Raw genomic sequence first — 144179 nt, 5'->3', positions numbered from 1 at the left:
CTAGAGTTGGCACTGGGTGGCAAGGCTTGGAACCAGACAAAGGCTGCCATTTGTGTGAGTGTGTTGGGCCTCACCCTAAGGTTGCTTCTGGATTTAAAATTGTGGCTTTGAATTTGTGAAAGCCCAGCGAGAGAGTGTAACCCTGTGGCTTCTTGATGACCTGGGGTGAATCAGTCAGTATGTGGATTAAGGTGCTGAGGTACCTCTAATTAAAGCGTGTTCTGCTGCTCTCTAGTGAACATGTATCCTCAACTGCAGTCAGTCTGTCCTAGATAATAGGCAGTGGCGATATTTTTGGTCTGAACCATAAAGCAGAATATCTATGCCAGTATCCCATCTGCTCCCAAACCCCAGAGCAGGGGAGAAGAGAATCTGAAGCAATTTCCTCTGCAGTTGGGGAGATCAGAGAAGATCTTACCAAGGTCTAACTTTTGAGCTAAAACTTGAAGAAGATTCTGAGAGGTAGAATATATAGAGAGAAGTATCCCAGGTATAGGAGAAGTTATACTCTAAAACATGAATATAAATAAATAAATAAATAAATAAATAAATAAATAAATAAACCATGAATATGTCAACGGTGTATGTTAAATTGGAAGTACTTGAGACATCATGTACATGCGTGTGCCTGTTGTGTGTGTGATGTCATTTTTTTAGAAAATAAAAATGGCGGAATGAAGGACAAGGCAATGAGAAGGCCCTGGAGGATTCAATTACCATCCAAAGATTGCAGCTCTTTTCTCCCCTTCTCTGATGTTTCTCTCTTGGCAGCCAAGTAGCATAGTCAAAATTTTGCTGGTGCTGCCTGAGATAAAACATCACCTGACTGCTTGTTCAAGGTGATTTAACTGATAATCTAATGCTGAAAAGTAAAAACTTGTTTGTGTCTATGATTGTAATGGCCAAGACTCAGACACACAAGGTAAAAAATATGTTAAGACAGTGTCATTATTTATGGCCACATTCTAAATTCCTCTGTTTCTCTCTCCCACGTTAATTGAAATTAAGTGACTCACCGACCATCAAAGGGATTCACAGGCTTTAAAAAGTTGAGCCATTTATTAAGGCTTCTCTGTATTAACTTTAAATTGATTTTTTAAGTCTTGGTGGACTCTTAGGCTTTCAAGTACGAAGCATAGCGGATCAACATTTCCCTTAAAAGAGAAGCCTCAAAATCAGAACTGGTTTCATTCCAACATAATTTGACAAATAAGCAGAGCTAGCAACAAAGAATGAATATCAGTTTTAGTGGATGTGGGAAAGAAAAAATTAACAGCTTGGTTTGATTTGAGGCTATTCCAAATTGGCTTATTTAATTTAATTAATTAATTTAAATTTTATTTTTTTTAAGTAATCTACATGCAACATGGAGCTTGAACTCACAACCTTGAGACTAAGAGTCTCATACTATACTGACTGAGCTAGCCAGGTGCCCCCAAATGGCTTACTTTAATCTTGTATCCCAACCAAGGCAACAAGTCCATAGGAAACCAGTTCTTAGTACTAAACTCTTCCATTTGAGGTTGTTCTAGTTTTCTGGGGTTGTCCTGTGATGTCTGGATGAGATGTGTTCTGTATACTGCATGATACAAAATGGCAACTCAATAAAGGCCCATATCATCAAAATTTGAAAAACATACATAATGCTCATCATAAAGATTTAAGGCTCACCATCTGAGCATTACCATAGACCTATAAATAGAATCATTCCTTTTTTACTGGTGAAGAAACTGAATCTTGGGCTTAAGTTAATTCCCGATTATCATAAGAAGGTTTAGGTGCCAAATTGTATTAACTGCTGCTTTGTTTGCTTGTTTTGACATATATGTCCCCATAGGGTGTTTCCTAAAAAAAAAGTCTGTTTACTATCTCTCCCAGTAACCTGAGTGCCCCAGAGGGAAGGGGCGGTGTCTGCCTTGTTCATGGCTCCATGCCCAAAGCCTAGGACAGCAGAGGGTTCTCGGTATCTGTCACATAAGTGAGTCACAAAATATCCTTTTAAGTCAGTGTGTTCTTTCTCCAGATACCCCAGATTTTCCTACTATTTGGAGGTTTAATATTAATCAAATGGGCCTTTCACCCAGGTACCCATTAACAGGGTTTATCTCTAAAGGGAAGCAACAAGACTGAAGGTTTGGATAGCTTTGTTTGTTTCCCACACACCAGAAATGAGCAAATTTTAAAGTCACCATGAGACCTGAGCTTGCATGGAGATGTATTTGTGATTGTAATACTGGGCTTATATTTACAGCTACAGCCAGGCTTGTGGGAGGAGTCAATCCAAAAGGGTCAGTTCCATTCCACTTGTCTGAGGATTGCTGGATGGCCTTTGCCATGCTCTTTAACCCTCTTTGGGGCTGACCCTTGAAGGATGAAAACTAAGCAAGGAGTAAGAGTTTCCTGTAGTTGAATATGAGAAAGATTGCAAGGCAACTGTAGATTTAGAAATTGTAGAAAGAGACTCTATCTCATGCATACATTTGAGAAAACAGAAGCCTGGAATAATTTCCCAAAAAAAAAAAAAAAAAATATCTGGAGTCCTTTTATTTTCAGTGAAATCTCTGATCACAGTTGGGGATGAATTTAGCAAAAAATAACATAAAGATTTTCTTTTTTGATCTCAGCTGTACTTTCTGAAACGGTCTTTCAAAAGGCCAGAAAACAGCTTTTATTTTTCAAAGACACACACCAAAAAGAAACACAGAAGGACTTGTGTTTTGATATCCAGGGGCAAGTCTAGTGTCCTACGGCTGAACCTTATGAAACACAGAGAAGCAACTAATGATGGGCTTAAAAATCACACTGACCTTGTGCCTTTATTCAAGTTGGGTTGATATATTTAACTTATTTTTTAGCCTTACGGCAAGGGAATTTAATCTCTTGATGTTCTCACAGACAGATGTGCCATGACCTATATGTAAGAGGAGTAATTCACCAATTAATCTATGTCTGAATGCATTGCTCACTCTTCCTTCCAGAGGTCACCTGCCTTCACTAGTACAAGATAACCCACATTATACCCTTACCACATGCCATGGACTCCGTACCAGCTCACAACGACCTTCTAAGTTTTCTCTTTTTATTATATCAATTTCACATATGAGAAACTGAAGCTAAGAGAGATTAAGTAATTTCCCCTGAAGTCCACCCACCTAAAAAGTGGCAGAACAGGAATTCTAGTATTTAGTTCTGGAACTAAGGTGTATAATCATGATTCTCCATTGTCCTATCTCTCTAAGCACATGCTCCTCAGAAATGGGGCCTTATTTCTAGTGGTTGCCCCAAAAGGACTTTGGAGAGCAAAGTCCATAGCTAATGATGTCATTTTTTTAAAAATGCCTTTTTGATGACAGCAGTGAAAATGACCTCCTTAAAGCGTTACTTCTGTTGGCCAGCCATCATTTTTACTTTATGAAACATGATCACCTCACATGTGTTTTGTCTGTCCTGGCTCACCAAAGGGACAAGACATAAGGACAAAATACATTAAGTGAAAACTTACAAGATAACAGCAAGTTTGCCTTGTAAGAAAAGTAGGCTGTCTGCAGAACCAGCTTAGATCAACCTGACAGTGGAATTTTGCTGTGTTCACTTGAGAGGCAAGAAAATCCTACCCTTGGGCTCAGGAAACCTATGTTCTGATTCCAGTCCTATAACTTTGGGCAAGGCACTTAAACCTTGTGAGTTTCAGTTTCCACATATGTACAATGAAGAACAATACTTGTTCTGCTTACTTTCCATAGTTATCATGGGGGGAAAGAAATTGGGGCAAGGGCACACATCAAAACTCTAGATCAATGTATTCTTTCATTCAGTAATTCATTCAACAGACATATGTCGGGCATGTACCTTGTGCTTGTGCCCATGGTAGGTCTTGGGGCTACAAAGTCTTTACTCCAGGGGAAGAAGATTCTGGACTAAAATTCAATTTGGCCTGTTGGTGCTTTATAGCATGAACTTCGTCAGATTACTATTTAGGACAGAGCAAGTACAAACAGAACTGAATATTTGAAGAGGTTCTGGATCTGTCATCTTACATTTAGCCACAGAATGTGTGGAAACAAAACAAAAACCAAAACAACCAAAAAGGGATCAATGGAGCCCAGCCTGGATATAACACATCAAGGGAAATCCTGGTTGTCTGGAGGGTGGCAGTTCCCATGACAGTGGTATCACTTCCTTGTGTGCAGCAGAAGGAAAACACTCCCTGTGTGAGCTATGTCCCACATGACCCAGCCAACTCTGTCTCCATGCACGACTTATTCAGATCTGCGATGAGCCAACTGGCAGCATGCCTGGTGTTAGCCAAATAGTGGAGGCTTGGAAGGCTCCATGTAGGAGGAGGCTTCTGATACCCTCAGTGCTTCTTGAACTCTTTTATTTCCTCCCATTTGGCTACAGGCCTTTTCATGTGTGAAATGTTTTAAGATTTCAGTGCAGTCCTTAGGAGAGCCCTTCACTTAAGAAAATAACCATTGCCATTGCACACCTATTGGTCACCTTAACTGAGAACGGAGTGGGCCTCAGGGCCCTGTGGCCACCCAGTTGCACAGAGCCCTGCCTTCAAGAGGGGCAGTCTTAGAATTCAGTATTCTGTGCTTGCCATCTTGTCATTCTTAATAATCTGATCTTGACTGTGTGTGGTGTAAATGAAACCCAATGGACAACAAATAGAGCACGTTCTGGGTCTTGGAACATTGGTTCATACATGGTTTAGCCTCCCACTGCTCCTCTGTGACATGTTCTTGGCTTTCCCCTCTCCATCCTCTGGAGATCTAGGTCCTGCCCAACTCCCTCCTCCTGATCTCAGCCAGCAAGTACCCCCAGGGCCTGGACACAAGCATGGGGTTGGCTGGGTGTTGCAGGATGGCCTGGACAGAGGGCTCAAAAGAAGACTAGCAGAGTCCTGCAGTCTAGGGGCTTAGTGGGCTCAGGTAGCCCAAGTTGCATGGTATTAACTAGGAAATAGGAAACATCATGGCAGTTGGGGAAAGACCATGGAAGGAAGGGAAAGCTGTTTCACTATCTTCCCTGGCATTGTTCTCTGCTTTGTGAACAGGACCTCACAATTTCGTTTTGTATTAGGCCTACACACTATGAAGCGGCCCTGACTGGAAAGCTCAAGATTACCAGATTGTAGAGACTTAACTCACTTTTTAACACTCAGATTAAAAGAGAAAACAAAATAAAACAAACTGCTAAGAAAAAGGACCCATCTCCTCAGTGAAGGGGGAGGGAAAACAGAGGGGAAGTTACATTTACTGAGTGCCCTTTCCCAGCCAGGCAGAGGCTGGGCCATTACCAACACCATCCATCAAATCTCCATCGAGAATCTGTTTTGTTGGGGCAGGGGCTGGGATGGAGGAGTTACCAGCTTCATTTTAAAGGTAAGAGAACAAAGGGTCAGAAAAGTAGAAACTTTTTTGCAGGATTTGCAGGATACAAATTTGGGTTGGTGGTCACTAAAGTTCACGGCCTCCATGTTTCTCCAACTTTTATCCTGAGTCTTTAGAAAAGGAGAAAAATGCTATGGATCAACTAAAACAACTTTACTGTAATGTCACTTAAATATGTAAGAACCTAAACTAAGCATTACCGCTTTAGTTTTGTAGCTCTTATGCAATTGTAAAATCGAAGTAAATTCTCAGGTTAAATACAAATGAAACTACAAAGCCAATTAAATTCAAGTGAACAATAATGCAATAGACGGTGTTTTGCTCAAATTAAATCAAATTAATTCAACTAATTCAAATTTAAGTAATATTGAATTTAATTGTACAAAAACATAGGTCATAGCTTGTTCCATATTTATGGTCTCTGAATTTTGATTTTAATATGTGTAGGTGGGGAGTTCTTGAACACATGAGCACATACTATAAAATGATGCTAATAATTTTGAGATACTTTTATTATTTTTATTTTATATTATTTTATTATTATAATTACTATATTTCCAGTTGAGGGTTATCTGACCTCATGCTTAACACCATTTTTGGTGGTGAGTTGCTGGGTCACTTTATGAAATTGTGATATTTACTTGAAGATTAATTTTAGGGGGGAGGAGCAAGATGGCGGAAGAGTAGGGTCCCCAAGTCACCTGTCCCCACCAAATTACCTAGAAAACCTTCCAATCATCCTGAAAATCTATGAATTAGGCCTGAGAATTAAAGAGAGAACACCTGGAATGCAACAGTGAGGAGAGTTCGCGCTTCTATCAAGGTAGGAAGACGGGGAAAAAGAAATAAAGAAACAAAAGGCCTCCAAGGGGGAGGGGCCCCGCGAGGAGCCGGGCTAAGGCCGGGGCGAGTGTCCCCAGGACAGGAGAGCCCCGTCCCGGAGACGCAGGAGCTGCACCGACCTTCCCGGGGGAAAGGGGCTCGCGGGGAGTTGGAGCAGGACCCAGGAGGGCGGGGATGCCCTCGGGCTCCCTGAGACAGTAACAGCAACTGCGCGCCCAGGAGAGTGCGCCGAGCTCCCTGAGGGCTGCAGCGCGCACGGCGGGACCCGGAGCAGCTCGGGGGGGCTCGGGCGGCGGCTCCGCAAAGGGGGCTGCACGGCCCCGGGAGCAGCTCGGAGGGGTTCGGGCGGCAGCTCCGCGGAGGGGGTTGTTCGGCCCGGGAGCGCGAATCCAACAGCGCAGGCTCCGGAGCACAGGGCGCCGGGACACAGCCCAGGATCCGGCCTCCCCTGGGACAGGCAGAGGCCGGGAGGGCCCAGGACAGCGAGGACGCTCCTGCCCCAGCTGAGCAGATCAGCGGCCCCGCCCCGGAGCCTCCAGGCCCTGCAGACGGAGTTCCTGCCGGAGCTGAATCCAGGTTTCCAGAGCTGCCCCGCCACTGGGGCTGTTCCTCCTGCGGCCTCACGGGGTAAACAACCCCCACTGAGCCCTGCACCAGGCAGGGGCACAGCAGCTCCCCCAACTGCTAACACCTGAAAACCAGCACAACAGGCCCCTCCCCCAGAACACCAGCTAGACTGACAACTTCCAGGAGAAGCCAAGGGACTTAAAGTACACAGAATCAGAAGATACTCCCCGGTGGTTCTTTTTTTTTGTTGTTGTTTTTTGTTTTGTTTTGATTTTTTATTTGTTTCCTTCCCCCACCCCCCTTTTTTTTCTCCTTTCTTTTTCTTTCTCTTTTTCTTCTCTTTTATTTTTCGTTTTTTTTTCTTCCCTTTTTTTTCTCTTTCTCTTTTCTTTCCTTCTTTCTTTCCTCTCTTTTTCTCTTATTCTCAATACAACTTGCTTTTGGCCACTCTGCACTGAGCAAAATGACTAGAAGGAAAACCTCACCTCAAAAGAAAGAATCAGAAACAGTCCTCTCTCCCACAGAGTTACAAAATCTGGATTACAATTCAATGTCAGAAAGCCAATTCAGAAGCACTATTATACAGCTACTGGTGGCTCTAGAAAAAAAGTATAAAGGACTCAAGAGACTTCATGACTGCAGAATTTAGAGCTAATCAGGCAGAAATTAAAAATCAATTGAATGAGATGCAATCCAAACTAGAAGTCCTAACGACGAGGGTTAACGAGGTGGAAGAACGAGTGAGTGACATAGAAGACAAGTTGATAGCAAAGAGGGAAACTGAGGAAGAAAGAGACAAACAATTAAAAGACCATGAGGATAGATTAAGGGAAATAAACGACAGCCTGAGAAAGAAAAACCTACGTTTAATTGGGGTTCCCGAGGGCGCCGAAAGGGACAGAGGTCCAGAATATGTATTTGAACAAATTCTAGCTGAAAACTTTCCTAACCTGGGAAGGGAAACAGGCATTCAGATCCAGGAAATAGAGAGATCCCCCCCTAAAATCAATAAAAACCGTTCAACACCTCGACATTTAATAGTGAAGCTTGCAAATTCCAAAGATAAAGAGAAGATCCTTAAAGCAGCAAGAGACAAGAAATCCCTGACTTTTATGGGGAGGAGTATTAGGGTAACAGCAGACCTCTCCACAGAGACCTGGCAGGCCAGAAAGGGCTGGCAGGATATATTCAGGGTCCTAAATGAAAAGAACATGCAACCAAGAATACTTTATCCAGCAAGGCTCTCATTCAAAATGGAAGGAGAGATAAAGAGCTTCCAAGACAGGCAGGAGCTGAAAGAATATGTGACCTCCAAACCAGCTCTGCAAGAAATTTTAAGGGGGACTCTTAAAATTCCCCTTTAAGAAGAAGTTCAGTGGAACAGTCCACAAAAACAAGGACTGAATAGATATCATGATGACACTAAACTCATATCTCTCAATAGTAACTCTGAATGTGAACGGGCTTAATGACCCCATCAAACGGCGCAGGGTTTCAGACTGGATAAAAAAGCAGGACCCATCATTTGCTGTCTACAAGAGACTCATTTTAGACAGAAGGACACCTACAGCCTGAAAATAAAAGGTTGGAGAACCATTTACCATTCGAATGGTCCTCAAAAGAAAGCAGGGGTAGCCATCCTTATATCAGATAAACTAAAATTTACCCCAAAGACTGTAGTGAGAGATGAAGAGGGACACTATATCATACTTCAAGGATCTATTCAACAAGAGGACTTAACAATCCTCAATATATATGCCCCGAATGTGGGAGCTGCCAAATATATCAATCAATTATTAACCAAAGTGAAGAAATACTTAGATAATAATACACTTATACTTGGTGACTTCAATCTAGCTTTCTATACTCGATAGGTCTTCTAAGCACAACATCTCCAAAGAAACAAGAGCTTTAAATGATACACTGGACCAGATGGATTTCACAGATATCTACAGAACTTTACATCCAAACTCAACTGAATACACATTCTTCTCAAGCGCACATGGAACTTTCTCCAGAATAGACCACATATTGGGTCACAAATCGGGTCTGAACCGATACCAAAAGATTGGGATTGTCCCCTGCATATTCTCAGACCATAATGCCTTGAAATTAGAACTAAATCACAACAAGAAGTTTGGAAGGACCTCAAACACGGGGAGGTTAAGGACCATCCTGCTAAAAGATAAAAGGGTCAACCAGGAAATTAAGGAAGAATTAAAAAGATTCATGGAAACTAATGAGAATGAAGATACAACCATTCAAAATCTTTGGGATGCAGCAAAAGCAGTCCTGAGGGGGAAATACATCACAATACAAGCATCCATTCAAAAACTGGAAAGAACTCAAATACAAAAGCTAACCTTACACATAAAGGAGCTAGAGAAAAAACAGCAAATAGATCCTACACCCAAGAGAAGAAGGGAGTTAATAAAGATTCGAGCAGAACTCAACGAAATCGAGACCAGAAGAACTTTGGAACAGATCAACAAATCCAGGAGTTGGTTCTTTGAAAGAATTAACAAGATAGATAAACCATTAGCCAGCCTTATTAAAAAGAAGAGAGAGAAGACTCAAATTAATAAAATCATGATGAGAAAGGAGAGATCACTACCAACACCAAGGAAATACAAACGATTTTAAAAACATATTATGAACAGCTGTACGCCAATAAATTAGGCAATCTAGAAGAAATGGACGCATTCCTGGAAAGCCACAAACTACCAAAACTGGAACAGGAAGAAATAGAAAACCTGAACAGGCCAATAACCAGGGAGGAAATTGAAGCAGTCATCAAAAACCTCCCAAGACACAAAAGTCCAGGGCCAGATGGCTTCCCTGGGGAATTCTATCAAACGTTTAAAGAAGAAACCATACCTATTCTACTAAAGCTGTTTGGAAAGATAGAAAGAGATGGAGTACTTCCAAATTCGTTCTATGAGGCCAGCATCACCTTAATTCCAAAACCAGACAAAGACCCCCCCAAAAAGGAGAATTACAGACCAATATCCCTGATGAACATGGATGCAAAAATTCTCAACAAGATACTGGCCAATAGGATCCAACAGTACATTAAAAAAATTATTCACCATGACCAAGTAGGATTTATCCCTGGGACACAAGGCTGGTTCAACACCCGTAAAACAATCAATGTGATTCATCATATCAGCAAGAGAAAAACCAAGAACCATATGATCCTCTCATTGGATGCAGAGAAAGCATTTGACAAAATACAGCATCCATTCCTGATCAAAACTCTTCAGAGTGTAGGGATAGAGGGAACATTCCTCGACATCTTAAAAGCCATCTATGAAAAGCCCACAGCAAATATCATTCTCAATGGGGAAGCACTGGGAGCCTTTCCCCTAACATCAGGAACAAGACAGGGATGTCCACTCTCACCACTGCTGTTCAACATAGTACTGGAAGTCCTAGCCTCAGCAATCAGACAACAAAAAGACATTAAAGGCATTCAAATTGGCAAGGAAGAAGTCAAACTCTCCCTCTTCGCTGATGACATGATACTCTACATAGAAAACCCAAAAGTCTCCACCCCAAGATTGCTAGAACTCATACAGCAATTCGGTAGCGTGGCAGGATATAAAATCAATGCCCAGAAGTCAGTGGCATTTCTATACACTAACAATGAGACTGAAGAAAGAGAAATTAAGGAGTCAATCCCATTTACAATTGCACCCAAAAGCATAAGATACCTAGGAATAAACCGAACCAAAGATGTAAAGGATCTATACCCTAAAAACTATAGAACACTTCTGAAAGAAATTGAGGAAGACACAAAGAGATGGAAAAATATTCCATGCTCATGGATTGGCAGAATTAATATTGTGAAAATGTCAATGTTACCCAGGGCAATATACACGTTTAATGCAATCCCTATCAAAATACCATGGACTTTCTTCAGAGAGTTAGAACAAATTATTTTAAGATTTGTGTGGAATCAGAAAAGACCCCGAATAGCCAGGGGAATTTTAAAAAAGAAAACCATATCTGGGGGCATCACAATGCCAGATTTCAGGTTGTACTACAAAGCTGTGGTCATCAAGACAGTGTGGTACTGGCACAAAAACAGGCACATAGATCAGTGGAACAGAATAGAGAATCCAGAAGTGGACCCTGAACTTTATGGTCAACTAATATTCGATAAAGGAGGAAAGACTATCCATTGGAAGAAAGACAGTCTCTTCAATAAATGGTGCTGGGAAAATTGGACATCCACATGCAGAAGAATGAAACTAGACCACTCTCTTTCACCATACACAAAGATAAACTCAAAATGGATGAAAGATCTAAATGTAAGACAAGATTCCATCAAAATCCTAGAGAAGAACACAGGCAACACCCTTTTTGAACTCGGCCATAGTAACTTCTTGCAAGATACATCCACGAAGGCAAAAGAAACAAAAGCAAAAATGAACTATTGGGACTTCATCAAGATAAGAAGCTTTTGCACAGCAAAGGATACAGTCAACAAAACTCAAAGACAACCTACAGAATGGGAGAAGATATTTGCAAATGACATATCAGATAAAGGGCTAGTTTCCAAGATCTATAAAGAACTTCTTAAACTCAACACCAAAGAAACAAACAATCCAATCATGAAATGGGCAAAAGACATGAACAGAAATCTCACAGAGGAAGACATAGACATGGCCAACATGCACATGAGAAAATGCTCTGCATCACTTGCCATCAGGGAAATACAAATCAAAACCACAATGAGATACCACCTCACACCAGTCAGAATGGGGAAAATTAACAAGGCAGGAAACAACAAATGTTGGAGAGGATGCAGAGAAAAGGGAACCCTCTTACACTGTTGGTGGGAATGTGAACTGGTGCAGCCACTCTGGAAAACTGTGTGGAGGCTCCTCAATCGGTTAAAAATATACCTGCCCTACGACCCAGCAATTGCACTGTTGGGGATTTACCCCAAAGATACAAATGCAATGAAACGCCGGGACACCTGCACCCCGATGTTTATAGCAGCAATGGCCACAATAGCCAAACTGTGGAAGGAGCCTCGGTGTCCATCGAAAGATGAATGGATAAAGAAGATGTGGTTTATGTATACAATGGAATATTACTCAGCTATTAGAAATGACAAATACCCACCATTTGCTTCAACGTGGATGGATCTGGAGGGTATTATGCTGAGTGAAGTAAGCCAGTCGGAGAAGGACAAACATTATATGTTCTCATTCATTTGGGGAATATAAATAATAGTGAAAGGGAATATAAGGGAAGGGGGAAGAAATGTGTGGGAAATATCAGAAAGGGAGACAGAACGTAAAGACTGCGACCTCTGGGAAACGAACTAGGGGTGGTGGAAGGGGAGGAGGGCGGGGGGTGGGAGTGAATGGGTGACGGGCACTGGGGGTTATTCTGTATGTTAGTAAATTGAACACCAATAAAAAATAAATTAAAAAAAAAAGAAGATTAATTTTAGCATGGCAACGTTAGCAAATCCACTCTTAATGGGTATGTAAGCCGGTTATTTCTGGACTCAGGATTAGAACATGTATTTATTGTACATTTACTACTACTTTCTGTTAATGAAATGTTGTAAATAGTGGGATACGAAGGGCAGTGGCTACTGAGTCACTAGTATGGAGGTATTTCAGTATTTTAACTCCATACCGTGCCAACTCAATATCAACCTGCCTGTTGCAGACACTTATCTTGCCATTGACCATGACCTTTCTTATCATTGCTTACCAATGAAGGCACGTAAATATGTATGTGCTTATATGCCCGTAGTATGTGTGTGTTGAGAGCATATACAGATAGATCTATACCTGCATATATGTGTGTTGGTGTATATGCCCAAGACATTTCTGGGTCTGGAGGAAAAATATTAAGACTCATCTTCTATCTTTGCTAGTTAAAATGTTGTGCACATAATAGGTACTCAAAAATGGTACTAAGTCATCTATCGCTAGATGCTTTCAAGTATTATTATTATTATTAATTGTTATTATCATTTGGTCTTGAATTCCCTACTCTAAGCCAGTAAAGCATACCATCCCCCTACTTGGATTATCTCAGGCTGGTAAGATAACTTACATATTTATCATTTTTCTTTTCTTTTTTAAAGATTTTATTTATTTATTTGAGAGAAAGATAGAGTATGAGAGCATGAGTAGCAGGGTGGGAGTGGGGTGGGCAGAGGGAGAAGCAAACTCCCCCACTGAGCAGGGAGCCTGACTGGGGCTTGATCCCAGGACCCTGGGATCATGACCTGAGCCAAAGGCAGATACTTAACCAACTGAGCCACCCAGGTGCCCCATATTATTTTCCTCCTTTAACCAATACTTATCTAGTTCTTCCCATGACTGAAAAATAGTTCTAAGCATCTTACAATACGAACACTTAATAGCTGTTTTAGGTTGTGGTTTCCCTGTGATTAGGATTTGGAGGAAGTAATTTGTTCCCCAAATAACAAAGTGATAGTAGAAGCACAGTGGTTTAATGAATGAATTGAGCCCAACTACTGTGGGCAGTTGGGCTCAATTCTGCTGGGGTCCTCTGAGATAGGATGCAGGACAGGTACCTCAGGCTATCCCTCTCTCCCCATAGGGGCAAGGAAGAAGGATCATTTATTACCCACTCTTCCTTCATTGGTTAGGGGGACTGCACCCAGGGGTCCTTAACTCCATGGCACTTCTGGCCTGCCTCACACTATATGTATATCGCTTGGTGCCAGAAAACCCCTGCACAGGAGATTGCAATAAGAAGACATTGGCATTCACAAAAAAAGGAGTGCCAAGGGGGCTTATGGGGACAGCCAGTATCTGCTACAATACTTCCAGCAGCAGTGTCACAGCAACACATCTGGCAGGTGAGGAAACAGAGGCCCAGTGAGATGACCTTGCCCAAGGTCAGAGGGATAGAGTACAGGAGCTGGATTCCAGCTTTCTGGTCACAGAGTCTGTACATGTAATCACTGTGATGATCATCAAAATGAGTTTTATTCCTCTGTGTATTTTTTTCCCTAAACTATTCTCTTCAAAATATAAGCAGGTCTTACCTATGCATACTTTCTAATTCAATGAAGGAAAAATTCTTTGGTAATAATAATATGTCCTTTCCTTCTCTAGCACCTCTGAACAAATATTTCTGAATGTGTTCTTTTTCTTGCATGACCCTCTGGGATAAAGTCTGAAACTTTTTATATTAAGATTGAATTGGTACAGCCACTGTGAAAAACATTATGGACTTTCCTCATAAAATTAAAAATAGAATTACTAATTCCACTACTGGGCATCTATGCAAAGACAACAAAAACAATAATTTGAAAAAATATATGCACCCTTATGTTTATTGCAGCATTATTTACAATAGCCAAGATACAGAAGCAACCCAAGTGTCCATTTGACAGATGAATGGATAAAAAAGGTGTGGAATATTACTTAACCATAAAAAATAATGAAATCTTGCCATTTGCAACAACTTGGATGGATCTAGAGGGTATTATACTAAGTGAAATAAGTCTGTCAGAGAAAGACAAAAATCATATGATTTCACTCATATATGGAATTTAAGAAACAAAGCAAATGAGCAAAGGAAAATGAGAGAGAGAGAGGGAGAAAGAGAGACAAACCAAGAAACAGACTCTTAACTATAGAGAACAAACTGGTGGGTACCAGAGGGGAGTTGGGTGGGAGGATGGGGGAATAATGAAAGAGATCAAGACTATAGTTATCATGCTGAGCACTGAGTAACATAGAATTGCTGAATTCTATACACCTGAAACTAACATAACACTGTATGTTAATTATACTTGAATTTAAAAATACAAAAGAAGTAAAAAAAAAAAAAGATTGAACAAAAATTACTCAAAAAGAAAAATAAGAATAGAAATTGTTATATTTGAAAGAGTTAGGAACTTTGTTATAGTCAGGAGTGGAATTTTGTGTCCCAGATGGTATCTCTCAAAATATGAGTCATGCTACTTATTGACAACATTTGCATGAAAGTAAATGGTAGAAAGTCTCAGAGTCCAATCAATGGGACCTTGTTATTGGATGAAGTAGTCCTCTTGGCCTTCCTAATAACTCTTCCTACATGAGCAAGACCCAAGGAAGACATTCCTTTCATGGAATGCCATCTGGAGTGATAAGACAGGAGACTCCCTGTTTATGACTATGAGTTTATGACTCATAGATGATGTCGTGGAGGTAAGCCACGTCCATTTCAACCATTTTGGCCTACTCAAGTGCACACAGAATAGGTTTGCGCATCCAAATGGGTTCTCTGTATTCAGTGCTGTTTGTCAGGTGAATTGTATATCGAAAGGCATAGGACATGGACTCAACTGCAAAGAATAACCTGAAGTTGCAGGAAATGTACTGAGATATTTGTTTGAATTTGTTGGCACTATAGTTACCCTTCCAAGGCCCTCTGTTTCCAGAGGGGCTCCTTCCTACCTTCAGCGCCTTTGCCTCAAGGGAGGCAGGGCAGGAGCTGAAGTTTCTAGAAGTAAGTAGTCCTGCTCTTCTTGCTTCCGTAAAAGCCTGGATTGATGAACACATTTTTCCAGGTGTCTTTGATATAAAGGACTGAAAGCGGTCTATTTTCAGGGCGACAAAAGAGAAGCAGAGCTTTCCCCCACACCAGGAAGTGGGTGGAGGTTCAGAGTTTTTGGAGAAATAGGAACGTAGAGGGCTTGTCTCCTGGATGCACCCTGTTGAGTTCACAGGGCCTCTGAGGGAATGGTGGTGATGGCATTGAACCCCTAGGGAGGCTCATGTGTGGCCCCAAACCAGGGAGCCACCACAATGATGGCTATAAAAGGGACACGAGGGAAACTTCCTTCCCCATCACTTCCAAACTTTCAGATTCTTAAGAAATCTAGAGAGAGAGAGATCAGTAGTGACCAAAAATGACTTTCTAGCCTGCACAGTGGGATGGGGTTTTAGGCAGTTTTAAAGATATTTCTGACCACTCAAATTTGTAGAGTGTTTCATACTCCACATCGAATAAAAAGCTAACACTTACTGTGTGTTTTCCGCATGCCACACCCAGGGCTATTTTGCATGAGTATCTTGCATGAGTATTTTGCATGAGTATCTCATCTAATCCTCAGAGCAACTCTGTGGATTTGGTAGCTCTGTTTTCCCCATTCCACCGATGAGGAAAATGGGGCTGAGAAGTGTAAGTCGTTGCTCAAACTGAGGCCCTGTCAGCTGGGATTTGACTCAGGCCTGACCCCAGACCCTGTGCATTTAACTCAATGCCATGAAGTCCAGCTTGTGAAAAACAGGTCACTGCACATGGAGTACAGGTGCAAGAATTAAAGTCAGTGTCTCAGCCTCTAAATGTTGAAGCACGTGAAATGAAAGAGAGGCTGGTTATGGGCCGCAGGGAGGAAGGTAAGCATCCTAGGGGCTGACAACTTTTGTTGACTTTGTTCACCAGTGCATCTCAAGTGCCTAGGACATTGCCTGGCCCTTAGTCTGAGCTTGATGAATATTTGATGAAGGAATGACTGATGGAATGAATGAATGAATGACAGGAGCCTGGAACTCTGCCGTATATGATGAGAGGGCTATTGAGAACCCAAAGGGGAAGGAAAGCCTTTCTAAGTGGGGTAAACACCACTTTTCCAAATCGCCTTGCAAAATGGTTATAAATTTGTATGAATAAACACTACTTGAAACATTTCCAAAATGGGCTCATTTTCCCTGCTTTTCTCCGCTTCCAAGCTCTGATCACTTCAGTGAAGGAGAAAGAATTCTTTCTCTCTGATTCTAGAATGCAGGTAGACTCCATTAACGCAAGTAGTATTTTGGGTAAAATAAAAAAGAGATCAGCCTGGTAAATACTTAGATTAACGACAACACATCCATATGTTTAGTGTAGACTTGATTTTGGTTGTCCCTACGCATACAACTGCTCATTATGTCTTCCTTAAAGAGTTTCAAGGAATCCCCAGATGAATTATCATGATTAAAAATAATACAAAGCAAAAAGCTTTTGGATGTACCTCTCCTAACAAAAACATTCTTCTTCGGAATGTTGGCTCTCCTCTAAAATTCCCATAAAATGGTCTAAGACAAGGGGAAATTGATTACAGGGAATTTTTATAGGAGAAATATATGTCTTGTGAATTCGTAAGGATTTATCTTTAAATAAAACTGTAAGACAAGGTAGCAATGTGTTTCACAGATCCTGACAAAGAAAGGGCTTTACGTGGGTTTTACTACCAGGCCAGTCAGATACAGATCACTTAAGGAATTTTGTCCTAGGATAGCAGGTTCAAGCCTCCTAATGCCATCCTCAGATTTACATAAAAGTACTCCAGCGACCAAAGGGAAAAAGTTGAAGGAGAAAGTGCCCATTAACGTTTCAGGACAGTTCAAGGTGGAAGGAAAAAATACATAAACTGCTCATCTCCTACATGAACTCGAGTGACCTGCTAGCTTCTCAAAATGAGAAGTCTGACATTTCCCCTGGCGGTATTGCTGGGCAGATAAGATAAATTGGAATTCTTGAGGTGATCTGGGAGACTTATCAGTAGGAGCAGCTTCAAGGGAAATGTCTGCTTTCTGTCTCTTCAAAATTAAGGGATTGCTGACAGGAAGCAATGTTGGTATTTGATCAGAAGAAGGCAGCAGGTATCCTAGTACTCTAGGGATGTTCAGCATAAACACAGACCTATCTGTGTGGTGAGAGTGGTAGATGCCCCGGCCGCCCGCCCTGCTCAGGGCCCCCTGCATGGCCTTCTTGTCTTCCCCACAGTCTCCTGTTAGGTTAAAAGCCTGCTCGTCCTGTTTGTGTGCACTGAGGCTGTCCATACTTTCATTTAAACACTGACACTTTCCTGATCAAAGCTCAAACACCAAGTATTCTTTCCAGCTAGCAAGGAGAAAGAATGCTGAATATCAGTGTCTAGGGAAATAGGTTACAGTGACAGTGGGGTTTTTCCCACTTTCTGGACTTTAGGGGTAACGTCCACCACTGTCCCATGGGCCCACCTATGCCAGTAGCACTAGCAATGCCCCAAGGAGACTATGTAAACTTTGGGGTTCTCTCCCAGCATCAGTTTCATCCCCAAAGGTAAACATTCATTTCACTCAATCTCTTCCCTAAGACCCAGTGCTAAAATCCTAGCACATTTTTCTGCTGCAAGACCTTAAACATTTATTGGTCCTGGAGGGGCCAGAAAAGCTACAGAACAGCCCTGGTTTTCAGTGCCGGCCTCAAAATCTCTGAGCTGAAAGCAAGAAGCTCAGGAACCTCAATGGTAGTCTCATAAAAGCTATTGTGTTTTACACAGATCTTTCACATTTGCATTCAAATGTGAGTTCTGATGGCAAAAGAACACTAATTATGTAGAGAAAAATCTACACAGAGGTGAGATGACTCTGTCTACTTTCAGGGACAATACATGGGATATGCTGCAGAGAGCTTGGGTCTGCACTCTGGCCTCTCTCAAACACAAATCTGTGCCACTCTCCTGCTTTAAGCCTTTCACTAGCTCCCTGTGACAGTAATGCCTATTTAGCAGGATTTTGTTGGTAGCAAAGATATATATATATATATATATATACACACACATATATATGTATTATATATATTATGAGACTAAAAATTCCAAGGCAGGATCTGGTTCCGAATGGATCCAGGAGTTCAAACAATACTGCCAAGAATTTGTCTTTCTCTGAGGCAGACTAGATGCCTTTGGTGTAGGCTTTGAGGCCACAGAGTTGTGGTACTGCTGACTCTGCCCTCCTTGCTAGAACCTATTTGCAGGGCTTTGCCTTCTTGCGTTGAGCCTTAGGCACCTTTCCAGGCCGAGCGTACCCCCATCTCTCTGCTGTCATTTTGTGTTGACTTCTTTCTCAGCTAAGTTCTTCCATTTGAGGACCAGAAGCTCCAGATAGAGTTCTACCACTTTAGTAGCGTTTCTCTTCTCCCACAAAGCCTGTTTCCTAGTAATTTTAGGAAAAACAATTTCAGGGCTTGTGCTCATTGGCTCTGATCAGCTCAGCCTGGGTGTGGCAGGATCACTTACTACTACGCACTGGCACTCGCAGAACTATTCTCTTTCCCTCCCAGGCATGCACTTAACTCCATTTCACAGGTCCCTTGCTGCTGGGTCACACCATGTGACCAGTCCCTACCAATGAAATGGAAGTGGGAGTGAAGCTCCTTCCCCCAGGCCTGGATGCTCAACCTTAAGGCTTCACTCCCTGGCTGGCTCATACAGAGGTGTCAGCAAGTGTTCCCAGGGCCTCAGGGGACTCTGAGGTCTCAGGGTATGACACAGCTATTAGATGAAAATAATCTGGATCCTAAGTCACCATCTGGAGGAAGACATCCTCAAGAGCCACTTCTTTAAGAATACATGTGTTGGGCTTTTTCATGCAAGAGAAATTACACACTGAGATTTAGACGTGTTTGTTACAACATTAGGGTTACTTGTCCTGTACAATCTACTGGGTTTGTGCCTGTTCCAGAAATGATGGGATGTGTGCTTGGCTAACCATGGTCATGCACTTGTCTTTGGAGCTCCAAATTTGATAGACCCCTGTCCCAAACCACAAAGATACAGAGCGGGGAAGTAGCAGCTTCCCAAAGGAAAATCAAGGATTTACCAAAATAAGGAGAGGCCCCATTGGACAGACAGACAAATAAGCCGAACCAGATGTCCACTGCAGACCTGCACAACGTGGTGCTTTAAGAACGTGCACCAGTTGGAAGTTTCCTTTCCATGTTACACTGCTCCTCCCATGTTGTTCTACTTACCTGGCTCTCTGTCTTTCCTTCTGCTCATCCTCTATGCCCCCATGTTCCCATGTTCCTTTCACCTTCATGCGGAAAATGCCTGCTCTTTCTTAGAACTTAGTTCAGATGTCCCTTCCTTCAGGCCAAGGGAACTTCTACGCCCTCTTTCTCTCACGAGGCCCTGTGATTTCTTTCATTGTCTTTTCCCCATTAATTATGAATTATCTCACTGTGAATTCCTCAAGGCAGAGATAGGCCTGGTGATCTTTTTCTTTTTCTTTTTTTTTTTAAGGAATAATTGCAGGAGCTTTATTCATAATAACCAAATAACAAACAACTCACTTTGTGTATTCACACCATAGACTTGCTGAACAAGAATTAAAAAGACCTATCGCTACACACAACATGAAGGAAGATCACTGACAATAATGAATAAAAGAAGCCAGGGACAAAAGAATACATATTCTGTCACTCTAATTATATGAAGTTTAAGAATAGATAAAACCAATCAAATGTGCCAGAAGTCAAAATAACAGTTATGTGTGGAAAGGAAATGTTAATTAAAGGTACTAGAATCCTTGGCCCTGAAAATATTCTGTATATTGGTTGAGTGGCAGTTTCATATGTAAACATTCAACAAGCTGTATACCTAAAACTTTTTTGCCTTTAACTGCTATATACTTTAGTGGAAAAATAAAAATGTGAGTAAGACATTTTGAGAAAGGGTGGAGAGATGAGCCGATGAACACCATTTGGTGCTTAGTTTGGAAGCTGCCCAGGCAATCAAGATTTTAGCCCAAGGGTCAAGATTAATGAGTACAAGGCCTTCCACAGGCACTGGATGATTGAATGCAAATCTGCTGAGGATATAAGCTTCAGCTCCAACTCCGATCCCAATGATGCTTTTCAGACTTAAGTGGGTAAGAACAGGAGGCAGCATTTCAGCCAGCTCATTCACCGCAGAGTACTGGGACCCTGTTGGGAAAAAAAGTACACCTTCCTGCTGGCCTAGGGCATCCACATGACAGACAACAAAGTGCTGGGTGATCTCTTGCAGATCCTCAAAGTTAAAGAACACATTGAAACAGGATTTTTTTTTAAAGATTTATTTATTTATTCATGAGAGACACACAGAGAGAGGCAGAGACACAGGCAGAGGGAGAAGCAGGCTCCCCATGAAGAGCCCAGTGTGGTCTCGATCCCGGGACCAAGGGATCACAACCTGAGCCAAAGGCAGACGTTCAACCACTGAGCTAAGGCATCCCAGGAAACAGGATTGTTGATTGGGACCAATGTCTTGTTGTCAGAATAACTTGTCTGTTTCCCTTTGGTAGGACTCTTATGGTGGCATGGATCAAACTCTGAGTTGTTTCTGTGTCATGTTCCTGGTAGGCAAAAGTCCTAAAGTTTTGTGTACCAGTGTTACCATTTAGAAGTGGTTTGATCTCTGTGAGTTGAACATCCTGAAGTTCACCCATGAGGATAGATGACAGTAGAGGATTCTCAAGAATAAATCAGTGACTCTGAAGCTTGGGCACACCAGCAAGGGTGGGGAAGCTTTGTTTTTGTTATTGTTTTTGTTTTTAGGAAAACTCCACACTCAACATAGGCTGGAACTCACCACCCCAAGATCAAGAGTCACATGCTCTACCAACTGAGCCAGCCAGGCACCTCCATCATTTTGTCCTCAACACCTAGCATAGGCCTTTCCTGGTGGAAATGCTCAGATGAGTGATGAAAGGAATATAGTTCAATTATCCAACTATGAGATTACACTAGTTTTCAGAGGATAGCCACAAGATGTTTAAATCCACTTTTCCATGAATATCACTAACAAAGTAAGAAATTTACTGATCAAAAATATTCAGTAACATGGATGTTTTTGAAACTATTTATCTACTTTACAAATCTTATTGTATTAATGAACTTGGGGGATAACTTTCATAGGTGCTTATAATTTATTTTAAAAAGAAAGTATTATGATAACTTAGTTATATCAAAAATTTACTTGCATTATTCATGTGCACGTGTGTGTGTATCACAAAAAAACAAGTTAAAGAAAATATTTCAAAGTAGAAACTACTCTGTGGAAGTAGAATTTTATTTTTCACTTTATTTTCCCTCTTCTTTTTTATTGTTTTGTTCTTTTAGAAGATAAGTATGTAACATATGGCTGATATAAGGATAAAACTATAAGTAATGTTTCAGATTTTATTGTGATCTTTTTCTGTCTCTCTCTCTTAAATAATATCCTCATTGTCTGAGACAGAAACTCCCCACTTCCTTATTAAACAACAACAACAACAACAACAACAACAACAACCACCATAACGACAATGAAAGCCAACCCTGACCAGGAGGTTTCTGAAGCCCCTATTGATAACACATAATGGCCTATTCTTACAGGAGATTGCTTGACCCTTAAGTAAATCACTGTTGGCTAAAGTCCCCTGTTGGATGAAATAGTGATAGATGGGTAAAGAGAACCTAAGGGCTCATCAGCCTAACCCAGGCCTGCCAGGGAACTCTGGGTATAAGCAGGAATCCATAAATAGCAGGTAGGGCTAAGAGATGCCAAATTTGTATCTTAATAATGAGGAAAAGATACACCTTCAAAGCAAATGTTTCCTGGAAAATTATAGCTAAGGGGAGAGAGGGGAAGGGAAGGAAAAGGGGAAAACACGAATGAACAGTGTCTGAGCCAAATTCATTCTCGAGGGCTTTCTCATGCCATATCTCACTGCCCCCCCCCCCCAACAGATGAGACCTTTCTCCCACCTCAGAGAGGTGAAGTGGCCCATGTAGATGTGTGGTGCTGAGCGGTGTTTACCAAAATGTATACCTAGAAAAGTAAGATTGTGACTTCCTGTTGGCTGGACCTGGTGCTCATCCACCATGAATATCCTTACCCTAGTTCCTAGGGATTATATGACAGGGTTCTCCAGAGAAACAGAGCTCTGAGGGTATATATAGATTTATATATGAAGAGACTTATTATAGGGATTGGTTATGGAAGGTGAGAAGTCTTACAGTCTTCTATCTGCCAGCTAGAGAATTAGGAAAGCCAGAAGTATAATTCAGTCCCAGTCCAAAGGCCTGAGAACCAGGAGTACCAAGTCTGAAGGCAAGAGGAGATGGAACGCCCAACTCAAAAAGAGAGAGGGAAATTGTTTTTCCTCTGCCTCTTTGTTCTATATAAGCCCACAACAAATTATATGTTGGTAAGGGTGGATCTTCCTCACTCAGCCTGATTCAAATGTTAATCTCCTCCCCCACACACCCTCACAGACATGCCTAGAAATAATGTTTTATCAGCTATCTGGGCATCCCTTAGCCCAGCCAATTTGACATGTAAAATTAGCCATCCCACCTGGGAATGTGTTACCTCGCATGGGACAAGGGATGCTGCTGTCAAGCAATAAACCCTGTCCTTAAGCACTAAAGGAAGTGCAGCCCTCCTAGCACCTTGGTTTCAGACTGCTGGTCTCTAGAATTGTGAGAGAGTACACTTCTGTTCTTCCAAGCGGATCAGTTTGTGGTAGTTTGGCAGGGCAGCTCTGGGACACTACCCCTGCAAGGTTATGGACTATGCCACGAAATGTAAGTATTAGCAGAAATGATGGTATATCCACTTATCAGTGTCAGGTTTAATCTGATTGGTAATGAGATGAAATAGAGAGGCCAGGCAAAAGTTGGTCGAAACGGGCTTTTAATGGAAGCGCTCTCAGGCGAGGTACTGGGGACCCGCAAGGGAGTGAAGGGGAAGTCGCAGGGCCCGGGAAGTGGCGCCCAGGGGACGACAAGGGGGCTTTTTTAAGTGGGGAGGGAGTAAGGGGTCGTGTGTGTATGGGGGGATAGGTGTCAGGGCATATTACTGGTGGAATCGGCCTGGGGCGATAGCTGCTGATGCCCTTATATGGGGTCTGGGTGAGGTACGGCTCAAGTTTCCTGCATAGGTCCTGTCTCCCTGATGACGTGTCCTTGGGCGGTCCGCTAGGGTCGGGAAAGCCCCGAGGCGAGGGTGACAAGATGGAGGGCCCGCCGCCATTTTGTTGGTGCCTCCTGAAACCCCCTTGATCCCGCAGGCCCAACAATCAGCATTAAGTTGTCCGGAGACATTCCCATATCACAGAACGAGCATGTCATTAGCATGTGAGCCCCTAATCTGATTTTAAATGTATGATTAGGTGGTGAAAGCCTTGCAAATCTTTATCATCTCCTGAGGCACCACCCCCTCCACTGTACTAGGTGCTACATAGGTGCCCAACAAATATTTTCTGATTTATAGAGCACAGCAGGAAGTAATTCAGTCAATGAGGAGCTCCTTATGAATGCAGGCATGTAGGACTGCCTGGACCAAGAGGTGTGACCCTATGGGACCCTAGCTCACACTTTCTCTTGGTAGCATCTGAATTTTCAGGAAAGACCTAAACCTGGTCCAACAAACATGTGTGATGCACAGCAGACCCTCCACAAATATTTTCCCTGTAGCCGTTATACAAGAGGAGTTTCTGATGTCCTAGAGATGAGCTGGAGGCCAAAGCCAAACCGGCCAGATGAACCCACATGATGCAAAAGGACAGGATCAAGTTTCCAAGGTGATGAGATCTGAAGCTACTCTACCTCAGGAGCATGCCCATCAGTTTGTATTCTCATTGGCCTCCACTCAAACCTGAGTCCTCCTGCACTGTGAACTTGAGGAGACTTCTGGTCCTTGGGGTTCTAGCTCCTTTGTTTCTAGAAATTTCTAGAACGCTACATTTCCTTACAACATTTCTAGAGATAGTTGTTTTGTATGGAAACATCCCAGCATCCTTTTTTTGGCTAGCTCTGGCACGTGCCCTTCCCCTGTCACAACACCTCCCTTCCAATCAGCATGACAACCATCTGCCCTTGAAGCAGAGAGGCCAAAACAAATATGATTAGTGCGCTATCTTCAGAGTGCTGACAGCACCCTTAGTGTTGGACTAACAGGCAGCCTAAGCCACTGTGCCAAGTTCAGTTCAGAAGAGATTGTGCAAAGATTGCAAAAGGAGAGAGATGCATTTGGATGAGAAATACATTTCCATCAGCCCCCTTTTCCCTGCTCCAATTCACCAATACAAGGAGCCATTAAAGAAGAGTGCATTTTCAATGGTGATTTTGGTAGTTGTTCCTTTATCACTGTATTGTCTCATTCCACCCAAATACCCAGGAGTCAAACTCCCAAATCATATGACCCAATGAAATTTTCTATGCTGTGTGGTATGGCCACTGCTGGCCAGGATCTTAACTCAAGAGGATGGCTCTGTTATCTTCTCTTCTTGGTTGGAGCCAAGTTACATTGCTTTCATACAGCAGCAGCCTCCACATTTTCTGAGTTTATAGTTCAGGAAGTCTGTTAATTCTTTTGATGGTACCACATCCTTCCTTCAACTTCAATGCATCTAGTCTGGTAGTGTTGTCAGGATTGCTATGATCAGTTCTTGTCATGGTCATTGGGTTATATTCCATTTTATTTTAAATGTGGATGTTCATGTTTCATTGAAGCAGGCAGTAGCAATTCCTGCTTTGAGCCCGGGCACACTATAAAACCAATTTGATTTTCCGTGATTCTATTTTTTGAGCTGAAGTTGGAAGAAACAAGTAATTATCTGGCCCTAACTCACCATTTTCAAGAGGAAATCAAAGACTCTTCCAAAGTCAAAAGTAGTGTGTGACAAAGTAGGGTTTACAGTGAAATCTCAAACTCGATATTCAAAGCTCATGCTGTTGCCTCAGGCCATCCCCCAGGAGATGGCTGCCTAAGAACACAGGGCTATTCTGTATCTCTTTAACAGTAATCCCACACCCCATATTCCTCCCTGAAAATGATTCTGATATCCATTTATTTGGATAGAAGTGTCCTTGACATTATCTAGCATGAGCTGTAGGACAGCTTGCACCCATTTGTGGAGTATACTTCTTGATGTATTGCTGCTTAGACCCCCAGACTCCCAATGTTAGAGAGGGAAATGATGCCATCCTAGGTGCTTGGCTCTTGTTTGCTCATGCCATTCACTCTTACTGCTGAGACACATATGGTAGCGCAGTGGCCCCTGATGAGGTGAGGTGAATGTACTGTTGGCTCTCTCTGCACCGTGTCAGGTGACAGCTGTGTACCCAGTCCACACAGTTCAGCAGACCACAGAAACACATCAGTAGGCAAGATAAACTCTTTTTTGCGATTAGAGCACTATTCAAAGCATCGCTCAGATATGAGTTCCTGGCAAAATGCATAATGCCATTTTACATTCCAACCAGAGTTGTGGTGAGTATGAAATAGTAAGATGACATATGTAAAAGCACATAGAAACTTATTTATCAGTAAAAGTCAGTGTGGACCCTGTTGTAAGTAACTTAATTTTATGCCCCCTCCCTTTATTTTACTTAAAAATGTGGACAAATTGCCATATAGAATGTAATGTAATATAACTAATTTGGGAAGCATTTGCTAATCCTTCTATTTCAGTCAAATGATTCCCCCAGATGGATGTGGAACCAAAGGCAGAGCCAATATTGGCTGTGCCAAATGAAGAAATGGAAATAGATTTGCAAGGTGGGAGCTTTGAATGGAAAATTGTTCCCTTTCCTTGCTTCTCAACCTGGGCTCTGCTCAGAAGTGTTAGACATTCTCAGATTCCACAGTGGGAGAGCTTAGTTTCAAATGGAAAATTTCATTTTAAGTGCCAAAAAGCCTCCTTTCTCTAGGATAACATTTTGTTTCTCTTTCTTGAATTCTCTTCCTTCTCCTTTCCTTTGTTAAATAATTTCCAAACCAGTTTATTCATATTTATATGTTGTAGTGGACACGTCTTGGTTTGTGTTTTTTTGTATGTATCTGTGGTCATGTGAAATAAGGCTAAGTCTTGTATCCTGTAAGATTTTTTCAATACATTCCACAAGAAGAAGGTAAGGAGAGAGAGGGCAGTTGCATGGTTAGTCTTAACCATTCAGGCCATTCTCGTCTTTGGGGCATTGGGCCTTAGTAAATACCAGGTCCATCCTTGGACATTAAACTTTTCAACTAGGTTTGATTTTCAGGTTGTTTTTGTCTCCTGAATTCAGCATTTACCCTTAAATTGTCACAGTTGTGTTAAACCCGTTAAACCCTTCACTTCACTTTGGAGTTGTTGGACTTATAGCTATCTCATTTGTGTTGATGGTTCTTTGATGTGCTTTTGGGATAATTAATGCAGTTTATTATTATTATTTTTTCTAATGCAGTTTATTATTATATACACATTTGATTTCAGATTGGCTGGCCCCAAACAAAAGGGCACTGTTGGGTAAATGTGAGAGAAATAGGAAATCTTTAGTCTTAAATTGGCATTCGTGTCCAACCCACAAGGTTCATACGCTGAGAATAAAATCCATGCCATGCTAATCCCTGGATCCCTGGGAGAAGGCCCTCTTCCTCTCTTGGGCTCTGGTAAATGACACGTTGTAGCTTCTTATGGGAAATTACCTGGATATAATCTATCCAAATAGATCACCAGGCAGCTATTTCAGGGCTCAGAAAAAGGAAAGGCTCAAAAATCAAATTAACATATTTGAATCACATAATTTATTAAATCAATTTAAAACATATAGCCAGAGGTGCCTGGGTGGCTCAGTCGGTTAAGTGTCTGCCTTCAGCTCAGATCATGATCCCAGGGTCCTAGGACTGAGCCTTGTACTGGGCTTCCTACTCCGCAGGGAGTCTGCTTTTCTCTCTCTCTCTCTCCCTCTGTCTCTCCCCACCACTCATTCTCTCTCTTTCCCTCCCTCTCTCTTTCTCAAATAAATAAATAAAATCTTCAGAAAAAAAATAAAAAATAAAACATACAGCCAGAAGCAAGGAGAAAAAGACAGGGTAAGAAATTAACATACTTGTAGCTCGGGGTGGAAGGATCACACTCCCAGAATCTTCTGTTATGCAATGTTCCTGCATCCTGTCTCTCTTCCCCTTTGCTGCATCAGCCTTCCCATGACAGCCATGCTACAAAGACCAGCACTTGAGGATTCTACAAGGGGGCCCAAAGAATAAAAGGAGCCTAGACCCAATGATACATGTTCACTCTATTGAAGCTATGGCTTGCCAGTTAGCCTAACAAATAGCTTGGAAGGTGGTTCTGTGGCGCAATGGATAGCGCATTGGGCTTCTAGTGACAAATAGCTTTGAATTTTGTCTATCTTTCTTGGGGAAAGGACATGTGGCACCATAATAGATGTCACTAATGGGTGGCTGATGTAAAACCTCATGAATATGTGTACATTAATGCATTGTGAATATTCAGAGCCTCATATATCTCATGAATATTTAGTGTCTATTGGTTTTATCCTCCATTTCTATCTTTGTTTGGTACATATATGCTTTTCTCACTTTGTCTAAATATGTCTCTCAGGTTACTAACTTATCATTTAATACATTTAATCCATCTCATGAATTCCATATATTCCTCATAAGCTACTTGCCCATACATCTATCCCATTGATTTTTTTTTTACTTCTATTGCATAATTGAATAACCTTTAATACAGAAAACACAAATTATAGCAACATTCATAATAGGCTGGGTGGTATAGTGGGAAAAAACAGAATTAGTATACATTGAACAAAATAATTCTTTATTTTGGGGAAGGTATTAACTAACCTTTCTAATGGCCACAGCAACAGAGGGACTCCAGAAATCTTAGAAATCAAATTTCTCATGTCAATTAACAGCATAATAATTTCACTAGTGGCTTATGTCCCAAACTTAGGCATGTTTATTTCTCTCTTGCCCTCATTACCTCATATTTCATCCATCAATAAATCCATTGATTCTGCTTCCCATACACATTCTTAATCCATCCACTCTTCTCCACCCTTACTAGTACCACTTCTCCTATTTCAAGTGACCATTATCTCTTGCTTTGACAAGACTGTAGCCTCTTTGACATCATCCCTGTTGCCACTCCTGTCTTTCTGGAGCCCATTTTCCATGCAGCATCAGAGTGGTCTTTTCAACATGAAAATTGGTGTGGGTAGCTTCCAACTGCTTCTTGACCAGTGTCTATCAAAGTATAGACAATGGAAATGAGAACAAGCCAAATATCCATAAACAGACAGATTGGTAAGTAAAATGTGGCTTATCCATGCAATGGAATCTTATTTGGCTATCAAAAGGAAAAAAGTTCTGATAGATGCTACAACATGGATGAATCTTGACGATGTAATGTTAAGTGAAAGAAAGCAGTCACAAGAGACCACATATTGTATGATTCCAGTTATATAAATATCCAGAATAGGCAGGTCTATAGAGACAGAAATCACATTGGTGATTGCATAGAGCTGGGAAGAGATGATTGCACATATCTGTTAATATTAACACCAAAAATGAATTCTACACTTTAAATGGTGAATTGTATGGCATGTAAGTTATGTATCAAAACAAATTTTTTTTTTAAATTTGGTGAATGGGGGAGGCAACATTTGAGTCATTTGGGATCTTAAAGAAATACAGGTTCTTTTTTTTTTTTTTTTTTTTTTTTTTTAGAAATACAGGTGCTTGAGCCCCAATGCTAGATGCACTAGAGAATTTCTGAAGATGGGTCCTAGCAATCTGTGTTTTAACAAACATTCCAGATGATTCTTATACACATTAAAGTTTGAGAAATACTAAAATAAATTAAAATTCCATTTCAGGGTTATGGACTCTACAAGATATTTTTTCTTCATTGCCAACTCCTTATCCTAGCATGCTGCCCTTCCCTTTGTGTCATTGACAGGTCAATGGGTTCTCCTGTTAGGGCCTTTGAACTATCAATTTCCTCAACCTGGAATACTTTTCTCTGTAAACTTTGTATGTCTGCCTTCTTTTGCCATTCAGTTTTCAGCTTAAATATAGCAGGATCACATCATCCTTTATGTTTGCTTCACCATACTTTATAACTATTTAGTATTTTCTACTTGATTTAGTTGAAGATTGTCTGTCTGCTCTCTGGGAATATAAGCAGGCCCTTCTATCTAGTAGGTAATCAATAAATATTTGTTGAATTGGTGAGGAAAGACATTGAACTCAGGGGTCCTGGGATACATCCCCTACCATTCATTAAGCTCTGTGCTTAGTTTCTGAGCTCTCTGCATCTTGCCAACAGATTATATTGGAAACAGAACCACCAAAATCAGCCACATTTCCTGGTAACACAAAAAGGCACCCTAATAACTGATGTTATAAGCTAAGCTAAGCTAAAAAGGCACCCTAATAACTGATGCTAGGAGGTAAACCAATGGATAAGGCAGCAATTTTTCTTCTTCACCAGACTAAAAGTTCCTGAAGCATGGCCTCAGTGCCTGTTACAAATTAGATGCCCCCCAAAATGTTTGCTTAACTCTTGGGCTAAATGTTTAGGAAATTAAAAGTGATTTATTGTTGCCTTGTAAGAAACCAGGGCCCCAGAAGATTCCCGCACCACTAAACTCCTCCAAACCCTTGGAGAGTTACCTAGACATTATCCTCTGGCCTCCCCTTGTCCTTTCTGTTAAATGAGATATTTGTGTTTTAAATGAAAGCCATTGTTGACCTCTCACTGGTGGAAAAGAATCAATGTGCATGCATTCCTCATGTAATAAGAAATAAATCCCTTAAGCCTCTAATTTGCTCCCACTGGCATAGAATTTTGAAGTCTAAGAATGCATCTGCCATCAGAGAAGTTAATTCTGGGGCTGCTGGCTCTGCAGCTATGTATGTGGCTATTGTTCATGATCCAGGAATGGTCCGGAGGAGATCAGTGCTCTGTTCTCATAATGAACCTTATGTTTCTAAACACAGGTGCATTTGGATTGTAGACATCTGTGTCATTAACTGGAGAGAGAAAGAGCACAAAAGCAGCTCAGAAATGAGCCCCTCAGAAATGCAGGGTGGTATTGTTGCAGTAGCTCTTATCACTATCATCATTATTTCTTTGATGATGTATCATGGCACAGAGATGGTGATGAACGAATTCAGTTGTCTCACCGCCATGTTTTCACCATGCAGCCTTTCACTGGGGAGGAGGGAGACTTGACAGAATTTACCCCATTGTCATTCTATTGAAAAGAGTTGTCAGAGAGCCCCTGGTCCATCCTACAATCATTTCAATCTACTTTTCACTCTAACTTTGTATTTCATCTCTGCTCTTTGATGCAGAAGAATGAAAGAGCTCTTGGGAAATACTTGTTCCTGATGGCTCTGATGAAAAAGATGTCTTAAAAAACTGTCAGAAATTTGCAGGACAAAGAAAGAATGGCTATCAGGTAACTCCTGGACATTCTTCCGCTAACCCCACTGAATAACCATTGATGTGTTCCAGACCCCAGGCCCAGGTTCCTGCAATTCTCACATTAACAGGTATTCAGGATAACCCAAACCTTATGACAATCAATACTCTTGGCCATTTTACAAGCACATATTCACTGGGAATTTTTGTAGTTTGTCACGTGGAACACTATAATTTGCATTTGCTCCATATTAACGAATGTTTTAAAGCATTATAGCAAAAGCATATGCCAATATCAGTAGACAAAATTAATTTTTAAAAGGGATCTTAGATACAGAGCCTGAATTGACTAAAGCAATTGCCTTGCTTTTTACAAATTCTAAAACTCTGAGTGAAAATCACGTCTCAGCAAGTTGTAAATGAGGTGGTGGTATTTTACTAACCGCCTCAGACTTTGAGTTGGAGCGGCCACTGGTATTCATCTTATCTAACGAAACAGAGATTCAGAGAAGCCAAGTGGTATGCCAACACACAACTAGGCAGCGGTAGAGCTGGGGTTAGAATCCAATCTCTTAACTTCACATTCATTCTTTCCATGAGATCTGTGAATCAGCCAGAGTGTAATCAGGGAGGCAGAGCCACTCTGAGTGATATGGAATAAGGGATTTATCATATGGATGGTGGGAGCTGGTGGAGAAGTCTTTAAAAAGATGTTGCTCTGGTTCTGTGGTAGGCCTAAAAGGGATGCAAGTCAGCAGGACCTGAACTTGGGAAGAAAAGCTGAATGTCAAGAAGAACAAACAAGTGCACACTGGAATCCATAGGACAAACTCCACACTGCTTCTCTCTCCCCACCTCCAACCTCAACGATGTGGTTGACTTGCAAGAAGAAGCTGGCAGCCATCTCCACCAAGTCACATGCACACCTGGCCCAGGCCACAGAAAGGTAGAATGAGGGTCAGCCGAAGGCTGGGGCACATGAGGCCCAGCTGCTGCTGCTAGGCATCATGGGAGCCAACCGATCAGCATCCACAGGTGTAGCTGCACTTGCGGCCCTGCACCCATCTTGTGGGTGTAATGTCCGTTGCTTCACTGCCACCTTCCAAATCACACGCAGATTCTCTTGTTGCAGCCCCAACCCAGAACTCAACTGCTGGCGAAGGGGATTCTGGGAAGTCAACTCCAGCTTAGCTAAATAAAAAAACCTCTGCACCATGCTAGAGCTTGTCAACGTATTTGCAGATGTCTTTGATTTTTCTCTTCACACAAAACACAGAATAATTCAAATATGGAAGAGAACATAGAGACCCTCTCTGCAGTTCCCTTTATGGAATTACTGCTTTTCTGTCACCCTGAGAACTCAGTTGCCTTGAATCCTTTTCTTGCTCTGTTGTGCTTCTTGGGATGATTAAAACTACAGCTTATTTGTGTATCACTTATATATAAAATATTGAAATATTTGTGTTTCACTTATATATGAAATACTGCAGTAAAAACAGGTCCTCTAATATTATGTATGTCATGTAAATAAGGATTGTAAAAACTTCAGGATCCATTTGACATAATTACCTATGGAACCATATGCTTATGTATTTATGTAGCTAAGTAAATATGTTTGTATCTTTGTTCATTCTATTATCTATCTATCTATCTATCTATCTATCATCTATCATAGTGTTATAAAGATTTAAGGAAGAACACTTTTCAAGACTAAAAAGTCAGGGGACCCCTGAATGGCTCAGCGGTTGAGCTTCTGTCTTTGGCTCAGGGCGTGATCCCAGAGTCCTGGGATCAAGTCCCACATCGGGCTTCCTGCATGGAGCCTGCTTCTCCCTCTGCCTGAGTCTCTCATGAATAAATAAATAAATAAATAAATATCCCCTCTCTCTGCGTCTCTCATGAATAAATAAATAAATAAAATATTTGTCTAAAAAAAGAATAAACAGATATCTAGACACGGTGAGCTGACAGACCGAGAAATTGATATTGTAACTTTTCAGTAATTATGTCAACTACTGAACACCTGTCACTAGTCCAAAAGACAAAAGAACTGACAGTTATGTAAACTGTTCCTTCACCTTGGCTTCTTGAGATTATTGAGATAGTTAGAGATAGGAAATGCAGAGTTAAAGAAGAGGGAGTAGGGTATGTTTCTTACCACATAGGAGTATTAGGAATTTGTTTAGCTTCTGCCTCTCTAAGCACATCTTAGGTTCTTTAACCCTGTAGTTTATTTTCCTCCTCAGATCCAAGCCCAGAAATTCTCCTTTCCTTTGGTCTTCCTAGGGGAAAAAAGTTAAGACTGTAGGCAAATAAATCAACAAATAGATACAGCTTTGTGAAGACATCAAGATCCTACACTGAGATTGAATCTACCTTCCAGTTTCAATCACCAACCAGAGGGAAAGGTGAGACAAGTGATTTCCAAAAACTGATAAAACACAGAGGATGTTTAGGGGGTAGAAAAAGCCCTGGACTTGGATGTAGAAATAGGTCCAATCCATTTACCCATTTGTGTCCTTTTTAACATTATTTAATTTGTCAGAATTTATGTTTTCTCTTCTGCAAAATAGCTGTAATCTCACCTGCTTGCTGAGAAGTTCTAGGCTTGAATGAGAGAGCCTGTATGTCTACCTCCTTCCCGCCTTCATTCTAATAACCCCTCCCCTGCAATTATTCCAATTTTATCATCATTTCCTGAAGAAGTCATCATATGACCAATTATACAAATAGGAATGCAATGAATGGGATCATTTATTTTAACAGGCTAGAAGATTGTTAGCAAGCAAGTGGAAATTTTAAGAGAATTTGTTTCGTAATCTGATAGCCACTGCTTATTTTGTTTAATTGAAATAACTTCTTTTTTCTGTGTCAAAAAAATCATGAAAGATTTTGAAATGGGCAAAAACACTACTGGGTGTCCTGCCTGGACAGGATAACACTTCTGAGTTATCTGTTCTTTTATTGTCTTTGAGCTACTTTAAAACTCTGTAAATCATAGATACCTGATGCTAATAAAACTGATTCTTATCCAAGAACAAATACAGTTAAGTCTTATTATTCACAGTAGTTATTTCTATAAAGTTGCCATGAACACTGAATTAGTGAATAATGAAACATTGCTTTTACGGGAAACACGGTATTAGGTTCCTGTGAGCCTCTGGTTACATTGTTATCAACCAATTAATACATAGCCTTGTTTTATGTGTATTTCTGTTTAGACACACCTTCTTTCATAGGCAGTGTTGATTCATTAGCCTTTAATTAATGGCCAACAGCACTATAACTCACACCCAAATGAAGCTTTTTGAACCCATGTATTTTAGCAAGTAGGTGGATTGGCAAATATTGAATCAGCAAATAATGAGAACTCACTGTATTGTGTCTAATGGATACACCAATGATTTATCCCCCCACTTTCCCGATCATAGAAGAAGCCAGTTTTGCAACTATTAAGCGTATTTATTTTGGCCATTCCTGACCACCTATGAACTGTTAAAAGATATACTGAGGCATGTTAAAATTTACAAGAGTTTATTTGAGCAAACAACCATTCTAACCAAAAGTGGTCGGGGGTGCTCCATTGTCAGGAGCTGGGAAAGACTTTTACAGATCAGGCTCAGAAGCAAAGCAAAGCAGATTATTTGATGGCTACAGCTTAAGTGGTTGCCTTATTTAGGAGAGCCTCATTGGCTGTTTGATTGTTCTTAAATTTTGATTTCTTAACTTTGAGGCATTTCTAGGAATTGACTCCAGCTTAAGTTCTGGTTTGATTATATAGCTGCCAAGACATTAGTGCCCACCTCAGGCTAACATCCGCCCTGGTTAATTACTTAATGCCATATGTGTCCACACTTTAGATTTCCTTTAAAATTGTTGTAATATCTGTCTGGTTCCTAACTAATTAATAGTTATATGGAAATATTTGCTATGTATTCATTTTATACTTAGGTGAAAGCTATGTCTTTACTACCTTTAAAAAGAATTTTATCCTCTACCATTTGAAAAATTGTTCAGGGTGAATTATCATCTTCAACTTGGGCAGTTTTATGCAATTCTATGAGCCCACGTCTGAAAACATTCCAGAACATGACTTTCAATGAGTCATAATTCCTCTTCTTGTCTTTGCCATCCCGTGGATTTACCATCTGAGAAAGTGCTTCTACATTGTAAAGCATCCTGCAAATTAGCGTCAAATTCAATGTTCACAGTCTGTGAGGGGTGGTTGTTTTCTATATTTAAGGCTGAGGAAACTCACACTCAAGGAGATGATGTGACTTTTTAAAGATCACACACATAAGAAAATTTTAGTTTGACTGTTGTTAAGAGTTAGAGACCAAAGTTTAGCAGATAACAGAGCCAGTGCTGTTCATGTGAATGGCACAGAAATCAACTCCTATTATTGTAAGGGATTAAAAGCCTTTCTCACTTTTCTGCACCTAAGACTTGTTATGTAGATCAGGGAAATGGGTGGGTTAGTGGGGGGAATATTGAAAAGTGTCTGTCTTGACTTGTGTGATAATGGTGCAAGGGAAGGAAGTTATTGGAAGATAAGCAAACAAGAGATTCTTAGACCTAGGAAGGGGGATGAGGGAGAGAACCAGACAGCCTAGATTGAGTGCCAATGCTTGATGGGGAGTAGAAGGGAGGGAGGGGTGGGGGGCAATTTGCCATTGTGATGGAGTTCTGAGGAGACAGGAGAGGAGGGGGCTTTATATTCTAGAGTCTGAGAGACTTCTGTGAAGCTCCAAAATACATTTGGGGGGATGTTGCACTTTTTTTAAGTGTAGGATCCCTAGAGGAGACATGAAGGAATTCCTGTGAGATTCAAAGTTAGCATAAGTGACAGTACTGTCTCTGAGCTTTGACTCTATTTGTTCAGCTGATTATTAATATTTTTAAGCACTTTATTTGTCAAGAGTCCTAGAATAAAATCAACCAGAAAATAAAGGAGGAAAAGGTAAACTCTATTGGCTGCTAAGGCAGAAGCGTTCATCGGAAAGTGAGCAGCCCTGCTTCGTGGCAGTTACCAGAAACATGTTATAGGCACGTAGATTGGTCTTGAGAAAAAGGAACAAGAAAAAAAGAACTTAACCTGTGGAGTAAAACTTGTGTTCTGTGACCAGTTGTTAAAAGGCTTAGGGAGAAGCAAGTATGGGAAAGTAACTTTCTCAAAGTTTCTGGCAATAAAAATGGCTGCTTTAGTCATGTGACAGTCGCAAAAGATATTAACCTTTGTTCTTTGAAATACATGTATGCCCTTCCCCCTTCCTGCTTTTCAAATATAGAACCTTCTTATCTTTGTGATATGAAAATACATGATAGGTCAGTCAGTTACTATGGACTCACTCATCCATCACAAGTGATGCACACTTTACATAATATGTTCTAACTCAAAATGTATACATTTACATTTATTTGTTAACATTTAATATAAGACCAAAGATTACTCTTTGAGTTCGACAGCTGCTTTGAGCTTTGCATTGTCTTTCATAGATGAGCCACAGCAATAATACATATCATCTCATTTCCAGTTTTAATTTTTTTTCTTAACGGAAGCAAGTCTTAAATGAAAACCAGTGAAATAATCAGCACACGGACTCCCTCTAGATTGTTACGATTTTTCTTTTCTTTTCTTTTCTTTTCTTTTTTCTTTTCTTTTCTTTTCTTTTCTCTTCTTTTCTTTTTGCCCCTCCCCTTATTACGATTTTTCTTTTCCCCTTAAACTTTACAGGTCTCCTAAGACAGTTCAAAACATTTGACTTAATTTTGACAGAGAAAATTCTCTTTCCAAATTCATTTTCCACTGATTTATGTTATATTTAATTGAATTAGATAGTTGTAATAACAAAGACAACAACATAAACAGTTCTGGGAACAATTCAACCAACTCTGCTCAAGCATCCAACACACGTGGCAAGAAAATAATTCATAGGATGCTCAAGTAAGATTTAGGAGAGCAAATATGTAGCATGCTGTGGGCAGTGGTTGCTTAGGGAAGGAACTGATAGCAGGTGGATCATGGGAAGTTAGTTCAGCCTAAAAACGCCCCAAATGAGTTGAGCTCCCAGGTAGGATGAAGAGCAGATGTTCTGGCTGGGACTTGTAGGGCAGGCGATCAAAGATGCTCACAGATAGGACCGAGGCCTCCAGAGTGCCCACACTCTCGCCCTGCCCAAACCCCCTTGGAGGGCCTGTGGAGCAACTGGGGAGGATAGAGAGAGTCGAGGGCCCTCACGAAGAACGTGTTTGATCCCAGGCGGTGACGAGGCTCGGAAAAGTTACCCAGCCCCTTGGTAATGTGGCATTTCCAGCTGTGAAAAATGACGTTTGAACTAAAATAAAACCATGTGGATCAATTTCATCTCAAAGTCAATGATCTCTTTATTTGTTTTTGCGGTTGTTTGTTTTATTTTGCTTTGTAGAATACCTAAAATTAAAACATTGTTTATATATAGCAGCAATAACAGTGTTGAAATCAAGCAGATGCTTTGGAATTCATTTTGTGGCCTCTAGGTTGGCAGTGGGAGTGGAAACCAGTGCCCAAGGCCTCGGACAAGAGCTTTGATCGATTGCTTCTGGATCCTGTGGTGATGGGCTGGCAAAGTCTGACAACAGGGACACGAGGGGACAACTGGCAGCTCTCAGCATCAGCCCTGAGCCCGGCTACTGAGCCTGCGGATGGGAGAAGAAAACCTGCACTGAGAGGCCTACCCCCATGGCTTTGTGTCCTTAGCTCTGAGTGCCTGAGTAGTCATCCTCCCTGAGGAGGCCTCTTTCCAAGGCCAGGGATCATGACACCTTCCTTCTCATGCTCTTCCCTGGGCAAATGCAGCCAGGAGATCAGATTGGTGTTTCAATTCTACGATTCTACAGTTCTAGCTTTTTGTGGAAGTGGCTGCAACTGGAGACCATCAGAGCCAATCCCATCCTGCAGCTATTCCTTCTCACCCAGCAGCACCCTAGTTCCCGACTGGAAAAGCCCATTGTATGCTCTAGGGAGGGAATCTTTGGTCATCCCCGGAGAGTGGCTATACCACAAAGGAGAAATCCAGAGGACACTCGGGTGCGTCCCTTGTATGTAATTTGGGGTAATTCAGCTGAATAACCATGATTAGCATGGATAATCGGCACATGGCCCAAGAAGGTATTTGTGTTCTAGGCATACCTTTCTCTTTCAGGATTCTTAGGAGTATGAGCATGAAATTAATACTCTGAGGGAAGGACGAGTTTCTTCCACCCCAGTGGCCTGCCTCCCTCTCCTGCCATTTTGTGTTCCTACTTCTCCTCGGCCATCACATGAATTGAAGTGGATTTTGAGTCTTTACTCAACAACAACAACAAAAAGACATTTATGATCTCTGTTCTTAATTTTAAAATTGGTTTAGCATGACATTTTAGATACCTTTGTCTTTCAAAAACAAAACATAAAACTGAATTAAGTGTCTTTCATATTCCCACATGGTTGTGATTTTCTTTTAAAACAGGTCAGTTGCTCTGAATAGAAATCTTGCCCAATTCCTGGTTTAAAAAAATAGAGAGAGAGAGGAGAGAGAGAGAGAGAGAGAGAGAATAAGCCCTATATCACAACCTGAAGTAGTGCTGAAAACTAGATAATAGTACAAACTACATATATATAACTTTATATTTTCTGGTAGCCACATTTAAAAAAGGAAAAAGACACATGTGAAATTAATGGGTGAAATTTCATTTAATGATATTGATTTAACCCAAGATATCCAAAATACTATCATTTCAACATGTCATAGATATTGAAAATTATTAATGAGGTATTTTTCCTTTTTGTGTGTGTGTGGAGTTGTCTGTGAAACCCAGTGTGGTTTTACACTTACCGCACATCTCAGTTTGGGTGAGCCACATTTCAAGTGCTCAATAGTTACACATGGCTATTAGCTACTATATTGGGCCACATTGGCCTGTGTATCTTTTATGCTGACACTTCACTTTTATTTCCATTTTCTTGCCCAGTCTTAAAAGAGAGAAAGCATTTAGACTCCAAGTCTTACTGGAAAATAAGTCCGAGTATTGGAACATGTTCATAGCAGTTCTGTGAGGTATAGGACTTGTCAAGTAGTACTATTTCTATTATAATACTTCTTCCTTCCTCAGCAAAACATCAATTGGTATAGAGTAAGCAGTGAATTGAAGAAGAACTGCTTGATTTTATTAATTCCAACCTAAATCCTCTCCCCCTCCCATCAAATTATTCCAATGAAAGCTATCACCATATATTACCCAATAGTGAAACGTTTTGTGATGTGTTTTATACAGTATTTCTTAATGTGCACAGGGCATTTTATAGCAACTTTGCAAATTGTTAGAAGTCCAGCTATTGGATAGAGTTTTCTAGATGAAGAAAACTGCACATCACATTAGTTCTTTCCATGTGGATGCTGAAGACAATACTGTCAATAATTTTCCTCACCTTCACTGTGACTAGGGACAAGGCTTCCTCCTTGTATTTCCCAGGGGGCATTCGTCTCTGGAGAAAGAGAATTTCAACTCTTGGTTACAAAGTCTAGTACCTGCATGTCTCCATCTCATTTATTACAACTTTGTGGTATCTCTATTGTAGAATTTGGACAAGTTAAACAACAACACTACAACTCATTATGCTGTCTTTCCACTAGTCTATGAGAATTCAGGACACAGAACATCTCTTATTCTTCAGTAGGTCTAGCTGAACGCAAGCAGCAGTGCCTGGTGTATTACTCATGCTCAGTACCTAGTCACTGAAGCCAGGACATTCTGTCCCATTCATTTGTCTTTTTCCCCTTTGTCATACACTTCCATCAAGATCCAGGACTGCACTGATATGTCCACACTGAATTTTATTCATTCAACAAACGTTCATTGAGGGCCTACTTTACATTAGGCACTTTGCTGGGGGAGTGTGGTGAAAAACCCAGAACCCCTCCTGAAATTTAAGGGTAAGAGAAAGGACATGGAAAAAATAAGTGCAATGGGTACTGTGGTTTTGAAATACCTTCCACTGACTCTTTGTTCCAAGTGGTCTACTTTGTTTTGTTTATTCATTTGCCTCCCCTGCAATCCTTTCTGTCATTCAGCCTAGAGTCTCAGAGCCTCAGGAAAGAGATCCGGGTACTGCTTTTGCAGACAGATCAGAGGAGGGAGGGAGGAGGCAAAAGATGAAAGCAGAAACTCTCTTGGTGGGGTCAGTGTTGAGGGACCACAGAGCTGAGAGAAGGAGATGCAGGAAGAGAGGGAGGGAGAGAACAACAGGGAAAGGGAGAAAGAAGAGGGGGACAGAGAAAGACAGAGACATAGAAGCCTTTTTCTGCCACAAGCTGATTTCAAGTCTTGTTGGTACTAATTGGAAGGAAACTCTGAGTTTCAGAATTTAAACTGGACTGGACTCAGTTTTAAAATATAAATGACTGAATAGTGCCTAGATACCTGTGAGCTATCTATCTTTCTGGCTATCCTGTCGATGGTGACTCAATAAAGGAAAGCGAATAATAGTAACTGGAAACCTTGAAACTGATTCCAACAGCTCTGAGTTGGGCCTTCTCGTCCAACCGGTGATAGCAAGAAATGAACTACCCAGCCAAGTCCTTCTCGGGTGGCGATATGCTTTTGAAGTTCTGTTTCTTTCAGAAATGACTACTTCTGTTTCAAATACTTTGTCGAAGGTTCAACTCGGAGTTTTTCAGATGCAAGATAATAAACAATCAATTGTTACGAGAATATGTGTCCAATAAATACTTGTGTAGTGGGTGAATTTATAAGTGGTCCGGAAAAGAAGAGAAAATATATTTTAAACTTTACTTGTTGCAGTAAGTCCTCAATAACTATTGTAATTCATTACCCAGAAGTTCAAATGCAGAAATGCAAGTGATTTGTGTTTTCATAAACAATCCTTTGAGAATTCCTCTCTTTCTAATTTAGAAAAGCCTCTGCTGAGATGGCCATCTTCTTAAAAGCATTTTCCAGGCATATATATATATATATTTTTTTAAAGCTACAAAACTTTATATCTTTCAAGGAGTACAAGAGAGAATGGATTTTGGAATCAGACAAATCTGGGCTCAAATCACAGTTTTGTTGTAGTGTAGCTGTGACCTTGATCAAATAACCTAACTTCTCAGCAGCTTGGTGATCTCTGCTGTAAAGGAAGGAAGGAAGAAAGAAAGGAAGGAAAGAAAAGAAGGAAGGCATGCAGGCTGACTGGCTGGAGAAGAAGGAGGATGAGGGGGAGGAAAGGAGGAGGAGAATAGGAAGAAGGAGGAAGGAAGGAGAGAGAGAGAGAGGAGGAGGGGAGGGAGGGTAGGAGGGAGGCGAGACTCTTCTTTCAGTGTTGGTGTTGGGAGACACATGGGTTAGAGACAACATAAGAAAATACCTAGTATGGTTCCTGGCACAAAGTGGATATCCAAAAATGGCAACAACTGCTGATTGATTTGCTATCCCTGAAATAACCACATTTTTTTTTTCCTGAAAAGATGCAGTTGCTTTTCGTCTCTGGTCAATGCCTATGGTACCTTCTTGTGGCACTCATTGCAAGGATGACTGGTATCAGCAATTGGGAAATTAGTCTCTGCCTCTCAGGGGTAGGTTTTCTCCTGGCTGCTTCATCCCATCTTTCACTTGGTTTTGAGCAATGGTTCAGGGAGTCTTCAGTGCCCTCAGCAAGAACCTCACCTTCCTAGAGATGGCTTTGGGAGGGGTGGTGAGTGGGTTGCCCATCAAGTGGGCTGTGGGTACCTGCAGCTGGTAACATCAATAACTGCCACCAGGAGTGATGAGAGTTGTTGCAGATCCTGAAACAAGGAATGAAAAACCCCAGAGCAGGGTAAGAACATGTGAGACACTCCGAAGAGGAAGGCAGCACAGCATAAAACAAGAGGCATAGTAATCCACACATTCTCGTGGCAGGTGCAAAGGTGGCTCACTCAGCCTCATGGCTCTTCTCACCAACTCCTTAGTGAAAAGAAATTCTCATTTTGACCTCCCTGCTTCACAAAATCATATTCTTGTCCATGTGTTTATGCTCAAGCTAAATTCTAGTATCTAGATCAGCTTATGCTCAGAAAGCCAGGTTACTGTTATTTGTGAAGATGATGTGGAACTATGTCAGCTGTTGTCAGACAAGAGACCCTGGGCAGCATGGCCCTTACATGCTTGTTCGTACCAACATTTCAGTGCCCAGAATACATGTGTTTTACTCTGAGTCTCTCTGGCAGCTGGTGCTGGGACAAAGGTTCAAGTGCAAGCAATTAGTTTAGGTGGTGAGAGATTACAGTGAAATACATTGACACAGGGAGGAGTGTTATTAAATCATCTTCCAATAGGGAAACTCTGGGAACTGGTGCAAAAGCCCTGCATGAGGGACAGGGGAGCTGGGGAAAGAAATAGTTTCTTCCCTTCATCTATTTCTTCAACTGTTCTGATTTTTTAAATTTTCCTTGAGATCTTTGGATATTTCAATCATGAGGTATTGCTAGAGGAAACTAATTTCATCCACTCCTTGCTCTTGCAAAAGCATGTACACATGTCTTTCTTTCTGTGTCATAGTCCACTCTGCATTTTCAGACCTGGTGCACACATTCCAAAAGTTCTCAGAGCTCCGCTGAAATGACATTTTTTTCATCACAGGAAATCAGCTTCCATAATAGCAGGAATCTGAAAAATTTTGACACAGCACTGTCAGACATTTCCTTTTAATTTTCTGAATTTAAATCTAAATTATAGCATTTAAGGAGAGTAAAGCATATAAATCCTCAAAAAATATGTTAAGCATGTATGTACTTGTAAACACACCACTCCTTTCTTATCACAGGATGGAGCAAAGATCTCGCCCATAGAAGTCAAATACCTCAAATTCAGACTCTTTCCCAGAAAAGCATTCTTTCTGTTCCCCCCTCACATGCTCTGACCCTGCGTGACTCAGTCTCCCCAGATGCACAGTCATCTAGTTCTCTCAGTTTGTCCTTGCCCCAACTTCCACCCTTGGGAGCTGTCCATCACTTGGAAGCTGTGCCTTTGGCTACTGTCCAGGAAACAATCATTTCCTAAAGAGTACTTGTGGCACCAAAGAGTTCACAGGAGCCTCCCAAAATATGTCCTTCTCCTACCAGGTCCAGCTTTTGTCTGGAAGACCTGAAACACATACAAATGTAAAATTCCTTTCCCCCTTGAGAAGGGCAAAGGAATGATTTATTGAAATGAGAGGCATTGTCTTGCTGCTTGGCCTGGGAGAACCAGGTAAAACCTCTCTCTAGCACTGGCCTGGGACTGTGGCTTCCCACTGGGTTTGCAATAAGGAAGAATTCCCAGCTCCCATAAGGGTTCTTTCTTCTCTGATTTGTACTACCTGTCTCTTGTGTGGAGAAATTCAATAGGACCAAGAAGAGGCAAGGACTCAAGTAGACCATTGTCATTGATGGGGAGTTTGGACTAAGCCCAAGGCAGATGGATCCTCTTTGTTCAAGTGATGTGCTGAGCCCCAGTACAGGTCTTACCAAAATGGCAAGATTGCTGTCCAAAATAGTGTCACTTAATCATAAGGAGAGTACCATTGACCCGTCTTTGATGGCAACACACGCACACACACACACACACACACACACACTCACACAAACACACTCACGTACACAAGCACACATACACTCATGCACAAAGAGAGGGACAGGGAGACAATGATCTTTTTAAGCCTGGAATTCTTCGGGTTCGGTTTCAAGCTAGAAGAAAAACCTTTGTTAGGGAGAAAGCTTGTAGATAAATCATCAAACTGTTTGGAAATTTCAGCACTTTGAAAAATGAGACTGTGGGGAGGAAATTTTTTTCTTTGCTGTGTTTCAGGGTTTTTTAAAATTCTTTTTCCTCATCCATAACTCAAAAGAGATTGGCCTTTACAAGGCCAAACGTTTTATGCATTTAGTTTTCATGTCAGATTATTAAGGAGAAATATAAAATTCTGGATTTGGTGTATGTCCCATGTTTTAAAGAAACACAGATCAAATCCCATATGCTTTTGAAACTGACCTTGCTTAAAAAAAAAAAAAAAAAGAGTTATCATGACTTAGGTCATAAGGCCTCAGGTTGAGAAAAAAGATTTCCCCTGTGAACATGAAGTTCATTACTGACCAAAGATCCCCACATAAGTAGTTTAAAACTTTCCCACTGTTGCTGAAATAGTAAGTCGTGCAAAGATGCACAGAAGACTGGATATTTGTTTTTTATCCTAAAATATCTTCTCTTTGCCACTTTTGACCTTAAATGGGGTTTCTGCCCTCTCTGATTCTTTGTTTCTGTTGTGTTCACTGCAGCAACATGCTGGATGGCTCAGATGTGACTGTCACACTGTTTTAAACATGTGTGCCTGAAGAGTTATTGCATTGAGCTTTCATATACTCCATACCCTTTCTTCCAGTACCCGTGTCTTAAATACACATTTCTTAAAATACATTTTTTTTATCCAAAGACCAAGAAAGTGATGAGAAATGCATGGAGAGAGGCAAACAGCTAAAAGGTCATTTTGGTTATTCCATTGAAAGGCTACATGGAAAATCTTTTACTTGCTGCTTGGTCTCTTACATTATGGAGTCAACTCTCAATGATTCTAGAGAGTTCTATGAAGAAAGGGGATATTGCAAAAGGGGAGGCAGAAAACAAGACATGATTGGGTTTCAAGGTTGGTAGTGTTGACAAAAATTGGCTGTCTCAATCCCTGAATCCAAATTTGCATTTACCTACAGCATTCTTGGCTTTGTCTAGATTCTGATATTTAAGCTCCGAGGACCAACTGCATTGCCAGGTGGTTCAGACTGCAACAAAATCATTTCTCTAAGATTCTACCTCAGATTCATAGAGAATATGTTGAACCCCATCAGACATCACAACTGTACGTGCAGGTGAGATTATTGTCACTTCTGTCTCTGAGGCCTTAAGCTAGACATGAACAGAGTGGCTCATATCTGTTCATTGATCTAGTTCATCATCTACGTAAGTACTTGACACATATTCAATAAAACACCTGTGGAAGGGTCCCTAGAGGTGCCTCAGCTCACTTCAGACGGATGCAGCTGTTTGGGGATGGCTGCTTGTGTTCTGTGTACTTTTCCTTCCTCTTGGCCTAACCATCAGAAGGGCCTCTGACAGATCTTCTGTGACCTGGTTTAGGGTCCCCTCTCTACCTGGTTAGTTACCTTCTGGTGACTGCTTCCTCTATTTCTTCTTCTTCTTCTTCTTCTTCTTCTTCTTCTTCACCTCCCCTCCTCTGTCCCTTCCCTTTTTTCCACTTATCTTCTTTGTTCTTCTATTAAAAAAAAAGAAGTCAATAGATAAATGACAGATAGATTGATAGATCATTCTTCACAATTAGCTTTGCACTGATCTAGTTAATGTGAGCACTAGATGTGATGTGATTTATCAAATATAATCCTGGCTCTTCATCTGCATCACAGAAGGATTGCCCACTGCAAGGCTTCATGTAGGCTCTGTTTATGTAAAGTAAAGGTGCCTAATGATACAGGATGCCTTTGATCAGAGCAGATTAAACAATCTGAAAAAATAAGGCTAAAAATCTAGCTTGGAACGACATTTCCTCAGATCTGGGGCCACACACTTAATAATTGCCTGAAAGGGCTGGGCAGCTCTCATGGACAAGAGGAGCTGGGTGGGTGAAGGTACAGATGACATGAAGACTCTTGGCCCCTCACCAATGGGACAGCCACCATTCATCAACTGATGTGGGGCAGGAGTATGGGCCCTCCTTCTTGCTAAACCTTCTTGATTTTAAAGAAGAAGAAATCCAAGTGTTTATATGAAGCTCCCCCAGCTCTCTGATGTTGGCAGTTAATGCGGTTAAAACAAAAATAAACCTGATGTGTTTTTGGATTCAGCCTGCAGCCTGATGATTTGCTACCTTTGGCTTAGGTTGCCTGTACTAATAAGTGTCCTGGACATTATACTTCTTTACTTTAGTTGTAAACTTTTATCAAGCATTATATCAGTTAGGATGAAGTTCAGCTACTAGTAATATAAACCTAACGTGACAATGACTTAAAAATGATAAAGGCTTAAAAATTATAAATGTGTGTTTTTTCTCTCACATTAAAAAAATCCAAGGGTAAGGGTGCCTGGGTGGCTCAGTCGGTTAGGCGTCCGACTCTTGGTTTTGCCTCAGGTCATGATCTCAGGGTCCTGGGATTGAACCCCACATCAGGCTCTATGCTCAGTGGAGAGTCTGCTTGAAGATTTCTCTTCCTCTCCCTCTTTCCTTTCCCCAACTCACACATGTATTCTCTCTCTCTTTCAAATAAATATATCTTTTTTTAAAAAAACCATAGATAGACAGCCTGGCAGTATAATAATGTCCATATGATTATCCTTCCTTTCTGTATTTTTGCTCTCTTTCTGCTCGCCACCCTTAGCACATGCCTTATATCTTCAAAGTTGACTCATGGTCACAAGGTGGCTGCTAGAACTTCAACCAGAAAGATAAAAGAAGGGAAGAGGAGAAGAGGGGCACTTTCCTCCCAGTTGAATAAGCCCCTTTTTAAAAAGAATTTTTCTGGATGTCCTATCCAAAAATATCCACTTGCACATTGACCACTATTATATGGAAGGGATGATGGGAAACAATTTTTTAACTAAGCATAATGACATTTCCAACACAAGTCTGTTGTTGAGGATGAAGAAATTAGATAGGCAATCAGCATTCTCTCCCATAAGTCTCTTTTATGATCCAGAAGACTGATACTCAAAAGCAAATAATTGGCAGTTCTTATCCTCAAGAAACAGTATAAGAGAAATCATGCCATGTTATAGTTGTTTATATACAGCTAAGTATTATACTGTTGTCTAGACAGAGCTTTATAGCAACACAAAAAAAGGGAACAATGAACTTGCTTGGAGTTGACATCCAGGAAGTCTAACTCTTAAGCAATGACATTGTAGCTAGGGAGAAGTTATCCCAGTCACTAACTTTGCCATGGACCTCATTTCCTGTTACTCCTTATAAAGATGTCCTAAGGGACTTAGGAGAAAGCATTAAAGCTTTCCTAATGAAAAAGAAGTGAAAGGGTTTCAAAGCAGAGGGAATGAATAAAGAGTTCTATTAGTATTTGCCTTATTGAGGTAGCTTGATGTTGGGTATAAAAATACTTGTGGTAACCAGAAGCAAAGAATGGTTTTGAAGGAAATGGATGAAGGCGATCAAAAGGAACAAATCTTAAGCTAGAAGATAAATAAATAGTGGGGATGTAAGTACAATATGATGACCATGGCTAATATACTCCATGGTATATTTGAAAGTTACCAAAGAGGGCAGCCCAGGCGGCTCAGCGGTTTAGCACCACCTTCAGCCCAGGGTGTGATCCTGGAGACCTGGGATCGAGTCCCACGTCGGGCTCCCTGCACGGAACCTGCTTCTCCCTCTGCCTGTGTCTCTGCCTCTCTCTCTCTCTCTCTCTCTGCCTCTCATGAATAAATAAATAAAATCTTTTAGAAAAAAAAAATGGAAGTTACCAAGAGAGGACATCTTAAGGGTTCTCATCACGAGGAAAACAAGAATATTTTTTAACTATATGAAGTGATGTTTGTTAACTAAATTTGCTGTGGTAATCAGTTTTGCAATATTCATATGTCAAGTCATCATGCTGGACACCTTAAACCTGTGCAGTGCTGTATGTCAATTATATCTCAATAAAACTGGGAAGAAGATGTGAACATCTCATGTTCATGGACAAGGAGACCATGTAAAGTACAATGGGTGCCAGTTCTATACATACCACCATTTGCAGAATATGAGGATTTTAAAAAAAAAAACTTGATGCAGGAAGAAAAACAAATAATTTGTGGATGTCTAGGGCAATGACTGAGCTTTTCCAGTAGGGACTCATGTCTAAGTCATTTCTGTGTCATGAATCCTTGGCAAAGAATAAAAGCTCTTTTAGTGTTTTATGAAGGAATGTTTTACCAACTTGGAGGCAAAGATAGTCTCTGTTTGGAATGAAGAAGGCTTATGAATTCCAGAAAATGCTATCTTGCAATCAGGAAGGGCATTTTAAGGAGCTACCAAAATCCAGAGTAAGGCAGAACAAAGTCAAAAATGAAACAATTCTTGGCCATATTACTAAGCAGCAGAATTGAGATTATCCTAAAGTCAGATGTATCTGTAGCCAGTAAATTCCCTTTATCATTTTTTTTTTTTTGTCGTTCACTCTAACTTCATTAGAAAAGAGTGAAAAATTATATAGCAAATATCAGGGTATCTGCAACCCAGCATCTTAAAAAAGGCCTATTTCTTTTTTTTTTTTTTTAAGTTTTATTTATTTATGATAGTCACAGAGAGAGAAAGAGAGGCAGAGACATAGGCAGAGGGAGAAGCAGGCTCCATGCACCGGGAGCCCGACTTGGGATTCGATCCCGGGTCTCCAGGATCACACCCTGGGCCAAAGGCAGGCGCCAAACCGCTGCGCCACCCGGGGATCCCGGCCTATTTCTTTTTGCATATTTCTTAAGACATCAGATGCTGTTGAAGCTTATTTGCAGCACCATTTAGTCCAATGTCCTCAACTGCCACAATGACAGGTATTTGTTATTTCACGGTGTGGGTATGGCAGGGCTGCTGTAACAAAGAGACACAAAGCTTCAGCAGTTTCAAGAATTCACAGCTTTATTTCTTTGTCACTTACCCCTACACCAGCAGCCCAGGCAGGGGTAGCACTGTTCCACAAGGTCCTTCTTCCTACTCCCCTCCTTCCTGTAACTTCTTCATCCCTAGGACTGTCCCCACCTGCATGCTTGAAGCTATATCATGCATGCCACTTCCAAGTGCCAGCTAGTGGAGAGGAAAGAGAGTTTGGAACAGATATGCTCATGTCTTCAAATGCAGACCCCTACGTAGTACACATGCCTTCTTCTTACATTCCACTTGTGAGAACCTAGGCATACAGCCACACAGCACTTCACAGGAAGTGAGGAACCACAGGCTGGCTACACTGCCACATGCCTACCTAAGACTCTCCAACTATGGAGAAAGAGGTGCATGGATTTTGTAGAAAACCGGCAGCCTACTCTAGGCCATGCTACTATACTATTACCACCCACATGTGCAAACCTAACACTATTTAAAAAATGGCAAATTAGTATAAACCACCAAACCTGAACATGCCAAAAAAAATAAAAATAAAAATAACAGTGAATACAGGCAAACCTTCTTCTTGATCTAGCAGGTAAACTTCAAAAATCTCATTAGTAAATATAATGCTTATTATCAGTGTTTGATGGATACCATTTATCAAGTTAAGGAGGCTTCCTTCCAGTCCTACTTTGCTAAGTGTTTTTAGTTTCTTAATTATGAATTAATTATGAATGTGGAACCTTAGGCTACCTTAGGCTTTCTGTTGAGATGATCATATGATTTTTCTTCTTTAAACTGTTAATGATATGTATTGCATCAAGAGATTTTCTTTTTCTTTCTTTCTTTTTTTCTTAGAGAGAGAGAGAGAGCACATGTGCAGGAGCAAGGGGAAGGAGAGTCTCTTAAGCAGGCTCCAGGCCCAGCATGGAGCCCTACATGGGGTTCAATCTCATGACCCTGAGATCACGACCTCAGCTGACATCCAGAGTTGTATGCTTAATCGACTAAGCCATCCAGCCACCCTCAGAGATTTTCTAGTATTGAGCTAACCTTATAATTACTGGAATAAACCTTACTTTGTCCCTATATATTTTTAAATCATTATTGAATTCAGTTTACTGTATTTTTTTTTCTTTATTTTTTTTTTAGTTTACTGTATTTTAGTTAGGATTTTTGCATTCATTGATTATAAGTAATATTGGTCTATAATTGTACTGTTCTGTCTCAATTCCACATCAGAGTTTTATTAGCCTGATAAAATTATGTGGGTAGCTGACTTTTTGGATTTGGACTCATAAATGGTTTGTATAACATAGGGAATATTTCTCCCTTGAAGTTTGCAAAAACGTGCCAATAAAACTAGGTTGCTTGGGGCGGGGGGGCGGGGGGGGCCTACTGTTTTGATTCCTGATTCAATGTCTTGCATTGAATCAAATAGTTTATTTTAAATGTTCTTTTTTTTTTAATGTATTTGCATTTCAGGCTACAAATTTACCTCTAGGTATGATTTTTGCTGCATTTTACAAGGCTTGATATATGTGACTTGCATTGCCTTTCAGTTGTCACTGTGATTTCTCTCATTCACTCATGTGGTAGGCTGAGTAATACTCACCCCACCCCTCTTCATAATATACCCATGTATAATGTCTAGAACCTGGGAATATTACTTTATTGCATACTTTGCAAGTATGACTAACTTAAGGATCTTGATATGGAGACATTATTCTGGATATTTGGGTGGGTCCAAAATGCAATCACATGTATCCTTATAGGATAGGGGCAGAGAGAGATTCCATTACAGACAGAGGAGGAGAAGGAGGCATATGACCACAGAGGTAGAAATTAGAGGGATGGAGCCATAAGCCTTACAAATTCTGGAGACACCAGAAACCGGAAGATGTGAGGAATGAATTCTCCCCTAGAGTTTTCAAAAGGAGCATGGCCCTGGAAACACTGATTTCAGCCTGTAATACTGATTTCAGACTTCTGGTCTTCAGAACTGTAAGAAAATGTATTTCTATAGTGTTAAGCTACCAAGTTTGTGGCAATTTGTTATAGCAGTCATAGGAAACTAATATACCATGGATTATTTGGAAGTACATTTCTAGTTTCCCAATGTATGTTTGTTCATTTTTATTCTCTTTTTTTTATGTCTCTTTTAATTCCCTTTCATTGGAAAACCATGGTAGATATGATGATGGTTATTTGAAATCTGGAGATAATATTTTTGTGACCTATACATAGTAAACTTCTATAATCACCCTATGTGTACTTAGAAATAAGATATATTTGCATTTGAGAGTTGTAGAATTGTCTTTATATTTGTTAGAACAAAGCTTTATCTTCTCTTCCTATTTTCTTTATTCTTACTGACTAGGGGTCAGTTCAACCAATCATTTCTGACATATTAGAATATCTCAGGGTTTTAAACAATTAATCAGTTTTTCCTTATAATTCTTTTTTTAAAAGATTTTATTTACTTATTCATAAGAAACACAGAGTGAGAGAGAGAGAGAGGGAGAGAGAGAGGCAGAGACACACAGGCAGAGGGAGGAGGAGGCTCCATGCAGGGAGCCTGATGCGGGACTCGATCCCAGGTCTCCAGGATCATGCCCTGGACTGAAGGTGGTGCTAAACCACTGGGCCACTGGGGCTTCCCAATTTTCCTTATAATTCTATCATCTTTTGCTTTTTGTATTTTGAGGCTACATTGGTAGATGCATACCATTTCACACTTCTGTATTTCCTCTCCCTAGCACCATAGGCCCTAATTCCACACTGTCATATATTATGGATTTAACCACGAAGTGAGGGTGAATTGATTGAAATCCTGGTCAAGAGGCTGCACTTTCATCCTTTCTCCTCTGTCATAAATATGTGTAGCCTCAAGTCTCACCCAGGTCCAAGTGCCAGGCAATGAACTGATCTCTAGATCCTTTTTTCTATTCTTTTTTTTTTCTTTTCCATGTAATAATGTTTCCTAGGACAGACTTCTAGCCAAGGCTGCATCCCTCAGGACATGAGACACATTGTATTATTTTTCCATTGTACATTTATTTGTGTTCTGAGCCCCAACTATGTCTTCTTATCCATTATTATGCTACGTATTTGGAGGAGTGCCAGGAGCCATTTTGCCTGGAAATGCCCTGTATTATTTAAATTAAGTTGAGTAGAGTTTTCCGTTATTTGCTATTAAGGGACATAATATTATTCTCTCCATTTTACAGACTAGTAAACTGGGGCTGAGAAGCTAACTATCCCAAGGCCCCCATAGCTCATAAGCCAGGGGGATCCAGAAATTGAGTTTAAGTCACTGGCTACAAAGCCTGTGGTCTTTTTCTTCTACTATGAACTTTAGAAATGAACATTTCTAGATTCTTAAAAAGTAAAAATCTTGTCCTACCCTTCACCAGCCCCTCTACCTCCTCCCCTCTCTACATCTATGGTTCTAACTTGTTTCACTGATGGCAATATGAAAGCCAGATTGAACTAAAACTGTCAGCTCTGAATTTCCTGATAATTCTTACTTTGTTGGCTTTGTTGGGAGCATATGCTTCCTGCGTGCCTGCCATGGAGAGGATGTGGGCTTGCTGAGATTCATGGTTCCTCCACGCCAATTAAACAGACTTCTGCAAGCAGAGCAGGTATCTTGAAAACCAGCTTCTCTGCAATGTCTGAATCCTTTCTTGAAAATGTGACCATATATCCCTCATCACCAAGAACAATTAATATTCTCTTCTGCCATATTCTCCTTCACTACTCTCCTTTCACCTTCAACATCAGTCAATTACAATCACTGCAAAGGAATACATTTTCTTTTTTTCTTTTTAAGATGTTACTTATTTATTTTTCAGAGAGAAGGCAGAGGCAGAAGGAGAGGGAGAAAAAGAATCTCAAGCAGACTCCATGTCAAGCATGGAGTCCAATACAGGCTCAATCTCATAACTGAGATCATGGCCTGAGCTGAAATCAAGAGTTGGATACTTAACTGACTGAGCCACCCAGGTGTTCCAGGAATACATTTTCATTTACTGATTCTTCTGTTTAATGTAACTGTCCCCAAATTTGGACCAGACAATGCTCTTTCTTTTCCTCTTTTTCTCTCCCACTCAGTAGATAAGAGACTGCTGTGTATTATTGTTCCCTTCTCTGTTGGGAAGATAGTATTTACTGCATCATCCAGATGAACAGGAATAGAAGTATTTCCTACCCTAAGTAACTTTCCCATTTCCATAGCATACAGTCTGAAGATATTAATACAAATGAAGTTAAATCAGCACCAAGAATATAATGTTATTACCAATATGTATAAGTAGTTCTCCCAAGAATGAACTTTCTCCTGAGTTAAAATTTTAAAAGGCCTAGTAACATATGTCAAGTTAGACTAATGAGATTGTCTCTGAAGTATAGAATTGAGTGAGTATACGGTGATACCAGAATGCATAAATTGGATTAATGCAAGTTTGTTAATGAAATAACATTTCATAGTAATTTAATAATGAGTTGGTTTCTCAAAGAGTCTTTCATGGAGCACTTGTTTCATGGGATGTTCCCTGAACTAATGGGCCCAGGCGCATTTCATATACTCCTTGAGCACAGCTTCAGATTCATAGGGTCTCAGGGGTCTCCTAATCCAGTGACTGTGGTAGGACTACTTTTGGGTGGGTTCTGACCTGCTTCCTGCAGGTGCTCATGCTGTTCTTACTCAAAGGCAGGTAAGGATCTGCTAGGTAGGTGCTTAGACCTAGGTATAGAGACTGCATGTGTGGGGAAAGTGAACTAATTATGGAGGGAACCAGAGGATGACTACTGTCTCCTTCCTTCCCCTAGTAGAGAGCCCCCAGACACATTTCACCCAGCTTTTTGAGCTGCTCTGTGAGATCAGGCTGCTAACAGCCTGGGAAGCAGCCAGACTCTTGGCTGCCTCTCCCTTGGTCTTTGATGTGTCCTACCCATCACTCTTGACTCCCTGAGTAAAGTCCCCAGTAGAAAGCTTGCACTTAAAATTTGTCTTAAATCCTGCTTTCTGGGAAACCCAAACAAAATATAATCATTCCAAACATACTCACCTGGGAAATGCCATGCTCTGAATCCCATTTCTGAAAAGCCATGATGCCCATCAGTTGCTTAAAGGTTCTAAAGAGTCCTTTTCCTAAGCAAACAAGGAAACAAAACAAAATAGAAAAACCTTCTTACTGTTTAAGTTTGTTATACCAAATTAGCAAATTGCCAGAATCATTCCACCATGAGACTCATTTGGAAAATAACTCCTCAAAACTGGGTACAATACACACACCCTGGGAAATGCAAATATGGAGTTTACTATATCTACACTGAGGATATGTGGTGTTTCTGAGAGCTTATTTATATGAATGCTGCAGTGTGTTGAATGGTGGCCCCCAATAAAGATATTTCCAAGGCCTAACCCCTGGAATGTGCAAATATGACCTAATTTGGGGAAAAAATGTAATTAAATTAAACATCCTGAGATGAAAAACTCATCTTGGATTAGCTGGGTCGACCCAAACCTAGTGACAAGCATTCTTGTAAAGACAAAGAAGAGAAATGACACACAGAAGAGAAGACCAGGTGACCACAGAGGCAGAGATTGGATTGATGCAGCCATATGCCAAGGTACACCTGGAACCACCAGAAGAGGGAAGGGGCAAGGAAGGATGCCCTTCCGGAGTCTTTGCGGGTGTGTGTGACTCTGCTTACACCTTGATTTTGGACATCTGACTTTTCAGACAGTGAAAGAATAAATGTTTCGAGCTACCCAGGTTGTGGTAATTTGTTACGACAAATTATATACGCACCTGTACAAAAGTCCTACAGGTGCCATCATGCCTAATGGAAAAGATGCATGGGGGCAGCCCAGGTGGCTCAGCGGTTTGGTGCCACCTTCAGTCCAGGGCGTGATCCTGGAGACCCGGGATCGAGTCCCACATCGGGCTTCCTGCGTGGAGCCTGCTTCTCTCTTTGCCTGTGTCTCTGCCTCTCTCTCTCTCTCTTTCTCTCTCTCATGAGTAAATGAATAAAATCTTAAAAAAAAAAAAAAAAGGAAAAGATACATGGAAGGGAACTTCCTTGTCACCTGGAAGGTCACCTGGACCTTGTCACCTGGACTAAGTACCAGGCTGCTCTCCTTGGGGGCCGGGTCCTATAGACAGGGATTCAGAGGACCTTGTTCTTCCTGAGAGCAGAGCAGGAGAGAGAAGAAGGGGCAGCTCCAAGCACCTCAGTGCCGGGGACTTGGCTCTGACAGCCCTCAAACCTTGCACACATCGGTTCAATGTCCTGACTCTTGGTTTGCCTCATTTGTAAAGGTATAAAGTGGTTGTTGGTTCCCTTCCAGCTCCCAAATCCTGGGATCGCCCACAGGAGTCCTTAAACAACAGGCTATCCCAAAGCCTTTTCAGTGGTTGTTAATAGAGGAAGCAAAGGAAAAAAGAGAAGAGGTGAAGAGGAGCAGAGAGAACAAGAGTCTGCTCAAATGATCAGGAACAAGCTTAATACATAAAAGTGGATTCACACTTGGGCTCATCCAAATAAAAATATCTAGACAAAGCTGTCTTTATTTCTTTTCCACCTTAATTAACTTGAACTTGGTCAGGGGTGGGGCACTGGTTGGCATGGAGGGCTGCAGGTGCCTTTTAGAATTTGGGTAACAATGACTCAGTCATCCTCAGTATACACTATTCAGATCATGCCCACTGATTGCCTGCAAAGTTTCACTTTCTTGACCTATTTCAGAAGGAAAACATAGACACCAGTCTCTACTGCAAACCCCTTTGTAAATATAGATTTCTAAGCTTCAGCAAACCTGTGACTCTTGTTGTCTCTTTGGTCTTCTCTGGCTGGGCCTTGAGGATGTGGGACAGCTCAAACTGCAATGCCCACTCTCCACTGACCTTCTTTTGGAAGTTCGGTATTTCCTTTCTGTGTTGCCTTTCAAACCCATGACCCATGACTGCTTCAGGAAAGCCAAGTTGAATTTTTTTTTCATAAATTGAATTATATTGTAAAAATTTACTTGGGTACTTCACTATTTAAAAGTCCCATGACAAGGCACCTAGGTGGCTTAGTGGTTGATCTTCTGCCAAGATCAGGTCATCATCTGGGGGTCCCGGGATTAAGTCCTGCACTGGACTCCCTGTGGCAAGCCTATGTCTCCCTCTACCTGTGCCCCTGCCTCTCTGTGTGTGTCTCTCATGAATAAATAAATAAAATTTAAAAAAAAAGTCACATAACAAATCAGCAGGTAGTCGTCCACTTTTGAAAAGCAGTCTCTCTGGGGGCCTCTTCTGTCTTAGAGTGAGTTTGCACATAGTGGGGTGCGGCTGCACGCCCCACAAATCTTTCCAATCTTCTTTGAGACTCCCCATTGCCTGTGTTCCTGCCTCGGCCAACCTGCCAGGGGTGCTCTACAGAGTTCTGCAGGATGGCCTCCAGGCTATAGGAAGCAGCAAAGAGATTCTTGAAAGAGCGCCAGATGGAAAACACATGACAGTTTTGGATTCCTTCCAGGGCCCAGACAAGAAACACTACAAAGACGGTCATTTCTTCACAGGGACTTGAGAAAGAAAAAAAAAAAAAAAAACGTTACTAATGTCTCTTAAATTTTTCCACAGAGTCAGAAGTAAACAGACTTAGAAAGAGCATATATTTCATATGGACGTTCTCACAGGACATTTGTAAGATGTTAGAATCATAGCCTTGGTGGAGTGAAGAAAGCCCTGGACAAAAAACCGAGGGGCCCAAGTTGTAGTCTTGACACTGCTCTGTGCAAGGGAGAAGGGAGCCCCTTCCGAAACTGAACTGGGAGCTTCAGTTTGTCCTCTATAGAAGGGAAGGGAGTACCTCCTTCTTCTGGTTCTGGGAATGCAGACTGAAATAAATATAGTTTGTAAAGGTGGTATCTGTTGTACATGTGTCAACTATCATCAGGAAGCCCTCAGGGGGCATTTTCCTGAACGGCATATCCAACCATCCTTGGATGGTTAACATAACTCTTGATGGAGCAGGTGGGTGTCTTAAATGCCCAAATTCTTCTTTTTTCCCCCCTTTTTTGAAAAAAACAAATTAACTCTGGGACTCCTCATCTTGCGAGACAGCCAAAGATGTACACGTCCTGCGGTTCACCTGAGTATGTAGTGACTGCAGATTGGCATCAGAGTAACTTGCAGCCAAGGGATGTGTAGTGATCTCATGGGATCATATGCAAAAATTAGAGTGTTCAGCTTGGGGATAGAGCAAAAAGAGGCATAACTCCAGAATACTCCCAGTTGCTGGAAAGTTTTAAGCCTCCAGACACTATCACACCCCCCCCCAACCATTATGTGCTTGAAAAAATATGTCCTCAAGTGGATCAAGGACAGTTTTCCCATAGAAATTATGCATAATTATGGGTCTCTGTTACTGTTCAAGAACTTGGCATTAAATGGACCATTGATATGCTGCAAGAATAAAGATACCATGGCTCCAAATCATTGTACTTAGTTAAACTAGAAATGTTATGTTCCATGTGATAGACAATTAGAACTAGACATAATTTGAGAAATAAAAAACAAAAAAATTATTATTGGTATTATTATCTACACAGGAAACCCAGAAGTCTCTGTATCTATATTAGTACATTTAGCAAACACATATAGCAAGTTTAGTGGATGATAAATCAGCTTATTTTTCAAATTTTTAAAAGATTTCTTTATTTATTTGTGAGAGAGTGCAAGGAGGAGGAGTAGAGGGAGAAAGAGAAAGAGAATCCCAAGCAGACTCTCTGCTGAGCAGGGATCATGACCCTGAGATCATGACCTGAGCTAAAATCAAGAATTGGATGCTTAACCAATTGAGCCACCCATGCCCCCCAACTAATTTTTAAATTTTAAAACCAGCCACTAACTGTTAGAAATACTTTGTGGACTCCACCTCCTTCAGGCTGGTCAGCTATGGAGATCAAGTTTCCCCATATCTGAATAAGTTTGGTGTTCATAGGTAGAGCTTCAGGCTTGAACAGGAAAGCCACAAAGGATGTAGCTTTGGATGCAATCAGATCCAATTGAAACCCTGGCTTCTCTATTTGGCACTTATGTAAATCTTGGTTTTCACCCATGCACAATGGAGACAGTGATGACACTTCTGACAATTCACAAGATGGCGATTTGGTTTCAACAATGCAAGTGGAGGTGCTCTAGAGCCAGAAACTCTTCAGAGTGGACCACTGCTATTAACGGAGTCCGTGAAAGCATAGACTGAAGCCACTAGGGCTTGGCTCTTCCACTAACACCTGCATAAGCTGAGGCTCTCCGGGCCTCAGCCTCTTCATCTTGGTTCTGTCAAGCAAGGATAGCAGTGTCCAACTCTTCGGGTTGTAGTGAAGACACAACGAATTACAAATTACTATGTGGAAAGCTCTTACAATACTGCCCGGCACATGGCAAGTGTCAGCTCTTACTGTATTTTCATATCTCCCCAGAAGGAAGCTGTTTAAAAAACTGCCTATCACAAATAATAAACTGTATTTAGAGTTTTTGTTTTGCTGTAAGGAATCTTTTTTTTTTTTTTTTTAAATTTTATTTATTTATGATAGGCACACAGTGAGAGAGAGAGGCAGAGACATAGGCAGAGGGAGAAGCAGGCTTCATGCACCAGGAGCCTGACGTGGGATTCGATCCTGGGTCTCCAGGATCGCGCCCTGGGCCAAAGGCAGGCGCTAAACCGCTGCGCCACCCAGGGATCCCTGCTGTAAGGAATCTTAAAGGTGACCCAGGCCAATCCCTTCTTTTAGGGAAAGAAATTGAGACCAGAGTGTTTCCTCCGGGATGGGTCACCCAGGGGCTCCTGACTCCCAATTCAAAATTTTCCTTGCTATTAGTCTCCTTTGTAAATAAAGATCTATATGAAGGCAACACTATCCCTATTAGCTAACCAAAGAGGTCACAAATCCCATAAACTATACCTTTTACAGATGAAGTAACTATGACTCAGCGTTTCAGGAATTTGCTAAAGGTTACACAGCTCTGAACCATCTGAAATTAGTTGAACAGCATTATGGTTACTGGAGTAACCACTAACTGGTTGTAGAGCCTGAAGCTAGTCACTTGATCTATTCCTTGATACTCGAGAGTGGTCTGTGGGTCAGCATCATCCCAGAGCTTGGTAGCAAGGCTGAACCTCAGGTCCCACCCCAGACCTCACTGAATCAGAATCTGCATTTGAAAGTTCCTTCTAGAAGCATTCCTCTTTTCTGCTCATCCATAAAGGAGGCCAGGGATATTTTAGGTGCTCCCTTCCAGCTCTAAAATGCTCTGGATTCTCTCGTTTCCTTTGTATCCCCATGATCTCCTAATTCTAAAGAAATATTTGAAGGGGAAAAGAGTTTACAAAAGCATCCTAAAGGTCAGGGTGAAGAGAGAGTGAGCAGAGGCAGATTTCTTTTCATTAGGGATATGGTTTGGGGGTGGCAGGAATTCTCCTAACCTTTGAGGGTCTGTGTGTGATGTTTGGATCCAATGATTGACAGGAACAGAGCCCTCTCTGCCAGGAGTCCAGGAGACCTGGGTGCTTGTCTCCTCTCCGCCACCAGAACAGCTGGGAAAGCTTACGAGATTGACCCAGTCCCCTGCCCTCTGAAATGAACAAATTGGTTCTCTACAGAGCTTTCATTTACACTACCAGAATCTGTTTTTTTGTTTTGTTTTGTTTTGTTTTGTTTTGTTTTGTTTTGTTTTAATAACCTGCTTATGTAACTTACCTGTGATTTCTTCGGGTGGGTTTCTAGCAGAGTGTTCATCTCTAACTCAGAAATTTGGCTTCAAAAAGAGACAAGGGTGTTCTCATTAAGGGCTTACCTTCACAATGACCAGGATTCCCCTGGGAATGGGGACCCGAGTGATTTTTCTACTCAGTTTATTTCCATCCTCCATGTTAAATAATTGTTCGATCACATTCCCTTTGGTCCCGACCTTACTTAAAAGGACTGCCTTTCCTTGCACTCGCTTATCCACCTTTTTACTCCTTTCTACAGCTCGGGGAGCACATGCCTGCGCTATCTGGGTGCTGACCACCCTGGCAGCAAAAGCAGTGTCCATGGAAACTAACCCAAGGGTGACCGAAATAGACCAAGTACATTTCATCTTTAAGAGGCTCTGCCTGCTTTTGCCTGGACTTATGCCCATTTCTCTGAGCTCCAGCTGAAGTTCATAGCTACAGAACATAAACCTCCTCTTCTCAATCCTTAGGCTTCACCTTTGCACACAGAGCAGCTTGGAGTTCTTCATATGCATTAGGCTAAAGAATAGTTTTCTGTTCTCATAAACATGGAAGTTTTAGAAGTCCAAAGTTGACTCTGAAAGTGACACAGAGCTACAGAAAGGTTTTGTTTGCCAAACACTTGCAAATCATTTTCCCTCCACAAAAGCTTTTAAAATGTCAGCAGCCTGCACATCTCTGCCTATGGGGCTGTTCCTAACACAGGCCCAGGGCAGTAATTTACTGCCCACAGTCCACCAGCCCCTGGACCCTGGGAAGGCTGTGAATATTTATGGACGGCCAGGCAGGGGTTTCCTGGAACTATCCAGGGGTAGCATCGTCCCTTTCACTCTCTCTATGGCACAGAAACATTTTTGTGAAGGTATTTTCATTTTAAATAAGTGAGCTCAACAAGTAAATACTAAGCAAGAATTAGTGAGAAAATGATGCCAAGGAGAATGAAGAAAGGTCTCTGGCGCAATAAGATTCCGGTTTCTTTTTTCCTCCTCTCTTTTCTTTTTCTGAGGGAGAGTACATGGAATACCCATATCCAACCTCTCTGAGTTCTGTGTGTAAATCAGAGATCGTTTCATGGGCTAAAAACAAATTCATGCATGGGGTTTGCTGGTGTGGGCTTCATCTCCCTGTATAGTTACCAGGTGAAGGAAATAGCTTCCCACTCCTTCCTAAGCAAGAAGTTGGAAAGATCAAACTTTGCTGTAAAGGCAATCATGAATTATCAAGAGAGAATAGAATTTATTTTTATTCACAAATGGGCCAAAGAGGTATCTGGGCAAAATAAGAGGAAGTTAAAACAGACCCATGGGCAAGAGGCACATCCAAGTTTCCCCAAATATATTATTACTCTCTGTTTGACTAACACAGTATTCATAAAGATAGGTGAGGAAAATAGCACATTATTTTCCCTCCAGAAAGGGAAATTTAACCTCTATCTGAAACGCATTACTGTATCATTTTAATTAAGGCATACTTCGAGCATATATTCAGCTGAGTAACCCATTCCCTCCCCCCATTAACCACATTCTCCAGGCACTGAACAGGATGTAAGAAGAACTGCCAAGTCACTACTGGATCATTTCTCGCTCTGAAGTTGCTTTCCCGGCATCGACTACATCTGACTCTACAGACGAAAAAACAGAAAATGATCTTCAAGAATGAAAAACTTGTATGGAGTTTTTTGCAATAGTCGTGAACAATTGAATGAATGCTGTGACCCAACTAGATTTTATTTTGCTTTTGTACTGAATGAGTTGACAGATTTGAGAGAAAAGACAGATTATTTTTTTTAATCCAGGCAATTTTGCAGATAAGGCTGCTGGAAATGTTAAAGGACTTCCAGCAATAGATGAACATTCATTTCAAATTGAGCTTTTAGCTGCATTTCATTCTGTAAGTTATTGTCTGTGCTCTCTTGTTCCTTGCTGTTTTCACATATAGGGCAAAGGTTTATAAAGAACTCAAGTCCCAGAGGACCCCAAGCAGCTATGAGATGTCAACTAGGCAGTTTCATTACTAGAAATCTAGATAAACTCATTTATTTTAAGACCAGGGAAATGACAATACCATAAAATAACTGGCTAGTTCTTCATAATAAATGAACAAGCATAGATGCTTTTATACACACACACATAAACACACAGACGGTACACGTCTCATTCAGCCAAACAGAACCTAAGGGCTTCTTACTCAGTGACTTGGAAGATCATTAGTTTTATTTGGAAATGGGAAAAAAAGAAAAAATACAATTGGGTCTTAACTGCTGAGGCCAGGAAAAAGAAGAGAGCTGTGCTCGAGTATTTTTATATTCTTCTGTGCATGAGTTCAGAAGGTCAACCATGTCTGTCTCCCACAGTATGACAAAATGACTGTCTTCCCAGCTCCTTGCTGCATCCTGGGGACCATCTACTCTTCCTTCCACCACCCCCCTTCTCATCCCCCATCTGAGCTCCTCCGAAGTCCATGTGGTAAGACTATGCTACAAACTAGTCTCTTTGGGGTGGTCATCTTCAGACCCTCAATCACTCATCTTCACTTCTCATAGAGTTTAGTTGTTCTTTTATCATCCTGTCACTCTCTCCACTGCTACCTTGTCATGATTCTTGAGGATTTCAATATCCACATAGAGAATTCTTCTAATAATTTCATTTCTTAATCCTCCCTCCCCCTCTTTGCCTCCTATGTGCTTGCCCTCCACCCCATTTCAAATAATCCATCCCACTCCAGACTTTATCATTATTAGCTGGTGTGCCCCTACATAATCTCGATTTCAAACATTCCACCTGATGACCACAGCATCCTATTTTTTCAGATGATTACCTCTAGAGTACAAACTTCATTAAACCTTTGGCCCCCTGGGACTTTTAAGCACCCCCTCTCCTATTTTTTTCATGGCTTCCCACCTCCTAGTGTCCTCTTCTCCTTCCAGACCTGCTTTTGATCCCTTGTTCTATAACTGTGATCAGTCCCTTGCACTGTTCTCAACTCCCTTTCCCCTCCTTGCTCCCTCCATTAGCTACAACATAATTAAATCCAACTTTGTGCCTTCTGTCTCATCTGGATCTAAATTATTAACCAAACCTCAGTGAGCCCAGAATGCTGGCCAGAAATTCTACACATTTCCCTGGTCAACTCACACTATGAATCTTTGAATCTACCATTTCATAATTCCTTTTCTATCCCTAACCTACTAAAATTTATTCCCCTTTCCTTTCTCTCAAGTAAAGACTTTCTTACTTCAAGGAAAGAGAGAATTAGTAATAAGAGAAATCCTAAAAGTTCCCACATTGTACCAAATGTACCAATCCACCTGCGTCTGGGCCCATGAACTACACCCTGATCCTGTTCCTTTGTCCCACACCTTCCTAAGGTCACTCCTTCCCTCAGACAGTGAATTTTATCCCTTAGAGGGAAGAGAATTTTCAAGGGCACCTCTCCTGCAGTTGTGCCCTCCTCTCACAAAATTGCCCATTTCTCTCTCAGTTTGATTATTGCAGTGAGCTCCCAGCCACGTTGTAATTGCAACCTTGGCATCTCTTCATCCCTCCACTACTTGCCACATTCTTCTACTCCTTCATAGCATATAAATTCTCCAAAGAATTATCTAAATGTACTGTCCCCCTAGTATCTCTCTAATCCTCTCTTGACCAGTCAGGTTTTGCCACTAAAACTCCTGTCAATCCAATCCAGTATTCATTTCTTGGTCTTCTTTCTTGATCTATCCACAGAATTTCTTTACACCCTAATGATTACCAAATGTCTGTCTGCAGCCTAGGTCATTCGTCTGAACTCCAGACATTTATTTTCCTGCCTTCCAGGAATTTTGATCTCACTCTTGATTACCCACCCAAACTCGCTTTTTCTCCCACCTTCCTCTTCTGGATAAATGACAACTCCATCTTTACAATTGGTGAAGCCAAAATCCTTGAGGTGTTCATTCCTTGACTTCTTTCTCTCAGATCCCTCTTCCAATATATCATGAAATACTCACAACTCTATCTTTGGAATGTATCCAGAATCTGGCCATGTCTCACGCCCTTTGTTCTGCTTCTGTTCTGCCATCATTTCTTAGCAAAATTATTGCAATAACCTTCTAATGTTCTTCCAGATTCTATCCTTTTGCTTCCCTTTCAGTGTGCATGTGTGTGTGTGTTTGTCTTAACACAACAACGAATGCTTTTAAGATCTAAAATCGACCTCTGCTCCAAATCTAACAAGAGCTTCTATCTCTCTCAGGATAAAATCCAAAATTTTCACCATAGCTTATACAACTCTACCTGATGACCCCTTGCTACTTCTCTATCTTCATCTCTTGTGGTTTTCTCTCCCTCACCCACTCACATCCAGCTACTTGGGCTCTTACCACACTTCCTTCTCTCAGATATCTGTCCATCTCACTTCATTCAGAGCTTTGCTCCAATGTCAAATTATCCAAGAATTTTCCCCTCTATTCTATTGAAAGTAGCCCCATGTCCTTCATCTTTTTTCTGTCTACTTACCCTGCTTTATTTTCCCTTCACCCTCACTACCACCTAACATATTTATTTATTATGTTACCTCCACTAGAAAGTGAGCTCCATATAAACAATGGTTTTGTTTCATTGCTGTGTCCCAAGCACTCTGAGATACAGTAGATGAACAGTAAATATGTGTTGAATGAACAAATTAATTTTTAATAAGAACATTTAATAATAATATAACCCCTAAACCAGATTCAACCACTGATTTAGTCTTTAGGCACTTTTTAAGCATCTTCTTTGGGCCAACAAAACCAGCTTCAAAACAAAAACATTACAACAGGAAGAAAATTTGCTCACGAAAGACGACATTGATAATTATTTAAATATATTTCTGTATGTACACTAAAATATCCATATACCAGAACCATATCCTAGTCAAAAGGAGAACACTGAGTATGACACATAGCCATCAGTTAAAGAAAGACACAAATGCCAAGATAGCATTTGCTTAATACATACATGTTGACTAAATGAACTAAAAGGGAACATAGATATTTGAAACTAATGATATACTATATGTTGGCTAATTGAATTTAAATATATATATGTATATATACACATATATGTATATATGAAGAGGAGATACATAATTTTTTCAAGAAAATATACATTTGACATTTTGATGGTCTGTAGAAGACTCTGAGTCATTGTAAATATATTATTTTTTACTACTAATAATTTGTGTCCTTGGTTCTCAAAAGAAAGAAAACAACTCTATATGCAAAAAACCCAAAAAAATTATTTGCAAGTTAATATCTCTGACCATTGTTCTGATACAATCTTGAAAATATTTCTGAAGTAGAAGGAGTTGTTTTTAAACATTTATTTACTTTGATCAGATCAGGAGAGGGACAATATGTATAGTCAGGTACTAATTCTCTATCAGCTATGTGGTTGTAAATATCTTTCCCAAGAATGTGACTTTTTCCTTTTTTTCTGATGGTTTTTACTGTACAGAATTTTAACACATTTAGCAGTTCCTTAATGATAAGCACTTTTTTTATTGTCTAGGAAATCCTTCCTTAACCCCAAGGTCATAATGGCATTCTCTAAAACTTTATAAAGAATGGTGTATTTTTTACATTAAGGCCTTTAATCCTTGATCTTTGTATATGGTTTGAGGCAAAGATAATACTTTATCTTTTATGCTAGAAGATTGATATCTTGTCTTTCATTGAATATGAAAACAAAATTTTATATTTATAACCTTCATCCTAATAGATCTTACAGTTTTTAGGGAAGAGAAGCAATAAATAAGTAAACAAGTATACAAATAGTATAGTGAATATTCATACAGAGCCTTCCTATGTGAGGTGCTGAGCTTTTTACAATGATTTAAGCCATTCAATCATCAGAATTTCTCTGTGAAGTAGGAGTAATTAACATCCTCATTCTACATATAATGAAGCTAAAAAAAAAAACAGTTCAATAACTTTCTCAAAGTTTCACCAATTATGAGAGAGCTGAGATTTTAATTTGGATTTCCATTCACCTCCACTATCTGTGCTTCTAAACCTGACACTAGACTGCCTCTCATCTGTGGTGCCGAAAAAGCGGGAACTGAAAGTCATGTGGGGGCCAGTTACTTCAGCTTATCCCAGTTGGAGCTCAGAGGAGTTTTCCAGAAAGGACATTTAGGCTAACACCTGAAGGATGGCAAGAAAGCAGCTTCTCTCCACCCCAGGAAGGTCCATAGTTACACTTCTCTGGATCTTAAACAGATCAGAGAGCACAGAAGGAATAAAGGCCTTTTTTTCTACCATTTAGGGTCACATATGTGCCATCCATACAGCAGACTGGACCCCAAACACAATGCTGCTTCTTTCTTAGTTAAGAAAGTCGGACACTGGGAAACAGCTTAATGTGCTCTCTGGATGGGTTCTCCTCTTATCCCTGTCTTCCCTCTGTACTGCTGACAAGACAGAGGAGCCTTTGTGAAATCCATGATGGGAGCTCACAAATTACACAGACTCGTCTGACCCAAGTCTGAACATATTAGTCAAGGCACTTGAAAAACATTATCTTCTTTCCCTCAAGATACTTCATTCACAGTTTTACCAGACCCTTATGTTATAAATCAAAGAGTTTGTTGTTTTTAAGTTGCTAAAGAGATGAGAAGTAGTAGAAAAGATTTCCCCATGAACCATGGAGGGACGCTGGAACTTTCTGGAAATATCCCTGAAGTGTTGTGCTGACTTAGGCCCTTGTTAACTTGTTAGCAGGGCTTGAGTACATACTCAGAAACATGAGGGGTTTCTCTCACTGGAGCCATACAAAGGCTACTTGCTTCCTCTTACAAACCCACCTCTGCTCTCTCCCACATTTTTCTTCCTATGTTCCTCTGAGTTCACAAATCATATTTTTTGGCCTGTGAATCAAGAAATATAATCAAATATGGGTAAAGCCCCCTCCTGAAGACCTCTGTAAGGCCATGAAATGCTTGCACTATTCTTGAGTCCTGGAAGGATAAAGATAAAGACAGGAGTCTGACTTCAATTAGAGAGGAGAACACTGCTGAAGAAAGGAACACTTTCAACATAGTTTGGTGTAAGACCTGGTGTGTGTGGCCAGTCAAGGGCATCTGAGGCCTAACCTGGCACAAAACCCACCCAGCTAGCTCTACCTCATTCTCAAATGTCTGATGGTTTTCTATTACTTGGAGAAGATTTATAGTTATGCTTTGAGAAGCCTGTGTCACTGCAGACACTCTGTTTTCTCCTGGGAAGAGGTGGGAAGATGCTATTCAGGCCTTCTAAGGCTCTTGTTATACTGAGTTAGTAATATGAAATAACACAATCCAGACATTTGCTGGGGAGAATGATGTCAAGTTGACATGGGCCCAATACTTATTCAAAAGTCCAATAGAAAAAAGCAATATTCAGAACTGTTTGAAGGATCAATGTCAATTTGTTCTTCTAGGTGTCCACAACTATCCTCTTGGCTTAGGAAGATTAGAAAGAATCCAGGCACACAGATTTCATTTTATTGGATCCCCAAAGAATTGCTTTTTATGAATTATGCTTTGGGGATCCCAAGAGCCCAAATAAGAGTCATTACTAGAAAAATCTTTATAAAACTCCAACATCTAAGGAAAGGATATTGCTGAGGACATCAATCACTATGTCATGTTTGTGAGTGTCCCAGAAAGAATTACCTATCTTTAGTAAGAATATTAATTAGAACTTTTCTCGGTAATGTGTCTTGTTGTTTTCCATCTTAAAAATATTGTTGATTGCTTAATGATCAAGTTCATTGGTTCAACCCAACCAAAACAGGTTTAGATAAATACACATTTTTGAAGCCTTCATTATATTCTTATCCTGACCTATCTTTCTTCTTTTACCTAAATTATAGTTGCCATCATATCTTTTATTATACATGTTATTATAATCAGCTAACTCATTCCTGAAATTAGGAAGAATATAAGTTAATAAATAACTTTGTAAAGTCTAAAAGATCAATGAACTTTAAGTTCTGCATATCCTCAAGGTCAGTGCCTGAAAAATCGGTGAATGATGTAAGATGCATCACTTCTTACAGAGACTATCTTTCCAAATCTTAAGGAAAGTGGTGGGGGCAGTTCAATTTTGCTATGTTGAAAAAATATCCTACCCTATACCTATAGCTCCCATCTCTATTTTTTTGGCCTTTGGAATGTGATTATTTGGAATTTCTGATTGCACCCCTTGTCTTAATCACAAAGGTAACATTTGTGTTATTTTATTTATTTTTTTAAAGATTTTATTTATTTATTCATGAGAGACACAGAGAGAGAGAGAGGCAGAGACACAGGCAGAGGGAGAAGCAGGCTCCATGCAGGGAGCCTGACGTGGGACTCGATCCTGGGACTCTGGGATCATGCCCTGGGCTAAAGGCAGGCACTAAACCGCCGAGCCACCCAGGGATCCCACAAAGGTAACATTTACAACATGCTGTTAGATTCTACATTCAAAGTATTCTGCCTTTAAGATGGCCCTGGACTAATTGAGAATATGAGGTCATTAGGCCTCATTCTTTCCACCATTATGTTCTTACTATACTCCATAGTTCTCCTTGTATCCTTTTTATATCATAAGCTCTCTTATATGTATATGTTGTTAAAAGCTATGAACTCCTTTTTAGAACTAGGTGGAATATAAATTAATAAATACTTTCTCATAGTCTGAAAGCTTGCTAACCTCTAAATTACAAATACCCATGAGGTCACAGACCTTCAAGCAGACAGTATGGTGTTACCACACTTATAGTAGACAGGCTAATGCTTCCTCTAAAGATGTCCACATCCTAATTTTCAAAACCTCTGGATATGTCACTAACATGGCAAAGAAACCTTGCCAATATGATTAAGGCTATAGAACATGAGCTAGGGGAGATTATCTTGAATTATCCAAGAAGGATAATAAAAGGGAGGCAGCAAGGTACGGGTCAGAGGAAGAGATATGATGATGGAACTAGGGATGAATCAGAGATTAGAAGATGGCTACGCTGCTGGCTTTGAAGATGGAGGAGGAGCTATAAAGCCAAGCAACACAAATAGTTTCTAGAAGCTAGAAAAGGCAAGAAATCTAGAGCCTGTAGCAGAAATGCTTTTGCCAACAATACCTTAATTGTAAGCACAGTGGGACTTCCAGCTTCTAGAGCTATAAGAATAAATTTGTGTTGCTTTAATAGAGAAAATTTGTGATAACTTGTCACAGCAGCAGTAATCTAATACAACACTCCTTGAGAATTCTAGGTTACTTCCACATTACAATTGTGTATGGTTTCCCTTTTTCTCTCTTGCCCCACAGACTTTAAAATCACTCATTTTTCAGCCCCAAGTTTGGTCACAGTATATGGTCTAGATTATACCACCCTGCCTAGGATTGTTCAGCTTTGAACTTCATGCCTCCATTTTTGCATTGATACCCCTGTTCTGCCTGGGTAGTTTGCCCATACAGAATATCATGTTTCATCATTTGCCACTTTAACTAAATGGTGTCCACCTTCAGAGGGCTGACAACTTCCCAGATCTCTGGAGTGCCCACTGGGCAATCTATCCATCTTCATGCATTAGGACTCAATGCCATCCAGCATAACTGTTGCAATAAAGGAAATGTCCTATCTGTATGTCCAACATGGTACTCACTCATCATATGTAGCCATTGAGCACCTGAAATGTGACTAATGTGGAGAGAAGATTCAAGCAAAACCACAAATAAAAAGGTGAAATAACAATTGACACCACAGAAATATGAACAATAAGAGAATATTAGGAAAAATTATATGCCAACAAATTGGACAACCTATAAGACATGGACACATTCCTAGAAATGTATAGCCTACCAAAATTGAAGCAGGAAAAATTGAAAATTTGAACAGACTGATTACCAGCAATGAAATCAAATCAATAATCAAAAAACTCCCAACAAACAAAATCGGGGACCAAGTAGCTTCACAGGTGAATTCTATCAAATTTGTTTTTAAAGATTTATTTATTTATTTTAGAGAGAGAGAGAGAATGGGAGAGAGGGACTGAAGGAGAGAGAGTCTTAAGCAGACTCTCTGCTGAGCACAGAGCCCGATCCAGGCTCGATCTCATGACCCTGAGATCAGGACCTGAGCTGAAACCAAGGGTCAGACACTTAACTGACCGTGTCACTCAGGCTCCTCTCTACAATACATTTGAAGAATAGTTAATATCTATTCTTCTCAAACTGTTAAAAAAAATAGCAGAGGAAGGAAAACTTCCAAATTCATTCTATGAAGCCCAAATTACCCTGATAGCAAAACCAGATAAAGAAACCACAAAAAAAAACTACATGCAATATCTCTGATGAACATAAATATAAAATTCCTTAACAAAGTATTAACAAACTGAATCCAACACTATATTAAAAAAAATCATTCACTACAATCAAGTGGGATTTATTCCTGGGATGCAACGGTGGTTCAATATTCATAAATCAACCAATGTGATATATCACATTAATAAGAGAAAATATAAAAACCATATGATAATTTCAATAGATGCAGAAAAGCATTTAATAAAGTACAATACCCATTCCTGACAAAAACCTTCAACAAAATAAATTTAGAGGGAACATACTTCAACATAATAAAGGCCATATATGAAAAACCCACAGTGAACATCATTCTCAATGGGGAAAAACTGAGAGCTATTCCCCCAAAGGTCAGAAACAACACAGGAATGTCCATTCTCACTTTTATTCAGAATTGTATTGGAAGTCCTAGCCACAGCAGTCAGACAACAAAAAGAAATAAAAGGCATCCAAATTGGTAAAGAGGAAGTAAAACATTCACTATTTGCAGATGACATGATACTATGTATAGAAAACTCTAAAAAATCCACCAAAAATACTAGAATAGATAAATGAAGTCAGCGAAGTCACAGGAAACAACAACAAAAAAATGTACAGAAATCCTTCATATTTCCTTTTTTAAAAGATTTTTATTTATTTATTCATGAGAGATGAGAGAGAGAGAGGCAGAGACACAGGCAGAGGGAGAAGCAGATTCCATGCAGGGAACCCAATATGGGACTCGATCATGGGACTCGATCCTGGGACTCGATCCTGGGACTCCAGGCCCTGGGCCAAAGGCAGGCGCTAAACCGCTGAGCCACACAGGGATCCTCTATCCTTCATATTTCTGTATAGTAATAGTGAAGCAGTAGAAAGAGAAATTAAGACAGCAATCCCATTTACAAATGCACCAAAAATAATAAAATATCTAGGAATAAACTAAGCCAAAGAGTCAAAAGACCTATACTCTGAAAACTATAAAACATTGACAAAAGGAATTGAAGATGACCCAAAGAAATGAAAACATATTCCATGCTCATGGATTGGAAGAACAAATATTGTGAAAATGCCTATACTACCCAAAGTTATCTATAGATTTAATGCAATTCCTATCAAAATACCAGTAGCAATTTTTACAAAACTAGAACAATCCTAAAGTTTGTATGGAGAAAGACCTCAAATAGTCAAAGTAATCTTGAGAAAGAAAAAAAAAAATGGTATCACAACTCCAGACTTCAAGTTATTCAGACTTCAAGTTAAGACTACAGTTATTATATAACTGTAGTAATCAAAGCAGTATGGTACTGGCACAAAAACAGACACATAGATCAATGGGACAGAATAGAGAACCCAGAAATAAACCCACCGTTAGAGGGTCAATTAATCTTCGACTAAGGAGGCAAGAATTCACAACGGGAAAAGGACAGTCTCTTCAACAAATGATATTGGGAAAATTGGACAGCTACATGCAAAATAATGAAGCGGAACCACTTTCTTACACAGTACAAAAAAATAAAATAAAAATGGATTAAAGACCTAAATGTGAGACCTGAAACCACAAAAATCCTAGAAGAGAGCAGAAGCAGTTATTTCTCTGACATTGGTCATAGCAACATCCTTCTAAATACATCTCATGAGGCAAGGGAAACAAAAGCAAAAATAAACATTGGGACTTTGTCATAATAAGAAGCCTCTGCACAGCAGAAGAAACAATCAACAAAACTAAAAGGCAACTTACTGAATAGGAGATGATATTTGCAAATGATATGTCATATGTTATCCAATAAAAGGTTAGTATCCAAAATATATAAAGAATTTATACAACTCAACACCTCCCCCCCAAAAAAAAACAATCGAAGTAAAAAAATGGACTAAAGACATGAAGAGATATTTTTGCAGAGAAGACATCCAGATGGCCAACAGACAGAAGTTCAACATTACTCATCATCAGGGAAATGCAAATTTAAACCACAATGAGATACCACCTCCCACTTGTCAGAATGGCTAAACTCAAAAACTCAGGAAACAGCAAGTGTTGTGAGGATGTGAGGAAAAACAAAAACAAAAACCAAATCCTCCTGCATTGTTGGTGGGAATGCAAACTGGTGCAGCCACTGTGGAAAACAGCGTGGAGGTTCTTCAAAAATTAGAAAAACAGAGCTACCCTTCAATCCAGTAATCATGCTCCTGGATATTTACCCAAAGAATATGAAAACACTAATTCAAAGGGGTACATACACCCCTATGTTTATTGCAGCATTATTTGCAATAGGCAAACTATGGAAGCAACCCAAGTGTCCATCAATAGATGAATAGATAAAGAAGATGTGGTATACATACCACATTTGGAATATGTGGAATGTGGAGTATTGCTCAGCATAAAAAAATGAAATCTTGCCATTTGCAACAACATGAATGGAGCTAGAAAGTATAATGCTAAGTGAAATAAGCCAGAGAAAGACAAAGACTATATGATTTTATTCATATGTGAAATTTAAGGAACAAAACAAATGAACAAAGAAAAAAAGAGACAGATTTTTAAAAGACTCTAAACTACAGAGAACAAACAGATGGCTCCCAGAGAGGAGGTGGACGGGGGATGGGTGATTCAAGTGAAGAGGATTAGGAGTACACTTGTCATGATGAGCCCTGAGCAAAGTATAGAACTGTTGAATCATTATATTGTACACTCTATGTTAACTATGCTGGAATTTTTAAAAAGAGAGAGGAGGGTAAAAGAAAAAAATGTGATTAGTGTGCCTGAAAAACCAAATATTTTATTTAATTTAATTAATTTTAAGTTCATTTTAAATAGCCACACATGACTAGTGGTTACCACATCGGAGAGCACAGCTAGGTTTTCACTAAATGCTTATTGATGATGAATAATTGAAGTCATCATGTACCTTTAATCCTTAAATTCAAATCAGTAAATTTTCTTCTTACTTTAGAAAAAGGCAGTCATCATGAAAAATATCTGAAAATTAAAGACATTTATCCATAAAATAGGCTTCAGTTGTGTGACAGAATGATCGGTACTTAAACCAAATCCCCCAAACTATTAAATCCCTGCACATGATGCCATTACCTTCAGGAACTCATAAAAGGAAATGTCCTTAATTAAAAGTGTGATTTTTTTTCTGTGTGTGGCTCTGGGGACTTTTAAATGTCTGCGTATAAATAAACCATATTTGTAGTTGGGTTTGAAGGCATGCCTTTACTTTGTTCAGTTCCCAGGTTATACTGTTGCTCAGTTACCTAAGAATCCAGGTCTGCTGCTGGATTAGAGAGAATGGCAGCCTGTGCATTTTTGCTGATAGCTGTGTCCCAGGCTGTTCTCTGTGATTTATCTCCCATGAAATGCCTATAGCTGTAAAAGCCCATATAAAAAAAGAGTAAAAGTGAGGGTAAAGGAAATTTGTAACTACCAGGCACTTATTGGTCGCATTAACTGGAGAAAATATAGCAGGAGCTGTGGGAAGGGACTGTGGACCTGGGCTTTGGGCTAGAAGGGGTTCCAAGTGCCGAGTGGCACTGGATGGAAGCCAATACCCCAATCATTCAGTGGAGAATGGTGCCCCAGCTTCCTGCCACTCTCCTGCCTTCTGCACGTAGATTCTATAGGATTTGAACTAAACTCCTCAACAGAAATAGGCATCAAAATGTTAAATTTATAAAGCTTGCAGCTGACACTTCTTACCTTTGTGTAAGCATCTGTATAGTTAGGTTTGCAGGTGTTTTATAATCCTGGAAGAGCGAAGTCATTAAGTACTATAAGCACAGTCTATCGATCAAGGCAGGTGCTGGTTCAACCCAGACACAGGGTCTGGTATCTCAATGAGGTAGGTGTTTGTCTGTTTCTGGAGAAGCAATGAACTCCTTTATTTGGACACTTCCTTAACTCGTTATACGATTCATTAGTGCCAAACTTGCTTCCACTTAAATAATAATAATAACAACACAAGAAATAACTTTAAAACATAAGAAACCTTATCTGAACTATAAATCTCAAGAATGTCTGGTCTACTTGGTCAGACAACAAAACCATCCAACTTCATGATAAAAATGACTCCTATTTATTGCATCCAGAATTTTGCAGCCTCAGAAGTGCTTCTCTGGAGATTTCAAATGTGACATAGCTTTACACACAAATCAGTGAATCAATCACATGCCAAACGTTGAGAGTTTGTAGGGTCTTCTGAATAAGAATTTAATATTGTATGAGAATTACTTCCATAATTTCTCCCTAAAAGGTAGAAAGAGTTGGGAGAAATATCCCTTAATATTTATTTTTTAAAGGTATTTCCTTTCCCTTTATCTTTACTGGCTTCACACTCCAGAACTTGACTATCTTATTTGCAATGGTAGACACTGCCACAAAACAAATTTATGTGTCTCAGATTGAAGTTCCTCCACTTTGAGATTTCAGGGAATTGCTGTTTCGGTTAAAATTAAGTTAAATTAAGACTCTGAGTTCCAAGCCCTGTAACAAAAATACTGTATTTAAAATAGAAACACCTGTATTCCCTAAGTGGATGACACAAAAACCTTTTAACAATTCACATTTCCTTGGTGTGTAATCATTTGTTTTTATCAAACTTGAAACCAGCACCAAATCTTCATATATTATCCTGCCAGCCAAGATCACCTTACTCAAAATCTCCCAGTGTTCACAAAAAAAGGAAAAGTACCTAGTGAAGGCAGGAAAAATCAGAAGCCTCAAATCTGAAAAATTGATGTTTGAGTCTGATGCATGGCTGGTGTGTGCTGTGCAGCACTTGGAAATTCCATTTCTGTGCAGTGAGTGGTGAGTGTATACCACTGGATTTGCTGGGGGCATTCGAAAAGCAATACTGCCTATGCTCGCCCACCCCCACCCCCCTATGTAGTACACATGGTTGTGGCACTTTTACACACATTACAGACAAAGAAATCCAACAGAGAAAGGAGAGAAGCCTAATTGAGAAAGGAGGAGTCTGTCCTAGGCAAGAAGGAAAAAATTCAGACATCCATCTTTTTTTAATATGATTTATTGTTTAAATTATACTCTTTTGCATTTTAAGAGCAGCCAGGAAAATGAAGTTATTGGTACATTAGAATTTTCCTCTCTGCTGTCATTTCAGTTTAATTATTACTCAGACATCTGTAATGGAAAAAACTAGAGGCTTAGAGCGGGTTTCCAGCTTGGGTCTTTCTAAATCTGTTCCTGGACAGATGACAGAGCCTGAAACCAGTGACCAAGGCCTCACAGAGGTTGTTTCTTTATCTGAGACAAGAAAGTCCCAAGTGCTACATTCATTACATGTGGATGAGAAGATTTAAGAGTCATGAACGTGACCCAGAGCGAATGCTTAACGAGTTAGCTAAGTCCAGGTTTAATCATCACATGATTAAGACAGAGTCCTATTACCTGTGTAGTCTGAAGCTTTGAGTTGAACTGTTTCTTTTCCAAATTCAGGATTTTGCACAGGAGGCAAACTGATTTGGGCTTCAGGAGGAAATCACTGACTTATCTGCCCTGGGGACACAATGAGCAGGAATAAGCACGAGTTCGACATTTTTTTAAGAAGCTAGAAAGGTGGAAATGCCTATAAAGCCTTCCCCAAACACTGAATTTATTTAGGCCAACTTGGAATTGAAAAATAGATGCCAGTCAGAAAATTGGGGAGAGGGAAGAGCAGGGGGGTCGGCAAGTCAGATGGGATAGAGTTGTAGGATCTTATGTTTAACAATTAGGTTTGCTTATTTGTCATCTGGATTCTCATATACCATGAAATAAGTAGGAACCAACCAAAGACTCAACACAAATATTGAGTTAATCTGACCGGGCTCAGCAGCAGTCTGTATTCAGAGCCTTTTAATAAAATTAGAGGTTTATTTGTTTGTTTATTGTTGCCTTTAAAAAAAAACAAAACAAAACAAATGGACTCTTTTCCAAGCGGCATCTATACACATGGAGCCATCGAAACCACTGTCCCCCCCACTGTACCCCCCGGTTCTTTATTCTACAACTGTCTAGGTTTCAAGAACTGAGTAGAAGCAGAGAAACTCCTTCCAATGCATATAAAAGCCTGGTTTGGCTTGGAAAGTCTGGTCAAGTTCAAGCAGGCAGTGTGCCAATGACCCCATGCTCAGCCTACAGCTTTGCGGCCTTCATTAGAATCTCTCAGAGTTCTGTTTTTAGAAGAGCAACAGACCCTCTTTAACCGAGGGAAATGAAAGGGACCTCTTTATCCACCACTCATGTATTCTTTCCAGTTCTGATAATAGATTTTGCCAGCAGGAGCCACGCCAGGCTAGAACTCTCACATTGGTCAAACTCTGTGGCTTGTTCTTTCCAAGCCATTTCCCAGTGGACTGGGGTTTCTCATCAATCACGCGTTGCCCATATCGTGTTTCCTGGTTTGGCTGTCCATGTGGCCAGCCCAAGGCTGGGGGCCCTGGGAGTCAGTATTAATCATGACACATGCCACTCTCGGGGCTGGGTTGCTTTGAGGATGGCATCTTGTACTTGCCTCTAGTTGTGTTTTTCCCTGGAGAAATCTCAGGTTAGATGAGGGGCGGGGGGAAGCCAGTTCCTGCTTGATGTTTAATAGCTTGGTCATTAGGAGGGATCCTGTAAAACCCCCACCCCCTGCTGTTACGTGGGTGTGTTTTTAACTGTAAACGCTGCCCACGTTGCCACAGCATATTAACTGGCTCCAAGTTTAGGACAATCTATGAGGATTTTAATTTACTTCTCACCTGTCTCCTTACCTAGTTCCCACACAATTATCCCTGGAGATCACTGAACCCTTGGTTACTATCATTTCAGCCATGAGCAGTGTTTTCAATCGCACTGTGTCGCATAAGGAGAGAAGCCAGCAAAGGTGACACACACGGAATTGCTGGCCGGGGATGTGGGCACTGTGGAGAGTTTCAATCACACTGTTTGCTTTAGTGCTAGACGTTGCCTCAGCTTTGAGGTGTGGGAGCTGTAAATTAGCATCTGAAACAACGCAGCTGTATTCCTGCTGCTGCTTCTCTAGCCAAGGCCCCTGGCCCTGTGACTTCTGAGTCTTCCATCTGGGAGCCGCTATTTGTTGAACTGAATCCTACTTTGGGCAACCGATGTGGGTATTCTGTGAATTAGTCCATGGAAAGAACCTACTGAGATTCCAGCAGTCTTTGGGGGTTTCCCAAGAGGAGGACCCCGTGGCAAGGATTAGAGTGCAAGCCATTTTGTCTGGGAGGTGAGCCCGGGAATCACTAGTAGGGGAGTTGGGAAAGGAAGATAGGCAGTAAAGGGTGAACTATCAGGCCAGTTTCCACTGTGAGCCCTGAAGCTTGACTTTCCTAGGGGACACTAGGAGTCAGGGTGGCACCTGACAGACAAGGGAGCTGTGGTGTTTGTGTTAAGGGATGTTTCCAGGAGCTGTTAATTCTCCAGCACCTCTGGCTTGCAGAGTCTGCAGGCAGAGTGGGCTCCAGGGGCCCGACAAAGCTCCCAGCAGAGAAATGTAGGTGCTGGCAAGTAAAAGTTAGGTCTGTGTGTAAAAATGGTAAGGCTGGTGTGCATGTGTGTGGGAGGGTGTTCATAGGGGTAGAAATAGAGCAGAATACCCACAATATCTGCCCCACTAACCTCAAACCCCAGGGACCAGAGCAAAGAGCTGGGCAAGCTAAAAACCCTGTTCAGTGTCACAGCTAGAAACAAGCAGAGAGAGGGTCCCCACCAGCCCTAATTCCGTGCAGAAGCATCTTCTATAGGGATCATCCAACTTCTACCCTAACATTCCAAGTGGCAGGGGGCTCAGCCATCAAAGCTGCCCAGGCCGTGTGTAGATAGTTGTAGCTATTGTTCTTATCGATACTTTCTAAATTTCCATGTTTGTTCAAATGACCATTCATTCCCCATCTCCTAGGTGGTAGATGCAACGCAAGGAACAGGACCAAAGCTCTCACAGATGCATGCCCACAAGAAGATGGATCATCATGATTTATTCTCATGCAGCTTTTCATAAGGTGCCCCATTGCCCAGCTGCACGCTACAGAAAAGGAAGTCTGTAACGCACCACAGGTAGGGAGAGCAAGGCAGTTAGAGGAGGTTAAGCCTGACTACAAGCGGGACAAGGTAGGGGAGACATACCCAGCACAGGCCCAATGGCCATATCTAATCTCCTCCAAACAGTAGGCATGCCAATAGCCATCCTCAACCAACAGAATGTGTGCTCCACTAGTATTCTAACCAGAGCACATTTAAATCGGATTATGAGGAATGACTTATTATCTACTTTAAAAAGCATGGCATTTCTTAAAGGGAATATCAAATCTTTTCTTCTGTTCAGTTTCCCACTTCTAACCATTCCTTACTTGTCCATTCCATTTCTTGTCCATGTGGCTGCAAATGAGTCCATCCCACAATGTAAATTTCATCTTCCTCTGCAGATATTTTAGGAGGCATTAGTTGCAAACCTGTGGGCACTCAGAAATATCCACCAATCTTACACATACAAATAGATCCTATAAAAGTAGGATCAAATCGACATTAGTCTGGGGGGCCTATGATTGAAGAGTGCTGACCACTATCACATACTGCACATGGTCTCCTAAGGAATGTGAAAAAGAAGAGCAGTCTGCTGCCCAGTCATAAAACTAGCAAACTTCAAAATGAAGGTGAATCTAGAAAATCTGTGAGCCAAATATGGGTGTGACTGCACTTTCTATTTGCATATATGTGCATGTAAATGTGTGAGTGTGATGCCCATTTAATATTTGATCTTGAAAACAAATAAAAATAATTGACATACTGCTCCCTAAAATAAGAAGTTTATATTCAACAATCCTGTGTTATTTTAGAGAGAAAGCAGAAAAAGGGAATCGAGATCCTATAATAGAATAAAGTAGAAAAGTAGAAGTCACAAACTGGCCATCCACGAACCAAACAAATACAGTTTATGGATGTGTTTTGCTTTGGCTCACACAGTGTTCACCCATACGGAGTTTTAAACATGCATTCATTGCTATCCTTTAAAAATAAGAATAGTTTAAATCAAAATCCAGATTCCCAAATTCTCTTGGATTATCAAAATCTCTGGCAATTCCAAAGCAATTCTACATTTCACATGACAACATTTGGCCAGAGCTAGCAGCTGCTTTCTCCTCTGGACAAGGCATACATTTCCTAGCACATCATGCTCCACCCTTCCTCTCATTGCAGAAGGCTAGTTATCATGTATTACTTCATTCCTTCTGGCTTCTTTCATTCACATTGCTTGTCTGGCCCCTGCAAACCTTCAAGATAGAAGGGAACAAACCAAGGTATGAGGAACAAGATTTAGTCATTTAATTTTACTTTATAAGCCAGCATGCCAAAGGTCATTGGAAAACTGGAAGATGCTCCAGAAGAAAATGCATTCCATGGCAAATAAGTTTGAGACACACAGTCTTTTTTAAATTCCCAGTGTGCACTAGAACAGCGAACTGTCCGGGAAGTCACATGACATGTAAACTTTGCCTGGCCTTGGTTAGAAAATTGGTTAAGGGACCACTGGACATTTTAAACAGTAGAGGAACTTGGTCAGAACTATGCATTGGCAACTAAATTTGCTAACAGTGCAGTTTCCCTAAAAACAAGGGTTAACATAAAAGTAGCACCATCCATAATCTCCATGATTTTCCTCTCAGTCTTACACAGATGTCCTGCAACGAGCATCTCATTCCCTTCTCTATAAATGGACAATAGCAATAACTTCCTGTGCAGATACATGGAAGGATTAAGAAGGCACATGCCATAAGTAAATCTTAGCTGTTCTTACTCTTATCTTCTTCTCCATACCCTTATTATCTCTATAGATTCACAAATTTCCATATGCATGTATATGGAAACATGGGGAGTTTCCCACTTCCTGTGGAATTAGATACATTATGTAGGAAGTCCTATTTCATTTTTCTCTGCCAGTTAAAACTCTATGTCCCCTGGAATGCGTTTGTAGAACTTCCTAGGTTGAAATACTAATTTCACTGTTTGGACTTAGGGATTTTTTTTGTCTTCCCCTGGGAAGAAGGTATGGAAAGAGAGAGGAAAGAAAAAGCAAAGAAGGGAAAGATAGGACAAATAAATTGTGTTCTCCCAAAGCACAGCAATGAAAAGAAGGCAATGTGGCAACTTAATGGTAGTCACAAGCAACTGAAGCTTTTTTGAATTGGTTCAGTTGTTTCCCAGAAATGAGAAATGCTATGTCAAGCCACAAAATTAGAAGTTTATAACCAAGATTTCAGCCAAAAGAGCCAGCAGTTTCCCATGAGTCCAAGGGTTGTCTACTATAGTTACATTCAAACTGTTTCTCTGCTTTCACGTGGTTTTCTATCTATGCTACAGCAGAAGAATCTCCAGTGTGTCTGTCCTCCTAGAAGTGTTTGGATCTTCCAGCTAAGAAGTCAACTAAGTCAGTACATAAGAAATGTTACCATAAAAACTACCACTGAGGGCAGCCCAGGTGGCTCAGCGGTTTAGCACTGCTTCAGCCTGGGTTGTAATCCTGGAGACCTGAGATCGAGTCCCATGTCTGGCTCCCTACATGGAGCCTGTTTCTCCCTCTGCCTGTGTCTCTGCCTCTCTCTCTTGTGCTCTCTCTCATGAATAAATAAAATCTTAAAAAAAAAAAAAAAAACATAAAACTACCACTGAGTTAGGGTACCTGGGTGGCTCAGTTGGTTGAGCATCCAACTCTTGATTTCAGCTCATGTCATGATCTCAGGGTGGTGAGATTGAGCCCTGTATCGGCTCTGAACTCAGCATGGAGTCTGTTTGTCCCTCTTCCTCTGCTCCTCCCCCAACTCTCTCTCTCTTTCTCTCTCTCCCTCTCTCTCTCAAATAAATAAATAAAATCTACAAAAAAAAAAAAAAAAAAGAATCACTGAGTGTGGGAGGCTTGGTGTGCAGGCATAGATGACTTACTCTGACCTATGATGAGACAACTAGAACAATCTCAGGAGGCAGGCCCCCAAGTAGCTGGAGAGGGACTCATTCAACATAGTTTTCAAAAATATTAAGATCTTATGATATTTCAGCCACCAGACTATGGAGGAGGAAGCAATAATAAACAAAGATGGGGCTTGTGTCCACATCTGTCCTATGGAGGTCATGTTCTAGATGAGGAGGCAAACAACTTCACAGTTAAGTAAAATGCTAACAAAATGGCAATTCTGGCTAGTGCTCAGAAGGAAAGCTGTGTGGTGGTTTGAGAGCATGGGACAGGGACTCTGGGTAGAAAATTGACTAGAAAAGTGTATGAAAAGTGTATGAGGGAAATCTAGGGGGTGATGGGCTTTCAGATATTAATAACAGCAGGATAAAAATAGGCTACAAAACAATATGATTTGTAGGATGGCAATTTTGTGATATTAATAATCAAAAACATTCATAATCAAGGCATCAAGACTTAGTCACTGCTTCATCTGTGTCTGTTTTTAATTCTGTTATTTATACTTTTCTTTAACTGCTAAATTTTCTACAATGAGAACACAAATTATTTTAAGTTAGGGAAAAGATTATTTTTTAAAATAACTATTGTCATTTCTTTTTTGATTTTCAATGTTTTCTACAAAAAAGCATTTTTATTGTATTATCATTAAAATTATATAGTATTAATACACACATATAAACACACATGAAACGACACCTTGTATTTGAAAATCTGTGACTTTAATAATCACCACCTGTAGGTTTGCAGTTTTCACTTTGTTATTCACTTAATCGCCAAATAAAGTGAATCTCCAAGATGGTGCTTGCATTGCTGACTTACATCTACTTGCAATATTTTCCAAGTGGAAGGGGCAAAGGGAGATGTCAGAACTACGTGCCATACACCACGTCTGCTCACCCAGCCCCACCCCTTGTAGATGGCCCAGTGACAGCAATGAGTGCTGCACTCCCATACTTGGCGGACAGGATGATGGCCCTGTGGCTCAGCAAGGCCACATCTTGCTAGTGTGACAGACTAACTACTCAGAAAAGGACCTTCTTGCGTGTTACCTAATGCATCATCTGTTGATTTAAGAACACACATTAGTGCCGCCTTGTGTCACCCTCTACATCATATCAATTTGCTGCATCTCAGCAGAGGAAAAGGGAAAAAAGAACTCAAACCACTGACGATCCACAAGTAGGCCAAACACTCAAAGCTACATCTGCTAAATCTGGATGGATTAAGTTTGTAAACCACTAACACCTCATTTTCTTCTATTTTATAATGAATCTTTAATTACATAAGAAAGAAGTGAAATCATCCTCCCCTTGAACATTAGAATGTTTACTTAAAAGGAGTTTTCTGCCATCTTCCCCAATTTCAGTCCCTCCCACCCTCTCATAGACAGTGTGGGGTTTGGGGTTTTGGCTTCTGGATCATATACACACACATGTACATATATATATATAAACATAAATATAAATGTGTACATAAATATGCCTAATGCAGGACAGAATGGAGAACATAACATTGCCTTGTGCTTTGTAAGGATTTTTCTTTTTTTTATCTCTCTCTCTCTACATAAATGGTTTCATCCTGTAGTTATCATTCTGCAACTTGCTCATTTGTTTCTTTTTTGAGCTTTATGCCAGGCTGGTTATTTATTTGAACTGCTGCATCCAGTTTCATCATATAAATACACCATATTTTATTTACCCGTTCCCCTGTTGATAGATACTTAGGCTTTTCCAATTTTCACCATTGCAAACAATGCTGCAATGGACGTAATCGTATCTGACAGTCTGTGTACACGTGTTCCACACACACATACACCCCACCCCAATCGTGTCCAAGACCATTGTCTCCAGAGTGAAATGTCAGGAAGTTTGACAACCTAGTGACATGGTGCCCAGGTCTTGATTCTCACCTGATTTAGACCTTGGTGAGGCAGGGCTTTTGGTAGGGGGGTCTGGTGGTCCCATTTCCCATCAGATTGTCCTCCTGGGTGGGGCAGAGAAGCTAATGGAGAAACAGAGCCATCTATTATTGGTAGACCCCCCAACCAGCTCATACAGACTTGGGCCCATTTGCAGATTCAAATGAACTTTTCTTTGTTCCCCCTAAAACCTGCAAACCCACCTAACAGCAGTTTGGCATTTAACATTCCCTCCTCATCACCCGGCTGAGAAGGGCCCCACTGACTCTTTACCATCAAAGGGGCTTTTGGAAGAAGAGAGGAGACACTCAGAGAGTTGGTGCTGGAGATAGGAGTGACTTTCACAACCCAAGAGGCAGGAGGGCCAGTCTGCCCGGGCTCCTCCACGCTTATTGCTTGCACCTTGCAAATACAATCCAGCCCTGTTCCCAGCCCCTCTGCCATTTGAGAATCATGAAGTCATCACAGCTGTGACTGCAGCCACCCTGGAGGCCTGGAACTAGCTGGCGGGGGGCCCTCCCCCGCAGGCCAGAAACGTGCTCTCCTGCAACTCCAACACTGCCGGGGGTGGGGGGAGCGAAGCACCCCCCTCCCCGGTCCAGCAGCCAGGAGCCCCATGTTGGCAGGGCGGCCAGTGGGGAAGCAGATTCATACCCAGTGACTGGGACTGGCCGTGATCTGGGAGCCAGCATTGTGCCTCTGGGCCTCCTGGGGCCAGGCCCACAGATTCAAGCCATTTCACACTTGGAATGTGTAATAGGGATGGTCTCCAACCTGCCACCTCCGTGTCAAGCACAGCTCCACTCAATAAACCCTCTGGGGGGCCTGGGGGCAGAACTGGAGAATCGAGGGCCAAAGGACTAGAGCCTCATAAGCATGCTTTGGGCAAGGCGTCCATCTGAGGAGGGAGGCCTGGCCTCCCGCTCCGTCTGCACCAGTGGAAAAAGCTACGTAAGTGCCAAGTCACAGGAGAGCAAGTCATGGCCCAGGGCTTTACAATCTGTTTCATGAGCTCTTCCTCCCAGCGTGCCAGGCAGCAGAAGTTCTCCGTCAGTGCCCCAGCAGACGGGAGCATGTGCGCCCGGGGGCTTCCTGCCTGGAGGAGCACCATGGCCTCTGAAGCAAGCAGGTGGCAGCCCTGAAAATTCTGGGAGGGCTCAAGAATTACAGTAGTGCATTCTGATATTTAAATGGCCTCCCTCTTACCTGGGCTGGGGGTGTCCTCTGCAGGGGTTTGGGGTCAGCTTTAGACCCGGGCCCTCATCCTGATGCTCTAAGCAGGAGCTGCCTCTGCCAGAGGCCCCTCTGCCTTTCCCTGGGACCAGACAGGTGTGAAGAGCAGCAGAAGGCCCTGTGTCCTGGGGAGAGGCTGTCTTCATGGAGGCAGGAGAGAAGACCACAGGAAGGCAGGGGTCACACACAGAGGACAGAGCAGAAAAGTCTCCAGGAAGACTTAGCAGCACAGATGGAGTCTTCCAGAGGCTGGGGGTCAAGGATTTTCTGCCAACAGAAATCCTTGGAGATGCTTCTGGATGGCCCCACCAATCTCCCATCTCTCCTCCTCCAGTATCCGCTTCCTTCCTCTCCCCAGAAGCTCTGCTCACTGCCAACCACAGCTGCCATCCCCCTGCTGTCTCAGACACGCTGGGCAGCTCTGTCTCTCAATCTCTGCCCTGGGTTCTTTGGAAACTAAGGGTTGTTACCAAGAGGGGCATCGAGAATGAGGAGGGGGTTTCCATCCCCATCTCTGCAGGCTTCAGCCCTGCTCTCACCAGCATTCCCTTCTGTCTTCTTGAATCTGGAAATTGTGGCCTCTCCGCCCAACCCCTCCATCACTTTGGTTTTTTTTTTGTTTTTATTTTTTTTGTTCTGTTTTGTTTTGTTTTTGTATACTTTTCATTGGAGTTCAACCTGCCAACATATAATATGAGGAGAAGAAGGGAGAAGAGAGACAAAAGGAAGATGGTGCTGAGGAGCCCAACATTAGGCCAGTGAGCAGAACTGGAAAAGGTACTGGTGACAAAGGGTCACCATTACCTCTTTCCTCTCTCCTTCCCTGATAGGGTGCTGCTCCCTACACCCAAGCGTTGAGACAGGGGACAGGTTAGACTGCTCACTTGGGCCACATCAAAAAAGAAGAAAATAGAAAATTCTGCATCCTGGCCATGATGGGTGTGAGAAAAAGCACTAGAAAGTATCCACACACATCCCTTCTGGGGCCTAGGATCTTCTTAAATGAAGGCCTGCCTAAACCATTTAAAAAAAAATAATGAAAAACATTTCATTTATGTTCCAAACAAGTGTTCCTGGTGAAGAATTGAGAAAGCACAATAGATTATGTTTTGAGGTAGAAGCAAAGTATTAAGTATTGAGTACCTCACAGTATATATCACTGATGTTTGAAAAATTGTCAGTAGTCATTATAAAAACATTACTCAGCTATACACGAAGCAAGTCAGCTTTCTCACTCTTTTGGCTATAATCTGGGTGTTCACATACTCTATCACCTAAACAGGAAACGACAGGCACCATCTTGGATGCCAGTCCCATGGCTACAGTCTCATGAACTCACCAGAGATTGTGTCCACTTGTGGAGGTTTTACTTTACAATAGCTAGCAGTGAACCCCATGTTACTCAAGAATGAAAGCCATGACTCTCAAGAATGATGATCTTCATAAATTCTGTTTTATGGCCCAGGCATAGTATATCACTTCCTCTCACCCTCCTGACTGACAAATCACCCAGGATAGGAGGGACCCAAAAGCACAACAAGAGGACTTCACATTTGGTCCTTGCTTCCTGTAACCTGGGCCTCCCTTTATAACAGCAGATAAATGTAGACCGTCATCTCTGAATTCCATCTTTGAGATCATGACACCGAGGACTCCTAAAATGTACTTAGAAACTTAAGAATGGACTAGGTCATGTCTGTGCATCACAACCACATGCTCACAATGATCAACAGTCCCAGGCATGGTTAGAACCCTACTCTTGCACCAAAGAGCTCTGCAATAGGCATGGCATCATCTAGCCCTCAGGACAAATCCATAGCACAAGGCAGCACCTGCTACCTTTCCAATGACACCATGATTTCTTGAAGAGATTGTATATTCTAAACTATAGAGCTTGCTTTCCGATGGAAGAATGTTATGTGTCCCATAGTAGCAACTCAAATGCTAATTCTTTTTGCTTCCCTAAAAATGTTGATTTCCCCAGCTTGTATTTGCTCCTGGATTTGATTTGATTTGATTTGATTGATTGATTGATTGATTGATTTTGCTCCTGGATTTTAGGTAAACAAAATGCTTCCAGTGAATTCCCTGGAGCTGTAGTAAATCAATTCGTGGAAGGAGGCTTGTGGATGGGAAGGCAGGAAAGATATGGAGAGTGCATATCAGGCCTCTGAGCCCTGCCCTCGGAGACCTGGACCCCTTCAGGAGGTGGCCTTGGAAATGCCACTTGAGCCAGGCGGGATTCAGAACCTGTAAGTCCTGCACAGTGCCCAGTATTGACGCACACCTTCCAAGATGCACCAAGCAAAATGTATATTTTCTGTCTGCCTAAGATACATACATCCCCCCTAACTTCTTGGACCTGAAGAATATTACCATGTGTTTTTCGGCAAGTAACATTTAGAAATGCAAGAATTTTCAACTCATCTTTTATCGTCAAGACACTGTTCGAAGACTCCTAAGAATCCCATTGGAGCAGAAAGAAAGAAGAGTGGCTATAGCTCTGTCTTTGCTTTTTCTCATAAATTGGTGTTTTGAATAAGATTACATTTGACTACAGTTTCATTTCCAAAAAAATTGCAAATTGTTTCTCTATTCAGTAGAATAAAATCAATGTTTAACGCCTCCTATATGACAGGTGGGAATATAAACTATGTAGTTTTCTTAAGGTGTTTATGGGCTTGAGAGGTAAGAACATGAATAAATTCAGATTATCACAATCTCAGGAAAATATGAAGAAGAACTTACTTTAAATTCTCATAATCTAGAGGCTTCCCCAATAACTGAGGGTGATAAGCAAATATCAGGAGCCTTGTGTTTTGTGGTCTGGGAAGTGACCTTTGGTCTCTGCTACATAATACTGGGTTTCATGAAGTTCCCAAGATGTAGCAGGGGCAGCAGACACAGTGGGATGCTGTGTTCGGTGTCTTGCTTCACCAGACAAGACCCAGTCGTTTTTGCCTTATTTAGAAATAGACTTGTTTTATTATGACACGGACCGTTTGTTAGCACAGAGAGAGACAGAGAGGCTCACAATGTTTGAGTCCCTTATCTCGCATTGTTTATGTTCTTAAAATAATTTAATTAGCTTAATAAACAAAAGCATTTTCAATTCATAAACAAAGAAAACTCAGAAAAATCAAATGTTCCAAATGGCAAAAAGAAAAGTCAAATCATTCCAAGACCCTTTTCTCACTCTCTGGTTTGCATATTCCTGCAAACCTCATTCCTGACAGCCAGTTGGACTTTGAAGACATGTGTTTAATTCCTTATTTTAGTAGGTCCCTTGATTCAATTTTTAAAGCAGGTGGAATTTAATCTAAGGCTAAAGGAGGATTTCTGGAGGAGCAAAAGAAATGAAAGGGTTCTAGAACTCTGAGTTTATATTATCAAAACAAGCTGACTATATCATTTTAATCTTTAATCTTATTAATATTTCTGACTTTTTAATTACTCTAACTTCTTTAGCCCATAATGACTAAGGATGGTTTCAAAATACATGTATGATCTTTAAGAATAGAATGGAGTGTGCATGTACTTCATAAATTTAATTTATGAGTTATGGGTAAAAATGTAAATCAGTGGATTATACATTAAGGACAAAAGTAGCATCTACAAGTAGTTATGTATTTTTCATAATTAATATTAGCTAACTTGGTTTAAGCATTAATACATGCTAGTTACATACTTAAAAATTACATGTGGATTATCTTTATTTTTACTTTTTTATTTAAATTCAATTTGCCAACATATAGAATAACACCCAGTGCTCATCCCATCAAGTGCCCTCCTCAGTGCCTGTCACCCAACATATGGATTATCCCTTAATCCTCCATGAACACATGAGGTGGATATAATTATTCCTTCTATTTTAAACATGAAGAAACTGAGATTAAGAGTTTGCCCAATGAACGTAGCGGGAATATAATGGAGCCAGACATAAAATCCAGTCTCTCTGACTCCAAAGGCTTGTGACTGACTCTGTGGTGTCCTGTGAGGTAATAAAGAGCTATCATGGAGATCTGTTGAGTTGTATTATTATTATTACAGCAATGGCTATCAGCAAAGCCAGATGGTTTTCCATTGTTTCTGATGTGTCTCAACTTTTGCCCAATGAACTCCCCCACCCATGTCAGTCATAGTTCAATCAGATAAGCAGAAGCACCAGGGGGTAATACATGAGTATGTATGTACACGCACACATATGCATAGCTATAGACACAGACAGACATCTCTGTTACCTTACAAAATTGTGGGAGCTGATCAGTCTCCAAAAGGCTTTTGTCCACAGAGCAGGCCGTGGAAAAGCAAGGACAAGCTGGAGCCCCCATAAGGACAAACAGAAACTCGTATCATGTCTCTGAATTTGCTGGTGTTAATGTTTTGTAGGACAAGCTGGTGCCCTTCATCACAGAGTTGGCCCAGGAGTCAGAGAACCCAAAAGAGAATGTGAGAGGAGGAGCAGCTGCAGACCTGGCTGTTGCCCCACACCAGCGAGATGAGCCAGCAGACAGCAACAATGTGCGAGCTACATCATGGCTGCTCCTTCACTTCCACCTTCCACATCTCCCACCGTGTCTCTCTTGTGGCCAACCCTAACCCGACACATACAGGGGAAGGAATTGTGGGAAATGAAGCTCAGTCTAGGCAAGTTGATACATTACAAAGCCACTGTGCACACACACTCTTTTCTCCCTGTTTTCTTGCATTAAAGGAGCTTCAACATTCTATGTAGAAGTATGTAACCACAGACAGTGGAGAAAACCCGGCTCTGCCACCAACAGATGCCTAGAGTGCCTCCTTTGCACAAGGGCTGTGCACCAAAGCTGCAAAAGTGAATGGAACCTGGGTCCCATCTTTAAAACACTAGCTGTTTGGGAGTATGTGGAGAAAGAGAAACAAAACATCAATACAGGTATTATAACAAGTATTATGATAAGCGAATGCACCCAGGGTATAATAGGAGCCCACAAAAGTGGCTCATTCTACCCAGGTGAGCTTTTCTGGAGGATGTGGTGTCTAGACAGTCTTTAAGATTGAAGTAGGAGTTGACTAAGCGAAGAAGGATAAGTAAAAATTTTAAGATGGACTGGGGAGGGAATAACCTTTAAGACTTATGGCAGAGATGGGATGGAGAGATTTATAAGCAATAGTTGTGGGAGGTTGGGAGTGGAAGGAAAAAAGGTTGGAGAAGTAGGTGTCACAAACCATGGAAAGTCTATGCACACTGTTCTAAGGAGTTTCTGCTTCACTTTCTAGAAACTGAGAATGAATGAAAGACATAAACACACAAAAATAATATGGGTATTGAGGTAAATAATCTCCACAAAAATCAACTCAGCACCTCCCTCCTTTGCACATGTGTGGTACTCATCACTTTAAAAGATGGGGTCTAATTTCCCTCCCCATGAACCTTGATCTGGCCTGAGCAACAGCTTGACTAAAAGAAGGTAACAGAAGAAACATTCCAAGGGTACCTCTTAAGTTTTACAGCTTCTTCCTCGTCTCTGGGAACATTTGCTCTGGGGACATGACACCTCTTCTTGGAAGCAAACTTACTCTGTCAGGAGCCCAAACCAAGGGTGATGCCACATGTAGATGTTCCACTCAATCACCCAACTGAGCTCCCAGACAAAAACCATCATGTGGGTTGCCATCATGAATGACCTGGACAGCCAAGGTTAGGCCTGTAGAGGATTCCAGTCCTAGCTACCATCTGAATGAGAGACCCCAGAGGAGGACTGCCCCCAATAACTCACAGAATTTGAGAGATAATCAATTTTGTCTTAGATTTCTAAGTCTTCATTTGTTACATAGCAACAGATAACCAGAATTGTCATTTTTATATTTTAGAGGGGAAAAAAACCCTTGGAGTACAGCTTATTGACTTAGGGAGTCAAGTAACTGACTTAGGAAGTAAGGAGACCTGGCAGGAACCCATTGCCATAGTCAAAAGAAAGATGAGAGCCTGGATCTGAGATTGCCAGTGGGAACAACAAAGAAAAGCAGTATTCTAGAAACAGGAGGCAAATTGATAGACTTCATGTTAAATGATGAGCAAAGAAGAGAGGAAGAGTCTCTGTGTCTCCTGTACAGTGGGTGGAAGTTGGGTATCCCAATTCCAAGGATCTAGAATACTAAAGGATGATCAGGTATGGTAGGGAGAGGAATAGGATGAGGCAAGATAGATATATGGTGAATTAGAGGTTGCTAGGATCACCCAGATTGACAAGTTTGAAGAAAACTTGGTTAGGAGTTAGGAATCTAGTGGGAAAAACACTTCATAGATATCACTCATTAAAGACCATGAAAGTGGACAAGGAGAGGATATTAAGTGAACTCAGAAATTGGTTAAGGATGCACAGCTTGAGAAAACTTATGCCTATTCTCTGTCATGGAATAACTTGCATGAACTTAGGCAAATAGCCTCACAGTTCTCAGTGTCCACATTTCCACAATGGATTTTTATGTGGGTTTTTAATGAGAATAGATGATATTTGATGTAATAATACTATCCAAGTACCTAGCCTAGAGTTTGGTCAAGAGCTCAATAAAAATGTTATTCATATTATCATGATCATAATTTGTGTCAAAGGGATGGGCTGCTGAGACAACCAAGAAGGAGACTAAGAACTGTTAGAGAGGTGGGGTGAAGAATGGAGGAGGTCACAGAAGCACAAGAGTTCACTGTTTTGAGAAAGAGTGAGGGTAGGGAGAGCTAGGGTATTCTCACTGGAAGTGACAATATTCAGGTTGCTGGGGACCTTGATGTGGAATTTTTAAAGATATGGTAGGAGTTTAGCAAAGCTAGGAATTGGGATATGAACACTCAGAGATTGTTCTTTTAAGAAACTTGGAAGGATATAAAAAAACAAAGCCTGCCATTTGCAACCACATGGATAGACCTTGTCGGCATTACACTAAGTGAAATAAGTCAGAGAAAGACAAATATTGTATGATCTCACTTTACATGTGGAATCTAAAAACAACAACAACAAAAACAACAACAAAAACCCACAAGTTCATAGAAAAGGAGATCTTATTTGTGGCTACCAGAGGCAGGGGTCAGGAAGGGAAAATAGGAGGAAGTGGTTACAAGGTCCAAACTTCCAGTTACAAGACAGATAAGCACTAAGGATATAACGCACAGTGTGATGGCTATAGTTAACAACACTGTGTGAGATACAGGGAAGTTGTTAAGGGAATAAATCCTCAGAGTGCTCATTACAAGGGAAAAAAATATTTCTTCCTTTTTCTCTTTTTATTGTATCTATATGAGATGATGGGTGCTACCTAAACCTATAGTGGTGATCGTTTTGCAACACATGTGAGTTAAACCATTGTGCTGTATTCCTTAATTTTATGCAGTGATGTAAGACAATAATATCTTAATAAAACTAGAAAAAAATAAGAATTCTTTTTAATGGGTAAATTAATTTTTAAAAAAGAAATGAACTTGGCTGGAAAGACAAGAAGTGAAGGTAGCTTGAGGAGAAGAGCAAAGTGAAGAAAGTTTTTGCTTGATTGCTCTTCTTGTGGCTGTTGCTGTTTCCATGCTGGGTTTTTTGTTTGTTAAAAAGGAAGAGATGTGAGTAAAAGAACCAGATGGAGGGACAAACAGCAAGGGCTTCAAGTGAAGACTCTTGACAGAACATAATTAAGTCCTGCAGAGGGAGATCTAGAGTACTGACAGGCAAGGAAGCCTCAGGGACTCAGCTGGCTCAGGGAGGGGTCCCTTTCCTTGCCTGGCAGCCTTGTGGGAGCATAATTTAGGTGCAGGATTTTAGAAGAGGCAGAATAATGTGAAATTTGAAGACTTAGTGGGAGAGGATTTTGCATATTATGAGGTGGTTATGCAAGTATTTCCTTCTTACAGGCTTAAGCAGCTGCCTCTGAACATTAATATTTGCCCTCCAGAGATAAACAGGAGGACTAATCCAAGAGTTACTACCTCAATAACCATGGTTCATGGGGAGAGCATGGTTTACGAGGGCTTGAAAGCCTTCAACTTACCCAGGTGGGAGACAAGTGGAGCTGGAGTCAGGATACACTGCAGCTCCTGCTGGACAGAGGTGGGATCAGAAAGTGGCCCTGACCACAACCCAAACTGAGTGACTCAGACTTACGGAAATGGCCTATAAGGGTTTTCAGGGACCAGTGAAGTTGGGCATGTAAAGAGTAGATTCTGGGTTATCGTTTCTTCAAAGGTGAGTAGATCTCTACAACTAGGTAGAATAAGGTTCTAGATTAGGTTCCAGACGAGATAGAACAAACATGTTCCACCCTGTTACTTCCACCAATGACATTAAAAAGCCTTGGACAAAATTTATAAAGTGATTGATAGGAGACTGAGAAGTTACAGAAAAGAAGCTAGACTGGTGAGGGTCCTCCAGGCTCAAGAACCCATCCAGCAGTGAGTCCCTAGGGTTTGTTCACTGTTTGTTTTTTATTAAAATTTTCACTTCCTATATATGACAGCATGAGCTCTGGAGAAGACCACCTAGAAACACCATGGGTGCATGGTACATGGGTACAGATTTTTTAAAGCCCAAGAAAAGTCTTCTTTCTATAGACAAAGGACCAAAATTTCCAGTAGGGCAAAAACATAATGACTGTATCTACATATTGCCCTTAGGCAGTCAAATGTCAAAAAAAAAAAAAAAAAAAAAAAGGCTTGCCCCTTCCCCTCCCTCCCAGGTGCTACAGGTAGGAGCCATTCTTCCTCCTGCAACAAGGAGGCAATATCCCTCCCCTCCTAACTAGAACATGGTGGGGAAGGTTATATGGAGGACAGAACTGGAAAGAGTAAATTTCTAAATCGGTGTATGAATCCAGAGCAGAACACTCAGTGACGTGAACATAAAACACACAAAGAACAACACAGCAATGGTTCAAAAAGACAGAAAAGCCCAATACTGATTTGAAACATCACCCTGCTTCCAGATTGGCCTCAGGATTTAACGCACGGTAGGGCGTGCCATCACTGCCAAGGCTTTGAAATTGACTTGAACCACAGCCCACAAAGTGGATCAGGACATGATTCTCAACTAAATAGGTTGACTGCCTGCTAAAATAAAAATGTAAGTAAGAATCAGTCACATAGTACCCAAATGTCTAGGAAACAATCCAAAATCTTATCACACTGAGAACCATAAAAATTTTAACTTAAAAAAGGCAATCGACAGACATCGGCATGACACAGGTATTGGTATGATCTGATGAGAATGCTAAAGCAGCCCTTCCACGCATGTTGCAATTTTGAAGTGATTATAAACTCTTGAAACAAATGAAAAGATAGAAAGTCACAGCCAAAAAAGAGAAAATGTAATGAAGAAACAGTGGAAAGTTCTAGAAAAGAAAAATATAGTAAACAATTTTTTTTTTTAAATCACTGGGTGGGTTTGCAACAACATGGATGGAGCTCGACAGTATAATGCTAAGTGAAGTAAGTTTATGGTTTATGAGTATCTAGACTAATTTGGCCACATCTCTAAAATCCACATGCCATTTGGCCTTATGATTCTACTTTTGGAGATCTGTTATATAGAATATTTGCCTACAGGTGACATGACAAAGTTATCCTTTGCTATGCTGTATGATCACTAAAGACTAGAAATAATTTAAGGTTCATCTACAGGCTGCTGGTTGAACTAGTCCACGAATATGTCCATACAATAGGAGACTATAAAACTGAAAAAAAAAAAAAAAAAGCGGGATGAAAATTCTCTATTTAAAGTCAACGCTAATACGTAAATAAAAGGGGAGCATAGTCTATGTTCATGTGCCATGTGCGTGTATTTGCAGAAAGAGACGCTAGAAGGACCCTTAGCGGGAGGTGACTGCCCGGGGGGAGGGGCAGGGCCCGGAGGATGGAAAAAATCCTCGATGCCTACTAATACGTCTGCCTACTGAGCCGCGGGGGAGCATCGCCCATCTGAATAAAATGAAACTGAAAGGAGTTAACCCCCCCACACACCCACACACCCGCAAAGCAGAAACAGTCCTACCGCCCAATCCCAGGGCTGTGCCTTAGAGGCCCCTGGGCGCCTGGACGCGGGAAGCCAAACCTGAGTTTCCAAGAACGTGGCTTCAGTATGAGCACGGATGCTTCTGCTGGGGTGTGGTCCTGCGCCGTCCCCCGTCTCCCCCCCTTGGTCCCCAGTCCCCCGTCCTCCGTCCACCATCCATGGTCCACTGTCCACCGTCCTCTGCGCCCCCCGTCCCCACCCCCCCGCGCCCGTCCACCGCCCCGCGTCCCCTGTCCCCCCTCCAGGGTCCACCATCCCCCGTCCCCCGGGGAGGTGCAGCCCTGCGACCCCAGACGCACAGCGGGGCATGAATGCATTTTGCTGGCGGGAACCCTTTTCTCGGTGGCCTGGGCCACTGGCGCCTGGACACTTGCCTCCGCGGCGCTCCCAGCCCCTCGGGCTTTGTGCTCCTCACACGTCGCCCCGTGCGTTTTGAGAAGACGTTCTTTCTGGAAACACCGTGGGGCTGCGGATGATAGCCTGCGCCCCGCTCCCAGCTCTCCAGTCGGGGCTTACTGGGTTCTCAGGGAAACCAGGCAGAGCGAGCAAGCTCTTCCTCCCCTCCCGTCCTCCAGGCACCAAAGCCCGCGACCCCCAGCCGGCTCGAGCACCCCGACGTGGCAGGATGCCTCCCGGGCTCCCGAGCTGTGTTTGGGTTTTTTGTCAGGGTGGCTGTGCCTGGGGCAGGGCAGAGTCTGCGGATGGGGCCTCTCCCTGGACCCTGCCTACCCCTGAGCACTCGCCCTTGCCTTCAGGGGATCCTGCAATCCCAGGAGTCACTTCTTCTTCCCATTGGCCCCGAGCCGCCCCCCCCACCCCCCAAACCTGGGGACACAGGTGGGCCGCGACCTGGCCGGACGGCGGTGAACACCTGTTGGAGGGCCCCTCTCTGCCTCTTTGTTCCGCGGAGCTCTGGTGCAACGCAGGTGACACCCCCAGAATGAGGTGGCCCAGACTCGCCCGTGCCGGCCGGACTCTAGTCACTTAAAGCAAAATCAATCTCACTTTTCCCAAGTTCCCTCGGTGATCTGAAATAATATTTGAAGTTCTGTTTGGTCTCTTTGGAGACCTGCCAATGACCTGGAGGCATGTAGTGAAGTTATGTATTAAGACAAGATTACACTCAGGACTTCTGAAAAGTGATTCTCACTCAGGAATAATACATGATATGAATTTAATAATCTGCCATGCTGCTTTCTTTTTCTTTTCCTCAAGGAAGTGAGTGGAATACTTACAGTAGTAAAAGAAATCTCTTGCCATGGATGTGATTAATCGGTACTGTGTTTTTTTTTTTTAAGTTTACAAACTATGATCAATGATGAGTTTTGAACGGAACAAAAGGCAGGAATACTTGGATGTTCTGCTTGTCATACTGACTACATAAATGTTTTCAAGAAATCCGTCTCCATCACTTGTGAACTTGAAAAATGAAGGAAAAAATTCTTACTATCCTGAAGTTGAGGGATGAAATGTAGTCTTTAAGAAAGATCAAAACCCTACTTATCTGTTTCCCCCATTCTGACCACATTATGTAAGAAATGATCAAGTTCAATGCACTCCCCCTTCCACCACCTAGATGAACGACTCTCACACTTTGTAACATTTATCTTAAGTTATACAATCATTATATTGACACATTATTTTTTTTAAGATTTTATTTATTTATTCATGAGAGACACACAAGGAGAGAGGCAGAGACACAAGCAGAGGGAGAAGCAGGCTCCCTGAGGGGAGCGGGATACAGGACTTGATACCAGGACACGGGATCCGGGCCTGAGCCAAAGGCAGGCTCTCAACCGCTGAGCCACCCAGGTGCCCATGTTGACACAGTCTTATAAAACACTTATAAACTAGAGAACAGCCCACAGTCCTGTTTAACCCACTCCTCTGTAAACTAAGTGTGGCATATATCCTTCCAGACCGTTTTTTATATCCATATATAAACACACAAATATTTATATATAAATACAAATATTTATATTATATACTACTATAATATAAAGGTACATGATTTAATTTTATGATTATCTTTTACATATATGGAATCATATTATCCCCACTGTTCCATAATTTGATTTTTAACTTAATGTCATGGTGAAGTTTCCACATCAATACGTGTAAATTTACCTCACTCTTTGAAACTACTGTGAAGTATTCCATTGTGTCTATCGACCGTACTTTATGCATGTGCATTTACACACTTTCCATTTTTCCTTATTGCAAGTGATGCTTCCATGGGCATCCTTGCACAAAGCTGCTCTGTGCACATGAGTGTTTCTCCAAAGTCATATCTAGATATTGAGTCATTCGGTCAATATCGGATGCACGTTCTTATTTTATTTTGATGATTTTATTTACTTATTTAAGAGAGGAAGAGAGAGAGGATGGGGGGAGTGGGGGGCGCAGAGAGAAAAGCAGACTTTTCTGAGTCCAACTCCAGGCTCCATCCCAGGACCCTGAGATCATGACCTGCGCTGAAGGCAGACACTTAACTGACTGAGCCACCCAGGTGTCCCTGCAGGTTTTTATTTTCAAAGATACTGCTAATAGTAGTAGTTCTAGCTAAATATTACATTCTTGAATCTATATTATCTCAGTCCTCACAACTATGATATTGGTACTAACATTGCCCTTACTTAGAGTTGAGAAAACTGAGGTGCGCAGAGGTCAAGTAACTTGTCCAAAGTCACACAGCAAGTAATAGGAACCAGAATTCTTATCTGGTCACCTCACCCCAGAATCTATGTTCCTAGCACAATAGTGGGTTGCCTGTCTTGAACGTGTAACAGTGTGGACATAATATATACCTAAACTATAAACAAAAATAGAAGTTAAGGGATCCCTGGGTGGCGCAGCGGTTTAGCGCCTGCCTTTGGCCCAGGGCACGATCCTGGAGACCCAGGATCGAATCCCACGTCGGGCTCCCGGTGCATGGAGCCTGCTTCTCCCTCTGCCTGTGTCTCTGCCTCTCTCTCTCTCTCTCTCTCTCTGTGTATGACTATCATAAATAAATAAAAATTAAAAAAAAAATAGAAGTTAAAAGAAATGAAATAAACTAGTTACTATTTTATAATATTATTAGTCAAAAGCTTTTTCTTTTAATAGTAATTTTTTTAAGAATAAACAATAGAATATGCTCCCTTTTTTTTTTAAAGATTTTATTTATTTATTTATTTGACACAGTGAGAAAGAGAGTCACAGGCAAGGGGAAGGGCAGAGGGAGAGGGAAAAGCTGACTCCCCACTAAGCCTGAGGTGGGGCTTGATCCCAGGACTCTGGGACCATGACCTGAGCTGAAGGCAGATGCTTAACCAACAGAGCCACCCGGGCACCCCGAATATGCTCCCTTTTTAAAAAATTTGACTCTATGCTTTATGATACAGAATTCAAAACTCTGTTCTAAGTTCAGTTGATTGTCTGTCACAGCTGAAAATGTTATCCCACAGAGATAAACTTATAGCGAAGAAGTACATGCTTGATTGTACTGACCAAATCTTGATGCTCACTTTTAAATCCCATCCACCAATTAATTAATCATAGCCTTTTCTTAAAGTTTGATGGATAAATGTCCATTTTTCCTGTATGTCAGTATGTTCTCCTTATAAAGTAATAAAGATGTGGCACTTCTTTTTTTTTTCTTGTATTTTTAACAAATTGGATTCAAAAATTTGGCAATTTGTCTTCAAGATGGCCACCATCAATTCCTTCCCTCCTTGTAAATGCAAGTCATTTCCTTACCGAGAGGTGGAGTCTATTCTTCTATTCCCTCGAATCTTGGCTAATGTGTGACTGCTTTAGTCAATAAGATATTGTTAAAGTGAAGCTCTTTACTTCTCAGACTTGATCATAAAGAAACCTTTGGACTTCCATCTGTTCCTCTTTCTTAGAACTTTTGTTCTGGGGAAAGCCAGCCACCATATAAGATGGAGTACCCGGAGGTTCCAGGTCATGAGGAAACCCAGGCAATTCTTGTGGGTAGGGAAGGAAAGAGGCTTGGCCAGCCCCCAACACTCCCAGCCAACCTTGCCCAGACACCAGACCCGTGGATGAAAGAAACTTCAGGTGACTGTAGCCCCAGTGGCCTTGTGACTGTGGCTGTGTGAAAGATCCCCAAGTGAGAATCATCTAGTTGAGCCCGTCTATACCCAGAGCTGTTAGAGATAATAGTAAACTATTTTAATCCTCCTAGTCCTGGAGTGGTTTGTTATGCAGCAATATTATCTGCATAACAAACAGATAATATTGATGCATAACAAACAGTAGAAAAGAATTCTACTGAAATGCTACATTTGGAAGACTTTTCAATGGGTTAATTTCATTTTCATGTTTTCATTCAAGTGGTGTAGACACGGAAATGTTTTATTGGTATACTCAAAATTTTTAAAGTCATGATAACAAGAAATATTTTCAAACATTCATTTGCAAAATGTTCTTTCTGCCACAGTTTCTATTTTAAAAGCATTTTTTTAATGACTTATTGTTTAAAACATCACTTTTCCTAATAGGAGCAGATTACAGGTTTTCTTCCCCAAAATATCTACTAAGTGGCATACTACTCATTATGGCTGTCATCATAGAAAAAGCTCATTTTTTTTACTTCTTATTGTAAAACAGTTATGAGAACAGCACAAAGAATTCTTATATATGTTTCAGACAGATTTCTCAGCTATTATTATTTTACATGTTTGTTTTCTCAGTCTCTGTAAATATGTGTACATGCTCTTTTTTTCTTGTGAACTGTCTGATCCAGTTGCAGACACATCTAAATACTTCAGTGCATACTCCCTATGAACTGGGATATTTTACAAAATCAGAGTGCAATGATCAAACCAGGAGCTTAACAATAGAACACTATTATCTAATCTACAAGCTTTATTCAGATATCACTAATTATTCTAATGTCATTTTGAGAAAAAAAAAATCTTACCCAGGGTCCAACCCAGAATCACACGCAGCAAGCATTTACTCGACATGTTTATTCTGTCTCTTTATCTGGAGCAATTTCTTAGTCTTCATTTCTCCTCAATGGCCTTGATGTTTTTGAAGAAGTCAAGCAACTTGGGCTTGTTTCCTCATGACTAAAATCAGTTTGTGCATTGTTTTCCTGGGTATTTTTGCACAGAAGTGATTCTCTATCCTTTTCAATGTATCTTATCAAGAAGTAGCCGATGTTATTTGTTCTCTGTATTTATGGGTCTGTTTCTGCTTTTTGTTTGTTTGTTCATTTGTTGTTGTTGTTTTTAGATTCCACATATAAATTAAATCATATGGCATTTGTCTTTCTCTAGCATAATACCCTCTAGGTCTATCCATGTTGCTGCATAAAAAGTCTGTTCATCTTCAGGAGACTCAAGAAAGGAGTGATTATGTGGGAAATGACATACAGAATAAGAGATTTGAGTGAACAGATGAGAGACATGAGGGGTGGAGAAGGAAATGGCAGCTTAGAAATGGCTTTAGGTAGGTTTTCAATAAGGACACTGGGGGATTGGTTGATTTTGAACAAGCTATTTTTGTTAATAACAAAATAGCTTAAAGCCTCTTCTTAAAAGTTAAATGTGTATTATGAAACTGTCTTAATGCTTTCCCTACATCATCTCGCTTAATTCATGTAATAACATTTTAGTCCCTATTTACAGATGCAGAAAAATGAGGCTCAGAGAGGAAAGAGATTTGCCCAGAGAGAATAGGTGAGACTACCTCCGAAGCCTTCACTAGTAAACACTCTGCTTCTAGGCTGGGGCCATGCCCATATTATATTGATGGTCAATGAATGAACTAGCAATAGAATGAACTACATCCAACTGAGTCTTTTAAAAGTTAAAAACGATCTTCTCTCCTGTGAAAGTGCACAATGATGACCAAAGGCTCTGAGATATGTTAGTGGATTCTGATATCAAACTAACTAAAAAAAACTCATTCTCCCAGCTTGCAAAATGCATAAAGCGGCCAAAACCCAAAGGTTTTAACTTCATTTAAATAAGCAAGTAAATCCTGTGGCAATATCATCCATGTCATCCATGTGACTGGGTCTTAAATAAATATGAGTTCATTACTGAAGAATAAATAATGAGTTACAAATTATTTTTACAAGTATAAATTGTTCACAACCATCTTTTTTTGTCAGCAGTCTGAAAATCTTGAGCCAAAAGCCTTATGTTACTAAAGATTAAATTCCTTCCCTAGTAGGCCAAGGATCAAAATATATTGTGTTTTTATTTGGATAGTCTGGGAGTATTGAATTTGTCCTTTTCTTATCATTACCATTCATCTCTCTGGATCATCCACTTCTCTTTGAACTTGGGAAATAGGAATTTGATAGCATACAGTATTTAAATCAATTAAAACAAGAATCCAGACGGAACCAAGTAATTCTGGGAGTTAACTGTAATAACTCTTTCATCTCAATAAAGTTCAGTTCGGTTGTTTATTTGGACGATGACCAGCATCAACAATAACTTTCCAGGGTGCATAAATGTGTTTTCCTACATTTACTAATACTAAGTTCTACTTTCCAAAGACCAGAATGAACCAAAGGGATACAACCACTTGCTGGCAGAAGAAAAAAAAAAAAGCTTTATTTTAGGAATTAGAAATTTAAACTCACTTTATAAAACGCTCTCTAAATTTTCTCTTTGACCCAGCCCAAGTTGCACATAGTACATGTTCAACTTTTTTGACTTATGATATGGTCATGGCTGTGAGTAATTGCATTTGGGCATAAATAAAACAATTTCTCCAAAGAGGGAATAATGTTGCCAACTGTCAATCATAAAGCCAGAAAGGAGTTCATGAGGGTTCATTTGAGCTGACTTTGGCTTGGTCTGGTCAGATGTGATCTGAGAAGTGCAAAAATGAAAACAACAACAATAATAATAATAATCACTCAATTTCAGCCTGGAACTAATCACTATTAATGTTTAGCATACTTGTTGCTAATTTTTGCTCTATCTAGATATATATAGTTCTAGAGATAGTACAAGGCATATAGTTATAAAATTTTCTTTTAAAGAAATAACTAGATCCTTTCTAATCAAGCTGAGGGTCTTTGGACACCCACCCCTGCCCTGGCCCCTCCCACTTGCACACTTGGTTTGTTTCTCTCCCTTTCTTTAATGCAGATTTTTTTGCCTTCTGCTTTCATTCATTCCTTCCTTTCCTCCTTGCCTTCCTCCACTGCCCATAGTCTTCCAATCCCTCCATCACCTAGTATTGTTACACCATAATGAGCTAGTACAGCTCTGTAATAAAGAAAGGGCCTCTAATGCTCTAATGTACCAGGAGAAACATCTCACTATGTACAGATAGAGAAATAATAAAATGTACCCTTACAGTCCATGGGAAGTAAATTCTCCTTGGCTTGGACTTCACATATTTGGTTTATTGGGTCAAAGCCCCTTTACCATAACTGCCCTTTTGGATGGTTTGAAGTGTACATATTTCAATGATCTAAATAAGCCAAAGCACATACATTCAAAAGGCCTGCATAGCATGAAAAAAAAAAAAAAATCAAAGAGAGACTTTATTCCTCAGACCAAAAGGAAATCCGTTTCCTACCCTGAATCTGACTTTGATGGCTCCAAGCCAGTGGTCTATTTTCTATTTTAAAAGTCTTTGATATCGCCAGAGTTCTTATTATGAGAGAAATAAAATAATACATGCAGATGTACCTTATGAAATAAAAAGCCCTGTATATATGTGTGTGTGGTTATTTTTATGAATCTATGCTGTCAGCATTTCCTCACCAAGAGCAGACATTTTTGTCTTCTTGTTTCTATTGTATGATTAAAACATAATAATAATAACCTGCAAGAAATATTTTCAAGCAGAAGAGAAATGGCAGCTACCAAGACTAAAAATGCTATGAGTTGTCTTCTGAAACGAATAGCAAAGAGAACATCTTCAAAGAAGCACCACTTCACATAAAGCCCTTCTCACTAAACACTGCTTGGCAAATTCAGATAATTCATTGTTGACTTGCGTTAGGTAGTTATGAATTTTTTATTTTTTAAAGACTCACAGCAAACCCTTATGTAGAAGGATAAAAATAGTGAGATTAGTAATAGAATTATGAATTAGGGTAATAACATCTCACTTGCTCCTGTCCCTGTGGGCACAATCCTTGGCGAGGAAGCCAGATCTGATCAATGGTTACTAAATAAATATATTTTATCTTGTAATAAACTGACCTAACATAGGTGCAGATATTTATATATTAGTAAGTCATGGTTTTAATACCTAATCATTTAAAAATATTATAATATCACTTTGCATCTCCTTCCAGCCCAATGCCTGGCACATAATAAATATTTATCAAATATATTTTAATTAAATTAATGTAAGGCACATCAAGGCACTATAATCTGGTTGCCACTCCCAATTAATTTTATCTTTTGCCTCCACAAAATTCTATTATTTTTATACCTGTGATGATGAACAATATGGAAATATCCAGGATTGGAACATAAGCTCCAGAGGACTATTGTTATTTATGGGAAGATTTCAGGAATTACAGTTGTCTCCCGGTTGGCTTGTACTTAGAAGGAAAACCTAACTCAGTGTGTAGGAAGAATTTCAGGCAAGAGTAGTAGGAAGTTAAAACTCACCTATAAAACTGAAATGATTTATTTATGTCTAGGAAGAATTTATACTATTTAAATTCCTTTTCAGATAAAAAAAAATTTTACATGAGAAGAGCCCTTGGGAAATAGAGCCTCACCTTGATGACTTGATGTTCTATCTCATTAGCAGCATTGCTTGAAGAAGAAAATAAAAATTGAACTTCGAGGGAATGTTTTGAAAATGAAACCTAGTGACATGTACCATTTATTTTATTTTTTTAAAGATTTTATTTATTTATTCATGATAGACATAGAGAGAGAGAGAGAGAGGCAGAGACACAGGCAGAGGGAGAAGCAGGCTCCAGGCCAGGAGCCTGACACGGGACTCGATTCTGGGACTCCAGGATCCGCTCTGGGCCAAAGGCAGGCACTAAACCATTGAGCCACCCAGGGATCCCTGACATGTACCATTTAATATCAAAGTTAGGACATGGAGTAGGATGTGTGTGGAGCCTGTCAGGATCTGTGCACCCACACATCATTCTAGGTGATTACTTATTAAGGACACCTGTCCATACTCCTGAGGTATAACGAGTTGCTTTTTTTTAAAATAAGATTTATTCATTTATTTAAGGTGGGGGAGGGGAAGAGGGAGAGAGAAACTTAAGCAGACTTTGCACTGAGCTTGGAGCCTGTCACCAGGCTCCATCTCATGACCCTGGGATTAGGACCTGAGCATAAACCAAGAGTCAGATGCTTAATTGACCGTGCCACATAGGTGCACTAGTTGTCTTTTTTTTATTGCCCAACCCAAAGTGGACACACTGAGAACATTGCTGAAAAGATGGGCATGAAGGTATTTTAGAAGTGTATCTACTCAGTAGTTGAAGGTATGTAGGTACGTCAAAAATAGCCGCAATGTTCTTTTCATCCTCCCGCAAATAAACTGCCTTGTGAATTATCTTATACTGAGGATAATTCATGAGTCTATTACCCCAGGGAAGGAGGGGTAGATACTTTCAATAAAGAGATTATTATACCACCTCCATTCACAAAGTTAGTTATTCTGGATTCATAGGAAGACAATATTGTTAAAAGCCAGGCTTTTCTGAGAATAATTTTTTCCTCCGAATTCCTCCTTATATATTTTTTTTTAGTCTTCCCTTCTATAAATATCACCATTATATATTGGTCCTTGTCTACTCAGAAAACAGAGTTTTTATGTGGACATAGGGTTGAATAAGAGGATAGGACAAGTTGGAGGAGATAGAGAAAAGGAAAACATATGACTTAACTGAGAAGTCAACCAAGTGCCAGACAGTCCTAGGCTCAGCCAAAGGAAGAGTGTGAGACAACAGAAACTCTTATGGAAATCTTGGATAGATGAAGGGGAATCTCAGAACATCCAGACTGGCTTTCCACTTTCCCATGGAAACCAATATGGCCAAGCACAGTAGAATAGCAAGGGCAGTATGAGATTTCTAAGCAGATGAGCCTAACATGGCATTCCCTAGTCTCCCTGCACTACATGAGGGATCCAGAAGTTTCTACAAGTGCTGGAGCTGGTGCACAAAAGACAACTAGTAGGGAAATGCTAGCTAGCTCGCCAGGGAGATCTACCATAGTGGGGCAGAGAAACCACTGGGGCTCTCACGTGGTATGCCCACCCCTAGGACTATATGGTAGACTCAGCAAGACTTTGCCAGATCTACAAAACAAGAAAGAAAGTTAGGCCCAACTTGAGGAAAGGGACAAATTCCCCAAAACAATCCACATGACATCTTATGTATGAGGAGAGAGGGACCATAACTCATCCTACCCACACATGCTTTGGCTGCCAGTACCAATGCCCAGAACCAGATGGCACCATTTCCTTATTATTTGGCCCTAGTATATTAGAAACTTATGAAGACCAAGCACACAGTGTTCAAACTTCTGGTCCTTCTGGCTCTTACCGCCAGGACATAGTGGGAACATCCCCCTCTCCCCACGCCTCCCTCCCCTGCCCACACACACACACATATAACCTCCAGTTTGGGAGATTAGAGAGAGGAGGGAAGAAAGGGGCCATCCTGATAGAGACTTAACCTTGAACTGAACTTGAATTTAAACCAAAAGAGATTGGATTACCTTCAATTTGGCAAGTTTACATTAGCTGGAGGACTCCGGAGAAAGATGAGTTCAGTAATAGAAAATAAAGTTTTCACACACAGAAGACTCAATGCATAAACTTCAACACAGTTGCCTTACTTTCAGAGATCAGCTTTCTCCCTTGCTCTGAGAAAGATTCTGGCCATTTTCTTTGCCAGGGCAAGGGGAGTTTTATGTCACAGATTCTCCCTCAAGCTTTCTGGGGATATATCAATCTAACCAGCTTTCATTTTTCCACCTTCTTGTTTTAACTTTTGGTGCTGGGACTCTTCCTAACCCTTCAGGCCTGGTCAGACCTGAGCCCTAGCTCATCTGGTACTTCAAAATATAACCCAAACTTTACCCCACTCCCAGGCATTTCTGTTTTCCCAGGTCTGATAAACACTGTGTCTCTAATTAGATTTTATGTTCATTGAGGGCAAAAATGAAGCTATATTCATCCATATTCTAAAATCTTCATAAATGCATTTGCACATAAATGTTCACATAGCTTTACCCATATAGAAAAGGATTTCTTGCAGGTTGGACATACACACACACACACGCATACACACACATCACTTTACTCTCTATTCACCCTAGGTATTAAAAATGGGCCTATCTCAAATTATATTTCAACAGTTGACACAAGCATTACATACAAACCAAGATCTTTTAAGGGCCTGAGAGTAAGCTACTTTGAGTACCATTATTACTGATAATGTGTGGGTTGTGCTGGTACTTTGGCATAGCTGCATACAATTCTTGTTTTTCTGCTGCAATCATTGCCTATACAGTTACATGACACCAACAATAAGTTTGTAAGTAATTATGACAAAGCTTTCTTTTGTTGTATTTCAATAGAGCAAAATCCTGGGGCTAATTCCACCATTATGTACATATGATATCACTTCCTGAAAATATGAACATGAGGGTTTTTTGTTGTTGCTTTTGTAGTACAACAAAGTGAGAGATGCTATGGGAGAAATGGCCTCCAGAAACATGGGTGATTTATGTCTCAGGAATGTGTGTGAAGAGCTAGGGGATAGGTTTCCTCAGACAGTTGCTAACCCCAGCAGGCTCCAGCCAGCCTCCTTTTAGCAACTAGATCCCAAAACCTTCTACCTGTGTGCATCTTAAGTTTCCTGATGTTTCACCAACTCTGGGTACAGATGAAGTCACATTAACAAAAATAGCCCATATTTCACCCAACCAGCCCTCTCCTTTGCGCTCTAAATTTATTCTCCATAAAAAATTCCCCGAAATATTCCTGACATAATCCAGGGTGGCTCAGATGAGCTTACTAACAAGTCTAGTCAGATGTTTCTTGACATCCCCCAGGCGCTGCTGTCACTTGCAGAATAGAGCATGATTCCTACCAAATCCACTGCCCCTCATAATGCAGTCAGCTTCCTCGTGAGGAGAGTGAGCACACGGACAGACTCCATTCCACTTCTGACCACTTTCTCTGTGTTTCATAATCCAATCGCTCCCACTTTGGAAGATGTTTTCAAAGCCAGACAACTCCCTTTCTCTCTGAGTGTGTTTACTCCTTAGGGAAACACAAAGCAATGTCATAAACAGATTTTTTATTAAAATCACCTTTATTAGTTTTTACTAATGTGAGCCTTTTCTTAGGATCCAAGGGATACAGAAGTCCCAGGGACTGGGCCTGGGGCAGAAATAAGCAATGGCATTGGACAAGAAGAGCCCTAGGCCTTAACTGAGGCTCTGCCATCATAAAGACAGACTTCCAACTGGCATATCACATCAATTCACCTGGCAGCCCTAACGAATAAAATTCTCAGCTTGGCTCAAGCTGAGTCCCTGCTACACACTATTTAGGAAGACATATAGGTTCCTTCTTAAGATAATCTACAGATATAAAACAAACTCCAAACTGCAAACTTAGGCAGTTAACATCAAAAGTGCATTGATCAAAACCACAATGAGATACCATCTTGCATCCATTAGAATGGCTAATATAAAAGAAAAAAGGAAGAAAAAAGGAAATAACAAGTGTTAGGGAAGATGTGTAGACAATGGAACACTTATGCACTGTTGGTGGGATCACAACATGGTGCAGCCTCTATGGAAAACAGGATGGCAGCTATAGTGGTTCCTCAAAAAGTAGGAATTCCATTTTTTCAGTTCTAGAATTTTCATGTTTAAAATATTTTCCATTTTACAAAAAAAAAAATTAAATGTAGTAATTGATATTAAATACTTGTCAAATGAATTTATTGTTATATTAGACACTTGATGATAAGTTAGATCAGATACATATATAATGAAGCACAAAGAATAGGAAATCTAGGGAAGAGGGTAAGACAAGAGGCATGGTAGAAAATTTTAATCCATGCGTTATTAAAGTCCCAGGAAGGAAAGGAAGATGGAATAAAAGTATTATTTGAAATGATTTTTAGAACCTGAATAAAGATATCAAATTGTGGGTTCAAGGTGCACAATGAATGACAAGCCAAAAATATAGAAAGAAAATCATAAAAATCTACAAAAATTTCTCAACTTGTTAGTCCATTGGGAAATGGAAATTAAAATCATAATAAGATACGACTCACCAAGGAGCCTAGTAATTTTTAAGCTGACAGTATAATTGTTGGCAAACTTGAGGTGCACGGCCACAGTCATATCCAACCTTTGGGACTGTAAATTGGAAAAAAATCACTTTGGAAAAGAACTTGATAATGTCTACTAATGCTGACCATTAAGAACACCTGTGGCATGGTGGTTCCTCCCATAGGTAATTGCCCAAGAGAAATTCAGATTATTCACAGTAGCATTATTCACCCATCAACATAGATACATTGTGATAATTGGCAATTGATGAAAACTGTTGAGGGAAGGGAAAATCTAGACACTAAAGGATACATACTATATTTAGTTTGGAATTGAGAACACTGGTTAGTTAGTTGGAGAGAGTGGAGGGGAGGGTTATTTGGTAGGGCTGCTAGTAATGCTCTGCTTCTCTATCAGAGCACTGATTGTGTAGGTGTGTTCACTTTGCAAAAACTTATCAAGCTAGGCAATTAAGCTTTGGGTACTTTATCATGTGTATGTTATGCTTCAATAACAAAATTATTTTTAAAAGTCTTTTTTGAATAAATAAATAAATCTTTTTAAAAAAATAAAAGTCTTTTTTGATTGACAACGGTGTAACACATGAACACATGCGTACACAACACCACAAAGGCAAAGCAGAGAGCTAAAGCAGATTTTCATGGCCAAAGTGAAAGCCCATTCTCAACAGACAAATCCACTCCCAATAGAGGCACAATGTTTGTGACTCTGGAAGCTTCTGGGAACTAACAATGACTAAGTGCCTCCTCTGCCCCAAGCACTACATTGCAGGCTTTTACATATTTTGGTAGAGAATCATAGGTTCTAAAAGTTAGAAGAATTTACTAATGACTAGGTCAGTAATCTAATGACGCACAAATACTTTATACATTTTTTATTTAATGTTTTTAATCTAAGTAATACATGTTTATGGCTTAAAGGCTCAAATATAACTGCCATCCCTCCGAAAGAAAGGAATCCAGCAATCCTTGCCTCATGCTTTCTGTCCTCAATTTCAGCTTTCCAGAGGCAACCACTATCCACATATTCTTAATGTTTCTTGTGGTATTTAGATCCATATTTCAAAATAACCAGCGAATATACTGCTAATTTCTTGATTCCAACCACCTTTAAATATTAATTGTTTTCATATTATGATCATTGAAGATTTAGCTCTCCCTACCTTCCCACATAAATATCCTACCCTTTCACCCAACAGAGTTGTTACTTTTTTTTAATAAATGAGCTTCCATTGCTTACATTATTATGGTAACATGAATATTATTCATACTGAGCCATGTAATATACTGAAAGTACATTCTCTTCTTGAACAAAATTTTGCTTTTTCTGGAGTTAATTTAAAATTTTTTAAACTTTTTTTTTTTTTTTCTATGAACCCATCCCCAGTTTCTTACACAGATATTCTACACATCGGGTACTTTATCACTTGTATCACACATCTGACAGCTTCTTGTGCAAAATTTCAATCAAGTCTCCCATGCCCCCAAACCCTCAATGGGCCTTTTCTAGACATTCCTGTTGCTCCAGTTCCTGAGGCTTCTCAGAGATTCCTGGAGGATAGAAGGGACAGTCCCACAAGAACTCTTGATGTAGAAGGCACACAGCGCAGCCACCCAAGATTTCAAGGGACCTCAGATATGCTTTTTGGGGTGGATCCTTGAAGGGAGATTGGGTGGTCTCTGATGCCTCCTCAACCTGCATTTCCATGATTTTTGCTGAGCTCACTCACCCTTTTGTCTGCCTTTCCCGCTTCCTGAAGCACGGGGAGTCTTCTCTTAGGGGGTGTGTGTGTCGAGTGATGTGAATGCAGTCACCCCCCAAGTTATTTCTTTGCCCTGAGACGCTTGGAGTCAATTGTCTTTTCCCAGTTCATTTTCCTACGACAATCCTTTCCTGGGATGATCACAGCTAACCAGGGCAGCCGATGCTCCACGCTGAGAAGGGGCAGGAATAACGAAAAATTCAGAGTGGGGAGGAATTACACATTTCCTTACACCAAGCCATGCTGACTTCTTTCCCTTCTTCTTGCTCCATTCCAGCTTGACGTTGATCTTTATCATTATTTCTCTTCATTGTTTGTCATTCTCCAGAAGTTCACGTTCAAAGGCGGATTATGAATTCTTTCTCATCTTACACACGTGACTAGATTGGAAAAGAATGGGACTCGTGGGTATCCTTGCAAACGTCATAACAGGATCCAAGCAACATCTCACCATCCATGAACGGCCCCATCTCTGCCATCCAGCCTCCAGCCTCCAGCCTCCAGCCTCTGATTTGGCATTTCCCCTCATTCTGTATTTCTCTTTCTTTCCGCTTTTTATTTCCCAGTCAGCTTGAAAGTTTGTAAAAACCGAAAGAGGGAGGGGCAAGATGCCGGAAGAGTAGGGTCCCCAAGTCACCTGTCCCCACCAAATTACCTAGATAACCTTCAAATCATCCTGAAAATCTACGAATTCAGCCTGAGATTTAAAGAGAGAACAGCTGGAATGCTACAGTGAGAAGAGTTCACGCTTCTATCAAGGTAGGAAGATGGGGAAAAAGAAAGAAAGAAACAAAAGGCCTCCAAGGGGGAGGGGCCCTGCGAGGAGCCGGGCTGAGGCCGGGGCGAGTGTCCCCAGGACAGGAGAGCCCCGTCCTGGAGAAGCAGGAGCTGCACCGACCTTCCCGGGCAGAAAGGGGCTCGCAGGGAGTGGGAGCAGGACCCCAGGAGGGCGGGGATGCCCTCGGGCTCCCTGGGACACTAACAGGCACCTGCGCCCCGGGAGAGTGCGCCGAGCTCCCTGAGGGCTGCAGCGCGCACGGCGGGACCCGGAGCAGCTCGGGGGGGCTCGGGCGGCGGCTCCGCGGAGGGGGCTGTGCTGCCGGGAGCGCGAATCCAACAGCGCAAACCCGGGCACAGGGCGCCGGGACACAGCCCAGGATCCGGCCTCCCCCGGGACAGGCAGAGACCGGGAGGGCCCAGGACAGCAAGGACGATCCTGCCCCAGCTGAGCAGATCAGCGGCCCTGCCCCGAGCATCCACGCCCTGCAGACAGAGAGCTCCCTAGTTACTGCGGGGGCTGAATCCAGGGCTCCAGAGCTGGCCGCTGTCACTGGGGTTGTTCCTCCTGGGGCCTCACGGGGTAAACAACCCCCACTAAGCCCTGCACCAGGCAGGGGCAGAGCAGCTCCCCCAAGTGCTCACACCTGAAAATCAGCACAGCAGGCCCCTCCCCCAGAACCAGCAAGACGGACAAGTTCCAGGGGAAGTCAAGGGACTTAAAGTATACAGAATCCGAAGATACTCCCCCGTGGTTTTTTTGTTTTGTTTTGTTTTTTCTGTTTTTTGTTTTTTGTTTTGTTTTTTTGGGTTTTTTTTTTTCTTTTTTCTTTTTGATGTCTGTTTGCTTCCCACACCCTTTTCTTTTTGCTTTCTTTCTTTCTCTTTTTCTTCTCTTTTTTTTTTTTTACTTTTTTCTTCCTTTTTTCTTTTTTTTTTTTTCTCTTTTCTTTCCTTCTTTCTCTCCTCTCTTTTTCTCCTTTTCCCAATACAACTTGTTTTTGGCCACTCTGCACTGAGCAAAATGACTAGAAGGAAAACCTCACCTCAAAAGAAAGAATCAGAAACAGTCCTCTCTCCCACAGAGTTTACAAAATCTGGAATTACAATTCAATGTCAGAAGCACTATTATACAGCTACTGGTGGCTCTAGAAAAAAGCATAAAGGACTCAAGAGACTTCATGACTGCAGAATTTAGAGCTAATCAGGCAGAAATTAAAAATCAATTGAATGAGATGCAATCCAAACTAGAAGTCCTAACGACGAGGGTTAACGAGGTGGAAGAACGAGTGAGTGACATAGAAGACAAGCTGATGGAAAAGAGGGAAACTGAGGAAAAAAGAGACAATTAAAAGACCATGAGGACAGATTAAGGGAAATAAACGACAGCCTGAGGAAGAAAAACCTACGTTTAATTGGGGTTCCTGAGGGCACCGAAAGGGACAGAGGTCCAGAATATGTATTTGAACAAATCATAGCTGAAAACTTTCCTAATCTGGGATGGGAAACAGGCATTCAGATCCAGGAAATAGAGAGATTCTCCCCCTAAAATCAATAAAAACCGTTCAACACCTCGACATTTAATAGTGAAGCTTGCAAATTCCAAAGATAAGGAGAAGATCCTTAAAGTAGCAAGAGACAAGAAATCCCTGACTTTTATGGGGAGGAGTATTAGGGTAACAGCAGACCTCTCCACAGAGACCTGGCAGGCCAGAAAGGGCTGGCAGGATATATTCAGGGTCCTAAATGAGAAGAACATGCAACCAAGAATACTTTATCCAGCAAGGCTCTCATTCAAAATGGAAGGAGAGATAAAGAGCTTCCAAGACAGGCAGGAGCTGAAAGAATATGTGACCTCCAAACCAGCTCTGCAAGAAATTTTAAGGGGGACTCTTAAAATTCCCCTTTAAAAAGAAGTCCAGTGGAACAGTCCACAAAAACAAGGACAAAAAGATATCATGATGACACTAAACTCATATCTTTCAATAGTAACTCTGAACATGGACGGGCTTAATGACCCCATCAAAAGGTGCAGGGTTTCAGACTGGATAAAAAAGTAGGACCCATCTATTTGCTGTCTACAAGAGACTCATTTTAGACAGAAGGACACCTACAGCCTGAAAATAAAAGGTTGGAGAACCATTTACCATTCGAACGGTCCTCAAAAGAAAGCAGGGGTAGCCATCCTTATATCAGATAAACTAAAATTTACCCCGAAGACTGTAGTGAGAGATGAAGAGGGACACTGTATCATACTTAAAGGATCTATCCAACAAGAGGACTTAACAATCCTCAATATATATGCCCCGAATGTGGGAGCTGCCAAATATATAAATCAATTATTAACCAAAGTGAAGAAATACTTAGATAATAATACACTTATACTTGGTGACTTCAATCTAGCTCTTTCTATACTCGATAGGTCTTCTAAGCACAACATCTCCAAAGAAACAAGAGCTTTAAATGATACACTGGACCAGATGGATTTCACAGATATCTACAGAACTTTACATCCAAACTCAACTGAATACACATTCTTCTCAAGTGCACATGGAACTTTCTCCAGAATAGACCACATACTGGGTCACAAATCGGATCTGAACTGATACCAAAAGATTGGGATCGTCCCCTGCATATTCTGAGACCATAATGCCTTGAAATTAGAACTAAATCACAACAAGAAGTTTGGAAGGACCTCAAACATGTGGAGGTTAAGGACCATCCTGCTAAAAGATGAAAGGGTCAACCAGGAAATTAAGGAAGAATTAAAAAGATTCATGGAAACTAATGAGAATGAAGATCCAACCGTTCAAAATCTTTGGGATGCAGCAAAAGCAGTCCTAAGGGGGAAATACATCGCAATACAAGCATCCATTCAAAAACTGGAAAGAACTCAAGTACAAAAGCTAACCTTACACCTGAAGGAGCTAGAGAAAAAACAGCAAATAGATCCTACACCCAGCAGAAGAAGAGAGTTAATAAAGATTCGAGCACAACTCAACGAAATCGAGACCAGAAGAACTGTGGAACAGATCAACAAAACCAGGAGTTGATTCTTTGAGAGAATTAATAAGATAGGTAAACCATTAGCCAGCCTTATTAAAAAGAAGAGAGAGAAGACTCAAATTAATAAAATCATGAATGAGAAAGGAGAGATCGCTACCAACACCAAGGAAATACAAACGATTTTAAAAACATATTATGAACAGCTATACGCCAATAAATTAGGCAATCTGGAAGAAATGGACGCATTTCTGGAAAGCCACAAACTACCAAAACTGGAACAGGAAGAAATAGAAAACCTGAACAGGCCAATAACCAGGGAGGAAATTGAAGCAGTCATCAAAAACCTCCCAAGACACAAAAGTCCAGGGCCAGATGGCTTCCCAGGGGAATTCTATCAAACGTTTAAAGAAGAAACTATACCTATCCTACTAAAGCTGTTTGGAAAGATAGAAAGAGATGGAGTACTTCCAAATTCATTCTATGAGGCCAGCATCACCTTAATTCCAAAACCAGACAAAGACCCCACCAAAAAGGAGAATTACAGACCAATATCCCTGATGAACATGGATGCAAAAATTCTCAACAAGATACTAGCCAATAGGATCCAACAATACATTAAGAAAATTATTCACCATGACCAAGTAGGATTTATCCCTGGGACACAAGGCTGGTTCAATACTAGTAAAACAATCAATGTGATTCATCATATCAGCAAGAGAAAAACCAAGAACCATATGATCCTCTCATTAGATGCAGAGAAAGCATTTGACAAAATACAGCATCCATTCCTGATCAAAACTCTTCAGAGTGTAGGGATAGAGGGAACTTTCCTCGACATCTTAAAAGCCATCTATGAAAAGCCCACAGCAAATATCATTCTCAATGGGGAAGCACTGGGAGCCTTTCCCCTAACATCAGGAATGAGACAGGGATGTCCACTCTCACCACTGCTATTCAACATAGTACTGGAAGTCCTAGCCTCAGCAATCAGACAACAAAAAGACATTAAAGGCATTTAATTGGCAAAAAAGAAGTCAAACTCTCCCTCTTCGCCGATGACATGATACTCTACATAGAAAACCCAAAAGCCTCCACCCCAAGATTGCTAGATCTCATACAGCAATTTGGCAGTGTGGCAGGATACAAAATCAATGCCCAGAAGTCAGTGGCATTTCTATACACTAACAATGAGACTGAAGAAAGAGAAATGAAGGAGTCAATCCCATTTACAATTGCACCCAAAAGCATAAGATACCTAGGAATAAACCAAAGAGGTAAAGGATCTATACCCTAAAAACTATAGAACACTTCTGAAATAAATTGTGGAAGACACAAAGAGATGGAAAAATATTCCATGCTCATGGATTGGCAGAATTAAATTGTGAAAATGTCAATGTTACCCAGGGCAATTTACACGTTTCATGCAATCCCTATCAAAATACCATGGACTTTCTTCAGAGAGTTAGAACAAATTATTTTAAGATTTGTGTGGAATCAGAAAAGACCCCAAATAGCCAGGGGAATTTTAAATAAGAAAACCATATCTGGGGGCATCACAATGCCAGATTTCAGGTTGTACTACAAAGCTGTGGTCATCAAGACAGTGTGGTACTGGCACAAAAACAGACACATAGATCAGTGGAACAGAATAGAGAACCCAGAAGTGGACCCTGAACTTTATGGTCAACTAATATTCGATAAAGGAGGAAAGACTATCTATTGGAAGAAAGACAGTCTCTTCAATAAATGGTGCTGGGAAAATTGGACATCCACATGCAGAAGAGTGAAACTAGACCACTCTCTTACACCAGACACAAAGATAGACCCAAAATGGATGAAAGATCTAAATGTGAGACAAGATTCCATCAAAATCCCAGAGGCGAACACAGGCAACACCCTTTTTGAGCTCGGCCACAGTAACTTCTTACAAGATCCATCCACGAAGGCAAAAGAAACAAAAGCAAAAATGAACTATTGGGACTTCATCAAGATAAGAAGCTTTTGCACAGCAAAGGATACAGTCAACAAAACTCAAAGACAACCTACAGAATGGGAGAAGATATTAGCAAATGACGTATCAGATAAAGGGCTAGTTTCCAAGATCTATAAAGAACTTATTAAACTCAACAGCAAAGTAACAAACAATCCAATCATGAAATGGGCAAAAGACATGAACAGAAATCTCACAGAGGAAGACATAGACATGGCCAACATGCACATGAGAAAATGCTCCACATCACTTGCCATCAGGGAAATACAAATCAAAACCACAATGAGATACCACCTCACACCAGTGAGAATGGGGAACATTAACAAGACAGGAAACCACAAATGTTGGAGAGGATGCGGAGAAAAGGGAACCCTCTTACACTGTTGGTGGGAATGTGAACTGGTGCAGCCACTCTGGAAAACTGTGTGGAGGTTCCTCAATCAGTTAAAAATAGACCTGCCCTACGACCCAGCAATTGCACTGCTGGGGATTTACCCCAAAGATACAGATGCAATGAAACGCCGGGACACCTGCACCCCGATGTTTCTAGCAGCAATGGCCACGATAGCCAAACTGTGGAAGGAGCCTCGGTGTCCATCGAAAGATGAATGGATAAAGAAGATGTGGTTTATGTATACAATGGAATATTCCTCAGCCATTAGAGACGACAAATACCCACCATTTGCTTCAACGTGGATGGAACTGGAGGGTATTATGCTGAGTGAAGTAAGTCCATCGGAGAAGGACAAACAGTGTATGTTCTCATTCATGTGGGGAATAAAAATAATAGTGAAAGGGAATAGAAGGGAAGGGAGAAGAAATGGGTAGGAAATATCAGTAAAAGAGACAGAACATAAAGACTCCTAACTCTGGGAAATGAACTGGGGGTGGTGGAAGGGGAGGAGGGCGGGGGGTGGAGGTGACTGGGTGCCGGGCACTGAGGGGGGCACTTAACGGGATGAGCACTGGGTGTTATTCTGTATGTTGGCAAATTGAACACCAATAAAAAAATATTATTAGGGATCCCTGGGTGGCGCAGCGGTTTGGCGCCTGCCTTTGGCCCAGGGCACGATCCTGGAGACCCAGGATCGAATCCCACGTCGGGCTCCCTGCATGGAGCCTGCTTCTCCCTCTGCCTATGTCTCTGCCTCTCTCTCTCTCTCTGTGTGTGTGTGTGACTATCATAAATAAATAAAAAATTTAAAAAAATATATTATTAAAAAAAGAAAGTTTGTAAAAACCAATTGTTCTTTGCTATATTTTTCACTTCGTAACCTTCAGATGAAACCTCCAGGTGTTTCTTATCACTATCAGGTAGTGTTTTTTTATCATAAGTCAAATGCCCTTAATTTTTTTATTAGTTTCAGGGGTAGAATTTAGTGATTCATCAATTGCTTATAACACCCACTGCTCATTCCATCTCATGCCCTCCACCCAATTATCCCTTCCCCCCACCCACCACCCCTCCAGACTGTCTTAATTTTTTGAAACTCTGATTTCTGTTTTAATCTGCTTTTAAGGCAAGAGTCAAACATTTTCTTGAATCAACACCATTTCTCCCTCCAGCCCCTACCCTTCCCCTATTATTAGCCAGAATATGCTTTATCCCTTAGGTACTGCAAGGAAATCAAGAGGTTGAGCAGCCCAAACAGTTATCATTAATCCGGTCCCAGATATTTTTTTTAAATGTGATGATTATACAATTTTATTAGTAATTTGCTTTTACTTAAATGAGTGTGATGTGTTTTAATGCCTTTTTGTTAATATTTTAGATGCTTGGGGCAGTCCCGGTAGTGCAACGGTTTAGCACCGCCTGCAGCCCAGGGCCTGATTCTGGAGACCAGGGATCGAGTCCCACGTCGGGCTCCCTGAATGGAGCCTGCTTCTCCCACTGCCTGTGTCTCTGCCTCTCATTCTCTCTCTGTGTCTCTCATGAATAAATAAATAAAATATTTAAAAAAATACTTTAGATGCTCTTGCAAAATACGACATAAGTAAGAATCATATAATAAACTTCATGTACTCATTCAAAAATTAACTCAGGGATAATCTCATTTTGTCTATGCCCCCACTTACTCCCTGACCCCAGGGAGTTGTTGTTTTTTTTAAGATTTTTCAAACTTATTTACTCATGAGAGACACAGAGAGAGAGGCAGAGACCAGGCAGAAGGAGAAGCAGGCTCCCTGTGGGGAGCCTGATGTGGGACTCGATCCCAGAACCTCGGGATCATGACCTGAGCCAAAGACAGACCAGACGCTCAACCACTGAGCCACCCAGGTGCCCCACCCAGGATTATTTTGAAGGAAATCCCAGATACTATATAATTTCAACTCTATATTGTTGCTCTGAGATTTCTTTCTTCTTTTTCCTTTTTTTTTTTTTTTTTTTCCTCTGAGATTTCAAGACTAGGGCACCAAGGCACCCACAGGAGTCCACCACTAGTAGGGCACTGGCCTGGCGGCTCTGGGACTCCCAGGTGCTGGGGCCTGCGCTTGCGGCTGTGATGTGCTGCACACTTAAGGGGACAAATTTGTTGAATTCCTAAATGATGGGCTTAAGGAGAAAAGGAAGATACAGAAGCACAAGTCCCTTCCCTAAGATGTCTGGAGGCTGCGAGCTGGAAGTGAATGGGACAGAAGCCAAATTAGTGCAGAAAACTGTTGGAGAAAAGATCACTGTCACTTGGAACGTTAACAAGACTATCTCACCAACATTTGATAGGAATGAGGAGCCCTCCCAAGGACACATGGTTGAAGAACAGGAGCCTGAATTGACGGCCACTCCCAGGTTTGTGGCTGAAGTTATAAAGAATGGTGGCAAGAAGACCCTTCTGCTGGACTGTCACAATCCAGAAGATGAGGTTGGGCAAGAAGAGGACAAGAATGACATCTTGTCCATCAGGAAAGTGAGCTTTCAGTCCCCTGGAGAGTCTGAATGGAAGGACATGAATTACACACTCAACATCCATTCCCTGGCCCGGGCCTTATATGACCACCTAATGGATTTTCTGGCAGGCTGAGGGGTGGTGAATAACACTTCTGCGGATGAGTTGGTGGAGCTCAGCACAGCCTTGGAGACCTCAACAGTTTTGTCAAGAGTTGGGAGAGCAGATAAGATGCTAAACACTTTCATTTTATGGCAAAATAAAACTACATATTATATTAATAATGTTATGACATATAATAAGATACGTATTCTCATATATTAACATATAATGATATAATTAATAAGTACAGTATATATTAATATATACTACTATATATGTATGTATTTAATAACAGTATTTTATATAATATGTAATAATTATATTTATAATCCCATTATCACAAGATATATAATTTTTTACTATTAGCAAATATATTTCATTTATTCACATTTCCCTAATTATTTCATAAATGCTTTTTGTTTTACAGCTTTTTGTTTGAATCAGGACCATAATGAAGGCATCCATTGCAGCAGGTTGAAAATGGCTCTTAGGAATGCCTGGGTGGCTCAGCTATTGAGCATCTGCCTTTGGCTCAGGGCGTGATCCCAGAGTCCTGGGATCAAGTCCCGAATTGAGCTTCCTGCAGGGAGCCTGCTTCTCCCTCCACCTGTGTCTCTGCTTCTCTCTCTCTCTCTCTCTCTTTCCCTCTCTCTCTCTCTCTCTCTGTGTGTGTGTGTATTGTCTCCCATGAATAAATAAGTAAAATCTTTAAAAAAAAAAATGGCCCTAAGTTCTCTTTTACCTTACCTCTCTATTTCTTTTATTCCCCTTTGCAATTTTTTATCACCCTTTGCAATTTATCTTTTGACACAACCACATCATTTACCCTATACATTTTCCCAGTCTGGAGTTAACTGCCTGTATCCCTGTCCTGTCCTTTAATGTATTTGTCTATCCCTGTGTTTCCAATAAACTGGTAGCTAAATCCAGAGGCTTGCATGATTTAGATTTGCATCCTGACAAGGACCATGGGATGACACCACTTCATGGCAATGTTTCCATTATCACTTTCATTTCCAAGAGTCAGAGTTTGAAATGAGTGCATATTTTGGAAAGGATGAATGTATTTTTTCTCTCCTTTCCCACTTAACACATTCTTGATTCTTAGGGACTTGGGTTTTCTCCATAATTGTAGGACTAAACTAAAATTTTGGATATATTTTTCCTCCCAGAGGACATTAACAAGATTAAATTTATGAGTTTATTTCCACAAAGTCAGAATTTCTAAATCCAAGACCCTCCAATCAAGTAGACACTGTCCCAACAATGGGCAGGACACCCAGTAAGTACACAGAGATTGTAACTCTACGGAATACATTCTTAAGGAAGAAGCATTTAGCTGTGTTTTTCTGAAAATGAATGATTCATTTATCCTTCCATTTCCCTCAAAAACGTATGTACTTTAGTCTGTGTGGATGTAGTTGGACTAAAATAAGTGTGAAGGTTCGGTGCAATTCGATTCCCCACTGTTTGTGTATAAGACCCAAAGTATTCCCCAAGAGGCCCGGCAGAGAGGAATAAACCCCGGCCACCAGCCTCAAGGAGCTTCCAGTCTTGGACATAAGCAAACAGCCAACTAGCTACAGTGCAAAATGTGCCAAAATAAAGATCACACAAGAAGGATGAATAAAGTCCATTGGGGGGCGCTTAGGATGGAAGGGAACAAAGTCTTCTTGGAGAAGGGAGGATTTGGGCAGAGTCTTCCAGGAGAGATAGGATTTTGACAGAAGGAAATAGCAGGGACTAGGGAGGAGGCAGAGGGAGGACAAACGGAGGTAGGAAGCAATTGCTGTGTTCAGGCTGACCTCCAGAGAGTGTCTCTCAGGGTTCTGAGTTTGGCTGCTATTAGACTCACCTGGCAGCTTTTTAAAGCTCTGAGGCCTGAGGCCCTCCTGAGACCAATGGACATTGAGTCTCTGGGAGGGGGGTCTAGGAGTCTCCTGTGATTTGATAGCTCCCTCAGGCGACCTTAAGGGGCAAGTTGGGAGCACCACAGGTGAAACAGGGTAAGTGGCAAGGTCCTGTGGTGGAGGGTTATGGCCCCTGGTGGGGAGCACCTGCGGAGCACCTACGGAGCTGAGCCAGCTGCCTCAGGGGGCACCATCACATAGCTGGGAGGATGGCAGAGTGGTCAGAAACTCACAGGGATCATCAGACTCAAGCATTTTCTTGTTAGTGTATATGTTTATTACACAAGTGACAAGAAAGGAGTCTTGAGGCCAATGATCTACAATAAAAATAAATACAGATTAAAACCCAGAAAGGAAAAAATAAATAAATAAAATAAATAAATAAAACCCAGAAAGGTCCCTATTGCCATTCCCCTCTTCCAACTTACCCCTACTGCTCCGCAAAGGTTACTCTGGAAAACCATTCAGTTCTTCTCTTTTCCTGACCTCTCTTTACATATTTACATTCTTGTGTGTAACAATTTTAGTTCACCCACTAGAGTGAGAGAAATAGCACATTTATTTCTAGCCCTAAACAAATGTAATCTGCTCTAAACTCCATCTCACTGTGCTGGTGGGAAATTCCATTCCAGTAGATTCTGGGGGTTTTCTCTTATAACCTCACACCATCAGGACTAATTTTAGAAGTCTCACACCTTCCAGAGCCTTCTAGGAGGGTTCTGTATTTTCCTTTCACAATGATCTATTCTGACAGGCTCATTGCCTGTCTGTATCTCTCTTGAAGACAGGCAACATCCTGAAGTCTCTGGGGCAAGCGTCCCCAGAGTCCTTGGCTACTGCTCTCAATACCACCAGCCAGGATACATCCTTCACTCAACCCCAAAGCATCCCAGTTCAGTTCCCACCTGCATGCTGCAGAGAAGTGGATGCTAGATGATGTCTCCTCAGACAACTCTAAGAAGCCCATTCTTCCATGTAGACTGGCTGGCTAAATGCCACCTCTTTCTGCAGGTTTAAGCATTTTCTGCTTCTTAAACTCAAAATACTTTGCTCCAACCACACCATTTTTGGTCAATCCAGCAAAATTACCCTCTTTGAATCTAAGCTTTCACATAAGAGGCTGGAGGATGCTCTCTTTTGAGTTGGCATTCTAAGCCTCTCATGGTTCCTTCATAGTACAGATGCTGAGTTGGCAGCCAAAAGTTCTGACATGGGATCAACTGTGGCATGGTGTACTGGCCCCCCAGAAGAAGCTATGGAAGTAGGCAGGAGGCTGGGTAAAGGTGTGGTCAGGAGACAGAAAGAGGGCCAGTGAGCACCGAGATGAGGTACAGCCAGTCCCTGAGTTCAGCTGGCTATGACCAAGTCAGTAAAGATAGTGGACAAGTTCATGGCCTTCATCAGGGTCCCCAACAAAGCAGGTGGACAGGAACACTGGAGTAGAAGGCATTACACAGACATGATATACAGGTTTGGAGCTTCCTCCCCATTAATCTCACATCACAGGTACCCACTAATGTTCTTTTTATATCCAATGTCGGGTTACAGAGAAACAAGGAAAATAGGTAGAATTCTGGGACACAGGCCTCTTTACCTAGGGCCATTGAACAAAACTATTGGCAGACTGTTTAAATGATCACATCATTGCAGACTACAGTTACTAGATTGGGATACATTTCTTAGAATGTGGATTTTCTGAAATCAGGATGCGGATTTTTTTTTTCCTGGTGCACAGTGGGTAAGAGTTAGAGGGAGACCAGATTACATTTTAGAATAAAGAAACATTTCCTCTGGGTATCTGAACAACAACGTGAGTACATTTGTGACCTGCTTCCCAGCATTTCACTAAGGAATAATATCTTTTATATATATTTTAATCATAGTTCCTCTGTTACCAATTTTCTATTTATACAGTTGTCCATTTGTTTCTTGGGCATTGATCTTTTTCTTCTTTATTTGGAGGACCACTTTATATGCATTGAATCTGGCACTTATTTTACATACAGAGGGATGAGACTCAAGGGAGTGTGGTAACTTTTACAGGGTCAGAGCACTGGATAGAAAATTATAGCTTTGGAGCACCATCCACCTTGGCCCTAAAAGCACGTATCACTGCTCAACTTGTCTATTTTGAATATAAGATCAGAAAATATAGGCAAAGTACTTGATACCTAAATAGAGCTATAAAAATATGAGAGATTGTGGTCATTTATTTGTATGATATTGCATTTATTCACCAAATATTTACTGAAGTCCTAACACATTTGGGCCACTGGGATAGAGAATAAAGATACAGGGATCCCTGGATGGCTCAGTGGTTTCGCGCCTGCCTTCAGCTCAGGGTGTGATCCTGGAGTCCCGGGATCGAGTCCCACATCCGGCTTCCTGCATGGAGCCTGCTTCTCCCTCTACCTGTGTCTCTGCCTCTCTCTCTCTCTCTCTCTGTGTGTCTATCATGAATAAATAAATAAAATCTTTAAAAAGAGAGAGAGAGAGAGAGAATAAAGATACAAAGTTAGGGAAAAAAAGATACAGTCCCTGGGAAGCTTAGAAGACTGGTAGAAGAGCAACATTATTCAGACCACTATACCAATCCATATGTAATCACAAACCGTAGAAGTTGTTAGAAGGCAGGGCATGTGATACACGAATAATGATGGTTCTGACCATCAAGGAAGGTTTCTCTGAGAAGTGGTATTTGAGTTGAGGTCAGAAGAATGAATAGGTTCTACTTACGTGGGGAGAGATGAGGAAAGGCAGTCTTGGCACTGCTTATGCAAAGGCCCTGTTCAAGAGGGCACATTACTCACTCAAGAATTAGAATAAGATTGGGCATGGTGGGAACAGAGACAATAGGCAGGTGATGAAGGGATGCAGGGCAGCCTGAAACCAAGCTGGAGCAGGGTAGCTAGGGGCTAGGTCATGCAGGGCTTTGGGTATATACAACAGCACTTGTCCTTGCGTGCAGTGTGCCTGGATGCTGTGAAGCCCTCCTGGACAGAGACTGTCTCTTTTCTCCCTGATGCCCCAATCTCTCTCAGCCTCCATGGGAGAAACACTGCTGAGAAGGCCTTTTGTAAGTGGACTCCCTTACTCCTCCTTTCTAGAACCTGAAAAGCCTGTTGCATGCTACTCATTTGTTAGACCCATCACAGCTGAAAATACACTTTTTTCTTGGGAGGACCCCAAGCCTACAAGCCTTCAAGCTTTTGGCTTGAAACAAAATACACTTCCTGGGGCACCTGAGTGGCTCAGTGGTTGAGCGTCTGCCTTTGGCTCAGGTCATGACCCCGGGGTCCTGGGATTGAGTTCCACATTGGGCTCCCCACAGGGAGCCTGCTTCTCCCTCTGCCTGTGTCTCTGCCTCTCTCTCTCTGTGGTTTTCATGACTAAGTAAATAAAATTGTTAAAAAAAAAAAAACACTCCCTGAGTCCTGCTTGCTTCCTCTTTTCTTTTCTCATCTTGACTCTTACTGAGAAAGAAAAACTTGTGGCTTTGTTGTTGCTATCGTTGTTTTACAACTTACTTTCAGAAAGAGAACTGAAAATCTTCCTCATTAAAGACTGGATGTTGGCCTAATGTGAAATACCTAAAAAAAATAAATAAAGTTTCAGTTAAAGAAATGTCCCATTTGCCTCTGTAGTCAATCTGGGCTGGTATATTTTGCAGAAAGAAAGGATGGCCTTCACTTGTGCCCCAGAAATCTCGCACCCCCACACAGGTGTGTGTGTGTGACAGAGAGACAGACTGATTAGTTGATTGATTTCAAAATCAGTCACATTCATTAGGTTATATTAATCATGTGATAGGATTTTGTCACATACCAATATGTACTTTCAGGTACATGGGAGGATAGCTTTTCTCTACCTCTTTGAAGTTACATAAGGCAATATGACTTACTTTGGCCAAGGAAGTATGCATGGGAACAACAGGCAATAATACTATGGTTGACTCTCTAGGCTATTACCTCTCTTCTGCTACAGTTCTGGATGCACATGTTATGTGGAAGTGTTATATGATCGAAGAGACCTGGATTGTTCAGCCAACTCACAGAGGACAGCGGTCCGGAAGATTGTCTGTACTCCTTGGGTGTTTTACATAAGGGAGAAATAAACTCTGTGTTAACCCACTGAAATTTGTCCATTACTGCAACATCGCCCTGCCTAGCCTGACTAATACATGTGCTTGATTGCGGATCTCAAAACATTGTGCAGGTATAAATTCTGTGTATGTGTGTGGTATGTGTATGTGTATGTGTTTGAGAAATAGAGTTGGTTAGCTAGCTAGATGATAGAATTGACTATGGTGAGGGTTTGATTATAGAATAAGAGGCAAATTTCTTAATGCTTGAGTTTTGCCAGTCAGAACTTTTAGCTGTAGGTTGCACAAATGAATGTTTAAGTATATTTAAACAAATATGTGGTTTGCATAAGTGTTTATTTATACACAGTATAAAACGTACTCTCTCATCTTTGTGCTTTGGTATATAAATGTATTATGGTCACTCAGAGTTGCTTCTATAATCCACAAATTGCATATATTGTATATATTAAACTTGAACTAAGTAGTCAATTAAAAGCTCAAAGCAATACTGTATCTTTCAGATACATTCCAAATTAACTACTGAATCACAGGTAATACGTGTTGCACATTCATACCAATAGCATAAGCAAAGGCCAGAGCTAGACTTAGTTTTTCTTATTTCCTGAAGTTTCTTGATTACAGTCTGATCCTTCATGTTGTTCCAACATAGAGTGATTTTAAAAGAGAATTTAATTTAATATAAGTCTGAATAGCCTTCGGAATGTTAGAAACCAGCATTACTGCAGCAACTCTAATGAAAAACACAAGTTCTGTGTACCAATTTGTGGTCAGAGCCAGCATTCCAACCCTGCTCTCTCGTGGCTGCTAGTACTCTACCGTGCTCCTTTTCCCAGCCCTTTGCTATTCTAGTTAAAGATGTCAGAGACTGTGGCCCACATGGCATGCTAAACAGTCCACAGCTTACAGCAGGCTCCTATAGCTCAAGCGCAAAGACTTTGAACTCATAAAACACACCACTATCACCACCACCATCGCCGCCGCTGCTCCCACCACCACCACCACCACCAAATGGAAATCTCAGAGGATTTCTACTAATGTTTCTGCAGGTAGAAATACACTTATTTTAAAACATCCTACAAGTGTACATAGATACATTTCCATATATATTAAAGACAAAGAACACAGCACCTTCCAGGAAAAAACCCACACAATTGGGCCAAGGCTGATTCTCTCCCATGTTTTATCACCGGTGTGGAATGCCAGTAACAAGGGCAATCATTTGTTTGTGAATTCACGGAAGACTGGACTTTCACACTGGAAAGGGACTTCCTAATGAATAGCAATAGGAGACTTGCTGTGTATTAGCATATTTTATCTGCCCTTGTTTTGAAATTAAACAGAGTTGTGGTTAAAAGGGGAAAGCACAGATTGCCACTGGGCTGGCTTTTGAGAGAAGTGGCATTTGGAATGAGATTTAACTATGAGGGTAAATTCTAAAGTTAACTGTTAGGATCCTTGAGCTTACATAAGATGTTTTCCCCCTCCTTGTGTGATAACAAAATTTCCTCATCGTTATTATTCTTTCCTAAAGGCTACTCATTCTTGGATACAGTTCCTCTCTGTCTTGTCTGGAGTGGCTTAAATATAATTTAGGAGAAGTATGAGTTATAGCAAAGGCTAATCTTCAAAGTTCAATTCAATTTTACTCATTGTGTATTTATTGAACATATACCTTGTGCCTAAAGCTATTCTAGGCACCTTGGGAACAGAGTAGGTTGGGAGAATGCATGAATAATTTCAAAATCTTCTTGAAGTAATACTTCATAAGGTTCTCTCTATTCACCTGGAGGGGATAGAAAATACATAGATGGATGGCTACATCTAGATCTAGATAAATGAGTAAGACACTAAGGTAAAATTAAATAGTGTGTCATTAAAAGCAGTAAGTATTCTAGAAGTTCTGAGAAGAAAAAGATGAGCATGAGCTAGGATATTTAGGGAAGATTTCAAGAGGAGAGGTGAGCCTTCATTTAAATTTGAAAGTTTGGCTAGAGAAGGGGCAGGCATTCTGGAACTGGTAGGTACTGAGTTAATAATATTAGCACAATAATTCAGAGTGCAAGCTCTTTGCTGTCAAAGCATAATTTTCAAAAAGCTAAAAGTATGACTTTTGTAAAAATATAGAACATACATCTTTCTAAGATCCACTTAGCCCATTAATGAGGAAATCAGTAGTATAATAACGCTGACTCAACAGAATAAAGAAGAAATCAAAAGACTTGTTGTTAATTAGAGTCAAAATGTCGAAATGAAATTGCAAAGTTAAAAATAAAATTGGTTCTTGTTCTATAGGACAAGAAAACTATAACTTTTGTCTACTGCATAAATATCATTTGCAACTTAACAATCTTCACTAAGTTAACATAACTTTATGGAATCTGGGTCCCGATCAATGGTCAATTGGAAGTCAAACAAAAGTACATTTTCCTGAGGAATCAGGTGCTTTCTTGAAGCCCGTTAGACAAAGCTCCAGTATAACACTGAAAGGACATGATATTGAAAAGATCTTCAGGTTTGGAGGAGGCGGGGTATTTCCTTAACAGTTCTGAGGCAGAAGGGAGTTCTCATCTTGTTCTACCACTTACCAGCTACGTGATGTGCAATGTACCTTAAGTTCTTCATTCCTCACTTTCTTATCTATAAAGTATAGACAATAATTTTTAGCTTGTAGAGCTACAGTAGAGAACAAATGAGCTAATATGCAATGAGAGTATTTTATGTAACACCTACCACTCAGTAAGGGCTCAAAATATGTTCTCCACTATACATAGTGAGCAGAAACCCAGAGATAAGAGTAAGCATGATGTTTAGGGACACTGGATCAACCAGTCTGGCTGGAAAGGAGAATTTGTTTTGGAAAAATAGAGAAAAATAAATTGAATAAAGAGTTTTTAATTAGACCAGAACAGGTTTTTCAAGCAATAAAATTTAAAAAGAAGAAAGACAGGAAAGCACACACACGGTTCTGAGAAATTTGAATTTTATCCTGAAGTCAGTTGAGAACTATTGGTTTTTTTGTTGTTTTTTTGTTTTGTTTTGTTTTGTTTTGTTTTGTTTTGTTTTGTGCTACAATAGGGACATGATGTATGCAGAATTTGAGGAAAATTAGCCCAGTCTTCTATTGGGCAAACTAGACAGAGAGATTCTGTGGCTAGAGAAGAGTTAGGAAGTGATAAGGGGTTGAGGAGCCAAAAGAGAAGGACGAGTCACACCTGACTGCTGACTTTTAAAGACAGATGATTGTAGAATGGTGTTACCTTTCATATAAATAGGCAACTTAATAAAAGGGGATATTTTATTTTGTTTTATTGTAAAGATTTTATTTATTTATTCACGAGAGACACAGAGAGAGAGTGAAAGGCAGAGACATAGGCAGAAGGAGAAGCAGGCTCCATGCAGGGAACTTGATGCAAGACTCGATCCCAGGACTCTGGGATCACATCCTGAGTCAAAGGCAGACCGCTGAGCCACCCAGTCATCCCAAAAGGAGATATTTTAAAGTGAAGATCAAGAATTATCCTTTATATACACAGGCTGTACTTGAGAAAAAGGGGCATGTATATAGAAATGTTTGAAACATAAAAAATGGGAGACACGGATTCTGATGAAAAGCCAGTTATGGTGATACAGATTTAGATCAGCTTAAATGCAATCACTAACACCATAAAAACCAACGGACTACTTCCAGCAGGTGGAGAGGAAGAGCAAAGGGACAAGAATCATACACGTGTCCTTCCTTTCTTTTTCCAAAAAGTAGCTGTTTTCCAAAGAATGAACACATAGCAGGTCATTGAAGATAAAAGAGGGACAGAGCTTGGTGATACTTTGGAATGCAAAGCAGAAGAATGATTTAAGTAAAAGAAAGTCAATTCTGTTGAATTCTTCCTAGAGCTCATGAAGGATAAAGGTAAAGCATAATCAGTTTGGTTGACTGTATTAAATGTAAGAAATTTTGAGAATCATGACACTTTAACTTCAATTCACTTGAAGGTATGAATAATCAATATAAGATTGTTTCCTAATGGAGGAGTTTACGAGAAGGTTGAAAACACTAGAGCAAGGAGGGAGATTTAAGGTAAGGAGATCAGATTGGGCAATATGTTAAGCTTGTTTTGCTCCCGAAGTGGCCCTGAGACAGGAATCTGAGTATAAACAGTTTGTGAGGGTGAAGATCCCACAAAGAACTAGGAGAGGAGTTGGCAGCAGGCCAGAGAAGGGAAGACAGCAAATCAGGGTGCAGGAATGAGTAAGGTCATGCTGTGGGTGAGCAAGACTCCCAAGGCTGAGTCCCACCAGGAAGCCATGCAAGACGGTGAAGAACTGATATGGGAGTTCTCCCACTGGAGGAATGAGTCACTCCAGTGACCAAATCTTGACTGTTGGTGGAGGGATGTTCCTTAGTTTTAACTCCTCAGTGCTTCTGGTCTACTGGAGCCTCCAGTCAGAGATTCATCAGGAGAGAGCCTAGGGAGCAGTAAGGAGCTGTTGGTGCCCAAGAACAGTAGAAACCAAAGAGACACAAGTATGGCACCCACAAATGCTTTAAGAGCAAAGGCTCTGGAGCCAGACTTTCTGAGTGTGATAGATCTGCTTCTTTTGAGGACAACTCTGGATGATATCACTGAAAGATCACTCACAAATTCCAGTTCCACTTGTTTCAAGTGTCTAAGAGAGGCCACAAAAACCTACAAAAGCCCAACTATCTATTGGGAGTCTAATACAACTATTACTGACCATGTTGTGGTCACTGACTGGTTGCCAGACACTTTTAACACATGATTTCTGTATGGGGAGAGACAGGGTGTCCTGTTCCCCAACACACTGCCTGCTCTGTCCTCCTTATCCTCCCTGGGTGGGAATGGAGGCAGATCTTTGCTACTCCCAATTTAGAATAGCACAGGTCTGAGGATCTACAGGTAATTTTTCAGGATAAAGTCCGTAATTGTGGTTGTCGTCACTTTGAGAACACAACATTACCATCAGGCAATCACAAACACACATCCAGAAGTTGCTGTACATAATGCTTCTTTTCCCACCAAGCAAGTCCAAGAGGGCTCCAATCTCTCTTTGTCCTCTCCCCACTGGCAGCCTCTCAAGCTTCCCTTCATAATTCTGGCTCTGTTCCAGCAGCACTTTGCAAAGGTGGCCATATTTTCTCTCCCGAATGCCCCAACCCCTCTCAGGTAGCCCTCTCCTTATGATCACATTCTCAGGATTCCAGAAAGAGAACAGCTCCCGGCATCATTAGCCAAAGTGGACAACAGCATCCTTCATTAGATTCTTTAAACCTTTCCTGCACCTTTATAGATAGTCCCTTTATTACCCTCTCCTCAAATTGTCCACTTAGGGTTAACTTTTGCTCCCTGAAGGACCCTGACTGATACTGTTCACAAGTTGACTATGGGCAATTTGGTGATAGAATCCCCTGCCTTATGCTTCTCTCTGAGCCTGTCCCCCCCCCCTAAGATACAACCACAGATGTTAGTAGAACTTAAAACCCTGAGATTCAGAGTGGACCCATCAGAGGTAAGTGGCTGTGTCCGGAGAAAAAGTGTTTTCAGAAAGGATATTGCAACTTCATTCTTCTAGTCAACAAATACTGAGAGCCTACTATGTACCAGTCACTGCTTTGGCACTAAGGAATATAACGTTCCTGCTTCATGGGGTTCCATTCTAACAAAAAGGGTGTCAGAACACACACCTATAAATAAGAAAGACAAGCTCAAATAATGACAAATAACATTCTGTATTTTTTATGTTTCAAGCTCTTATTTAAATTCTAATTAATTAACATACAGTGTAATATTAGTTTCAGGAGTAGAATTCAGTGCTACATATAGCATTCTGAAAGTATCAGAGCTGGAAAGTGCTATTTAGGTTGGATAATTAAGGAATGTACTTAGGAGCTAATTTCTAAGCTGATTGGACATAACCAAGCATCCTCACCTTAAGGGGTCCTAAAATTATTGAAGGTAATTTTGAGGTATGTGTAGCAATGTATGAGCAGGAAGAAACAATGAATCATTGAAATCTGAATATTAATGTTTAAGGGACTTACAACCCAGCGCTCAAAGACTGGGCTGGGTGTCTCTTCATTCTTATCATGTGATGTCTTGGGTTATTCAATAAAAATTAATTCGTTGAATAAAGCTATACTTGTTTCTACTCCTAAGGAGACTATGACTTTTGTCAAATCTGGTGTGAATAAGCTATTATTTGGATTCTGCAAATAGAATGGAAATGAATTTTGGCTGTGGGTGTGTGAGGTTTTTCTTAGAATGGAATGGAGAGGGGGAGCACTAATGTGCTAATAAAGCACTGCTTGCTGGAAAGACTTTTTGTCAATGAGCTCTGAGAAAAGCAGAATACAGTCACAGGAAGTTCCAAGATGGCACCTACTTTACGGGAATTGGAATCAAATCCAAATATTTTGTGGTTCAGCTATTTAAATTTCTGCTTAAACATTTGGACATGTATCCATCTCTGGTCCAGCCTGGAGCCACTTTGACTTTCACATGAAATCCACTGAAAGCTACTAATTATTGTCTTCACAAAAACCGCAGTGCAGGCAAGAGCTGAATTCCGAAAACGGATTTTCTGCTCTCAAGGAATAATACCAAAGAGAAAAATTTTGTAGATAGCCAGTGTTCCTCCCCATGAGTGTTTGTATCCCCAGGCACCAATCCAAGTCCAAGACTGTCTTTCCCTTCTCCTGGACCCATAGCCACCAGCTTCTCTCATGTTCAGCCCTTTGGCTTCTGCCCATAAGAGCATGATCATGCATGAGGTTACTTTCTAGAGCAAGCTGGCTCAGGGTGGTCAGAGGTCATCTCCATGGATGATGGAACCATTTGTTATAGCCCTTGTCAAAGTGTTAACACACTTACATATGCCTGGTGTATTTGACTTCTCTTCTAAGGAACATGCCATTGGACTCATATAATAATGGAAGCTTGCTAAGACAAGGACATTTCATGTAAATGATATGTGACAGGCCCTGATTCTCAGACTTTTTGGTTTCAGTGCTTATTCACACTTTTAAAATTATTAAGGCTCCCAGAGTGCTTTTGGTTATGTGGGTAATAGTATCTATAAATGGTAACTATATTAGAAATTAAAACTGACGATGTCTTGTCTTAATTTACTTTAAAAATAACAGCAAGGGGCACCTGGACAGCTCAATTGGTTGAGCATCTGACTCTTGCTTTCAGCTCAGGTCATGATCTCAGGGTCCTGAGATAGAGCCCCATATCAGGCTCTGCACTCAACAGAGGGGAGCTTGCTTGAGGGGGTCTGCTTGAGATTCTCTCCCTCTGCCCCTCCCCCAGCTCTCTCTCTCTAAAATAAATAAATAAATCTTTACAAAATAACAGGAAAACATTATGTGTTAATGTAAAATAATACTTTTGTGAATAAGTATATTTTTCAAAACAAAAAAATATGAGTGAGAAGGATGGCACTGCTTTTGCCCTTTTGTATATCACACTCCTATCTGGCTCCATAGAAGATAGCTGGACTCTCATTTCTGTTTCTGTATTTGATCTGCTGGAAAACTCCATTGTATCCTGGTAAGAGAATGACAAGAGGGAAGAAGACAAGTAGTATCTGACCATCTTGAAAAAATAGATTTGACCTAGCAGATTCCCCGAAAGAGGGACTTTCGGAGGTCCTGGAAAGCACTTTGAGAACTGCTGATGTAAAGGAAAGGCACAATTATTCTCACCCAGTAAATGCAAAAACAGTAACTCTGGGGAGTATGGTGGGCAGGGATATCAAGAGGAACTCTGCTAAGCCTAAGAACCTGCAGATTTGGGGAGTGGCAGGAAAAATAGAGCTTAACCCTCTTCACCCTTTAACCCTTTGGAACTACAAAAACAGATTTCAAACACTGGAGCTAGAGATGGCACAAGAAACCCTTCATTCTGGAAACCATGCTGCCTCAATGACGAGAAAAGTATTAGGGACATCAAGCCAATACCTGGGGAATAGCCTGAGCAAAGAGTGATGGATCCCCAGAAGCAAAAGGAGGAATGAAGTGTCCCTCCTCCTTGACAAAACTCTCTTTTACTTTATTTTTAAATTTACTTTTAATTAATTAATTAATTTTAATTAATTTTTTATTGTTACCTTGTTCTCTAGCAGAACTGTGTTCCATCCAGTGAATATACGTTCTGCTAGCCACTTAACAAACTCAAGCTGTGGTTTAGAGCTGATAAATAATTATGTTAATTAACAGGTTGGAGGAAAAATATGATGTTATTCTTGTGGAATGCTCTGAGAAGCTGGAAACACTTAACTGCAAAAAAACGACATGTGGCGAAATAACCAATAATTTGCTGAAAAAAACTCACATCTGGTTTGCTGGCTCAAAGCAGGGGTTAATAGTTGTTTGAGGGCAGCCAGTGGTGGAGAGGGGTCCCAGGATAAACAGCCAAGGCTTCACGGCAGGAAATATGCTTGTTCATGTAGCACAAGCATTTACGTTGGCTTCTAACCAGGATGAAACGTAAAAGGAATTGTTCAGTGTGCCTCTTTCTTTCTTCTCTTTATAACCTAAAGTTCAAGAATATCTTGCTCTTATTTATACATTTGAAGATGTAAAGAGTTATTATAATTTTTAACAATAATTAAAAATTTATTTCCTCCAAATTTCCAAAAGGATGCAGCAAATGTGGTGAAAAATAGGAAAGTGAGTTTGCATTATACACACATCATTATTTACTATCACAACACAGAGGCTGATTTGATAAATACTGATCAATCATCCTCTTCATGCAAGCCAAAGATATAAGCATTATAACTAATACACAGGTGAGTAATCTGTGGTCCCAGAGCTCAAGGGGGAAAGAGCTCAGTAGAAAGAGTAAGACAAATATACAATATGTGCATAGTTACAAATCCCTGTGCCATATGTGTCATTAGAGAGAAAGAAGTAAAGTGCTATAAGAGGGTCAGAGGAAGGAAATTTCATGTAGAATTGGATGAGTCCACGAATGTCTCCTGTCAACAGTGGTATTTCAACTGAGGCATAAACAAGGATCCGAATTGCAACAGATGTTAATAAAGGCAGAATAGCATTGGAATGGAGCAAACCAGTACATCCATCCGATTCAAAGGTAGAGGCAGGGGACAGTGAGTAAACCCATTTGGCTAGAATGTAGGATCAGTGTAAAGAGTTAGGGGCAGTTACACAGAGAAAAGCCATAATCAGAGATGCCCATTGAAATACTGACCTGGCAGTGGCCCTGTGTATGACAAAGTGGAACCAAGCAAATCTGAGGACCATGACGGGGTTCACAGAGATAATCTCATGATGGTCCAGGAAATTATTACAGAGGCACGGTAGGTTGACTGGATTCACTAGATATCACCATGTAACGTGATGACTGACTGATGGGTCATGAAGGCCAAGGTAGGGGGAAGTTGGAGCTATTTTTCTAGACTCCATCTGTGGAGAGCAGCTTGAATTTCTAGGTCACTAGGAAGATATACCAGCAAGTCATTACAATTAGGATGTATGACTAGGATGTATTGTACAATTAGGATATAAATTGTATATCCTAGAAAGGGGGTACATTTAAGGGTCAAGAGAAGGAAGAGCCGTCATTACAAGGAAAGAATGAGAAGTAGCATCCTTGTATCCATGAGGCCTTCTCATTATGATCTTCATAATGTATCTCTGAAGTAGATTTTATAACCCAACTTTAACAAACAGGAAAACCTTAAAGTGTCATGCACCCCACTCAGTGCCATGCACAAGTTGGTTACAGAGTTGTGGCCCTGACAGTGTCACAGATCACCCTTGGGAGCAGAATCCAGGTCACAGACTCCAAAGAGGACAGCTTCCATAGGAAGCAGAGATGATGACAGGTACCAAATGCCACAGAGGGTTCAAAGAATAGAGGCAGGGACACTCCACTGATTCAGAAACGTACAGATGGCCTTTCAGAAAGCAATACCAGAAGAGCAGTGGAAGCAGAAATCACACTATGAGTTTTTCTAAACAGGTTGGATCAAGGAAAGCTTCTGGGAAGAGAAAGGCAGGATGGTGCAAGATGATTTTTAAAAGTCATGCAGGTTGTCAGAGGTGGGGAGAAGACACTGGAAACTAGAAGGTTATAGGCAACTTGAAGGAAAAATCCTCCCCAGAGGGAATGAAAAGATAAAACAGAACCACACTTCATGAATGAGGAAAGAGGAACTCTATTCCAAGGCAATCCACGAAAACCAAAAATGGCAAAGTTATACACATCAAAAAGAGAAAAATTAGAATTAGAGGTATTATTTTTAATCACCAAACTTGTAACATTTAAAAAAAAATAAAGGTGCTTGATGTTGCATTATTTTTTGTCTTTTGATGTGTGTAAGGGCCAAATAAGCCTTACAGAGCATAAGGGTCACTGTCCAGAGAGCTTGGTGGCCTCCATGGTGGTTAATGGAACACGGTGGGTGTTCCAAAGAAGGAAAAAATATCAACTCTCTCCCTTACTTGGCAGGTTCTTCTGAGGAAGTCAGCATGAAAAACCATCTGCTGTGCAAAATGCTGTTACAGAACATGGAACAAGAAATGGATGACATGCTCTCTGGGTGGCAAAAAGTTCTCTTAGTTTTAAAGGCAAGAGAAACATAAAGGTATGCTGTCTGTACAAATAATAGTCCCAGGTGACAGATACTGCCCTTAAAATAAAATAAACCAATGGAAGCTTCTAATTTTAAATAAAAATTGAAGAGCGTTGTTATGATTCACTGATGGAATCTTCTGATACTCCAATCCAAAATATCTGTAAAGATGCATCCAATGAAAGAAGAAACTGTCTCACATTGAAACAGATACAGGCCACCAACCTAGAGAAGATTTCTATTACTTCCAGAACTATGGACTAGTGGGTGACTCATGCGTGGCCACCTGAAACAGACTACCCCTGACACTTGAAAAGAGAGCCTGAGACTCCGTGTGTTCCTTATTGTCAGCCCTTTTGTTGAAGGATGAGAACTTCAAGCAACTTGAGAACTCTCCTTCTGTTGCAGGAGTATCATTTTTTAAAAAAAAGATTTTATTTATGTATTTGAGAGAGAGAAAGCTTGAGCATGAGTGGTGAGGGAGAGGCAGAAACAGACTCCCTGCTGAGCAGGGCACCCTATGCATGTCTTGATCCCAGGACCTTGGGATCATGACCTGAGACGAAGGCAGATGCTTAACTGACAGAGCCACCCAGATGCCCAAGAGGTATCTTTTTCTTTTTAGATGCTTCTTTTCTCATCAAAACAAGTGCAATTCCTAACCCCAAGACAGCCTGGCATGATGGTGGCTATGGCACAGTGCCTCCCAGGAGCTATGGGCCTATGAAGTAAAACACCAATAAAACAGACTAAGTCACAGGACATTCTGAAGAAGGGAGCTCTGTTGTGTACTTGAGCATTCCCATTTGTCAGAGAGGGGAGAGAACTCAGTTTGGCAGAACCTAACTGGGTGGCATATCGGTTGGGCCAGGAGATGCAGGTGAGAGAACATTCCCCTTAACCTGTGAATGAACAGTAAGTGGGAGCTGTGCAAGTCAACACCTCACCAACAGTGCCTGGGCCAGACCACCTTCCCTTCTTCCTAAGGTAGGAAATGGGCCAAAGGGAAGGATGGCAAATACCACAAAGCAAAGGAATTGGAATGGCTTCTAGTAGACCTCAGAAGAGCAAACATGTCCACATCCAGTGACTACAATAAAATAAGGTATTATTTTGGTTTTAAAAATTGGCAAGGAATTTTAATAAAATATTTAAAGGTGATGAGACTTTTAGAAGAGTCCATGACAAAGACATTCTCATGCACCATCAATGAAACATAAGTTGCTAGCAACTTTCAGGAAATGATCCAGGCTTACTGTCCTTCATCATTGTCACAATCTTGCTTAAACAATCAGAGGGCCTAAAATAGAAGAATGGTTAAATATTTTTATAAACGTAGCTGTAAAATTGTCTACCATAAGAATGTGCTTTGATTTATTTAATGACATGGGGAAATGGTTATGATATAACTACATTTAAAAAGCAGAATACAAACTTTTTTCATTACAATCTGACACAAATTTTTAAAAACAAACCAAAAGCAAGTATGGCAGTAAAAAAAAAATTGGAGAGGTTGTGAAAAAAAAAATGGGAGAACTCCATCTAAATGTTAACAGTGGTTGCAACTGAACATAGATTGGCTTAAGGATTATCAGCAAAGCATGGTCTGATATATTTTTGTAATAAGATACATAGATTGATAAAGAACTATGGTGCATGGTCTTATAGAGGCACCCAGAGAGGGCAGCTAGCAATGGATGTAGAGGGGATGTGTACATCTAACAGTCACACCAGCCCAGTGACAAAATTATTGGAAAATAAAGTATGTCAGAGGTAACTCTTTTCCCCATAACCAAGCCCCTAGAAACATTTAAAAATGCCAACGACCAAGGAGGCAAACTCATGCTTGACCGATATCTAGTGAATCAGTTGTGGAACAGTTTTATTAACAAAAGTCTTATAGGAAAACGATCTCATTCCAAATGATGCTCATAGACCCAAACTCTGCAGTAAGGGAAAACTACCACAACAGACAGACTTTATGGAGCTATAAGTGAACCAGTGGCACCTATGCTAGCAAAGCATATGAGATTTAAAAAAACAAACAAACAAAAACAAAAACTCCAGAGTCTGACTCAGACATCTTCCCATCCCATGCTGAAGGTGTCCTTAGACAAGTCATCAACCTTTCTAGGGTCAGGGTTCTCATCTATGAATCTATGAAATGGAGATAATAAGATTGCCCAGCTCCCCTCACAGAATTATTATAAATAACAAAAGTCAAAATGCATATGAACACAGTATTCAGCAAAAAAAGTCACACTGCATTATGCTGGTAGTGACAACCGCTATACTATCTCCCAGCAATTGCACTAGATGTATATGTGTCTCTAAAATGAAGAATTTGAAAGATGATTTTTCCAAGTGAGGTTATTTTCTGAAAAACTTGACTAAAGTATGCTTTATTTATAATGCTGGTGTTGCCATTTTTCGCTTTGTTAGAACACTCAAAATATTTTTCATATTTGGACTTGATATTTGAAACATACTTTCCAAAGATAATAGCCAACTGTGGGAGTATCCACAAAATGTTGAAATCAGCATGTTTGGGAATGTATTTGGTCAGCGTTATGTGGAAGGAGAACTTCAGTTTCCTAAAATGGTTTGTTATGGACGTGCATACTTATATGTGTGCACACATACATACATGTATACCCACTGACGAATGTGCATATCACAATGAGGAACAGGGAGGATAATTCAATAAGCTGTGAAAAAGAATGGTGGCAGTGACACCCAGATTCACATCCCCTCCTGTTGATCCCTACAGGATCAGGCCAACTCTTGTAGATGTAGTTGCCCATGAGTGATTAGTTGAGGGTGCTTAAATTTATTTATAGGAGAAAAAACAAACAAACAAACAAACATGTAAGGCAACAAATAATTGATTCAAGCTGCACAAAATACAAACTGCATGTGGATAAGGAAATAACAAGCTCAAAATATGTTTAATTTTTGTAGCAGAGAAAAATAACAGATCTACCAAGAGGAAACTAGTTAAAGTTCATCCATAAAATCTAGAGAATTCTATTGGGCCATTTCGACATATGATGAGGATCTGTATTTAGATACTGAAAGATATACATGAGCTAATGCAGAGTGAAAAAAAGAAGTTGATATTTATTTAATATATACTATAATACAACTTTTATGACTATAATCTATTACATATTATTCAATATATGTACTGTCTTAGAAAAAAAATCCAAGAGGATGTACCCTAAAATACTAATGCTTGTTATTTCAAAGTGACCCAAATTAAGATGTTTTAACTTTTTAAAGCTTTTTTGGAAGGGTAGATGTTTTAGCTATTTTGCTGTAATTGTTGGAATACTTTTTAACAGTTCATATATTTTTTTAAGATTTTATTTATTTATTCATGAGAGATACACAGAGAGAGGCAGAGACACAGGCAGAGAGAGAAGCAGACTTCCTGCAGGGAGCCCGATGTGGGACTCGATCCCAGGACCCCAGGATCATGACCTGAGCTGAAGGCAGATGTTCAACCACTGACCCACCCAGACATCTATTTGAATATATTATTTTAACAACCATAAGCACATAAAAATTTTTTTTATTTTTACAAAAAGTAGGAAAACATATTGCCACCAAAAATTGCTTAAACCTCAGTCTTAGGAAGTGATTAAGAATTAGAAGTGGTTACTGAGAATAGGAAGGGATTAACAATTGGCCTTATCCCTGCCCATCATGAGTTCAAGTAACGTGTTGGTATCCCCATCCCTTACCTTAACCTTTGACTTTAAAAAGTTTCAGAGCTTGGGGCACCTGGGTATACTGATATTATACCAGCTAGTCAGGAAAGCCCAGGGGGAAAAGTGTTGGCCTTGACAACACTTTTTAAAGCCACAAATAAAGGTAAAGCTTGAGTGGAAAGCCAAGTCATTATTTCTACAGAATTAAAATCACTGTGGGTGAGGATATTGAGCCAACTAAAGTTGATTTATAGGAGATTTAAATTAGGACCTCTAATAGAACTAGTTTGACAAACCTATTACACCGCCTACAAGAGGTAAACAAAGATTTCATGTCAGAATAGTATTAACTATGATTTTTGTGAATAGAATGAAACCTTTTCCTTATTGTAATCCTTCCTTTAAGATAGCAACCATAGAGATCTATTACGGAATTAAAATTAATTCATATTTTTTCATTTTTGTACGTAGCCAACGACTCCTTTAAAATCCCCCTGGGCAGTTAGGTATTACTTTCTAATATAAAGTCAGCAAAGTAAGGAAGTGTTATGAATTCCAAGAAGCATTCTCTTTTGTACCACTATTTCTCTATGCCTGAGTTATGGCGATCCATGAAGAGGCTTCATTGGAAACCACAGGTTTGTGTGGTTGGAGCTAGTGTAGGTTTATAGCATAAAAGGTGTGCAGTTAGAACAATGCAAAAGGGGGGGAAAAAGCTTTTTTGCTTTCTGGGGAGAAATGGGAGACGGGAGACTTTAGATCTGGCATTTAATGCTTCTTGGTGAAAAAACACATTATTTCTTTCATCAGACCAACCAAAAAATTAGTACTGTTCAAGTCCTCCTGGGCTCTAAAAAAAAATCTGAATACGTTTGCTTTTCTTCTCTGATGACACTGCTTAGTTTTTATGAGAGTGTGTTTTAAAGGGAGCTGAATATCTGTAGAGACCCTGGGATCTTTGCTGTGTGATCCGGGGGGAACTGGGAAAAGGTGGAAGGTCATGGCTGGAGGCAGTTTTGCTCCATTTGTTTTCATAATTGCCCAGAATGTTAGGAACTCTCAAGACTTAGACAAGGTGCCTGCCAGCTTTGAAAACTAAGTCTCCCTCCTTACCAGTGGCTCCCGATAGCCCCAGCCCTATTTCTTTTATAGGTAAGTTGTATTATTTCTCACCTTTTGAAATGCATCTTTACAAGACAGCCAGATGGATGGATCCAGCAAAGCCCAGCTACTGTGGATTGCCAATGCTTTTCACAATAAAAATGATGTTTCTCTCCGAGGGCTTTTATATCTGGGCTCTACATTAGGAATCTCTGGGTCTTTGAAACTGCTACTGATACCTTACTTCTCAACTGAGAGAGGATACATATAGTGTTGACAAAGTCTCTGGAATGGAGACCTCTGGAGCTTGTACTCATTCTGGCCAGCCCACAGCACGGACTGGACTGAATTGAACAGTATCTCTCTATAAATCATATCTACCCAGGACCGTAGGATGTGACACTATTTGGAAATAGGATCTTTGCAGTTGTAATTAGTTAAAAATGAGGTTATGCTTCATCAGGGTGAGCCCTAATCTAATAATTTATCAGAAGGTCATGTGGAAACACAGATACTACAGAAGAGAACACCATATGAAGAAGAAGGCAGAGATGGGAGCAATGTGTCTACTAGTCAAGGAATGCGAAGGGTTGCTGTCAAATAGCAGAAACTAGAAGAGACAAATGGAACTGATTCTCCCTCAGAGCTTCCAGGAAGAACCAACCCTTCCCACAACTTGCTGTCAGACTTCTAGTCTCCAGAACCGTGAGAGAATAAACTTCTATTGCTCTATGCCCCCAAGTTTGTGATAATTCATTACAGCAGCCCTGGGAAATTAATACATGAGTAGCTGGAGACAATGTTCTTAAGAAATTCATAGGAATAAGATAGAACCCTTCAAAGACAGATATATCTGAAGCTTTCAAATTAGGCCTTAAGAGGATATTAAATAGATTCCTTGGGTCCTGTCAAAGTCAGATAATTTTATGTTCTTCCTCAAATAGAAACCTCACTATGAAAGGGATAATCAGAAGATAACTCTTCTATTCCCTGCTGGAGACAAGATGGCCCAGTGTGCCACAACATTAACAGCTTTGGGAAGGAACATTTATTCTGGGCATACAACCCTTGGAATAAAAAAAAATATATGTTTGTGAATTTTAATGCATAACATTGTATTACAAAAACTATTAAAATAAAGATAGAAAATATTCCACAAAATCCAAAAATTATTACAGTATTACTTCCTTGAAATTTACTGTCTCACCACAAGTCAAAAAGCTAAAAAAAAAAAACAAAAAAATGACCCTTCCAGAAGTATTCAGTGTGACCTTTAAAAGCTATTACTTAAACTTAAAAACAGTTTAGCTCTATAAACACCTACATTTCCTCTATTCAGGCACTAATTCTGGGTTAATGATAAGTGAGCTTGTGTTTCTAGCATAGACACTGACTATATATATATATATATATATATATATACACACACACACACACACACACTTTCAGATGTGAACACACTGATGTCTGGACAGCAAGATAACCACTGACTGCTTACGTTCATCTGTGTTCCAAAGTACATTAAATACTGAAAAACTTCATGGTATAAAACACTCAGAAATTCTATATAAAATAGAAAAAAAACACTTTAAAAAGGTATATGTGATTATATTCCTAAATAAAATAAAGGACCAAAAACTAAGAGTAAGATGAAAAGACAAGTGATAAGTGGAAACTAGTACATTGGTTACCCTCAGGTAGCCTCAGGTAAGACCTTGGTTTTTTTTGTTGTTGTTGTTGCTGTTGTTTTTAAGACCAAGAGTCAAGGATTTGGACCTGCCTGAATCAAAGACTCAGAACTGAGACGCTGGACTATATACTCTTTGAGTATATATATATACTATTTGAGCTGGGACTCAAAGAACCATACTTTGAGGGAAAAGGGGGATTAAAAAAAAAGAGCAAACCAGAAAAGTTGTCCTTCTTCCACTCTTGTTCAGGAGAAAAAGTCTTTTATAGAATTTTTACACTACCACCAAGTCTAGGAAACTCTAAACCTGAAAATGAACCTGAAAAAGGGTCATCCTGGGTGCTGGCCAGGAGACTTAAAATTTAGAACACACAAGATTCCCACAAAACATGAATTCAATCCAAACATAAGAAACAGAGGCAGAATAAACATGAATCACACCATCAGAAAACACCAGATTCAGACTGCTTAGATTTTCAGGTCTCTAGAATTTTTAAAAACCAACTAAAAATATGTTTAAAATAACTAACATGAAATGATGGCATAAATATAAGAAAACAACTAGATTGAATACTATTATGAAATCAACTTGAAATCAAATCAGATAGAACTTATTGAAAGAAACGTAGAGTCTTAGACATTGAAAAGTCAGTGGACAAGAGATGAATGGATAAACAAACTGGTATCTTCCATGCAGTGGAATACTATTCAGTAGGGAAAAGAACAAACTATTGATATAAGTTACAACATAAATGAAGCCCAGAAACATTATACTAAGTAAAAGAAACCAACCACAGAGGCCACATACTATATGATTCCATTTATCTACAAGAGGCAAATCTGTAGATACATTTAGATTGGTGGATTTCCTAGGGCTGTGGGAATAGTGATTAACTCTAAATGGTCATGAGCCATTTTATGGGGAGATAGAAATGTTCTGAGAGCAGATTATGATGATGGTTGCACAACTAGGTAAATTTGCTAAAAGTCATTGACCTGTAAAGTCCTTAAAATGGTTGAATTCATGTATACAAATTATATGTTTATATTATAGCTCAATAAACTTGTTTTAAAAAATCTCAGTGGGAAGTTTGGATTAGATACTGTCAAAATTGGAATACAGATCCAAAGATATGGCACAAAGCACAGAAAAGAAAGACATGGAAAATATGATGGAGGCAAAGAATGTTGGACAGACGTACAAGAAGGTCTGATCTATATCTAGTCAGAGTTCCAAAAAGAGAGACAATCAAGAAGCAAAGAAAAAAGAGGTGAAAATATTTTCAAAGAAATGAAGGCTGAGAATAAATGAAAGGCATAAATCATAAGCTAAGTAAATAAAAAGAGACCTACACATAGATACATCGAGATAAGCTACAGAATCACTGGCAAAGAGAGGTTCTTAAAAGCAGTGAAAGACTTTTATAGTGGCAAAGGAGAGGAAGCAATTTCTGTCAAAGCAGATGTCACCAAAAAGGTAGGATTTAGCCTGAGCCAGGAAAGAAGGAAAGAAGGTTAAGGTTTAGATGGATGGATTAAAGGAAGGGAGGACATTCTGGCCACAGGTGTGGGAAGGAAATCCTCAGTGAAGAGATGGTGGCAAGGCTTCAAGTCCATGGAAAGAATGGTCTAGCTGAAACAATAATGTAGGAAACCGGCAGAAGACACGTTTAGGGAGGCGCGGTGGAGCTAGGTCAGGGTGCCCACTGAGAAGCTCTCTGAAGACTTGGACCTAGAAATGCACCGCAAGGAAACACGTTTCTCTGGTTGACTCATGACATCCACTTTCTCATCAAGGAGACCCTTGTTTTCGTAGCAACCAGAGAAAGTCTATGACTCCGAAACTGGAAAAGCAGTGTTCTAAAAACCGTAGTGCCTTTTCCATCGGAACCCCATGGAGTCCTGAAGTCCAAGTTCAACCTGAACCCGGCCAACACAGGAGACTCCAGGTTACAGCTGGGATACACCCGTGCTCATCAGGTGAATGAGGGGGACAGCCTCAGCCTTCCTGGTATATTTTCTCTAAACTCCTACTAATTTAATGGCCTGGGAAAAGGGTGAGTCATAAAGGTGGAAAAATATTTTGGCTGCAGCTTTGGTGAAAGGTGAAATGCGTTAACCTTGCAATGAGTCATCATCACCTCAGGCAGCTTAAAAGCAGAAGAAGAAGAAGGAGAAGAAGGAAAAAAAAAAATAACCTTAACCAGCACGGTTTCAGATCTATGAGAGTGTGTCTGACAGAGTGTCAGGGTTTGGTAACTTCTTGTCTGGTGTGCGTGTAGCCTGGTGTGAGATTAGTTTCTCCAGAAGAGAGTCTAAAATGCCCCACCCCCTAAACCTCAGCAGGAGCCAGCTGCAGCCCACCTGCTTCCGTGGGGCCAGTTTCACTCCACCGTGAAGGAAGTACTAGCCGCGAGTGTCAATGGAGGCCCAAACATGGACATATTTTAAAAATCAGACCTAGCCAATTAAATTCTAAAAAAGTTACATTGGCAATAAAATTATGTGGAATTTATTTCTCTGAACTGTGACTGCCAGCTCGTTCTAAGTACACCCTAACAACTCATTAGGCTTAAATATGAACAAAATTAACCATTCCTCCATTGTACAGTTTAAGAAAAATAATCACAAATCCTTTACCTGATTAGAAAAAGTGAAAACTACCTGAATATCATGTGCAGGCATCTGTTCTTGTCAAATGTTTACAAAGGAATTAACAGTCTCTGATTGACCATTGGTTGTTGGAAAAGGTTTGAAGTCCTTTGAAGCTGTATCAGTCAATAAATGCTTGTTTACTTACATCAGCATTAGGGGAGAGCCGCGCATCGGTAAAGGCAGGCAGCAAGTACTGCACAGCCCTGGGTTTGGTGAGACACTAGCCCCTTAATAGCATGTGACCTTGGCCGGGTTACTTAGCTTTGCTGAACCTTGGGTTTCTCATAAGTAAAATAAGGGAATAGCATCTACTGCAGGGTGGGTACGAGCACAAACCGAGATGAGAGATACAGCATTTCTTCGTACTCAGTGATGCCAGGTTTCTTCTCTCTTCCCTCTCTAAAGCATTATCCCTCAAGAAACAAGCAGTTGGGCAGCTGAGTTAATTCAAGACTGCAGAAGCAGTCAGTAGAAATTGGGTGGGCAGAGGAAAAACGGGAGGCTGTTCTTGACAACAGGAAAAGCATGGGCTATTTTGAGGGAAGAAGGAGAGACAGTAGAATGAACATGTAGCTGAAGGAGCTGCTGCCTCTCCAGCTGCAATGGAAAGTCGGGTGTGGCTGGAGAAAGGAAGTCTTCGGGCATCACACTGAAGCATTTGGACTTTATGCTCTAAAGATCAAAATCTGCAAAAGGTTTTGGAGCTGGGAAAAATTTGTCTGACGCTGATGACTTGATTCTGTTCATCTCATGCTCTGTTGCCATGACTCAGTGGGACCTTTTCACCAGAACCAAGGAAGCTTCAGTACTTTCTAGAACTGCCTTCTCACTTCCCAGTGCTTGAGTCTGGTAGAGCCCATGACACATCACAACTCTATTTCACAGATAAGGAAAGTAAGACCCCTGGAGGCT

General features: G+C 40.7%; 2 long non-coding RNA genes and 1 pseudogene across 2 annotated transcripts; 2 read left to right on the top strand and 1 right to left on the bottom strand.

Moving 5' to 3' along the window:
• Positions 1–38417: 38417 nt before the first annotated feature.
• LOC144317784 (uncharacterized) lies at positions 38418–109118 on the bottom strand. The gene is made up of 3 exons (XR_013383744.1): positions 108681–109118; positions 53495–53577; positions 38418–42460 (listed from the first exon to the last, which is right to left on the bottom strand). It is a non-coding gene; the product is annotated as an uncharacterized LOC144317784 (long non-coding RNA).
• On the top strand, positions 109110–123513 carry LOC144317779 (uncharacterized). Its single transcript, XR_013383742.1, has 4 exons — positions 109110–109472; positions 118646–118755; positions 122352–122459; positions 123344–123513. It is a non-coding gene; the product is annotated as an uncharacterized LOC144317779 (long non-coding RNA).
• Positions 116084–117695, top strand: LOC144295142 (complement component 1 Q subcomponent-binding protein, mitochondrial pseudogene; annotated as a pseudogene).
• Positions 123514–144179: the final 20666 nt, after the last annotated feature.

The sequence above is a fragment of the Canis aureus genome, chromosome 1, assembly GCF_053574225.1.
Source record: "Canis aureus isolate CA01 chromosome 1, VMU_Caureus_v.1.0, whole genome shotgun sequence".
NCBI lineage: Eukaryota > Metazoa > Chordata > Mammalia > Carnivora > Canidae > Canis > Canis aureus.
This window is presented reverse-complemented; position numbering and strand designations above follow the sequence as displayed.